The sequence below is a fragment of the Bidens hawaiensis genome, unplaced genomic scaffold (genome assembly GCF_021521415.1).
Source record: "Bidens hawaiensis isolate Kalapana, Puna unplaced genomic scaffold, B.hawaiensis_p1.1 tig00016367_1, whole genome shotgun sequence".
Classification (NCBI taxonomy): domain Eukaryota; kingdom Viridiplantae; phylum Streptophyta; class Magnoliopsida; order Asterales; family Asteraceae; genus Bidens; species Bidens hawaiensis.
Genome location: NW_027492501.1, coordinates 161,182 through 286,858, shown reverse-complemented (window position 1 = coordinate 286,858; position 125,677 = coordinate 161,182). Strand labels below are relative to the sequence as shown.

Genomic DNA, 125,677 nt, shown 5'->3' with positions numbered 1-125,677 from the left:
TTTTGAAAATTTTAAGTTTACAAACATCTTATATTACATTTTTAGGACCTTATATGTTTTATTGTGAATATGTAGCTAGATCATGCATTTTATTATGTGTTCTTGAAGAATTTAGGCCAAAGTTGATGGTTTAGTGGGATTTGGTACAAAATGATGTTATGATCATCACTAGTAGATGGAAAATTACTTGTATTATGATTGGAACTTAATTGAACCCGAATTAAAAGAATAACTAAATTTGCTAAAGATCATTTTTAACAAATGTGTGTCTTACAAATTAGAAATGACCAAACTCAAATAAATAAATTCTAAACCAAACGAGTCGACTCGTGTTAAACACTGTCGTGTACCCTACTGTTAATTTCAGTGGATCACAAGACTATGTTAAACCAAAGTCCATAGCCGTGTGCCCTATTGTCGATTTTTATTAATTTCAGTGGATCACAAGACTATGTCGAACCAAAGTACATAGCCGCGTGCCCTGTTGTCGATTTTAAGCTTTTTCGAAAATGGTTTTGGCATTGAATTTTGAGACTAGCATACTATATACTCATTTGCATTATGTTAGGAGCATACTTCCATGTACACAGAAAGAATAGAATGGCATAGGAGAAGTATCAAATATGTTTTAGCGTTTTCGTATGCTCAAACTTATCCAACTGTTAAACGAAGTTTTAGTTTCAACTAGCGTCCGTTATTTCCGGATCATACTTGAGTTTTAGAACTTTAACTTTCTGCTGTAATCGTTCATATCCGCTATGTGGTGTCGTGGTTAATATTTTGAAACATTTTAGAGACTTTGTGAGAAAAAGGTACTAAGCTAGTTACAACTTACAAATTACAATCACAAGAAGAAAAATCCAATAATCCCCAAAATTCAATATTATTGTAATGCTTACTTTTCACACAATGGCATCAAGAAAGAAAGATCGACTTTTTGGTAGAAAAAAAAGAAAACACAACAAAATAACAAACAAACAAACAAACAAACGTATCTGGTTTATTTTTTGCTTATTGATGGATGTGGACAAATCTTTTATCTGTCCCATGAGATAGAGAGGCCGCTCCCATTGAAATCTGGCTTGAAATCATTTTTCTTTTTGAGAAAACACAACACTTGGCTAACTACGCGGGAAAACAGTGTAGATTGTTTGAATAATAGTGAGTGCAAAGAGAAAAACTGCAGCAAGAACAGACAAGATCGCCCATGGGCTCCGAAAATAAGTGAGTATAAGATTTGCGCGCCACTCGTTCAATGGTTTCTTGCAGTAGTTATGAACCTGTTTATGAACCGCATCTAGTGCACTATCCGGATCCAAAGTGATATCCTTCGACAATGAGTTAAACAGTTTAGCCACTGCCTTATCACTACCTATTGCATTTTGAATTATACCTTGTGAATGCAAAAGACTAACATCTTTTGCATGATCAATAATATTATCCATGAAAAATATGTACGAAGTCACCTCGTTACCAGCCCCAACATGCAATCGTTCAAACGCGATCAGGTTCAAGTACAACGATTCTGTTGCGTCATCCACCATGATTGGAGGAAGCTTGAGGACACCACCTTGGAATGATATGCCTTTTAAGCTTCTTGTTTTGGATTTTTTGAAACGAATTCCTGCTTCGTATAGTTCTGTTGCTGATCTAACAATTTCATCGCCTTCTTCGATAACATAGTGATGGTGTGATTTGGTGACCGTTTTCTTCTTGTGACGTGGGTTCTCCCATAGCAGGCTCTTTCGGTATACATCTAGGGGATGCAGGCATCTCCCCATTTTTGTTATTCGAGAATATGGAGAGCAGAATCTTTGCATCATTTTGTTTACGAATTCCTCATCATGCTGCAAATTAATTTTGTAAATCCGTCATGCATATAAATATATAGGAAATTTGGATTTTATTAATCCAATCTTTTTAGGTTCAAACTATTTGTTTTCATCAGACCCCGTTAAAATTTTTTAACCCTGTTAAGTTTTTTCCGAATTTCAAACTGATGTTTTAGGGCTTTTGATCGGAAGAAAGATACGAGTCGATTGATGTAAAACTTATCACGAAACGGTGCTCCAAACGACTTAATTTTTGTTAATTGGAAGTTTAAACACCCGAATTGAAGCAACGTTTCATTGTTTGAAACACCTTTTCGAGGTAAGTTTTACATTAATTAACTCTTATCCTCATTCCAGTCAAAAGTCCTAATTTTCTGAGATGAGATTATTACCAGTTTGAAATTCCGTTAAGTTTTTATTTATTTATTTTAACGTAGGTCCAATGAAAACAAATAGTATGAAAGGTAGGACCGGTGACATCAATTTTCTAAGTTGGGATATTATCGGTCAAGCTAAAAAATGTGAGATTAATAAAATCTATTTTTCCAAATATATATAACCAAACACTACTATGTACAAAGAAGTTTTATGTAACTTTTATCTATTTCTGTCTTAGAACGAACCTAGGTCGCGTTGCGATGATGAAATTATCGTATTTGTAGAAAGTACATTAAACAAGTTTATGCTTAGTTTTGTGGATGATGAATGAAGGTAGATGAATTTCAACTATTACGATATCTCTCCATGACAAATTTAAGCTATTATGTCAATATGCAACGACGAAAGCTATGTCAGCAACAAGTCGCTGAGAAAGGCTCTCTCCGGGACGAACAAGGCCTATCTTGACGGCTTTGTTGTATTGAAAAATGAAAATCATTGAAAGGACTAATATGTAAATAAAAATTATTTGAGAAGTTTAGTGGGGAGTACAACTAGTAAAAATAATAGGGCGGGGTACATTTAGCAACACTCTTAGAAAACTTCAATATGTTGTTTATTTATTTATAATATTGATATAACCTTATTTTGCTTAGAATAGTTCATAGCTTGAAACAAAATTTACCTGGTTCGGGTCGTCTTTTGTAGCTGCAATGAGCGTATTAAGAAGCAGCATCGGCAACTGATTTTCGAGCATGAGCATGTCGCGTTTAAGGTAAGGCATGATGTATAGCTTTCCATGGTTGCTGAAAATCAGATCATTCGAAGCATAATCATCAACATCATCAGCAGGATTATCACCATCAACATCTTGACCAGTCGCGGTACGCAAGATTTTGAGCATGAAACACCCATCTAAAATCATCATCTTCACAAATCCCATTGTATCTTGATGCCATTTCTGATCCAACGAACTATATGCGTGCTTAAGATCATCTACAACCTCCAACACAGCCTTCACATAACATTCAAAAGGTTTCTTGTACCTTTTAAGAAAGTGAAGGAGAGCGCGGTGTTTGTTCTCTTCCATGGGTTCTAAATTTGGTTCTCCATAATGGTATGGTCCGAATGAGACCGACTGCGGCTTGTAGGCTCCTTTGTTGAGATCGGTTACACACGAGGGTACGCGGTAGATTGATCTTTTTTTCCATTGCTCCATTTCTGATGATGAATCACCCATGTTCTTAAGTTCTTGATTCACATTCATCACCCAATCATTTTCTCCCATTTTAGGCGTGGAAACAGAAAATGTGTTGATATGATTTGTGGGTTGATCCATCACTGATATCTGAGTATTGATCTTGTAGAGATTGTTGATCTCCATTGGTTTCTTTTTATCTTAGTTGGTTTTGGCTCATGAAGCAAGTAAAAATATGGAAGTACATGAAGAAGGTTGCTTTTTGGTCTTTCTAAATTTTATTAATTTAATGTTTGGTAATGCTTTTTATGGATTCATAGAGAAGGTGTTCAAACCTTCACATGAAAGCAAAGTTAATATGTACGTTTATGGATCTTTTCAGTCTAAACCTTTGTACTTTTTTGTGATTTATTTTGTGAGCTAGATAAAAAGGGAAACCCCCTATTGTTCATTTTACCACTTAAGGTCAAGAGATTATTCATTTGACAAAAAGTTTCTAAAGTGTCTATTCTAAAACCTTCGGATCTCACTAAGATATCATTGGAACTCACAATAAATATTGTCGAATTTCACTAAATATCGTCGGACCTCAAAAAATAATGTCATCTCACAAGCAAAATTGACGGCTCTCAACCGTTGGATCTCACAATAAATATCGTTGCTTTAAAAGAAATATTGGCAGATCTCACAAAGCAACATTACACCGTCTCATAACAAATACTGTTAAAAATCCAATTTTCCGGTCGAATCAAAGGCAATTTTATTGTAGGTCCGTAGAATGGATCTCACAACACGTTGATCAATCAGGGTTGTAGGTTAGCGGAAATAACCTACAACCAACCGAGATCTCGGATCTTTACCAAAAATGGTAAGTATGGAAGATAAGGTACTAGAGAGAGAAGGAGTCGGTGAGAGTTGTTTTTGCAAAAGGTTAAGTATGGATGGGCATGCTTCACCTTTACAGGCGAAAGCATCCCATGCATCTTTCTATTATTTCCATGGTCCAATGGGCTTTTGTTTAGATTGGCTTTGGGCCCAAACATACATAAACAAAGAAACGAAAGCATGAAAGACAACCGATAACAAAACCAAATAATACAAAAGACTTTATCATATAATCGCGCCCTACTATTATTTTGTCACGTGGCTTGCTGTAATAGGCGGAGAATGGGCTCCTAGTCAGATAAAAGTTCTATACTGGGGCTCTCGGCAACCCTGAACTACTAAAAACCTGGCTCTTTCACGTGATGGATGTGACCTATGTTAGGTCCATAAGATAGCACAGCTTTTGGTAACTAGGGGTGTGCATATTTAGGGTTAACCCGAAATTAACCGAAAAACCGACCCGATTTTACCCGAACCCGGACCGACCCTATATTGTGCATGTTAGTTTCGGTCCTTAGTTTCTTGCAAAATCGGTCTCGGGTATTACACCTTGAAAACATGTAGAAAACCGAAGACCGATTGATGATTTATGTTAACAGAAGAAATAGAATTCAACATGGCCATGACCAAAAGAGAGATGCATCCCTTTTCAACCATGACGAAGGGACGGGCTGAGATCTGATTTTCTTTTGTTTGATTTTGATAACCAGCTTCATTCATCTTTCTCTTCTAAGTTTTGTTGTGATGCCATAGCAACGGATATGTGAAGACAGGCTTATAGTTGTGTTAAGCCACATACAACTCTTGAAATATAATGTACAAACTTTTAAAGCTCTTTCAATTGATTTTTGAACTTTTTGAATTGGAAAAGTAAATATATTTAATAATTCTTTAATATTATAATAGTATAAAAAATCAAATACACAACAAAAATAAAACTGACATACCGCGAGAGTTTAAACAAAAGTTTGATTTATGTGTATTCTCAACTATCATCGTTTAGTAGGTTCAATCTTGAAAACACAAATACAATAAACCGGCTGCCGGAACAACCACCAGGTTCAATCTTCTACATTGTGTTCCCCTCACACATATATTTTCACAATCTGATGCAAACACTAACGCCGGCTGCCGGAACAACCACCAGACTATATTTTCACTCTTTACTTCTCATGTCAACGTCTCTATCGTGCTGCCGTTGCTTTTTGCCGGAATTTTTTCCGATGAGTTCAGTTCTTCATCCTTGCTTCAAACCCGGTCTCGGTTTAACCCGAAAACCGACTTATCAAAACCGAGACCGGTATAAACCGAATAGGGCATCAGCGGTCAGGTCATCCGTCTCTGTTTTTCTAGACTTTCGGTCGGATTCTGGTTATCGTCGGGTCGGTCCGGTTATCACGTAATGAACAGTCCTAACTTCTAACATGTGCAAACAAGGCGGGTCCAACGATGGACATTTATATAATTTTCGACGCATGGACTTCACCTTGAATTTTGTCTAGGTAAAATGATAGATAAAGGATTTATAATTGTGATGCGTATTTAGTATGGCCGGCTCTATTCTTTATCAAATAAAAAAGAGCTTCAGGTTACCTATTAAATTTGAAGCATTAGAGCATTCTCAATCCGTTCCCCATCTCTATCCCTATAATTACACTAAAAAACACTACATTTCTCTCTCATGCTTAATTAAATAGTATTTTTTTATACATTTATCATTACAGTTTTCTCTCTCCTCTACTCACAACCAATCCAACAAATATTAAAAATAAATAGGGAAAACAATGTTTCCCAAAATTTACAAAAAATCACTACATTTCTCTCTCCACCCTATAATTTACACTCACAACCACTCATCACCCCACCCTATAATTTACAAACTTCCCTCATATATTTATAGAGAATAGGATGAGAATGCTCTTAGTTTTAAATTTGGGTTAAATACCATCCTTGTTCTCACTTTCTCATGGTTATATACATGTGTTAGTGTTATGTATGAAATAAAGTGTTGATCAATCGATAAAAGAGAAAAAGAATCGAGAGAGTAGAGAGAGAAACACAAGAAATCAAGCTCAAATCATCGATGTCGCATTCTCATTATGATTGTCCATTTTGTACAATTAGACTATCACAAAAGACCCCTCATACCATTCAACAATTACAATATAGTCTCTACACTATTTATTTCCGTAACATGTCTTTTACTCTTAAAAATATATCAAAATGTAACATCAAAGTTTTCTTTTTCTTCGAAGCTCACATTTATTTATTCACTAACATGAGATAGATATGACAATTTATAACTTTTTTTAAAAAAATTTATATACCTGAATTCAATAATTTGAATCTAGAAACCTCTTGGTGATTTTATTGTCATTTAGACGATTTTGGATAATCGAGATTTACATGTATACCAAATGAGAAATCATAATATACATTGGTACAAATTAAGGGGTGTTTGGGATTCCTTATTTGCACCTCTTTATACCTTATATAAGAAGTTTTTCTTAAGTTACCCCATCCTAGCTTATGAAAAACTCCTTTTAAGTACTCTATCCAATGAAGCTTTTGACAATCCTACGATATATCATAGCTAGTATCTCACACTTACTCCTCCAAACATTTCCTATGCGGTCCAACAAATTTGCATACATATGCACTCCCATAGCGTTGAACATTGGGATGCTCTTCTACGGATCGTATGGCCTTACCCTTGGATCTTCCACTACTATCTCCCTCCGCACCTATACCGACGCTGATTAGGTTGGGGTCATGATACTCGTCGCTCCACCTCTGGATACTGTGCCTATCTTGGGGACAATCTCATTTCATAGTAGTGTAAACGCAATCCACAGTCTTGCACTCTAGTGCAAAAGCCGAATACCGTGGTATTGCAAATGTAGTTGTTGAAATCTGCTAGCTCCGAAATCTTTTGTTTGAATTACATAGACCACTTTCACATGCTACACTTGTTTATTGTGATAACATTAGTGCCATCTACTTATCTGGTAATCCGGTTCAACACCAACGTACCGAACACATTGAGTTTGATATTCACTTTGTGCGCGAACAGGTTCAACGTGGCCGGGCTCGTATTTTGCACATTCCTTCCCAGTATCAAATTGCAGATATCTTCACCAAAGGTCTTCCCTGAATATTGTTTGATGATTTTCGAGACAGTTTAATCATTCGGCCTCCTCTAGCTTCTTGCGGGGGTGTAATAGAATTCGTATATGATAGGAATTTGAATCATTATATAATAGGATTCGAAACAAATATTCTTTCAAAAAGGTTTCATAAGTCATATTATCCAAACACTATTTTAACTTATAAAAGTTAATAAGTTATAAGGAGGGTAAAATAAGGAAACCCAAACACCCCTTAGAGGCGTGGAGCACAAACTTGTCCAAAACTATTGTAAATTCGGTACTAAGAAACCTCTCTGTCTTTGGTACCATGAAGAGGTTTCAAGGGGCACCACTCCTTAGTGGTTCCACACCAGTGCCATCGCAAGGTGAAAGAGATGGTCCCTTGTTGGGTCCAAGGGGCAACACCCTTAGCTAGCTTGGGTCACCTTGAATGGAAAGACATCCATTGAAAACACGTTAGATTAATATGGATGACAAAAAGTTGCATGGAAATGGTCTTCAACATTATTGGAATTATGTGTCGGTAGTGACTACAAGTTTGGTAGCAACTTTGAAACTCGATAGCAATTTTGTGCTATTGTAGCAACTGGGAAGGGTAACCTCTTGTAATTTAGCAGGATTATAATTTATAAGTAGCTACTGAGTTTGATACTAGGCTTCTTTATACCAATGTTATTGCAGGGATTACCCCAACTGCCATAACTGTTTATGGAACCTTGCAACGGTTCACTCAAATCAGTATGTTATATGTTGGTTCGAGTGTTAAAGATTTCATTTAATCTAATTTCTGATCATTTTATTCATACTTAGAATTTTTCATAAAAAAATTTCTCATTTATAATAGAAATTGTTTGCTTTATCTTATTATTGGTTTCTAGTATAAGCGAAATAATAAATTAATCTAAAAGTTATCTATCCACGATTTAGAAAGCTATCCGGGATTATATCGAAAACACGAAACCTATAAACCTGGGGTTACAAACCCAAATACATATTTTCCACAGTAAAAAATCTCTAATTGTGCACATTCATTTAAAAAGTAACCTAATTTTAGAAAGTTCCCATCTATGCAAGATCGAGCCTATTCCAAATTTTGTAGACGCAAATCTCTACCTTTGCCTGCCACTAGCAATGGGTAACATTCAGTGATAATGAAATGGGGCTTACATTGCCACCATTTGTACGTTCATAGTTGTGGATTTGATCTTTAAGCAAATACTCACTCTCATCTGAACTACTTCGTACCCATGGGTGTTTTTGTGAGGTCGAAGCTATTATTCCTTGGAGCTCAATTGCTACTTCCTTCATGGTTGGCCTTTCATCACCTTTAACGCGTAAGCATCTCTCTGCAAGACTTGAAACTTGGATGATGTCGTTGGGAACATCATTTAGCTGCAAGCGCTCATCAAGAACTTGGAAGAGTCTCCCCTCTTTTAGATAATCTAGAAAAAAGATAGCTAGGTTCCTTTGTTCTTCTGGCCTATCAAAGCTAAGAGCCTTTTTCCCAGTTAAAAGTTCCACTAGTACCACCCCAAAACTATATACGTCACTCTTATCTGTGAGTTGATTTGTTTGCAAATACTCTGGATCTAAGTATCCTAGTGTTCCTTGAACTACAGTGGCCAACTCAATCTGATCGATAGGAATTAGCCTAGATGCTCCAAAATCAGCTACTTTTGCTACATAGTTATCATCCAAAAGTATATTCATTGGCTTGACATCACGATGGATAATTGGAACAGATGCTGCGGAATGTAAGTACGAAAGTGCTTCAGCTGTCTCTGTTGCTATTCTGAGTCGGATATCCCATGTTATAGTTGACGCCTTGCCTTTGTTGTGAATATGATCAGAGAGAGTGCCATTTGGAATGAACTCGTAAACCAATAACGGGATTTCTGTTTCCAGGCAACATCCAATCAGCTTCACCACATTCCTATGATTTATTTGGGAGAGGATAACCACTTCGTTGATAAATTGTTCTATTTGATCTTGTGTTTGATCGGCTACTTTTGACTTCTTTATGGCAACTATTCTGTTATCAGAAAGAACTCCTTTGTAAACGGTTCCAGAGCCACCCTTACCGATAATCCTGCTTTCATCATAATTATTGGTTGCCCTCTTTAGCTCCTCTACCGTGAAGACTCTAGCTTGATCATGAGAACCCCCATCTCCAGAAAGTCGTTGCTGCAACATTAATCCACCATTTTGTTTGAAGAATTTTTCTCTCAGCATAATAAGCTTTCGCCTCTTGAGCACCAAATACAACCAGGTGACTAATATAAGGAGAAATATAGCAGAACTTGTGATACCTGCAACAGCAAAAGCTAACTTAAGCATGGATCGATAGATGCTGATTTTGTAATTATTTACCTACAACTAATATAAACTGAATAAATATTTTGTGAGTATTTACCTACAACTATTTTTATAATGGTAGATTGATCAGCAATGCAGCCTCTTCCATTTTTTCTACCATCTCCAGAGTAACCTTTTCGACAAGTACACGTATAGTTTCCTTCGGTATCAACGCACTGATCATCAAGTTCGCAATCATGACTTCCTCGTTCACATTCATTAATATCTACAGAATAACCAAGTGTCAGTCATTTGATTAAGGTGAAAATATATTAGAAAAAATGGCATCCAAAAATATGAAATCAAAACTTACTCTTGCAACCACCTGCAACATAAGGGTTGCCTTCATAACCTTCAAGGCAACGACAACGATATCCGGGACCTCCATAGTCTTGATCACATTTGCTGTTCCCCTTACATAAGAAATTGTCCTTGTTCTTGGCTTCCTCACAAGTCAAGTCTCCAATTGCCCAATCAAGTAACATTGGCATCTTGTTTACACTATCAAAATCAAGCAGGTTAGTTGTAGAAAAACTAAACTTGCCTTCTTCAACAAAAAATCCATAGCTACAAGGATTGAAGTCCGATATATTCGTATGGTTGTTAAAGCTACGAAGAGTCATATTAAAAGATTTAAGTCCTTCTGGCACCGCTACTTCACAGCACCCAACTCCCGAGCAAGATCCGTTTGTAAGCAGGCTATTTCTACCACAAGTAGAAATGCATCCTGTACCATCTATCTCATTCCCTCTTCTTCCTCTGAAATATGCGTACGTGTCACACCCGATGGCAACAAATTTGTTCTTGTCAGAGATGCGGAAATCCCTCAACCAAAAGAATGGTTGGTTTCTTCCGACTCGACCAGAACTATTGTAGCAATCACGGCCTACAAACATCATAATCTCCACCTCACTCTTCTCCGTCGACATATTTGAAATAACAATATTGTTTCTGCTTTGTCCAAAGAATGGTATTGGTTCCCCGGATGACCGGTTACAAGTTACGAGGAAATCGGAACTGTAGTAGCATCCCTCACCAGAACCAAATGGGAAAGTAATATTCACATTGCCACAAGAACTTTCACAAGCTGCTCCATCTTGAGCACTTGCTGTCCCCAAAGCTGCAATTGCTGTTACTGCTAGTAATGTTTTTAAATGCATAGTTGATTTTTGAGTATTTGTTAGTTTGTGTTTTGGGTATTTAATTGAGGATGTGTGTATTAAAGATCCTATACATATAACAATGCATGTATATGTGTATGCGTGTATATATGTATATGAGCATGCCATGAAGACTTGGTCATTTTTCAATTCATCCACTAGTCAAGGGTTGAAGGTCATTGGAACACTTTGTCTTTGTACAATTTATTTTGGAGATAAAAGAAATAAAGCGGACAGATGGATGTATAAAATAATAAAAAAACCAGTATTTTGATTCAATAAATGATACCATTCAACCTAATATGGGTTAGAAAAAACTCAAATTCAGACATATGATAGTGATGGTTGTTGTCATTTATGCTAACGTGTCTACAAGCATATATTTAATGGTCATTTAGGAAGAAAATCAAGCTTAGAGCTAGACGTCATTGTCTTTGAAATAACATACGTGTGCATCCAAAACTCTTAAGTTGAACCGTCTTTTACAATTTTCCTTTTTTGACCTCTTCCATTTTTTTAAGTTTAATATTTTTTTTAACAACGCTTAGAACTACCTTGTCCAATACTGGAGTGAGTCTTCTAGAGACGGGATGTCAACCGTCCATTACTGATCGGTTTTGATGCTTCATTCTTGACTCACCTATGTACACCATCAAGAATGAAACCCATCAATATGTAAAAACCCTCTTGTGTCAGGTTTCGAACTTAAGACCATAAAGATCTCAAGCCTTAACCTTGACCACTAGCCACTCTTAATCTACTGTCGGATTTGGAACCCATATCACAATGAACAACCTTCCAAGTTGTGATTCTGAACAAAATCCAACAATCCCGATATCAGCTTTGATTTGCGATGATGCAGTAAAGAAACACACCTCACAAGTTGGATGTGATTAACGATTCATAGTTACTGGATTGATTGCATTGGGATGAACCTTATTTTCTTTCATCCCTCTGATCTTGCCAAATATAATATGATATGTTCAACCCAAATGTATTTTCTGAGTTGAAGTTGATACGATCATAATATTATCCATGCTTAACATCATGATTATGATACATAAGACTTTCTTGGAAGCAAAGTAATTAATTAAGTTTATATATTATTTAGTTTCCTTATTGTTTTATAGTTAGGTTTTCTTATTATTTAAGTTTCCTATTTCTTTGCATTTGTTTTCCTATAAATTGTACCAGTTAGTTTAAGAACCAATAATAATAAAATTTGTCACAAATCGGTTTCTTTTCTTCTCTTGGAGCATAACACACTCTACGGGTCTATCGTTGACCATATCGAATCGGTCTCTATCAGTTTAGTGCTTTCGACAATCTTCCTTATGCTTCCTTCGTCATGTGAAGACCTGATCATGACCATGGTTGACAAAATTGATTAGCTATTGAATCAACAAGAATCAGTCACCGCCCAATAAGCCGCCCTACCTAAGGTCAACTTTGACTCCTTCACTACCACCATGAATCAAATCATCGTTAACCTTGCTGCTGCCCTCACCAAAATTTCTGACACCTCTTCGATGATAATGGTCCAAAACTAGCATTTACATCCCTAATCCTAGCACTACCACCACCACCACCCATATCCGCTTCTACGACCACACCAAACCTAAAACTTGATCAGTATCTTATGGGCACATATCCTAACTAGTCACCACCATTCAACCCCAGGAAAAAGCTGTTGTTCTAAACTCACCAACAAAAGCAGCCATGGCCACTCCATTCACCCCATCTCCTAACTGAAAGACATCCAAAAATCACACAATCAACATCCACGATCATTTTTAAGCTCAACCCAAAACAAATAGAAAAAACGCACATGAACAAAACAACACCAAGCGTGGTTCCATCCTGGTTAAATCAAGTCGTGAAATCGGTTTCTATAGAAAAACTACTGAACCTGTTAGCATACGCAAACGGAAGACGCAAGTGGAGATCGCTGTGGCGACCGGCTGAGACCGCCCTGCCTGTGGTAGTCCAACTTGAATGGCAACATCCATGGAAATCACGTTTCGTTCTTGAGGACATAACATTTTGAAGGGCCGGGTATTTGATATGATCATCATATGATATGTAAGACCTTTCTTGGAAGCAAACTAATTAATAAACTTTATCTATTATTTAGTTTTATTAATTATGGTTTAAGTTTCCTCGTTTCATGCATTTGTTTTCCTATAAATTGTAGTCGTTAGTTTAAGAAAAATAATCAGAAACTTGTCCCAAATCGGGTTCTCTTCTTCTTTTATATTCTTGGAGCATAACCAAATTTATGGGTCTATCGGAAGATTGACCATTTTGAATCAGTCTCTATCATAAGTTCACAACAGAACTTGTGATTTTTAAATTATATTTGATTGTCATAGACTAGCTGCCATTAATTCGATATTCTTTTTCCCAGTTTAAAACACCCTCTGATTCAATCACTTCTTCCAAATTCGTAACTTAGGCTCTGACCCACTATTGGCAAATCAGATTCGAATTTGAATAATAACACAATAAAATTGATAAAACATTACACTTGACTTCAGAGAAGTCTGTTAGGATCGACAACACCTGTTGAACACGAATTGCAGAATACACACGAACAACTGAACACTCGGACCACACACTCTCCCTCTCTGCCACTCAAGAACACAAGGTGAACACAAAGATTTAACGTGGTTCGGTCGCTACACTGCAACCTACGTCCACACACGGTAACTAGGAGATTTTATTACTTGTGGTGATGCAAGATTTACAAATACAAAGATATCTTATATGGAGATTGAGAAAAAAAAAGAATCATCAAACATGCCGTAAACCATGGAACGAGGCTTGAATTTAGAGGAGTCACAAATGTGTTTGTTCTCTGCTGCCTACTTTCTGCCACAATCTTTGACAAACCTCAAAGTGGCTTCACACATAACAATCTCCCACTTGAAGCCACAGAACAATCTTCACATGTGCTTCAACTGTGCATCTGTATTTCTGTAAGAAACTTTTCATCTTCAGTATCTTCCTAGTTACCCGGGCCTTCTATTCAATTAACCTGAAAGCCCGTTGAAGCTCCCACTGAGCTTCAACCCATTAGTCATGACTGAAACTGTCACTGACCCATTTTCTGTCCCTATCAGCTCCCACTAACATGAACTGTTTGATCCTGGAACATCCTGAGAATAAACACTCTCCGAATAAAGCAGATAATCAACTGGAGAGACTTTGACAGCCGGAATACTGGTTCTCCAGTGTCGTCTGGTAACTCTGACCGAAGCATGTCCCGTGCTCCCACTGCCACGAATGCCTCTGACTGGTTTCCTGAACATTTCCTAGCACGTTCAACCTGAATCTGACCCGTGACTCTGGGTTTGCCATCTGCAAAGCAAACCTTCTTCTGCCCACGAGATTCCGTGAACCGGATCTTGGTATTCTTCTGAACTGGATGGTTACTCCCTCAGACGGTAAACTGACCATATACAGCGAACCTCGTTTCTTTCCTCGAGTTACGACTAGATTTCCCTTTAGAACCTTCCACTGCCCGTTCCTGAACTTAACCTTGTGCCCCTGTTCGTCCAGCTGCCCAACAGAAATCAATTGTTTCTTCAGACTTGGAATTACCTGGACATCCTTCAAAGTCAATGAACCGACTGGAGTCTTCAAATCTAAGTCACCCATGCTCGTCACCTCAAGAACCTCATCGTTCGCTAGTCTCACCTTACCAAAATCACCTTCTTTCAGATTTCGCAGTGCTTCACTGCTGTGGGTAGCGTGAAATGAAGCACCCGAATCCATAACCCAGGAATCCACACTGCTCTCCACACTACAGATCAAAACATCGCCATCTATGTTGTCTACTGTAGCGTTAACTTCTTTCTACTCATTTGGACATTGATTCCTAAAATGCCCAGCCTCTTTACAGTTCCAACAGGTTACATCATTTCGAGTCCTCGACTGACTCCTTTTCCTGTTCCCGCTCCCACTACCTCTGTTATTTCTTCTTCCTCTGCCAACATGTAATAGTCCACTAGAAGACTCACCTAAATTTCTTCGTCTATGTCTTCACCCAGAATGAGATCCCGAATCCCATCAAAAGTGAACTTGCTGGTGGAACTAGTAATCGCTGTAACAGTTCCCGACCAGCTATCAGGCAAGGACGATAACAGTAGTAGATCCTGAACCTCATCCTCGAATTTTATACCAACTGACCCAAGTCTGGACAAAATCGAGTTCATATTGTTGATGTGTACAGTTACTGAACTTCCTTCTTTTAACCTTGTGTTAACTAACTCACGAATCAAAAAAACTTTATTTTCTGCCGAAGGCTTCTCGTACATGTTAGAAAGCGCATCCATAATCCCACGCGTTGTGGTCTCCTTTAGAACGTTGAACGCAACATCCTTCGTCACCGATAATCTAATAACTGCCTTGGCCTTTTTATCCAAAGTTTCCCATTCGTCTTCTTTCACCTTCTCTGGTCTATCCCCCAAGACCACGTCCAAATCCTTTTGAACGAGCAAATCCTCCATTTGCATTTTCCACCAACCAAAAGCTTTACCATCAAACTTCTCAATCTGAAGCATACTGCTTTCTGCCATTTATCAAACTTGAGGGGTCTCTTGCGTCAAATGACTAAATTGGTGGACTTGTTTGAAAAAAAAAACAAAAAAAAGAATCTTTCTTATGACAAAACCCATGAGCTCTTGTCTTCAAAAGAAACAAACACCTTTACCAATCAAACAAAGAAAAAAAACTCCTGTCATCTTCTTCTTGATTTGAACGAGAACAAGCAACCAAACAAGAAAATCTTTCCTTTTTTTTCTTTTCAAACACAAGACAACCACAGAACCAGCGATTCACAGGCCTCCGGCGATTCCAGTCAACTTCAAACTGCCGACACACCAATCTAATCGCGATCTCAGGTATTCTGTTTTTCTTTCGAATCGTGTTCTTCGTGTGTAAACGAGCCGTGGCTCTGATACCAGTTGTTAGGATCGACAACACCTGTTGAACACGAATTGCAGAATACACACGAACAACTGAACACTCGGACCACACACTCTCCCTCTCTGCCACTCAAGAACACATGGTGAACACAAAGATTTAACGTGGTTCGGTCGCTACACTTCAACCTACGTCCATACACGGTAACTAGGAGATTTTATTACTTGTGGTGATGCAAGATTTACAAATACAAAGATATCTTATATAGAGATTGAGAAAAAACATGAACCATGGAACATGCCGTAAACCATGGAACGAGGCTTGAATTTAGAGGAGTCACAAATGTGTTTGTTCTCTGCTGCCTACTTTCTGCCACAATCTTTGACAAACCTTAAAATGGCTTCACACATAACAAAGTCTTGTTCATACATACACGATTTTTGGTTTATGTATAGCCCTAATTCTAAACAACCCATTGTTTTAGAAACTAGACAGAATTACAAATTTTGTCCTTTAAAAAAAGCTAAATTACGGTTCGTGTCATTTTTTTAGTTTCTTTGCAAGCGGTGTCCCTAAACATTTTTTTCCTACACGTTATGTCCTTTACGCAAACTGGGTTAGAAAAACACAGTTAAATACCCTTACGTGAGGCGCATGTGAGGGCATTTTTGTCTTTTCACACCGCCTTTGTATCTTTCTTTCTTCTCTCTCATAAATTAAAGAAACCAAACATGCAACTTTTTTTTCCATCAAACTCAAACCCTAATTCGAAAAATGACGAAACCCTTTCTGGGTTTTCAAATTCACCCTTGATTACACCCATTCATCATTCATCATCATCACCCTAATTCCAAGCTTCCAATCTTCATCTTCACATGCGCCTCACGTGAGGGTATTTAACTGAGTTTTTCTAACCCAGTTAGCGTAAAAGACATAACGTGCAGGAAAAAAATGTTTAAAGGATACTTCCTGCAAAGAAACTAAAAAAAGGACACGAACCGTAATTTGGCTTTTTTTAAAGGACAAAATTTGTAATTCTGTCTAGAAACTATTCAACACTTAACATATTTACACGCTAACCCCTAGAATTTATACAAATACATATATGGCATAACCTATACTTTCTAAAATGACTAAAAGACCCTTATATTTAGTTTATATATTTCAATACACTTAAAATTAGGTCAAAGTTTTTTAACTATACAAGCGAATCTTATGCTCAATATATACAAACTATATAACTGCCTAACAAACTCTAACGATAGAAAGTAAGAATTAAACACATCTCTAGCACGGCAAGCTTATCCGGACCTTCACCTCCCACTAGCAATGGGTAACATCGAATGCTTGCTCATGCTATCGAATGTACTTGAGGTTGCATTGCTTACAATGCCACCATTTGTACATTCATAGTCGTTGGTAAGTTCTTTGAGAAAATGCTCACTTTCATCTTCGTTTGTACTACGTTGCACCCATGGATGCTTTTGTATCATTGAAGCCAATATTCCTTCTAGCTCGATTGCTACTTCCTTCATAGTTGGTCTCTCTTCTCCTTTAATGCGTAAACATCTTTCTGCCAGTCTAGAAACTTGGATGATCTCGCTTGGAACATCATCTTGTTGCAAACGTTCATCAAGAGCCTGAAACAGTCTCCCCTCTTTTAAAGAATACAAAAAATACATAGCTAGGTTTCTCTCTTCCTCTGGCCCATCAAAGCTAAGAGCCTTTCTTCCAGTTAGTAGTTCTAGTTAGTAGTTCTACCAGTACTACCTCAAAACTATAAACATCGCTCTTATCAGTGAGCTGATTTGTTTGCAAATATTCAGGATCTAGGTAACCTAGTGTTCCTTGCACTATACTGGCCAACTCAATCTGATCAGCAGGAATTAACTTAGATGCTCCAAAATCGGCTACTTTTGCAACGTAGTTATGATCCAAAAGTATATTCATTGGCTTGACATCGCGATGGATGATTGGAACAGATGCTGCAGAATGTAAGTACGCAAGTGCTTCAGCCGTCTCTGTTGCTATTCTAAGTCGGATATCCAATGTAATAACTGACGATTTGACTTTGTTGTGGATATGATCGGACAGTGTGCCATTTGGAATGAATTCATAAACCAATAACGGGATTTCTGTTTCCATACAACACCCTATCAGCTTCACTACATTCCTATGATTTATCTGGGACAGGATAACCACTTCGTTGATAAATTGCTCTATCTGAACTTGTGTTTGATCTGCTAGTTTTGACTTCTTGATGGCAACTATTCAGTTATCAGAAAGAACTCCTTTGTAAACAGTGCCATAGCCACCCTTACCGATAATCCTGCTTTCATCATAGTTATTGGTTGCCCTCTTTAGCTCCTCTATCGTAAATACTCTTGCTTGATCATTAGTACCCCCATCTCCAGAAATTCGTTGCTGCAACATTATTCCACCATTTTGTTTAAAGAATTTTTCTCTTAACATCACGAGCTTTCGCCTTTTAAACACCAAGTATAACCAGGCGACAGTTATAAGGAGAAATATAGCAGAAGCTAAGGTACCTGCAACAACAGAAACTAACTTATAGAACCATTTCATTAGATATAATTTATAACAATAGCTTCAGATATAAACCAAAAAGATATTGTATGATTACTTACTCGCAACTATCGTTATCATGGTTGATTGATCAGCAGTGCAACCTGATCCACTTTTCCTACCGTCTCCAGAGTAACCTTTTCTACAAGTACATGTATAATCTCCTTCTCTGTCAATGCATTCATGTTCGCAACCATGATCTCCTCGTTCGCATTCATTAATATCTTAAAATAACAAATTGTCAATCATTTGTTACAAGTGAAAGCAAATTCAAAAAAAAAAGAAGAAGCATTCGAATGTGAAATCAGAACTTACTCTTGCAATCACCCGCAACATAAGGGTTGCCTTCATAACCTTCACGGCAGCTGCAACGATATCCAGGACCTAGATAAGCTTGATCACATTCACTGTTTCCCGTGCATAAGAAGTTATTTGTCTCCTTTGCTTTGTCACATGTCAAGTTTCCAATTGCCCAGTCAAGTAGCATTGGCATCTTCCTTTCGCTTCCGAAATCAACCAGATTAGTTGAGGAAAAGTTGAACTTCCCTACTTCAACAAAAAAGGCATAGCTACAAGGGTTGAAATCCAAAATATTCTCATGCTTGTTAAAGCTACCAAGAATTGTACGACTCGTATCATAAGATTCCATTCCTTCTGGAACTGCTACTTCACAACACGCAACTCCCGAGCATGATCCGTTTATGATAGGACTATTTCTATCACAAGTAGAAATGCATCCGGTACCATGAGAATCATTCCCACTTCTTACTATTAACCGAACATATGTATCACACCCGATGGCTACAAGTCTGTTTTTAGCAGAGATCTGATAATCCCCTGACCTCAAAGATGGCCGAGTACTATTAGCTCGGCCAGAACTATTGTAGCAATCGTGGGCTACAGACACCATAATCTCTACCTCACCCTTTCTTGTTGAGATATTTGTAATCTCCGTATTGCTTGTGTTTCGTCGTTCTCCAAAGATAAGCCTTGGTTTCCCGGCATCGATCGGTCACAAGTCACGAGGAATTTGGGCTAGCGTAGCATTCGCTACGAGTACCAAATGGAAAGTCAATAGGCATATTGCCACAGAAACGTTCACAAGGTAGTCCCTCTTGTGCACTTGTTGCTACCAAAGTTTCAATAGCTGCTACTGCTAGTATTGAAGAAACGTGGATCGACTCACTAGTAGACGATCTACTTTCCTCGGGTGTGATTATACTATTTCACCGATGGTTTCTCTTGGATCTGGGTTCTTCCACCTACAAAATGAACAGCACCGTCAACTTACCCCTCAGAAAAGGACAGAGGGGTCCTCTTTGGGGTAACCCTCCGGTGTGAGAATAAGTATTTGTGGAGAAAATAATAATATGTCAGAGTAAGGAAATCTGGAGAGTATTGCTTAATAGCTGAATACTCTGTGTGATTGTGTTACTGGATGTAACTGTCTGTGATTGAATGTAATTGAATATCATTGAATGTGATATGATTCTTCCTCTCCTTGTGGAGTTGATGCTGTATTTATAGTGCTAGGGTTTCCACTAATTGGGCTCAGCCTTGTTGGCCTCCTCCAATTGCTCTGCGCCACGTGTCCTGGGACACCTGGTGCTTTCTCATTGGTTATAATCACGTGGTAGCACATGGGTTATGCTGAGTTGTCCACCTTTCATTTGGCAGCTGTCAACATCAGCATATTCTTATTCCTTAAAAAGATACCTTCTGGAAGGTTGTCTGACGTGCACAATCAAGGTTGCCCTAATCCTGATTTGGATAAGGGTGAGGTTGATTATGTGCATGTATGATATGCGCCTATCCTGAGGATGCGCAAGGTCTTCTCTTTATTCTCACGCGCAGATGTGATATGCACAAGCATGTGATATGCGCCGCGCGCTGATGCGCCATGCGCATTTGTGATATGCGTGAGCATATGTGATGCGTGAGCATCTGTGGTGCCTGGGCATATGATGCCTGAGCATGTGTGGTGCCTGGGCATATGATGCCTGAGCATGTGATGCATGAACATATGTGATATGCGTGAGCATATGTGATATGCGCCATGCGCATAGGTTTTGGCTTTGCGCCTTCGTAATGTCTTGATTTCAAGCCTCTTATCTATATCTTGTGGGTTGACCCGCCTTGCTCGGTGTTGAGGCGGGTACATACCTCTTCAAGCCCCCCAGTCTAATGTGTGTCTTGTCTCGCGCGAGCGAGGCAAGATAGATATTAGACTTAACAGTTTGTTCTTTTAGTAGGGGTTTGTCTTTTTCTTCTTATTATTCACCGTTGCGCGAAATTCTATCCTTTTGGTTGCAAACGAATCGTCCCTGTACGTGGTTGGTTGTTGCTGACGTGGGCCAGTGATGGAGACGTGTCAGGCCTTTCGTGTGCTCGAGGTGCTACAGTTGCCTTTCGTGTCCCCTCACATGCTGTCAGGGACACGTGTCGCGCTCGCGTTGGTCCGTTCCTGCGTGTGGTGGCGCGTGAACTCTGGCAGCAGCCGTATAGTTTCCTTTCATGTCCCCTCACACAGTGTCAGGGACACGTGTCGCGCTCGCATTGGCTTAAACCTGCGAGTGGTGGCGCGTGAAGTCCATTCAGCACCAAAATTTCTCTCTCCTGGGCCTATAAAAGCCAGCCCTTAGAGTTTTTTATCCTTCATCTTCTTGTTTATTATTCAGAGCTTTTCTTTCTTTGTCTTCTGATTATCTTTGTTCTGCTTCCCAAATATCTGTTATTCAGAAGCAATCTTTGTTCGTTGTCACAGTTGTATGTCTGATAGCTCAGACAACACAATCTCCCCCATCCATTGCCGTAGAAAATCGTTAGTAATGTCTACATTGAAGAAGACCGGCAAGGGGAAGAAGGCTGCTGAGGTCTCATCGGAGGAGGTAGGGAGGACCAAGGCTGTGAAGAGGTGGAATGAAATCCCCTGCAAATTGAGGCAGGCTGATCTTGACAGCCTTATTGCCTCTCAGGGTTTTCCCCCCCTGTTTGGCTGCATGTTGCCTGGTGCCGGGCAAACGGCGGCGGACCCGCCTACCGGCTATATATCCCTTTATAGCCATTTTTTCACCCACTGCAACCTTCGTCTCCCGATGACAAGGTTTGTGGGTGCACTGCTTCAGTTTTATGGGATTCATATATCCCAAGTCCATCCGTTTGGACTTGTGCGCATGACTCACTTTGAGTTCATGTGCAAATCCCAGCGCGAGGAGCCCACCCCTCGGCGCTTTCAGTTTTTTTACAAGCCCAAGATCCAAGACTCTTGGTTCTCTTTTATTCCTCGCAGTCAGAAGGTGAAGTGCTCCACTGTTTCATTCAAGAGCCTTCATGACTGGTCTGAGAGGTTTTTCTATATAAGGGCTGGTGTGATCCCCATCCGCATGACTATGCGCGCGACTTCTTCTGCGCCTGCGGATGTGGGTGTCCTCAAGAACCCAACTGGCGCCTGGGTTAATAAGTTGACCACTGAACCATCCCCCGCCAAGAACATTTGTGAGGAGGCGCTGGTGGGGGTTGGTATGAGCAGGAGGTGGGCGGACAGCGCGCTTGAGCCCGTTATCCAAGTCGACGGGTTGTGTAAGTTAATCTTATTGCTTTTTTTTTTTTTTTTTTTCTGCACGAATAAAATTATTTTTGCTGATATCATTTGACTTGTTTTGTGCAGTCACCAAGGAGTATATCCACGCCGCATATGATGAGCATATGGAGGGTGGCTCCGTCGCGCTCGGCGCTGGGGAGGTTGGTTTCCCTGATCGCTTTGATGACATGTTCATCCCTGTTGATCTGGGAGTTGTCTTCGACAGCGATGCGCCTGGTAAGCCTTTGTACTTATGCATTTTCCTTTATAATACCAAATTTTGCTAACACTTCTGTTGCATGTATTGTAGATGCGCTTGAAAACTACGAGCTGGAGCTCGCAGAAGAGGAGGAGGAGGAGGAGGAGGCGCCCCAACTAAAGCGTAAAGCTAAGGGGAAATCTGGTGCAGGGGCCAGTAAGAAACAGAAGAAAGATGTTGCCCCTGTTGTTCAGGATCCTCCTACTCAGGCGGGGGGATTTGGGAAAACCCAGGAGTTTACCACCAAGGTTTCCCTGTCTTCCCTGCCTCAAAAAGTGGGCAGACCTCCTGTCCACCTGAGGTATGGTGCCACTACCTCCTCCCTTCGCGCGGCGGAAAAGGGAAGCGGTGTTGCGCCTTCGACAGGTATACTTTGCTTATCCTTTATGGTTCTATGAGCGCGATTCTGATAGACTTACTAATGAATCTTTGCTCTCTCCAATGTTTGTAGAGCCGTCGACAGCGCAACAAGATGCCGAGGCTGCGCCGGCGGTCGCTTCGAAGTCCCCTGTTTTACCCTCAAAGAAGGGTAGAATGGACTTCATGGCGATGTTTGCTTCGCGAACGGAGTTGCGCCAAGGTACGTATTGCGCTCTTATTTTCTGACTTTCTTTTAGATCAAGTCCTGAACCATTTCTTGTTGTTGATTTTTCCATAGAAGCCGTAGCTGGCGCACAAGCTGCTGGCGGCACTCCTGGCGCCGGTGCCAGCGCCGTTGGCTCTGCTCCTGCTCCTGCAAGCGATGAATCTCCCCTCATCGAGATTACTAAGGAGCAGGAGGCCGTTTTGCGCGCCGACCTGGCGGCGTCGAGACCTCCCTCACCTCCTCCTGCGCACAGCCCTCCTCGCGAGACCGATTTTGATTCTAGGTCGCAGGAGAAGAGGCCTATTTCAGAGGAGGATGAGGAGTTTGAAGTTGAAGACTCCGCTGGCGCCCGCGCCAGCCCTGCTGCGCCACGAGGTTTCGCGGCGGAGCCTTCTCATGGGGCTGGCGCTGACTTTTTTGTTTCATCCCCGCAGGTATAGGTTCTTTTTTTGCTCCGCTGCGCGGACTTCCATCTTAATGTGTTGACTTAGATAATTACTTTGTTTTTGCAGGAAGCCGATCACATTTACCGCCCGAGATGGACTATTACTGAAGACAGCACATTTCAGTCCATGGGTGTGTGTGCGGAATTCTGGGCTCATGCTGTGCCTCCATCTGAAAGGAGGTTCCAGGAGGACCGCGCTCGCGACGACCTGCTCAACGATCATATGTTTGCTGGGTCAGCCTTCTTTGCTGCCTCCCAAGAGCTTCGCTCTGATTACGTAAAAGTACGTGATACTCTTGCGGAAGCCAAGCAAGAGGCTAAGGTGTCTGCTTGGCATCTTTCTGATGCTCGCGAAAGAGCTGAGAAGCTCCAAGCAGAGCTCAGTGAGAACAGAGCAAGTGCCAACAGCGCCTTCGTGAAGCGCGGTCATGAGCTTCAGGCTGCGCGGGAGAAGCTGCAGGCGGCGGAGGCGGACGCGGCCAAGTACTCGCGCAGAGCGCGCGAGTTGGAGCTCGAGGCGGAGGCGCGTGACCAAGCTTTTGTCCAGTCCATCACTGAAAAATCATCACTGGAGAGTGAGGTTGCGCGCCTGAAGAAGGAGCTGGCGGCCGCGCATGCTGATAAGGATGAAGCCTTGGCGATGGCAGCGTCTAGCCAGGAAGCACTTGATTCTACGCGGACTGAAAAGGAAGAAGTCTTGGCGGCAGCAGCGTCCGACAAAGAGGAGCTAAAAAAGACTAAGGAAACTGTTGAGTTATTAAACTCTCAGGTTCCTGCCCTCGAGATGTCTGTTGCTGGCCTCGCGCAGGATCGCCAATGGCTGATCTCACAGGGCATGACTCGTTGCGCTTACGTGATGAAATACTCAGGCGAGTTTCAGGCCCTGGTGATGGATTGCAACGCTGCCGCGCGCTTGGTGGGCCGAGCTGAAGGGTTCACGGATGGTTATGAATATGGCATGTTGAAGAAGAACCCATCCGAGTACCCTTATCAGAGCGACGCTGCCTGCGCGGAAATGGCCGCGATGGGGGAGAAATATATGAATACTCCCATTCCCATCCTTGCGCAGGTATTTTAACCTTAATGAGATTACCTTGACTTATTTTCTAAGTCTTTTTGTACTCATATTTTTGCTTATGATTTGCAGATATCCGCGCTTGCTGACCTGCCCGACCTCGGCGCGCTAAAGAAATTACTTGACGAGTGCGAAGGGGCTGGTAGCGGCGATGATGGCGCGGGGAATGCTGGCGTTGCTAGCGGCTCTGGCGTGGCCAAAGGATCTGCTCCTGACACTGTCGTGATAGAACACTCCATTCAAGATGAACAACTTGACTATGGTCAGTTTGGAGATGACGAGGAGCAGGCTGCGCCAGATGCTGAGGGCGATGATGAGGATTATGAAGAGGCTGACGTTGACGTGGAGACTTGAGAAGCCCTTCATGTTTTTTATTTTTATTTTGTAATTTGTATCTCATCTTGTAAACTTGTAAATTTCAATGCTTTTGAATGAAATTTTGTTTTTCCCTTCTTCGCATCTTGCGCATTCCCATTCATCTCTTTATATCGCATGTTTGCTTGTTGAATATAAGATATGCTTGCACGTTGGAATAAGAACAAGGTTGTAAGGAATTTATTATACTTAATCCTTGTCATATTGTAAGTGATATTTCCATATCTTGATTATGTTGACACGCGCCTTGGCGTTTTCATTATTCCTCTTTTGCGCGACGTTTTCGCGCATGGAATTATGAATTTTTTAGCCTTTACGTGTCAATATGTGTTACTCAGATATCCATTACATTTTCATGCGCGACCTCGACCTGAGACCTTAACAACTATGTTTTGGCATTTGCTTTGCCTTAGTTGTGTTTAGGTATTTTTATGGTCAGGGTGCGCAGTATGTAGGATGGATGTTGTGAGTGATTTGAGCTAAGGCTCACATTATTGGGCTAAGGCCCTGACGTTTTAGAGTTAAGACTCGTTAACGCGTTTGAGCTTGAAGCTCGCGCATGTATGTTTTACTTCGTTTTATTTCATTTTGATGTCAATACAATGTTGTCATATTGCTCAAAATTAATAAAGGGAAGTGTGAAACATGTATGCAAAAGGTAATAGAATTGGGCTAAGGCCCTGACGTTTTAGAGTTAAGACTCGTTAACGCGTTTGAGCTTGAAGCTCGCGCATGTATGTTTTACTTCGTTTTATTTCATTTTGATGTCAATACAATGTTGTCATATTGCTCAAAACTAATAAAGGGAAGTGTGAAACATGTATGCAAAAGGTAATAGAATCCACATTAAGAGAAGATAGCGCGTATCATTATTCATAATGGCTTTAAAAAGCCTTGATTACAAACTTTTCATTTTTACATGAAACATTTTCTAAGCTGTGTCGCGTTCCATGCGCGCGGGATCTTCTTTCCATTCAAATCTTTTAAAGCATACGCGCCTTTCCCCAATTCTTCTGAGATTTGATACGGTCCCTCCCAATTGGGTGACATTTTTCCTGGGGGTATCGCGCGGCTAGCTTCATTGTTTCGAAGGACAAAATCATTTTTCTTGAAGTGGCATTCTTTCACACGCTGGTTGTAATATTTTTCCAGCTTTTTCTTGTACTTGGCTTCACTGATGATAGCCGCCTCTCTGCGCCCTTCAAGTAAGTTGAGATCCAACCGTCTTTCGCGCTCGTTATCAATCTTGCTCATCATGAGCACTCTATGGGATGGGCATCCAATTTCTGCTGGAATCATTGCCTCTGTTCCATAGGTTAGGCTGAACGGGGATTCGCCATTGTTGGTTTTGCTTAATGTCCTGTGTGCCCACAGGACATTAGGTAGCTCTTCGACCCAAGAATGGGATTCTCCCTCCAACCTTTTCTTCAGCCCATTTAACAAGCTTTGGTTCGCGCGTTCCACTTTTCCATTCCCCTGTGGGTGATAAACTGAAGTGAAAATTTGGTTGATGCGCAATTCCTTGAGCCAGCTGGATATCTTCTTGTCAGTGAATTGCTTGCCATTATCGCTCACAATTTCCATGGGCAAGCCAAAACGGCATATGATGTGGCTCCAGATAAACTGCTTCATCGCTTCGGCTGTTATTTTTGCTAGTGGCTTGGCTTCAACCCATTTTGTAAAATAATCTACTGCCACTACCAAAAATTTTACTCGCCCAGGCGCTTGCGGTAGGGGACCCACAATGTCGATTGCCCATTTATGGAAAGGCCATGCTGAGGTTACTGGAATCAAGTTGTTCTTTGGCCGCATGGTGTTTGGCGCATAGCTCTGACATGCTTTGCATTTTTGGATCTCCTTTAGAGCGTCCAAGTACATGCCTGGCCAATAGTAACCTGCGCTAATTGCCTTGGCAACCACCATGCGCGGGCCAGCATGAATTCCACAGATTCCTTCGTGTGTCTCTCTGATCACATAACTTGCTTCCTCAGCATCTAGGCATTTCATGAGCGGTCCCAGATAGGAGCGTCGATATAATGTACCATCAAGCAGTTCATAGTTCTGCGCCTTGTGTCTTATCTTCCTCGCTTGCGCGCGATCATCTGGTACCTTTCCCTCCTTCAAGAATTCCATTATTGGAGTTATCCATGATGAAGGGGTTGTATGAGTTACCAGGACAGACTTCGCTACCACCGACGGGTTGCTCATTACTTCTACCCTGACATCTTTGCCAAAGTGATCAAAACTGGTTGATGCCATCTTACTCAGCGCGTCTGCAGATTTGTTTTCACTGTCCGGAATATGAATGATTCTGAAGCAGTCAAATTGCTCGATGAGCTTTTTCGCCTGCTCTAGATATAGAGGCATGGTGTTCTCCTTGGCATCATAAAGGCCATTGACCTGTGCTGCTACCAAGTATGAATCAACATGGGCCTCTAGCTTTTTAACTCCGAATTTTTGCGCGATGCGCAGGCCAGCCAGCAGGGCTTCATACTCAGCCTCATTGTTGGTGCTTTTGAAGTCCAACCTGATGGCGTAAGTATATTCATGATTCTCTGGATCCACCAGTTTTAGGCCTGCGCCGGACCCTTCGTTGTTTGAAGCTCCGTCAGTGAACAATCTCCAAACATTTTCTTCATCATTGGCTCGCGGAGGGTCTACCTCGCGCTGAGCCTCTTCAATTTTTCCTTCGGGGAACTCGGCAATGAAATCAGCCAAGACTTGTCCCTTTATTGCTGGACGGGGCTTATAGGAGATCGTGTGCTCTCCTAATTCCAGCGCCCACTTTGTCAGCCTTTCTGAGAGCGCGGGACGTCGCAAGACTTGCTGGATGTTGTAACCAGTCAGAACTTCAATGGGATGACCATTGAAATATCTATGAAGCTTGCGCGACGCGTGTGTTAGTGACAAAACTAACTTTTCCATGATGGAGTAGCGCGTCTCAGGATCTGTCAGCACCCGAATCACATAGTATATTGGTGTTTGGATTCCCTTGCGATCCACCAATAATACTGCGCCGATGGCGCGCTCTCCTGCTGATAGGTACAATGTCAAAGTTTCACCAGGAAGTGGAGCTGTGAGCGCGGGCAAATTTATCAAACTTTCTTTTATCTCACTGAAAGCTTGCTCGGCCTCAGGAGTCCATTTGAATTGGCTTTTCTTTAAGCAATTCCTCAATGTGTTGACAAATGGGGTAGATTTGCTTGCATGGTTCGCTAGGAACCTGTTGATTGAAACCAATCTACCATTCAGCTTCTGGACTTCTTTCATGGTGGATGGCGAAGGCATGTCAAGGATGGCCTCCACCTTCTCAGGGTTCACCTTAAAACCATCCTTGGTGACCATTACACCCAGAAATTTTCCCTCTTGCACGCCGAAAGTGCATTTGCTCGGATTGAGCTTCATGTTAACTTCCTTTAGGCGCCCAAGGGTTTCCTCGATGTCTTTGAGCATCTGTTTTTCCTCCCTGCTTTTGATCACCAAATCATCCACATAGACTTCTAGGTTTCTTCCAATTTGCTCGTTGAAAACGGCATCCATAAGTCTTTGGTAGGTTGCGCCCGCATTCTTCAAACCAAAGGGCATTTTTGTGTAACAAAAAACACCCTTGTCGGTTCTGAAGGCGGTTTTGTCCTCATCTTGTGGTGCCATTTGAATCTGGTGATAGCCCTTGTAGGCATCCAGGAAACATTTAAGTTTGAATGGCGCCACGGAGTCCACCTTTGCGTCGATGTTTGGGAGGGGGTAACAATCCTTTGGGCACGCTTTGTTGAGGTCCTTGAAGTCAATGCACATCCTCCACGACCCGTTACTTTTCTTTACCATCACAGGATTAGCTACCCATGTCTGGTATCGTATCGGGCGGATGATGTTTGCGCGCAATAGATCCTCAACCTGCTCATTCATGGCCCTCGCCTTCTCATCCCCCATGACTCTCTTCTTTTGAGCAATTGGCTCTATAGACTTGAACGTGTTGAGAGAATGTTACGCCAGGTCTCGCGGAACCCCAGTCATATCAGAGTGTTGCCACGCGAAGACCGACATATAGGCTGTGAGCAACCTTTTCATTCTCAACCTCGTGTCGTCTGATATCGTAGCGCCAATTGTGATTTTCTGCTCCGGGAATTTTGGGTTGAGAATCCATTCCTCTGGCGCGTTGTCTGCCATTGGAAGTTTCATTCTCCCCTCCCGCGGAGTACTTGTCACTGCGCACAAATGATCTCGGTATACAAAAGTTACACCTGTTGGTGTTGGGAACCCCAATGCGCCGTGCGCTGGCGACGGTATGGCGTTGAATTGGGCAATCGTTTCCCTACCCAAGATCATATTGTGGCATGAAGTGGTGGGCAAGACCAAGAAGTTGACAACTTCGGCTCGCTTGTGTTTTTCATCCCCCATGGTTAGTTCAAATTGTGTTTGACCTAGGGGATGAATGATTTCATTTGAAACACCCGAGATAGGGGCATTCACAATTTCAAGCCTTGCCTGGTCTGCCGGATCCAGTTTCCTGAAACATTGCTCATACATGATGTCTGACTCGCTGCCAGTGTCCACCAGGACTTTTGACACTTCGTAATGAGCAATGTGTGTAGTGATGACCAGAGGACTGCTAATTGAAGGGCCTCCCCTGATTCTTGGGAAGATGACTTGTTGCTCGCGCCAATCTCCTTGGATTTGCGCGCTTCTCTTTCTTGATACTTGCCCTTGCCTTCCTCCCTCGGCTACACAAATTCTTTTGTACTTTTTGCTGGCTGAGGCTCCTGGTTGTTCGTTTTCTGGTCTTGAGTCTTTCACCAGGTGAGCCAGCTTGCCTGATTTCACATCCTTTTCGATTGCATCCTTCAAGTGGTGGCATTCATCAGTATTGTGTCCTGTGGACTTGTGAAACTCACAGTACTTGCCACTGTCTGATGGTCCCTTGTAGTGTAGTGGCTTGGGGCTTTTGAACTGGACATTCTCAGTGCTTAACACCTGTGAAGGCGTTTTAGTGAGGGGAGTTCATATTCTTGGCAGAGGTCTGCTAGGATCTCTGCCGCCTTCCCTCTTATCACCTTCCCCGCGATTACGAATGTCTTTTTGGGGCTGAGGTGAGCTTGGTTGCGCCTGTTTTTCTGCGGGAGGCTGTTTTTCTGCTGGAGAAAAACTGGTTGGTTGCAACCTGGACCATACAGAGTTCTGTTTGCCCCTTTTTTCTTTGCTGCGCGGTGACTCAGCTTGATGCGCTCTTTCTCTTGCCCTATCTTGGGCAATTTGTTTTTCATTTCTCGCGAAAACTCGCGATGCTTCCATTAACTTGGCCCACGTGGTGGGCATGCCATCTCTGCTTACGAGAGCTCGGCGGAGTTGATCACTGCGCGCGCCTTGTATAAAGGCCACGCGCAGGAGTTGCTCCGTTATACCTCCGATTGCCAGAGACTCCTGATTGAAACGAGTGATGTAGTCTTCAATCGTTTCATCATTCCTGCGCACGCAGTGCATGATGTCATCAGGATCGCGCGTGTGTCTGCGCTGTTGTACGAAGTGAGCTTGGAACTTTTCCAATAGTTCCTCGAACCCATCGATTTGCCCAGTCGACAAGCTCTCGAACCAGACACGCGCCGCACCCGTGAGGCAGCGAGCAAACATGTGACACCATGTTGGCATCGTCCAGCTCTCTAGGTTTCCCGTGTTGTAAAAACCTTGCAAGAAATCGTCTGGATCTGTTGTGCCGTCATATTTGCCCAAACCACTTGGCATCTTGGTTTTGTGCTGGATGGGAGCCTTCGCGATGCGCTCAGTGAACTTTGAATGTTTCACCAAGATGGCTGGTCTGTACGGTGTGGTTACGTCCACTTGCCCTCTAACTGGTGGGCTGTACGGTATTTGCAGATCCAGATCGGCTCTGGCTCCAGGCGCCATGTTCACAGGCGCGCGGAGCTGTGAGCCTCCTGCATGAGTATCTCGCGTCTTCCTCATGCTGTGCACTTCTTCATCACTGAACTCAGTGTGTGCAGTGTGAACAGAATGTCCTTCTTCCGGCGCGCGCGGCCTTTTTGTTCCATGAACAGTTTGTTTATCAAACGCTTGCCTTTGTGTTAAGTCGGCTAGCTTTTTCTGTTTGACCATCTCATTGTACTTGTCCATTAGACGCCGCTGCTCGTTTATGAGCCATTCGTTGGGGTCATTAGTTTCATCTTCTGGACCCATTGGTCCTTTTTGTTTTGCGCCGGCAAGATTTTGTAACGTAAGATCGTCTGGAGGAGTTTCAGTCTGGCCATGAGGAGTTGTGATGAAAGGACGGTTACTGGTGGCGCGCGTAGAATCACGCTGCGCCCTCAGAAACTGTTGTCCCTCATTAACATCCTCACGTTCAATATCCTCCAGAACTTGATCAACGTTACGAACGCCAGAAACCATGGTGAAAATTGGTTTTTTATATAGATCTGATGAGATCTTGTTGCCGTTGTATCCCACGGATGGCGCCAATGAAGAAACGTGGATCGACTCACTAGTAGACGATCTACTTTCCTCGGGTGTGATTATACTATTTCACCGATGGTTTCTCTTGGATCTGGGTTTTTCCACCTACAAAATGAACATCACCGTCAACTTACCCCTCAGAAAGGGACAGAGGGGTCCTCTTTGGGGTAACCCTCCGGTGTGAAAATAAGTATTTGTGTAGAAGATAATAATATGTCAGAGTAAGGAAATCTGGAGAGTATTGCTTAATAGCTGAATACTCTGTGTGATTGTGTTACTGGATGTAACTGTCTGTGATTGAATGTAATTGAATATCATTGAATGTGATATGATTCTTCCTCTCCTTGTGGAGTTGATGCTGTATTTATAGTGCTAGGGTTTCCACTGATTGGGCTCAGCCTTGTTGGCCTCCTCCAATTGCTCTGCGCCACGTGTCCTCTGGGACACATGGTGCTTTCTCATTGGTTATAATCACGTGGTAGCACATGGGTTATGCTGAGTTGTCCACCTTTCATTTGGCAGCTGTCAACATCAGCATATTCTTATTCCTTAAAAAGATACCTTCTGGAAGGTTGTCTGACGTGCACAATCAAGGTTGCCCTAATCCTGATTTGGATAAGGGTGAGGTTGATTATGTGCATGTATGATATGCGCCCATCCTGAGGATGCGCGAGGTCTTCTCTTTATTCTCACGCGCAGATGTTTCATGCGCAGATGTGATATGCACAAGCATGTGATATGCGCCGCGCGCTGATGCGCCACGCGCATTTGTGATATGCGTGAGCATATGTGATGCGTGAGCATCTGTGGTGCCTGGGCATATGATGCCTGAGCATGTGTGGTGCCTGGGCATATGATGCCTGAGCATGTGATGCATGAGCATATGTGATATGCGTGAGCATATGTGATATGCGCCATGCGCATAGGTTTTGGCTTTGCGCCTTCGTAATGTCTTGATTTCAAGCCTCTTATCTATATCTTGTGGGTTGACCCGCCTTGCTCGGTGTTGAGGCGGGTACATACCTCTTCAAGTATTATTTTTAAATGCATAATTGCTTTCTGTGTGTTTTCGTGTTTGTGGTTAATTTTGAGCTTTTGATTGGGGTTGTGTGATTAGAGATATTTATAAACATGCCATGAAGACTTAGTCATTTAATCGCGTGATGCTATTAGAATACTAGTTTCGGTTGAGAAGGTCTATGGACACTTTATTCGGTATAAGTCAAAACTATTTTTTATCAATACATGATATCATTCAACCTTTATATGGCTTAGTAAAAACTCAAGATTAGACATAATATATTGACGGGTGCTTTCCTTAAATTATTTTAAATGGTCATCCAGAAAGAAAAGCAACTTTAGAGCTACAATGTTGACGTGAAATCGTCTTTGAAATAAAGTGTGCATCCGAGATTAAATATGACCATGTCTTCTACATTTTCTTAACTTCAATTTCTACTAGGCATAATATATACTAGATGTAATCTTAGGTGCACAAAGTCAGTTTAGGTAATCCAAGTTAAAAAAACATGAGTTTAACCACAAACTTAAAGCATAACGTGCAACATAACCCGAGGTCTGGATGTATGTGACATTTGCGGACGAGGAAGCAAAGAGACCCCACCGTTGAGGAAAGTCCAGGAAGAAGGGTTTGTGGCTGCGGACTTGTTAGCATATGAGGAAGGTGGGCCCAACTCCAACGACTACCTCACTAATTTTAAAGAGAAAAAAAAAACAAATTTGATAAAAAAAAGGCTTAAGTTGTTATTTATAAGAATAAAATTTGTAACTTTTTTTTAAATGAGTGGTTCGTGCCAAATAGTCTACACGTTGTATTAAATGGGCCATTCTGAAAAGCAACTTACTACCTACCAAGCAACATGAAATGTCTTTGAAATTTCCAAGAACCCCATGTGTTCTTAATTATTTAGGTTTTTTTTTTACTTCAAGTATAGGACGATCGGTTCGGGTAAAGAGTAACATGCGAAAAACAAAAATAAGAAAAGAGAAAAACATGTCATGTAGACTCCACATAAACAGATTTCATATTTCACACTAAAAAAATTAATGTGATTGGGTGAAATGTGAAATGTGGTAAGTGATAGATCTAGAGAAAAATCTAAGGGGTAACCCAAATTGTTCTTTTTCCGAACCTACGGGTAGTAGTGGACCCATATTTTTCTTTCACAGGGATCAGTTATTACATTGTATGCACGTTTAATAAATTATTCGGTTCGTGTCAAGTTGAATCATTATTTTTGAATGGCCAGTTAGCAGACACCTGATCCACCTGACTATATGTATATTGAACAACCATTAGGATCATTTACTGACCTCGGGTGTTTCGAAACATATTATTATCTCATATAATCATATATTCATCTAGCTTTATTTTATTTCATAGATAAAACATCGGGATTATCTCACAAAATAGTAACTAAATTTCAAAAATGCTATAATTAAGTCACTAATGCATACTTTTTTCTAATTGAGTCAATAAATCTTCAAATCGAGCTCACCGATTTTTTTGTGCGTTAAGAAAGAAATGAAGGATAAGATGTGGGGGTCGGAATTTGCAATACATGTATTTAAATTTAAAAAAATTTAAAAACTTTAATTATATTAAAATTTAAAAATAAAAAATAAAATCCACATCTCAACTCAACGTCAACATAAATAAAATATAAAATGATTTCCTATGTGAAACAAAAAAGAAAAAGGCTAAAAAACATGTTAAAACTTTTAATTTAATAAAATATGAAAATTGATTAACTTAATTGAAACACTTTTTAAAGTTGAGTGACCTAATTAGAACACTTTTGAAACTTGGTTACTATTCTATGAAATTTCCACATAAAATATCTATACTTAATATAAACTTAATTTTATATGACTATATATACTAAGCAGTAAAAAAAGTTATTAAATACATAAAACATCAGTAATGATAAAAAAATGGGTAAAGTTAAAATATAAATGGAGACAAAAATGAGAAGTATAATAAAGATTTGTGACCAAACAAAAACCTCTTAAAAATAAATTTAAAAAACAATAAATAATCATAACTCAAAATATAAATAAAAAAAAGAAAACGTTACAAAACTAAAATTTTTCCGTCATCATTCCCGCTCAAAAATAAAAAATAAAAAAAAATTGACGAAAAGACACAATGCCGAGATCAAAAACACAATGACGAAAATGAACAAAAGAACACAATTATAATTAAAAAAAGACACAATAGATTGCAAAATATAACACAATGCCGAACAAAATATAGCACAATGTTGAGTAATATAACACAATATAAAGAAAAAAAGACACAATGAAAAGGAAAAAAACAATCAATTACGAAAATAAACACAAAACACAATGATAAACAAAAAGATATAACGATTTTTTTCACTTACCAATTTTTTTTATGAGAACGAGAAAAACGATGGAAATATTTTTTTTTTACTTATTTCGGTTTTTTGTAAAATTTTTCAGTTATAATTTTTATTTATATATATATTTTAATTTTTTTGTGTGGCTACAAATCTTCCTCATTCTTCTCATTTTTGTTCCCATTTATAGAGTACCTTGAGCCTAAAAAAATAAGGGAAATTTTAGATGCGCCATGGGGTTTTCTAAAAAACCCTTTAATAGGCCGCATAAAGTGTGCTATAGGCCTATTGAGAGGTTTATTTTTAGAAAAAACCCACCGTTTTGTCTTATTAAGTTTTTTATTTTAATTTTTTTATGTTTTTGTCTTTTCTTTTTATATTTTTATTTTGTTGTTTTTTATTGTTTTTATATAATATTTTTTTAAAAGATGTGTTTATATAACAATATTTTTTATCAAAACAATAAACACTAAACCAAATAAAACAAAACATTATGTTTTATGTTTTTATTTTTTTGTTTCTTTTCTTTTTATGTATATACATCAAACCAAAACATTATTATATACAAAACATCGAGTTAGTAAAAAGTAAAACAAAACACACAAACTATAAAAACGGCGTGTCGTCGATGCCGGGGCCGTAAACGTCGCATCATGAACATCGACGTGGTCTTCGACCCTCCGTCTGACGCCTGATCCCTGACCGTCGTCGCCCCATCCACGTCTAACGCTCGTCGTGCTCACCTCATGGTCAAAAGTAGGTGGAGGTGGTACCTTGTACCTATCACCACGCTGAGCGGCGTCGAGGTAACTGACGACCTAGCCAATCTAACGTTGGGTCTGTAGCATCGACCACTGCATCTCCAGCTGCACCCGCTGAATCTTTAGCATCCCCCGCTCCATGTGCTGTAACCTGGCGTAAAGTACGACGACGTATTGTGGCGGTGGCTAATATCAAAACAATAACTAATTAACAAAATAGACGAATTAAAAGTAAAAATTAAACGATAATATAATAACGTACCTCATGTGCGTCAACATCAACATCCGCGTCCCCACCAGCGTCATCCTCCTCGTCGACAGGCTGGTCAATAATCTGGACCTCCGCCGCTGCTATTGGGGCAGACTCGACTAAAGGAACCGGGACGTAAGGAGCGCGTGCCGACATCTCACAACACGTTGATCAATCAGGGTTGTAGGTTAGCGGAAATAACCTACAACCAACCGAGATCTCGGATCTTTACCAAAAATGGTAAGTATGGAAGATAAGGTACTAGAGAGAGAAGGAGTCGGTGAGAGTTGTTTTTGCAAAAGGTTAAGTATGGATGGGCATGCTTCACCTTTACAGGCGAGAGCATCCCATGCATCTTTCTATTATTTCCATGGTCCAATGGGCTTTTGTTTAGATTGGCTTTGGGCCCAAACATAAATAAACAAAGAAACGAAAGCATGAAAGACAACCGATAACAAAACCAAATAATACAAAAGACTTTATCATATAATCGCGCCCTACTATTATTTTGTCACGTGGCTTGCTGTAATAGGCGGAGAATGGGCTCCTAGTCAGATAAAAGTTCTATACTGGGGCTCTCGGCAACCCTGAACTACTAAAAACCTGGCTCTTTCACGTGATGGATGTGACCTATGTTAGGTCCATAAGATAGCACAGCTTTTGGTAACTAGGGGTGTGCATATTTAGGGTTAACCCGAAATTAACCGAAAAACCGACCCGATTTTACCCGAACCCGGACCGACCCTATATTGTGCATGTTAGTTTCGGTCCTTAGTTTCTTGCAAAATCGGTCTCGGGTATTACACCTTGAAAACATGTAGAAAACCGAAGACCGATTGATGATTTATGTTAACAGAAGAAATAGAATTCAACATGGCCATGACCAAAAGAGAGATGCATCCCTTTTCAACCATGACGAAGGGACGGGCTGAGATCTGATTTTCTTTTGTTTGATTTTGATAACCAGCTTCATTCATCTTTCTCTTCTAAGTTTTGTTGTGATGCCATAGCAACGGATATGTGAAGACAGGCTTATAGTTGTGTTAAGCCACATACAACTCTTGAAATATAATGTACAAACTTTTAAAGCTCTTTCAATTGATTTTTGAACTTTTTGAATTGGAAAAGTAAATATATTTAATAATTCTTTAATATTATAATAGTATAAAAAATCAAATACACAACAAAAATAAAACTGACATACCGCGAGAGTTTAAACAAAAGTTTGATTTATGTGTATTCTCAACTATCATCGTTTAGTAGGTTCAATCTTGAAAACACAAATACAATAAACCGGCTGCCGGAACAACCACCAGGTTCAATCTTCTACATTGTGTTCCCCTCACACATATATTTTCACAATCTGATGCAAACACTAACGCCGGCTGCCGGAACAACCACCAGACTATATTTTCACTCTTTACTTCTCATGTCAACGTCTCTATCGTGCTGCCGTTGCTTTTTGCCGGAATTTTTTCCGATGAGTTCAGTTCTTCATCCTTGCTTCAAACCCGGTCTCGGTTTAACCCGAAAACCGACTTATCAAAACCGAGACCGGTATAAACCGAATAGGGCATCAGCGGTCAGGTCATCCGTCTCTGTTTTTCTAGACTTTCGGTCGGATTCTGGTTATCGTCGGGTCGGTCCGGTTATCACGTAATGAACAGTCCTAACTTCTAACATGTGCAAACAAGGCGGGTCCAACGATGGACATTTATATAATTTTCGACGCATGGACTTCACCTTGAATTTTGTCTAGGTAAAATGATAGATAAAGGATTTATAATTGTGATGCGTATTTAGTATGGCCGGCTCTATTCTTTATCAAATAAAAAAGAGCTTCAGGTTACCTATTAAATTTGAAGCATTAGAGCATTCTCAATCCGTTCCCCATCTCTATCCCTATAATTACACTAAAAAACACTACATTTCTCTCTCATGCTTAATTAAATAGTATTTTTTTATACATTTATCATTACAGTTTTCTCTCTCCTCTACTCACAACCAATCCAACAAATATTAAAAATAAATAGGGAAAACAATGTTTCCCCAAATTTACAAAAAATCACTACATTTCTCTCTCCACCCTATAATTTACACTCACAACCACTCATCACCCCACCCTATAATTTACAAACTTCCCTCGTATATTTATAGAGAATAGGATGAGAATGCTCTTAGTTTTAAATTTGGGTTAAATACCATCCTTGTTCTCACTTTCTCATGGTTATATACATGTGTTAGTGTTATGTATGAAATAAAGTGTTGATCAATCGATAAAAGAGAAAAAGAATCGAGAGAGTAGAGAGAGAAACACAAGAAATCAAGCTCAAATCATCGATGTCGCATTCTCATTATGATTGTCCATTTTGTACAATTAGACTATCACAAAAGACCCCTCATACCATTCAACAATTACAATATAGTCTCTACACTATTTATTTCCGTAACATGTCTTTTACTCTTAAAAATATATCAAAATGTAACATCAAAGTTTTCTTTTTCTTCGAAGCTCACATTTATTTATTCACTAACATGAGATAGATATGACAATTTATAACTTTTTTTAAAAAAATTTATATACCTGAATTCAATAATTTGAATCTAGAAACCTCTTGGTGATTTTATTGTCATTTAGACGATTTTGGATAATCGAGATTTACATGTATACCAAATGAGAAATCATAATATACATTGGTACAAATTAAGGGGTGTTTGGGATTCCTTATTTGCACCTCTTTATACCTTATATAAGAAGTTTTTCTTAAGTTACCCCATCCTAGCTTATGAAAAACTCCTGAACTTAAGAAGTTTTTCTTAAGTTCCCAGTATCAAATTGCAGATATCTTCACCAAAGGTCTTCCCTGAATATTGTTTGATGATTTTCGAGACAGTTTAATCATTCGGCCTCCTCTAGCTTCTTGCGGGGGTGTAATAGAATTCGTATATGATAGGAATTTGAATCATTATATAATAGGATTCGAAACAAATATTCTTTCAAAAAGGTTTCATAAGTCATATTATCCAAACACTATTTTAACTTATAAAAGTTAATAAGTTATAAGGAGGGTAAAATAAGGAAACCCAAACACCCCTTAGAGGCGTGGAGCACAAACTTGTCCAAAACTATTGTAAATTCGGTACTAAGAAACCTCTCTGTCTTTGGTACCATGAAGAGGTTTCAAGGGGCACCACTCCTTAGTGGTTCCACACCAGTGCCATCGCAAGGTGAAAGAGATGGTCCCTTGTTGGGTCCAAGGGGCAACACCCTTAGCTAGCTTGGGTCACCTTGAATGGAAAGACATCCATTGAAAACACGTTAGATTAATATGGATGACAAAAAGTTGCATGGAAATGGTCTTCAACATTATTGGAATTACGTGTCGGTAGTGACTACAAGTTTGGTAGCAACTTTGAAACTCGATAGCAATTTTGTGCTATTGTAGCAACTGGGAAGGGTAACCTCTTGTAATTTAGCAGGATTATAATTTATAAGTAGCTACTGAGTTTGATACTAGGCTTCTTTATACCAATGTTATTGCAGGGATTACCCCAACTGCCATAACTGTTTATGGAACCTTGCAACGGTTCACTCAAATCAGTATGTTATATGTTGGTTCGAGTGTTAAAGATTTCATTTAATCTAATTTCTGATCATTTTATTCATACTTAGAATTTTCCATAAAAAAATTTCTCATTTATAATAGAAATTGTTTGCTTTATCTTATTATTGGTTTCTAGTATAAGCGAAATAATAAATTAATCTAAAAGTTATCTATCCACGATTTAGAAAGCTATCCAGGATTATATCGAAAACACGAAACCTATAAACCTGGGGTTACAAACCCAAATACATATTTTCCACAGTAAAAAATCTCTAATTGTGCACATTCATTTAAAAAGTAACCTAATTTTAGAAAGTTCCCATCTATGCAAGATCGAGCCTATTCCAAATTTTGTAGACGCAAATCTCTACCTTTGCCTGCCACTAGCAATGGGTAACATTCAGTGATAATGAAATGGGGCTTACATTGCCACCATTTGTACGTTCATAGTTGTGGATTTGATCTTTAAGCAAATACTCACTCTCATCTTCGTTTGAACTACTTCGTACCCATGGGTGTTTTTGTGAGGTCGAAGCTATTATTCCTTGGAGCTCGATTGCTACTTCCTTCATGGTTGGCCTTTCATCACCTTTAACGCGTAAGCATCTCTCTGCAAGCCTTGAAACTTGGATGATGTCGTTGGGAACATCATTTAGCTGCAAGCGCTCATCAAGAACTTGGAAGAGTCTCCCCTCTTTTAGATAATCTAGAAAAAAGATAGCTAGGTTCCTTTGTTCTTCTGGCCTATCAAAGCTAAGAGCCTTTTTCCCAGTTAAAAGTTCCACTAGTACCACCCCAAAACTATATACGTCACTCTTATCTGTGAGTTGATTTGTTTGCAAATACTCTGGATCTAAGTATCCTAATGTTCCTTGAACTACAGTGGCCAACTCAATCTGATCGATAGGAATTAGCCTAGATGCTCCAAAATCAGCTACTTTTGCTACATAGTTATCATCCAAAAGTATATTCATTGGCTTGACATCACGATGGATAATTGGAACAGATGCTGCGGAATGTAAGTACGAAAGTGCTTCAGCTGTCTCTGTTGCTATTCTGAGTCGGATATCCCATGTTATAGTTGACGCCTTGCCTTTGTTGTGAATATGATCAGAGAGAGTGCCATTTGGAATGAACTCGTAAACCAATAACGGGATTTCTGTTTCCAGGCAACATCCAATCAGCTTCACCACATTCCTATGATTTATTTGGGAGAGGATAACCACTTCGTTGATAAATTGTTCTATTTGATCTTGTGTTTGATCGGCTACTTTTGACTTCTTTATGGCAACTATTCTGTTATCAGAAAGAACTCCTTTGTAAACGGTTCCAGAGCCACCCTTACCGATAATCCTGCTTTCATCATAATTATTGGTTGCCCTCTTTAGCTCCTCTACCGTGAAGACTCTAGCTTGATCATGAGAACCCCCATCTCCAGAAAGTCGTTGCTGCAACATTAATCCACCATTTTGTTTGAAGAATTTTTCTCTCAGCATAATAAGCTTTCGCCTCTTGAGCACCAAATACAACCAGGTGACTAATATAAGGAGAAATATAGCAGAACTTGTGATACCTGCAACAGCAAAAGCTAACTTAAGCATGGATCGATAGATGCTGATTTTGTAATTATTTACCTACAACTAATATAAACTGAATAAATATTTTGTGAGTATTTACCTACAACTAATTTTATAATGGTAGATTGATCAGCAATGCAGCCTCTTCCATTTTTTCTACCATCTCCAGAGTAACCTTTTCGACAAGTACACGTATAGTTTCCTTCGGTATCAACGCACTGATCATCAAGTTCGCAATCATGACTTCCTCGTTCACATTCATTAATATCTACAGAATAACCAAGTGTCAGTCATTTGATTAAGGTGAAAATATATTAGAAAAAATGGCATCCAAAAATATGAAATCAAAACTTACTCTTGCAACCACCTGCAACATAAGGGTTGCCTTCATAACCTTCAAGGCAACGACAACGATATCCGGGACCTCCATAGTCTTGATCACATTTGCTGTTCCCCTTACATAAGAAATTGTCCTTGTTCTTGGCTTCCTCACAAGTCAAGTCTCCAATTGCCCAATCAAGTAACATTGGCATCTTGTTTACACTATCAAAATCAAGCAGGTTAGTTGTAGAAAAACTAAACTTGCCTTCTTCAACAAAAAATCCATAGCTACAAGGATTGAAGTCCGATATATTCGTATGGTTGTTAAAGCTACGAAGAGTCATATTAAAAGATTTAAGTCCTTCTGGCACCGCTACTTCACAGCACCCAACTCCCGAGCAAGATCCGTTTGTAAGCAGGCTATTTCTACCACAAGTAGAAATGCATCCTGTACCATCTATCTCATTCCCTCTTCTTCCTCTGAAATATGCGTACGTGTCACACCCGATGGCAACAAATTTGTTCTTGTCAGAGATGCGGAAATCCCTCAACCAAAAGAATGGTTGGTTTCTTCCGACTCGACCAGAACTATTGTAGCAATCACGGCCTACAAACATCATAATCTCCACCTCACTCTTCTCCGTCGACATATTTGAAATAACAATATTGTTTCTGCTTTGTCCGAAGAATGGTATTGGTTCCCCGGATGACCGGTTACAAGTTACGAGGAAATCAGAACTGTAGTAGCATCCCTCACCAGAACCAAATGGGAAAGTAATATTCACATTGCCACAAGAACTTTCACAAGCTGCTCCATCTTGAGCACTTGCTGTCCCCAAAGCTGCAATTGCTGTTACTGCTAGTAATGTTTTTAAATGCATAGTTGATTTTTGAGTATTTGTTAGTTTGTATTTTGGGTATTTAATTGAGGATGTGTGTATTAAAGATCCTATACATATAACAATGCATGTATATGTGTATGCGTGTATATATGTATATGAGCATGCCATGAAGACTTGGTCATTTTTCAATTCATCCACTAGTCAAGGGTTGAAGGTCATTGGAACACTTTGTCTTTGTACAATTTATTTTGGAGATAAAAGAAATAAAGCGGACAGATGGATGTATAAAATAATAAAAAAACCAGTATTTTGATTCAATAAATGATACCATTCAACCTAATACGGGTTAGAAAAAACTCAAATTCAGACATATGATAGTGATGGTTGTTGTCATTTATGCTAACGTGTCTACAAGCATATATTTAATGGTCATTTAGGAAGAAAATCAAGCTTAGAGCTAGACGTCATTGTCTTTGAAATAACATACGTGTGCATCCAAAACTAATAAGTTGAACCGTCTTTTACAATTTTCCTTTTTTGACCTCTTCCATTTTTTTAAGTTTAATATTTTTTTAACAACGCTTAGAACTACCTTGTCCAATACTGGAATGAGTCTTCTAGAGACGGGATGTCAACCGTCCATTACTGATCGGTTTTGATGCTTCATTCTTGACTCACCTATGTACACCATCAAGAATGAAACCCATCAATATGTAAAAACCCTCTTGTGTCAGGTTTCGAACTTAAGGCCATAAAGATCTCAAGCCTTAACCTTGACCACTAGCCACTCTTAATCTACTGTCGGATTTGGAACCCATATCACAATGAACAACCTTCCAAGTTGTGATTCTGAACAAAATCCAACAATCCCGATATCAGCTTTGATTTGCGATGATGCAGTAAAGAAACACACCTCACAAGTTGGATGTGATTAACGATTCATAGTTACTGGATTGATTGCATTGGGATGAACCTTATTTTCTTTCATCCCTCTGATCTTGCCAAATATAATATGATATGTTCAACCCAAATGTATTTTCTGAGTTGAAGTTGATACGATCATAATATTATCCATGCTTAACATCATGATTATGATACATAAGACTTTCTTGGAAGCAAAGTAATTAATTAAGTTTATATATTATTTAGTTTCCTTATTGTTTTATAGTTAGGTTTTCTTATTATTTAAGTTTCCTATTTCTTTGCATTTGTTTTCCTATAAATTGTACCAGTTAGTTTAAGAAACAATAATAAGAAAATTTGTCACAAATCGGTTTCTTTTCTTCTCTTGGAGCATAACACACTCTACGGGTCTATCGTTGACCATATCGAATCGGTCTCTATCAGTTTAGTGCTTTCGACAATCTTCCTTATGCTTCCTTCGTCATGTGAAGACCTGATCATGACCATGGTTGACAAAATTGATTAGCTATTGAATCAACAAGAATCAGTCACCGCCCAATAAGCCGCCCTACCTAAGGTCAACTTTGACTCCTTCACTACCACCATGAATCAAATCATCGTTAACCTTGCTGCTGCCCTCACCAAAATTTCTGACACCTCTTCGATGATAATGGTCCAAAACTAGCATTTACATCCCTAATCCTAGCACTACCACCACCACCACCCATATCCGCTTCTACGACCACACCAAACCTAAAACTTGATCAGTATCTTATGGGCACATATCCTAACTAGTCACCACCATTCAACCCCAGGAAAAAGCTGTTGTTCTAAACTCACCAACAAAAGCAGCCATGGCCACTCCATTCACCCCATCTCCTAACTGAAAGACATCCAAAAATCACACAATCAACATCCACGATCATTTTTAAGCTCAACCCAAAACAAATAGAAAAAAACGCACATGAACAAAACAACACCAAGCGTGGTTCCATCCTGGTTAAATCAAGTCGTGAAATCGGTTTCTATAGAAAAACTACTGAACCTGTTAGCATACGCAAACGGAAGACGCAAGTGGAGATCGCTGTGGCGACCGGCTGAGACCGCCCTGCCTGTGGTAGTCCAACTTGAATGGCAACATCCATGGAAATCACGTTTCGTTCTTGAGGACATAACATTTTGAAGGGCCGGGGATTTGATATGATCATCATATGATATGTAAGACCTTTCTTGGAAGCAAACTAATTAATAAACTTTATCTATTATTTAGTTTTATTAATTATGGTTTAAGTTTCCTCGTTTCATGCATTTGTTTTCCTATAAATTGTAGTCGTTAGTTTAAGAAAAATAATCAGAAAACTTGTCCCAAATCGGGTTCTCTTCTTCTTTTATATTCTCGGAGCATAACCAAATTTATGGGTCTATCGGAAGATTGACCATTTTGAATCAGTCTCTATCATAAGTTCACAACAGAACTTGTGATTTTTAAATTATATTTGATTGTCATAGACTAGCTGCCATTAATTCGATATTCTTTTTCCCAGTTTAAAACACCCTCTGATTCAATCACTTCTTCCAAATTCGTAACTTAGGCTCTGACCCACTATTGGCAAATCAGATTCGAATTTGAATAATAACACAATAAAATTGATAAAACATTACACTTGACTTCAAAGAAGTCTGTTAGGATCGACAACACCTGTTGAACACGAATTGCAGAATACACACGAACAACTGAACACTCGGACCACACACTCTCCCTCTCTGCCACTCAAGAACACAAGGTGAACACAAAGATTTAACGTGGTTCGGTCGCTACACTGCAACCTACGTCCACACACGGTAACTAGGAGATTTTATTACTTGTGGTGATGCAAGATTTACAAATACAAAGATATCTTATATGGAGATTGAGAAAAAAAAAAGAATCATCAAACATGCCGTAAACCATGGAACGAGGCTTGAATTTAGAGGAGTCACAAATGTGTTTGTTCTCTGCTGCCTACTTTCTGCCACAATCTTTGACAAACCTCAAAGTGGCTTCACACATAACAATCTCCCACTTGAAGCCACGGAACAATCTTCACATGTGCTTCAACTGTGCATCTGTATTTCTGTAAGAAACTTTTCATCTTCAGTATCTTCCTAGTTACCCGGGCCTTCTATTCAATTAACCTGAAAGCCCTTTGAAGCTCCCACTGAGCTTCAACCCATCAGTCATGACTGAAACTGTCACCGACCCATTTTCTGTCCCTATCGGCTCCCACTAACATGAACTGCCCAACATCCTGAGAATAAACACTCTCCGAATAAAGCAGATAATCAACTGGAGAGACTTTGACAGCCGGAATACTGGTTCTCTTAACCCAGTGTCGTCTAGTAACTCTGACCGAAGCACGTCCCGTGCTCCCACTGCCACAAATGCCTCTGACTGGTTTCCTGAACATTTCCTGGCACGTTCAACCTGAATCTGACCCGTGACTCTGGGTTTGCCATCTGCAAAGCAAACCTTCTTCTGCCCACGAGATTCCGTGAACCGGATCTTGGTATTCTTCTGAACTGGGATGGTTACTCCCTCATACGGTAAACTGACCATACACAGCGAACCTCATTTCTTTCCTCGAGTTACGACTAGATTTCCCTTTAGAACCTTCCACTGCCCGTTCCTGAACTTAACCTTGTGCCCCTGTTCGTCCAGCTGCCCAACAGAAATCAATTGTTTCTTCAGACTTGGAATTACCTGGACATCCTTCAAAGTCAATGAACTGACTGGAGTCTTCAAATCTAAGTCACCCATGCTCGTCACCTCAAGAACCTCATCGTTCGCTAGTCTCACCTTACCAAAATCGCCTTCTTTCAGATTTCGCAGTGCTTCACTGCTGTGGGTAGCGTGAAATGAAGCACCCGAATCCATAACCCAGGAATCCACACTGCTCTCCACACTACAGATCAAAACATCGCCATCTAAGTAGTCTACTGTAGCGTTAACTTCTTTCTTCTCATTTGGACATTGATTCCTAAAATGCCCAGCCTCTTTACAGTTCCAACAGGTTACATCATTTCGAGTCCTCGACTGACTCCTTTTCCTGTTCCCGCTCCCACTACCTCTGTTATTTCTTCTTCCTCTGCCAACATGTAATAGTCCACTAGAAGACTCACCTAAATTTCTTCGTCTATGTCTTCACCCAGAATGAGATCCCGAATCCCATCAAAAGTGAACTTGCTGGTGGAACTAGTAATCGCTGTAACAGTTCCCGACCAGCTATTAGGCAAGGACGATAACAGTAGTAGATCCTGAACCTCATCCTCGAATTTTATACCAACTGACCCAAGTCTGGACAAAATCGAGTTCATATTGTTGATGTGTACAGTTACTGAACTTCCTTCTTTTAACCTTGTGTTAACTAACTCACGAATCAAAAAAACTTTATTTTCTGCCGAAGGCTTCTCGTACATATTAGAAAGCGCATCCATAATCCCACGCGTTGTGGTCTCCTTTAGAATGTTGAACGCAACATCCTTCGTCACTGATAATCTAATAACTGCCTTGGCCTTTTTATCCAAAGTTTCCCATTCGTCTTCTTTCACCTTCTCTGGTCTATCCCCCAAGACCACGTCCAAATCCTTTTGAACGAGCAAATCCTCCATTTGCATTTTCCACCAACCAAAAGCTTTACCATCAAACTTCTCAATCTGAAGTTTACTGCTTTCTGCCATTTATCAAACTTGAGGGGTCTCTTGCATCAAATGACTAAATTGGTGGACTTGTTTGAAAAAAAAACAAAAAAAAGAATCTTTCTTATGACAAAACCCATGAGCTCTTGTCTTCAAAAGAAACAAACACCTTTACCAATCAAACAAAGAAAAAAAACTCCTGTCATCTTCTTCTTGATTTGAACGAGAACAAGCAACCAAACAAGAAAATCTTTCCTTTTTTTTCTTTTCAAACACAAGACAACCACAGAACCATCGATTCACAGGGCTCCGGCGATTCCAGTCAACTTAGAAACTAGACAGAATTACAAATTTTGCAGAACCCATTGTTTTAGAAACTAGACAGAATTACAAATTTTGTTCTTTAAAAAAAGCTAAATTACGGTTCGTGTCATTTTTTTAGTTTCTTTGCAAGCGGTGTCCCTAAACATTTTTTTTCCTACACGTTATGTCCTTTACGCAAACTGGGTTAGAAAAACTCAGTTAAATACCCTTACGTGAGGCGCATGTGAGGGCATTTTTGTCTTTTCACACCGCCTTTGTATCTTTCTTTCTTCTCTCTCATAAATTAAAGAAACCAAACATGCAACTTTTTTTTCCATCAAACTCAAACCCTAATTCGAAAAATGACGAAACCCTTTCTGGGTTTTCAAATTCACCCTTGATTACACCCATTCATCATTCATCATCATCACCCTAATTCCAAGCTTCCAATCTTCATCTTCACATGCGCCTCATGTGAGGGTATTTAACTGGGTTTTCTAACCCAGTTAGCGTAAAAGACATAACGTGCAGGAAAAAAATGTTTAAAGGATACTTCCTGCAAAGAAACTGAAAAAAGGACACGAACCGTAATTTGGCTTTTTTTAAAGGACAAAATTTGTAATTCTGTCTAGAAACTATTCAACACTTAACATATTTACACGCTAACCCCTAGAATTTATACAAATACATATATGGCATAACCTATACTTTCTAAAATGACTAAAAGACCCTTATATTTAGTTTATATATTTCAATACACTTAAAATTAGGTCAAAGTTTTTTAACTATACAAGCGAATCTTATGCTCAATATATACAAACTATATAACTGCCTAACAAACTCTAACGATAGAAAGTAAGAATTAAACACATCTCTAGCACGGCAAGCTTATCCGGACCTTCACCTCCCACTAGCAATGGGTAACATCGAATGCTTGCTCATGCTATCGAATGTACTTGAGGTTGCATTGCTTACAATGCCACCATTTGTACATTCATAGTCGTTGGTAAGTTCTTTGAGAAAATGCTCACTTTCATCTTCGTTTGTACTACGTTGCACCCATGGATGCTTTTGTATCAATGAAGCCAATATTCCTTCTAGCTCGATTGCTACTTCCTTCATAGTTGGTCTCTCTTCTCCTTTAATGCGTAAACATCTTTCTGCCAGTCTAGAAACTTGGATGATCTCGCTTGGAACATCATCTTGTTGCAAACGTTCATCAAGAGCCTGAAACAGTCTCCCCTCTTTTAAAGAATACAAAAAATACATAGCTAGGTTTCTCTCTTCCTCTGGCCCATCAAAGCTAAGAGCCTTTCTTCCAGTTAGTAGTTCTAGTTAGTAGTTCTACCAGTACTACCTCAAAACTATAAACATCGCTCTTATCAGTGAGCTGATTTGTTTGCAAATATTCAGGATCTAGGTAACCTAGTGTTCCTTGCACTATACTGGCCAACTCAATCTGATCAGCAGGAATTAACTTAGATGCTCCAAAATCGGCTACTTTTGCAACGTAGTTATGATCCAAAAGTATATTCATTGGCTTGACATCGCGATGGATGATTGGAACAGATGCTGCAGAATGTAAGTACGCAAGTGCTTCAGCCGTCTCTGTTGCTATTCTAAGTCGGATATCCAATGTAATAACTGACGATTTGACTTTGTTGTGGATATGATCGGACAGTGTGCCATTTGGAATGAATTCATAAACCAATAACGGGATTTCTGTTTCCATACAACACCCTATCAGCTTCACTACATTCCTATGATTTATCTGGGACAGGATAACCACTTCGTTGATAAATTGCTCTATCTGAACTTGTGTTTGATCTGCTAGTTTTGACTTCTTGATGGCAACTATTCAGTTATCAGAAAGAACTCCTTTGTAAACAGTGCCATAGCCACCCTTACCGATAATCCTGCTTTCATCATAGTTATTGGTTGCCCTCTTTAGCTCCTCTATCGTAAATACTCTTGCTTGATCATTAGTACCCCCATCTCCAGAAATTCGTTGCTGCAACATTATTCCACCATTTTGTTTAAAGAATTTTTCTCTTAACATCACGAGCTTTCGCCTTTTAAACACCAAGTATAACCAGGCGACAGTTATAAGGAGAAATATAGCAGAAGCTAAGGTACCTGCAACAACAGAAACTAACTTATAGAACCATTTCATTCAGATATAATTTATAACAATAGCTTCAGATATAAACCAAAAAGATATTGTATGATTACTTACTCGCAACTATCGTTATCATGGTTGATTGATCAGCAGTGCAACCTGATCCACTTTTCCTACCGTCTCCAGAGTAACCTTTTCTACAAGTACATGTATAATCTCCTTCTCTGTCAATGCATTCATGTTCGCAACCATGATCTCCTCGTTCGCATTCATTAATATCTTAAAATAACAAATTGTCAATCATTTGTTACAAGTGAAAGCAAATTCAAAAAAAAAAAAGAAGAAGCATTCGAATGTGAAATCAGAACTTACTCTTGCAATCACCCGCAACATAAGGGTTGCCTTCATAACCTTCACGGCAGCTGCAACGATATCCAGGACCTAGATAAGCTTGATCACATTCACTGTTTCCCGTGCATAAGAAGTTATTTGTCTCCTTTGCTTTGTCACATGTCAAGTTTCCAATTGCCCAGTCAAGTAGCATTGGCATCTTCCTTTCGCTTCCGAAATCAACCAGATTAGTTGAGGAAAAGTTGAACTTCCCTACTTCAACAAAAAAGGCATAGCTACAAGGGTTGAAATCCAAAATATTCTCATGCTTGTTAAAGCTACCAAGAATTGTACGACTCGTATCATAAGATTCCATTCCTTCTGGAACTGCTACTTCACAACACCCAACTCCCGAGCATGATCCGTTTATGAAAGGACTATTTCTATCACAAGTAGAAATGCATCCGGTACCATGAGAATCATTCCCACTTCTTACTATTAACCGAACATATGTATCACACCCGATGGCTACAAGTCTGTTTTTAGCAGAGATCTGATAATCCCCTGACCTCAAAGATGGCCGAGTACTATTAGCTCGGCCAGAACTATTGTAGCAATCGTGGGCTACAGACACCATAATCTCTACCTCACCCTTTCTTGTTGAGATATTTGTAATCTCCGTATTGCTTGTGTTTCGTCGTTCTCCAAAGATAAGCCTTGGTTTCCCGGCGTCGATCGGTCACAAGTCACGAGGAATTTGGGACTGGCGTAGCATTCGCTACGAGTACCAAATGGAAAGTCAATAGGCATATTGCCACAGAAACGTTCACAAGGTAGTCCCTCTTGTGCACTTGTTGCTACCAAAGTTGCAATAGCTGCTACTGCTAGTATTATTTTTAAATGCATAATTGCTTTCTGTGTGTTTTCGTGTTTGTGGTTAATTTTGAGCTTTTGATTGGGGTTGTGTGATTAGAGATATTTATAAACATGCCATGAAGACTTAGTCATTTAATCGCGTGATGCTATTAGAATACTAGTTTCGGTTGAGAAGGTCTATGGACACTTTATTCGGTATAAGTCAAAACTATTTTTTATCAATACATGATATCATTCAACCTTTATATGGCTTAGTAAAAACTCAAGATTAGACATAATATATTGACGGGTGCTTTCCTTAAATTATTTTAAATGGTCATCTAGAAAGAAAAGCAACTTTAGAGCTACAATGTTGACGTGAAATCGTCTTTGAAATAACGTGTGCATCCGAGATTAAATATGACCATGTCTTCTACATTTTCTTAACTTCAATTTCTACTAGGCATAATATATACTAGATGTAATCTTAGGTGCACAAAGTCAGTTTAGGTAATCCAAGTTAAAAAAACATGAGTTTAACCACAAACTTAAAGCATAACGTGCAACATAACCCGAGGTCTGGATGTATGTGACATTTGCGGACGAGGAAGCAAAGAGACCCCACCGTTGAGGAAAGTCCAGGAAGAAGGGTTTGTGGCTGCGGACTTGTTAGCATATGAGGAAGGTGGGCCCAACTCCAACGACTACCTCACTAATTTTAAAGAGAAAAAAAAAACAAATTTGATAAAAAAAAGGCTTAAGTTGTTATTTATAAGAATAAAATTTGTAACTTTTTTTTTAAATGAGTGGTTCGTGCCAAATATTCATTATGAAACTTCATCTTCTAGCGTGTATAGAATAGAATAGTCTACACGTTGTATTAAATGGGCCATTCTGAAAAGCAACTTTACTACCTACCAAGCAACATGAAATGTTTTTGAAATTTCCAAGAACCCCATGTGTTCTTAATTATTTAGGTTTTTTTTTACTTCAAGTATAGGACGATCGGTTCGGGTAAAGAGTAACATGCGAAAAACAAAAATAAGAAAAGAGAAAAACATGTCATGTAGACTCCACATAAACAGATTTCATATTTCACACTAAAAAAATTAAAATTAATGTGATGGGGTGAAATGTGAAATGTGGTAAGTGATAGATCTAGAGAAAAATCTAAGGGGTAACCCAAATTGTTCTTTTTCCGAACCTACGGGTAGTAGTGGACCCATATTTTTCTTTCACAGGGATCAGTTATTACATTGTATGCACGTCTAATAAATTATTCGGTTCGTGTCAAGTTGAATCATTATTTTTGAATGGCCAGTTAGCAGACACTTGATCCACGTGACTATATGTATATTGAACAACCATTAAGATCATTTACTGACCTCGGGTGTTTCGAAACATATTATTATCTCATATAATCATATATTCATCTAGCTTTATTTTATTTCATAGATAAAACATCGGGATTATCTCACAAAATAGTAACCAAATTTCAAAAGTGCTATAATTAGGTCACTAATGCATACTTTTTTCTAATTGAGTCAATAAATCTTCAAATCGAGCTCACCGATTTTTTTGTGCGTTAAGAAAGAAATGAAGGATAAGATGTGGGGGTCGGAATTTGCAATACATGTATTTAAATTTAAAAAAATTTAAAAACTTTAATTATATTAAAATTTAAAAATAAAAAATAAAATCCACATCACAACTCAACGTCAACATAAATAAAATATAAAATGATTTCCTATGTGAAACAAAAAAGAAAAAGGCTAAAAAACATGTTAAAACTTTTAATTTAATAAAATATGAAAATTGATTAACTTAATTGAAACACTTTTTAAAGTTGAGTGACCTAATTAGAACACTTTTGAAACTTGGTTACTATTCTATGAAATTTCCACATAAAATATCTATACTTAATATAAACTTAATTTTATATGACTATATATACTAAGCAGTAAAAAAAGTTATTAAATACATAAAACATCAGTAATGATAAAAAAATGGGTAAAGTTAAAATATAAATGGAGACAAAAATGAGAAGTATAATAAAAATTTGTGACCAAACAAAAACCTCTTAAAAATAAATTTAAAAAACAATAAATAATCATAACTCAAAATATAAATAAAAAAAAGAAAACGTTACAAAACTAAAATGTTTCCGTCATCATTCCCGCTCAAAAATAAAAAATAAAAAAAAATTGACGAAAAGACACAATGCCGAGATCAAAAACACAATGACGAAAATGAACAAAAAAACACAATTATAATTAAAAAAAGACACAATAGATTGCAAAATATAACACAATGCCGAACTAAATATAGCACAATGTTGAGTAATATAACACAATATAAAGAAAAAAAGACACAATGAAAAGGAAAAAAAAACAATCAATTACGAAAATAAACACAAAACACAATGATAAACAAAAAGATACAACGATTTTTTTCACTTACCAATTTTTTTTATGAAACGAGAAAAACGATGGAAATATTTTTTTTTTACTTATTTCGGTTTTTTGTTAAATTTTTCAGTTATAATTTTTATTTATATATATATATTTTAATTTTTTTGTGTGGCTACAAATCTTCCTCATTCTTCTCATTTTTGTTCCCATTCATAGAGTACCTTGAGCCTAAAAAAATAAGGGAAATTTTAGATGCGCCATGGGGTTTTCTAAAAAAACCCTTTAATAGGCCGCATATAGTGTGCTATATGCCTATTGAGAGGTTTATTTTTAGAAAAAACCCACCGTTTTGTCTTATTAAGTTTTTTATTTTAATTTTTTTATGTTTTTTTCTTTTCTTTTTATATTTTTATTTTGTTGTTTTTTATTGTTTTTATATAATATTTTTTTAAAAGATGTGTTTATATAACAAAATTTTTTATCAAAACAATAAACACTAAACCAAATAAAACAAAACATTATGTTTTATGTTTTCATTTTTTTGTTTCTTTTCTTTTTATGTATATACATCAAACCAAAACATTATTATATACAAAACATCGAGTTAGTAAAAAGTAAAACAAAACACACAAACTATAAAAACGGCGTGTCGTCGATGCCGGGGCCGTAAACGTCGCATCATGAACATCGACGTGGTCTTCGACCCTCCGTCTGACGCCTGATCCCTGACCGTCGTCGCCCCATCCACGTCTAACGCTTGTCGTGCTCACCTCATGGTCAAAAATAGGTGGAGGTGGTACCTTGTACCTATCACCACGCTGAGCGGCGTCGAGGTAACTGACGACCTAGCCAATCTAACGTTGGGTCTGTAGCATCGACCGCTGCATCTCCAGCTGCACCCGCTGAATCTTTAGCATCCCCCGCTCCATGTGCTGTAACCTGGCGTAAAGTACGACGACGTATTGTGGCGGTGGGTAATATCAAAACAATAACTAATAAACAAAATAGACGAATTAAAAGTAAAAATTAAACGATAATATAATAACGTACCTCATGTGCGTCAACATCAACATCCGCGTCCCCACCAGCGTCATCCTCCTCGTCGACAGGCTGGTCAATAATCTGGACCTCCGCCGCTGCTATTGGGGCAGACTCGACTAAAGGAACCGGGACGTAAGGAGCGCGTGCCGACATCTCGTTTACCAGACGGTCTACCTAGTTATCGTCAGTGGAAACGACTACACGATATGTATGTCCGTACAACGGGGGAGATCCAGAGGGAGCGGATCGAAAGCTGGGATACATAAACCAGCTAGCTGTTATGCGTACCCCTACGAAATCGCAAGTTGGGTGACGTACGGGCCACCAGCAACGATGCACGTCTTTGTCAGTGGTAGTAACCGAAAAATAATCTGCAAAACCTCATGTGAGGTTGCAGTGCGTGTGGGTCAGCAGGCACCGCATAAAAAACAGATCACAGAGCCTGCAATGCTCCCCACCCTGCATACGACACGTGACAGATGTGACAATAAGGCGATGAAAATACCTGTATGATATGATATGATATAACATAATATAATATAATATTATTTTTAACGTACATGTGCAACGGGTCCCTGATATCCTTGTCTTTCATTTCCTTGGCCCGAAAGGCTCATAAGACCGTTTAGATTTGGTAACCCGGGCGCGCTAGGCTGATCATAAGACTGTTCAGCCCGATTATCGTAATGGTGTTACTCCTTACAAACGTAACGATAACATATTTTAGTTATAAACAAACTAACAAATTTATATTATATCAATATACAACGAAACCTGGTTGAAATCAGGTAATCCTGACGCGCTAGGCTGATCGTTAGGTGCGTATCCCGGCTCCTCCTGGTTGTCAGGAAACATATTGTCAAACCACCACATTTATTTTTCTGGTTTTAACTCTCGAAAGGTGATGACGAATTGTGTTGCATGTGTTTATAAATGTTAATATATGTATAATATATATAATAAAGAGAAGAGAGAGGGAGCCTGGTGAGTTCAATTATTCAAAATAAACCAATAGGCCGCTTATTACACTATATGCAGCCTATCGAATACATCATATAAAACAAACATCACTTAATAGGCCACCTATTATGGGGTGCTTGGGTGTCTCTAACACAACCCAAAAAGAATAAAAAATCTTGTTTGTTAATCAAGATCTATTCTAATACCGAAAAAGAAATCGTTAAATGCCTAAAAAAAATAAAAGAAGAAAAGGACAGATAGTTGACTATGTATTGATGATCTGGCTCTATATTTGACTTTATTTTTTTAGATAAAATGACAAAAGACGTTGTAGGGGTATGGTACTAAACCCGGTTTTACGACCCTAAATCTATTATGTTTGGCTTATTTTATTACATGGACTAATACAATGTTATTGGGCTGAGGGGGTTTTCTGGAGGTAACCCTAACTGGGCTAGGCCCATTAGGGTACCATGATGGTGGCCATGAGGCTCTCTATATAAGGAGGTCTCCACCTCCTTATTAAAGGCCATGCTCAATAAGAGCCACCACCACTTTTTGTGTCTGTAAACAAGAGATCCTCAGGATTTCTTAGAAGTCACCTCCACACCCCCGAAAAACTATTTGCAGGTCACAAGCAACCGTAGAAGAAGATCAGACGTGGTTCGTTCATCTCGAAAATCCGTGGAAACATCGTCATGGATCAGGTCAGATTCATTTCATGCTTCGACATTGGCGACATCCGTGGGACGGCAACGAACTACCCTTCGATCTTTCTCTCGGCTGTCAGATCTCTCCCAGGAAAAGCCCAGATCTGGAAGTTTACAGAAAAAGGCTTCAAAGCTTGTTCTATTAAAGCTCAAAAAGATCCATAGATCTAAAGGAGGCTTCCAGATCTGTGCGAAAAGAAGCTGCCTGATTCGAATGATCAGGTCTCCGTATCTGTGATGGTTTTAAATCCGCTCCGGGTCTCAGATCTATCTAGATCTGATTTACAGATCCAGATCTAGACTACAGACCTGGATTTTAGGTTTGAAATTGCAGATCTAACTCTTAAATTGCAGATCCAAAAATTACCAGACTTCCGCCGCCATGTACGCGCGCCCGCGGATTCTCACTCCGCAGCCATGCATGTGCCGCCGCGGGAACCACCATATGGGTTTTGCGCAAGAGACGTCCGCCACGCACGCGCGCTCGCGAGTCACCACTTCATCGCCGTGCATGCGCTCATCAGGCCACGCGCGAAACTTAAAGGTTGGGAATCCTCATAATATCCCATATGGCTACGCGCCATAATTAAAGGTTGGGAATCCTCATAATATCCCATATGGCTACACGCCATACTTAAAGGTTGGGAATCCTCATAATATCCCATATGGCTACGCGCCATACTTAAAGGTTGGGAATCCTCATAATATCCCATATGGCTACGCGCCATACTTAAAGGTTGGGAATCCTCATAATATCCCATATGGCTACGCACCATACTTAAAGGTTGGGAATCCTCATAATATCCCATATGGCTACGCGCCATACTTAAAGGTTGGGAATCCTCATAATATCCCATATGGCTACGCGCCAAACTTAAAGGTTGGGAATCCTCATAATATCCCATATGGCTACACGCCATACTTAAAGGATGGGAATCCTCATAATATCCCATATGGCTACGCGCCATACTTAAAGGTTGGGAATCCTCATAATATCCCATATGACTACGCGCCAAACTTAAAGGTTGGGAATCCTCATAAACCCATACGGCTTCGCGCCACATGCTCACACATATCACACAGTCTACGCGCACGCGCACGCAACATGTGCGCGTGGCGCGGGACATAAAGTCTGCGCGCACGCGCATGCAACATCTGCGCGTGGCGCATAACACAAGCCAGAGCCTATGCGCACGCGCATGCAACATCTGCGCGCGTCGCATGACGCGCAGTCTACGCGCACGCGCAAGCTTCATTATTATTATAGCTCGTAAGCCGCAACTCGCGCAAGCTTCATTATTATTATAGCTCGTAAGCCGCAACTCGCACAAGCTTTATTATTCATACAGCTCATAAGACGCCTCGCGCGCAAGCTGTTATTATTCTTATAGCTCGTAAGACGCCTCGCGCGCAAGCTGTTATTATTCTTATAGCTCGTAAGACGCCTCGCGCGCAAGCTTTATTATTCATACAGCTCATAAGACGCCTCGCGCGCAAGCTGTTATTATTCTTATAGCTCGTAAGACGCCTTGCGCGCAAGCTGTTATTATTCATACAGCTCGTAAGACGCCTCGCGCGCAAGCTTTATTATTCATACAGCTCATAAGACGCCTCGCGAGCAAGCTTTTATTATTCATATAGCTCGTAAGACGCCTCGCGCGCAAGATTTTATTATTCTTATAGCTCGTAAGACGCCTCGCGCGCAAGCTTTATTATTCATACAGCTCATAAGACGCCTCGCGCGCAAGCTGTTATTATTCTTATAGCTCGTAAGACGCCTCGCGCGCAAGCTGTTATTATTCTTATAGCTCGTAAGACGCCTCACGCGCGCAAGCTGTTATTATTCTTATAGCTCGTAAGACGCCACGCGCGCAAGCTGTTATTATTCATATAGCTCGTAAGACGCCTCGCGCGCAAGCTTTTATTATTCTTATAGCTCGTAAGTCGCCTCGCGCGCAAGCTTTTATCATTCCATGACTCATAAGTCGCCTCACGCGCAAGCTTTATTATTCTCATAGCTCGTAAGTCGCCTCACGCGCAGGCTTTTATTATTTGGCGTGCTATATCTTATTCATGCCAGTACATCATCATTATCATAAAAACCACAACATGTCACCATCATGGAGAAAACCTCTCAAAACTCAAAAACAATAAAGACAAGGCCAAAGAAAAGGGAAAAACCGCCTCATGGCCTAACACACCTTATAAAGTCCAGCGCTCCACCTAGACGCTTGCGCGCCCAGAAGCAACGCTGGACTTGGGGGGGCTTGTAGGGGTATGGTACTAAACCCGGTTTTACGACCCTAAATCTATTATGTTTGGCTTATTTTATTACATGGACTAATACAATGTTATTGGGCTGAGGGGGTTTTGTGGAGGTAACGCTAACTGGGCTAGGCCCATTAGGGTACCATGATGGTGGCCATGAGGCTCTCTATATAAGGAGGTCTCCACCTCCTTATTAAAGGCCATGCTCAATAAGAGCCACCACCACTTTTTGTGTCTGTAAACAAGAGATCCTCAGGATTTCTTAGCAGTCACCTCCACACCCCCGAAAAACCATTTGCAGGTCACAAGCAACCGTAGAAGAAGATCAGACGTGGTTCGTTCATCTCGAAAATCCGTGGAAACATCGTCATGGATCAGGTCAGATTCATTTCATGCTTCGATCTTTTATGTTTGCACGGTTTTTTATAATAGACGTCATATGACAAACTTAATGAGAGAAAACATCCTTTATGTTAAAAAAAACGTTTCACGGTTCGTCCTTTTCACAAACGAGGGTTAGTTTTTCTCGTTAAATCCAGTCATGTGCACCTCATGTGAAGACACTTTAGTCTTTTTACCCCCTTAGGGGTTATTTGTGTAATTGACTTAAAAATTTTGGGCTTTAAATAAATAAATAAAATTTCTCAATGTTATCCATCTCTCTTACTGCCCACCATATCCCCAACGTTAACCATCTCCCCAAACACCACTCCACCACCATAACGATCATCAATTCCGGCCAACATCTCGGAACCGACGACCACCAAACACCACCCAAAACTATATATGACAGCAACCACAACAACTTGAAAACCCAAAACCATATACATCCGCAACCACACCAATGCCTTCCTGTATGCCATTCGGTTTCTTGCCTCTAAGAAAACGAAAAAAACAAAATTATAGGGCTTTTCCAATAATCAGTCATTTTGGTTCTGATTTATACAACCAAAATGCTAGCATCTCCGATTTGTTTCGATTTTGCTTCAGGAACGATTATGAAAATAAAACCCTAATTTAAGTTGGCTTTTCTACCAAGACAGAGGCTGGTTAGGATTGGATTATTTTTAAGTAGATGACACAAGATCTGAATTCTGAGGCGTGAAAGATGTTATGAGCCGGAGATGTAAGCTCGCTGGAGTTGTTGGAATCATTTTTGGTGGGCTTGTTTGATATTATCGATGGGTCGAGCCGCGAAAAGTTCTTGAAGAGTTACAAACCACGCCAGAGCAAACGACTATAAATATGGCGGCGACGGTTGATGGTGCGGTCACCGGAGTTTTCAAATTCCGATTTGGTGGTGGCGATAGTTGTGGTAGACCCCTAGGGTTTATGAGATGATGATGATGGGTGGTGCACAGGTGTTTTGGTTGTGGTGTTGATGGTGGGTTATGAATATTTGGGGAAGAAGATGATGGTTAAAAAAACTTTTATTTATTTAAAGTCCAAAATTTTAAGTCAATTACACAAATAACCCCTAAGGGGGTAAAAAGACTAAATTTCCCTCACATGAGGTGCACATGACTGGATTTCACGAGAAAAACTAACCCTCATTAGCGAAATGGACGAACCGTGCAACGTTTTTTTTATTAACATAAATGATGTTTTCTGTCATTAAGGACAAATGACGTCCATTGAAAAACCATGCAAACATAAATGACGTCTTTTGCCATTTTGTCTTTTTTTACCTACAATCAAGTTTGCCGGATATGAAAATGAAATTTTGGATTAGTTTTAATAAATATTTTTATTAGTTTTAATATATTTATAGAATAAATTAAAATCAAAATAAGATATATCTATTAAAATAATTGGTTTGGATTGGGTTGTGAATAATAGTGAAAAGTTGGATTAGGTTGGGTTGTATAAGTGAAAGAGAGAAAAAATAGTTTTTTATTAAATTTATTCACAACCCAGTCAAACCCAACTTTTTAGTAAAAAAATATTTTCTCTCTCTTTCACTTATACAACCCAACCTAATCCAACTTTTACTTTTATTCACAAAAACCAATTATTTTAATATTATTTTAATAGATATATCTTATTTAGATTTTAATTTATTATATAAATATATTAAAACTAATAAAAATATTTATTAAAACTAATCCAAAATTTCATTTTCATTCTCTAACCTACTTTTTTAACTACATAAATATAGTTATAGTTTTCAAAATATATTATAAATTGGACTTTTAAGATAATAAGCTTAAGAACTAATAATATTGTAACGCAACCATACTTAAAAAATACGTTTTTTTATCAAACTCCGTTTTTAATTAAACTCATATCGGAACGTTCACAAAAAAATTAAACAAGACTGCGTTTTTTTATCTTTTAAAAAGGTTAAATATAAATAGTTATTAAAGAAAAACTAGATTATATGTGAAATTAATTGTTAAATGAAAAAAATAGAATATATGAACCAATTAGTTAATGACATGTGGTATATAGTAGGTTGCAACCCAATGTTGCTATAACAACTTGGGTTGAGGAATAAAACAAAAGTATTTTTCTTTTCTTTTGATTGATTGGACCCATCAAATAGTATAATGACCTCCTAGGAGGTTGTTGATAAACTTGGTCTTACATTCACTAAACCTACATTTTACACAAATTCTACATTCAATTCACACTTTAAAAACAAAAGTATTTTCTTCGACCTCTACTTTAAGCTCCGATCCGGTCATCTTCTAGAATTCTTCATACACTGAAAAACTAATTTCAGGCGTCCAAGTTTACTTTAGCTCCGCCCTGTTTAAGGGTATCATAATATATACATATGTGTATCCTATACATAAAAAGAGAATAAAAAAAATTACACTAATTTTACACTTTACAATCAAAGTTGAGTGGGTAACCCCAGAGCCTTATATAGATCCACTCATGAATGTAATAGTGGAATAAGATTGAAGAGAAGTGGAGATAAATGAATTATATATTATAACCAATAACAACAAAATAAATAAAGGTATCCTCACACACTTTAGAGAGCTTTGCATTTCATAGGGCAGCGCCCTGAAAGCTGAATCCTATCAAGCCCAATATAGATAACTATTTAGAGCATCTTCAATCCAACATACATGTCTTTGTATCTAAATGTAAATCAACATTTCATATAATATTTTAAACCAACCTATAAAAACCCTTGTCTATCCTCCAATGACTATTTACCTGTCTTTGTTTTAAACTGCCAACTCACCATCCATCTCATCACCTACTTTTTTTCTTTATTTAATCTATAACAATTTTTATATTTGATAACTAATAATTTTATATTTCGTATATACTAAATAGATAAAAAAACACATAAATTTAATTACTCTATTAAATTTTATCATCTAGTTATTATTATAAAAAGTGATTATTTTACTATTGAAAATTTTTAAATATTCCATTCCTTTATGTCTTTGATTATTTAGATATAAACTTGAAAACAACAACAATATATACCACTATGAATTAAGTAGGTGAACTTAAAAAGATGGAAATTGATTTGAAGGTGTATGAATGTGTATTTGGTTTGTTTTTTTTGCTTGCTTGAATTTGTATATATTGTTAAGATGAACCATGTCATACTTCTACAAACCACTCTGTATATACTTCTACAAGCCACTCTGTATTCACAAACTCTTTGTTGTCTCTCTTTTAAGTTGGCAACCTCCAATAGTGAAGATCATTTTGTGGGTTCTGTTTAGAATATAAACACTTGCCACCTAATACCATTGGATATGCCCTTACATAAGGTCGTGCATTGCAAAAACCATGATTAAATTTTATCCCTACTACGTAGGCATATAAGGCACAACACACCGCCACAATTGGGTGTAGCAACGATGCAGAAGATAGCATGGGAAGCAATGTGTTTAAATTATTATTCTACAATTAATAATTTAATACAACAAACACATGTTCTTAGATGTTTAATTAATTATGTTTGAATTATCATTTAGTCATCGCATCCCGCCACCAATTTCACATATCAGTATATCAAAATACCACAACCTTGTTATTCGATGTGAAATACGAAACTACTGCCTATGCGGCATATTTTTATTTTTTCATAATTCACAATCACCATAACGGATAACCTGCTTGGGTGGAGGGAATTAGTCTGCCGTGTCCTCATTATCAGTTTTTTTTACTCCCCCCCTCCATCTTTAAACCATCTATAACCTTGAAAATGATTATCTTAAGATATGTGCAGGTGAGACAAGAATTTGGACAGATTATGTAGGTCCCAAAATGACCACGAATGATTTTGCACTTGATATGCATTTCGAGACGGGTGCGGCGAAATCAAACGATCGAACAAAATAATAGAGTTATAATAAAGATAGTGACGATCTCGTTGTAGGTCAAAAGATAAATAACATTGATAATAAAGAACCGACCCACCCAATTAAGGAGAGCTCCCCTTGAGTGGATGATTTACACCATGAAAACACACACTAAAATGTGAACAATAAAGACATATTTATAGCAAAACACATGCTATGTAGAAGTTTTCTCATCGTTGAAGCTAAACGCGTTCACCGAAGCTCTCGTCTCATATCCGGATTTTTCGTTAACTTAAATTATTCACTTGACCATTAATATGCAACATGTTTCGTAATTTGATATCGCAAGTCACAAATATTGGCCTTACAGATTACAAACACATGTGTATACACATAAGATACGAGAAAACTATTACCAACCAAAATATTGATTATTTAATTTTTTTAATTTCTTTTAGTTATAAGGTTAAAAATGTAAAAGAAAAAAAATAGCTCACGAAGTTACGTATTTTCTTGACAACCACGACACTTGAACAACCACGACACATGGCGAGTAATCCATAGGGGGATGAGTTGGTGTATAAGTTATGTATTTTCTTGACAGCCACGACACATGGTGAGTGTAGGGCCAATATTCTATATTAGTTTTAGGATTGTGTATGTCTTTATATTTTCTTAGAGTCGGTGTATTACGTACCTCGGTAAGTGTATTTTGTATGGACAAAATGTAAAAGTTGGAGAAATGGGGACCATATTTAAGGCCACTTTACCCATTTCTCCAACCAATCTTTGAAGGTAACCCTTGCAAAACTATTGTTCTTATACTCAAACTCTCTCTCCCTCTTCCCTTCTCTAAACTCACGGCTCACATACACACACCATAAGATCTGAGATCTCGATCCTAGCTAATTGTTTCCGTCAACTAGTTGAGAGGTTGATCCAAGACGACTAGTACTTTGTTGTGTTGTTTGATCCGGTCACGGGACCTACAATTGGTAACAGAGCTTTCAGGCTCTACTAGTTGTAGATCTTGGGTCACAACCTTGGATTTTGGTCTTGTGTGTGTGAAAAGACGGATTTTCAAGAAAATAAGTGGGTTCGGGTTTATGTGTTCTTCAAGGATTCAAGAAAATAAAATTGTTCATGTTCAAGAATGTGTTAAAGTTTGTGTGTTTGGTGTTTGAATTCTCTAAAGTTGGTGTTTGTGTTGATGTATGTGAAGTTTACTACAAAAGATGTGTTATTCATGCAAATGGAATGTATTGTAAAAGGTGACTGGAAACTGAGTTGGTGACTTTCCAAAGTGGGATTGGCATTTATTCCTGGTTTTCATACAATATACAATTGTTGAATTCAAATACGTGGATCCTATTCGAATACAAGTGACCAATTCGAATACAACTTTATTTCGAATACATTTGTATTTTGAATACTTTGGTTGGATTCGAATACATTCTGGTTGTAATTCACAATCTGGTTGTAATTCTTCTAAGGGAATTGTGTTCTATTCAAGTTCAATTCGCATACAATCCCCAATTCGCATACATTTGTCAATTCGCATACATTTGTCAATTCACATACATTTGTAAATTTTCATACATTTGTCAATTCGCTTACATTTGTGAATTAGCGTACATCTCCTTGTTCGATACATTTGCTCATCCGCATACATTACCTTGTTCGAATACATTTGCTCAGTCGCATAAAATCCCTCAATCTAATACAACTTTTCATTAGAATACAAGGGACTTAGTTTTGAGCAGTTTTTGTTTCAAGAGTGTTTGATCTTTGAGAAAAGAGTTGACGCGTTGACCGTTGACTTCGACCCGTTGACTTTGACCTATTGACAAAAAAAATGTCTTGCAATTCTAAGCTTGAAGAAAGTCTCAATATGAGAGACGGCCAAAAGGACATGTTTAAAGAAGAAATTCAACATGTTTAAACATACTTAAGGGGAATCAGTTGCCTATCTCATCAACAGATTTGAGTCATTCGTTACTAAATTGAGAAGTGCCGGTATCACAAATAAGTTATCTGAGATTAACATGAAGTTGTTGAATTCACTGCCATACACATGGAACAACAGTGTGATTACCATCAGGAGAACGGAAAACCTGGATACCTTAACACTCTCAGAGTTGACTTCTACCATCAAAGTTTTGGTGCAAATAAAATAAAGATGAGACAAGTGTTGCGGGTGTAAGCAGTTAAGCATGTCCTATCATCCCCGAGTGTGCTGCTGGTGGAAGTAGTCAAGCAAGCACCTCATCAAGCTCCACTGATGGCATTCCTACACCTGCCTCACTCATTCCCGAGGTATACAAAATTTGCACACAAAACTGTATTGATAAATTTCTTCACTATAGAAACCACAATGCTAAAATTCTAGAACAAATACGTAGCATTAAAGTTCAGAATGAAGATCTTAAAAAGGCTGGAAAGATACTATTGCTGCTAATTTAGCCCAACGTCATGAAAATCACGTAGTTGAGCTAAACGCTAAGATTGTCAAATTTGAGATTGAATTAACCCAAAGAAAAATTAACATAGAAAACTTTGAGTTAGCTTCCAAAAAGCTAACTAAATTAATTGGGTCACAAATGGAGTTAAGAATAAAGACAGGAATAGGCAATGATAATTCTGCAGTTCCACCTCCTTTTAATGATAACTATACTAGCGTTCCTCACTTTAGTTTTAACTCACCACCAGAGGAAGAAATGGTCTATGGTATTGGTCAAGTGCCAATTTCAAAGACATTTGTTCCTGCTGCTCCAATGATTCAGCTGTTCCTTCAGTTAGTGCTAATGGTAGTTCATCTTCTTCAGCAGTTTGTGCAGAAGAAAGTGGGTCAGTGGAAAGCCCTGTTAAGCTGAATAGAGCTAGTTGTTCATCATCAAGTTATAAGACTGAGGATAAATCAAGTAAAGGCAAAGTGTTTGAAAATGATAATCAAACGAGTACTTCATGTAAATATGTGCCACCAAATAAAAAGATTATTTTCTCAAACAACTAATCAATCACAAAATCCTCAGTCATACAACTGTTTTGATAACAACTATTATGGTCATTATCAATAAATTTTGTTGATCCATATTACACTAATTTTTTTGATGACCGGGGTCAATCATCAAATGTGTTTTATAATCATGTTCCTTTCCACGGATAACCTTTCCCACCACACCAACCATTTTATCATTTTATAGTTATGATGAGTTCTATAGTGCTTCTAGGAGAAAATGTTGTTTTGTTTGTGGTCATTCTTCTCATCTTGAAAGACATTGCAAGCATTGGTTCAAGCAACAACTTGATATTCAAAGGCAGCTTAGTCAGTCCCCAAAAGGTACTTTTAGTAGCCCAGATTCAAGGACTGATCAAGCTGATAGTGAAGCCAGTGAAGTGGATGTGAGATCCAAATTCAATAAAGTAAAACGCAAGAGAAAACCATTTTGGAAAACTAAAAAGGATAAAATAAAAAAGGATCCTAGATTGAAAAGTCTGAGGATTCACCGAAAATAGTTTTAAAATTCAGAAAAAAAAGTCCAAAATTGTCAAAACCAAGGAACAAGTTTGTGCTTGGACTCCTAAGGACTATTCTTCAAGCGATGAGTCGCCAAGAAATAAATTGTTTTCAGGAAATAAAATCAAGTTCTGTCGATTTATGGTCGACTTTCTCGAGACAATTAAGTCTCGGGAACCCATGTTTATTTAAACGCTTAGTGAATGTAGGTTCAATCTGGGAGGACTGTCAAGGTTATTCAGTACTTAGATAGTGGTTGCACCCGACATATGATGGAAGACGAAACCTCTCTATTTGATGCTAAACCATTCAATGGCAGATTCGAGTCTTTCATAAGCGACATGGGAGAACTACAAGGAAAAAGAAATGTTTCATACTTTGTGCTTTAACAATGCCAACCTTGTTCAAATGGATCAACCACAACTTGTCGAGCGTTTCCCAAGTGATGGATCGGACATTAGTTGCTGGGGCTTCGGTTTGAAGTTGCTGGGGCTTCGGTTTGAATCTCTTCAACTTTACTATATGATGTAATAATGAATGCTTAAGATAGTTCATATGACAACATCTTTGCTTACCTTTTCACTAAAGCCATCAACCAATTTTGATTAACACATCATATATATATTTTTGTATATAAAATTGTAAATATTTTTCAAATATGTCACAATTTTAAAGAGAGAAAATGAGTTAAGTTTAACTCACCAAAAAGATTTTCAGTTTCTTTAAGAAAAAAAAAGAGTCAGTTAACTTGCCAAAAATATTTTATTATTTAATTATTCTTCGTTAAGAAAATCAGAAAAAGATTCAAAAATATATTCTCTCATTTAGAGGGAGCTCCTTCTTAGAGGGAGTCAAATAATTAAAAAATATAAAATTTTGAGAAATTGATCCGACCTTTGGAACATGATAAGAAATTGTCTTAGATGATCCTAGCACATGAAAAGAGTATATCAAAAGCCAACAAGATCATTGCTTGATGTGTAGATAGGCTTGACAAATGAGTAAGTGTCATAGTGATATAAACTTAAATACTCGCATATGCTAGTGGTTACACTCTTATAAAGCAGTTGCCGACTCCAAAATAAGTCATAACGATGAAGGAAAAAATGTTATTAGTCAGTCATACACGAGCCGGTTAGTGATTGGTCACAATTAAAATTATTTTTTGCTTTAGATTCAAATATTGAAATATCAAAAATTATTAAAGCAGAAAACTGCAAAATACTCAAAAAGTATTCAAAAATCAACAACCAAAATGTTGATAATTTATCAAACAAAAAGGGGTATATTAGAACTACGTGACGTGGGGCAAACAAGTAAGACCTTAACACTTTATATGAAGGCTTGTAAGTCCGGATGACATGTAAGTTTATGGTTCAACCTTTAAATTGTTTGAAAGAAAAGTTTGCAAAGAGTTTATGAAAGCTCAAAATGTTTTGATCAATCATTAGGGGTCGGAGTCAATTCGGGGTGATACTGATGAACACAAACTATGCCCTAGGTATGATGGAGTTTGTAACATGTTGGATTAACAGGGGACCACACAAGTAGTTTGCCTAATTAATACCTTAACGTATCACAGTGAAATCAAAATACTTGTTAAGTTTAAAGTGGACCAACATATCTACAATCGACTTTGGATTATTGGCATAATAATATCCAAATAGAAGTGTGATCTAGGACATTATAGACAATGTGATTCCATATTGTGATATTTCTCGCAAAAATATTGAAGTCATTAGAAAATTATGTAAATATTATCGTTAGATAATATTAAATTCATCTTTACTCCTATCTTTTCACTTTTCTTGTTTTATTTTACGTTTCAACTTCAAAATATTATGTATATATATATATATATATTCGAAATATTATAATATATGAAAATTCCAAAAAGATTTTATGTTTTTATTGTGTTTGTACATATTTTATTAAACCTTTGTTTATTCAAAATCATGTGTTTTGCTGTCAAGGTCGTTCATGCAAAGTTCGTTGAAAATCTGGGACTTAAACAAATCATTTACAAGTTGGGGGACTGAATTGGTATTTTATGAGAAGTCTATAATAAAATTAAAATTTCAGAGTTATCTTGCAAATACTTCAAACCAAGAGCATTCTTTGAAAAAAAAATTCTTCTTTGACCCTCTAGAGGATTTGTGAACGAATCTTATTCGCTCTAAGTTTTGTGCAGCGCGCAGTACATGAACATGTAGATCAAGATCAAGTGTCCTAGGCTGCAGATACCGAAGTTGCAGATGCTGAAGTGTTTAAACGAAAACGAGAACGTGACAATAGATGGTTGTACCTTAAAAGGAACTGATCATCAGTCGAAGAACAAAGCAAAGAAACAAGCCGACACAAGAAAGTCAACAAAAGAAAATTAGACGTCAAGCCTCCCGCATCTGATTTTCTAAAATTTGCTGTTGCCGATCCTTCCCAGGATATAAGATTGAAGTTCAAGTCTTCAAGATCGGAAAATAAAGAACTGTTCAAGATCCAATTTCGTTCAAGCTCTTGAATCAAGAAAAGTACTAGATTTCAAGTAATAAAGACGGAGCAAGGAACTTGATGAAGGTTCCTGGACATACTCAATCCTAGAGGGAGATTGTAGGATCAATATTCTATATTAGTTTTAGGATTGTGTATGTCTTTATATTTGCTTAGAGTCGGTGTATTACGTACCTTGGTATGTTTTATGGATAAAATGTAAAAGTTGGAGAAATGGGGACCGTATTTACGGCCACTTTACCCATTTCTCCAACCAATCTGTAACCCTTGCAAAACTATTGTTCTTATACTCAAACTCTCTCTCCCTCCTCCCTTATCTAAACTCATGGCTCACATACTTACACCACAAGATCCGAGATCTCGGTCCTAGCTAGTTGTTTCTGCCAACTAGTTGAGAGGTTGATCCAAGACGACTAGTACTTAGTTTTTTGTGTTGTTTGATCCGGTCACGGACCCAACAGTGAGTAACCCATAGGAGATGAGTTGGTGTAGAAGAACCTTCCACATCCATACGTCGTTGAGTATTAGGAAGCGAAGAGAAGAGACATCAGGGGAAATTGACAAAGAGGGCAGGAGAAAAAAAATTAGCGACTAGGCTTTGGAAGAGCCAGGCCATGATACCATGAAGGAATGTATAATACAAGGCTTGCCAATCTCATTAGTATAAATCCCTTTATATAGGGTCAAGTACAATCTTTGAATAATATACAAATATATGAACAATCATAATCACATATATCTTCCTAATATATAATATATTCTATATATTACTTCCTAACAAACCTAACAACAAAATGCAACAATGAAACTTATTTATGATACAACAACATGTCCCACAAAACAAGATGGAGCCTACTGCATTTTATTAGATACAAGTCTTTACCTTCATCTTCCACTAGCAATGGGTAACATAGTAAGCTTGCTTATGCTATCGAAGGTGCTTGAGCTTGCATTGCTCACAATGCCACCATCTGTACAATCATAGTCTTTGCTTGGTTCTTTGAGAAAATACTCACCTTCATGTTCGTTTGAACTACTTTGCACCCATGGGTGGTTTTGTGTCGTTGATGCCAATATTCCTTGGAGCTTGATTGCTACTTCTTTCATGGAAGGCCTTTCATCGCCCTTAACGCGTAAGCATCTTTCTGCCAGTCTTGAAACTTGATTTATCTCGCTAGGAACGTCATCTAGCTGCAAGCGTTCATCAAGAACCTGGAAGAGTCTCCCTTCTTTTAAAGAATATAGAAAAAAAATTGCTAGGTTCCTCTCTTCCTCTGGCCTATCAAAACTAAGAGCCTTTTTACCGGTTAAAAGTTCCACTAGTACCACCCCAAAACTATACACATCGCTCTTATCTGTGAGTTGATTTGTTTGCAAATACTCTGGATCTAAGTAGCCTAGTGTTCCTTGCACTATAGTGGCCAACTCAGTCTGATCAATAGGAATCAGCTTAGATGCCCCGAAATCAGCCACTTTTGCTACATAGTTGTCATCCAAAAGTATATTCATTGGCTTGACATCCCGATGGATGATTGGAACGGATGCTGCAGAATGTAAGTATGAAAGTGCTTCAGCTGTTTCCGTTGCTATTCTGAGTCGTGTGTCCCAAGTTATAGCTAATGACTTGCTTTCATTGTGGATGTGATCAGACAGTGTGCCATTTGGAATGAACTCATAAACCAATAATGGAATTTCTGTTTCCAGGCAACATCCAATCAGCTTCACCACGTTCCTATGATTTATTTGTGAGAGGATAACCACTTCATTGATGAATTGCTCTATCTGAGCTTGTGTTTGATCTGCTAATTTTGACTTCTTTATGGCAACTACTCTATTATCAGCAAGAACTCCTTTATAAACCGTGCCATAGCCACCCTTACCGATAATTCTGTTTGCATCATAGTTATTGGTTGCCCTCTTTAGCTCCTCTATGGTGAAGACTCTTGCTTGATCACGAGAACCCCTATCGCCAGAAATTCGTTGTTGTAACATTAGTCCACCATTTTGTTTAAAGAATTTTTCTCTTAGCAGGATGAACTTTCGCTTCTTCAGTAGCAAGTACAACCAGGCGACAAATATAAGAAGAAATATAGCAGAAGTTGAGATACCTACAACAAGAAAGCTTAACTTAGCACGAACGCATGATAATTTGATGACTCAAAGTAGCCTAAGATATAAATAAAAATATATGGTACATTATTTACCCGCAACTATCTTTATAACAGTGGATTGCTCAGCGGTGCAACCTGTTCCACTTTTCGTACCATCTCCAGAGTAACCGTTTGGACAAGTACAAGTATGATTTCCTTCTATATCCACGCATTTATATTTACAATCATGTTTTCCTATTTCACACTCATTGATATCTGTAGATTTGAATAAAAAATGGTCAGTCATTTCATTGGTGTGTAATTTTAGCAAGAAATAAAAAGGATCCAAATGTGAAATCAAAACATACTTGTGCAGTTATTAAGAACATATGGGTTGCCATCATAACCACCACGGCAACGACAACGATATCCCGGACCTGTATAGTTTTTATCACATTCGCTGTTTCCCTCGCATAAGAAGTCATTCGTGCCCTTTGCTTCGTCACAAGTCACGCTTCCAATTGCCCAATCAAGTAACATCGGCATCCTTTCACTTTCAAAATTAGCCAGGTACGTTGTAGAAAAGTTAAACTTCCCTTCTGCTACCAAAAAGCCATAGCTGCATGGGTTGAAATTTAATATATCCGCATGGTTAATATAGCTTTGAAGACTCATATTAAAAGAGCTTAATTCTTCCGGCACTGCTACTTCGCAACACCCAACTCCCGAGCAAGAGCCGTTTTTAATATGATTGTTTCTTCCACACCAAGAAATGCACCCGGTGCCAATATCTCTAGACTCATTCCATCTTCTTCCACTAACAAAAGCATGTGTGTCACACCCGATGGCTACAAATTTGTTCTTGGTGGAGACCCGGAACTCCTTTAAGCTCCCCAAAGTAAAATATGGTCGGTCACTTTCGACTGGGCCAATGCTGTTGTAGCAATCTCTGCCTACAAACATCATGATCTCCACTTCACTCATGTTTATCGAAATACTTGTAATAACAAGATCGGTAGTTCTATCTATAAAGTATGGTATGTCTTCCCCGGATGATCTGTCACAAGTGACGAGGAATTCAGGACTCCGGTAGCATCCCTTACCTGAACCGAATGGGTAATCAATACTCACATTGCCACATGACGTTCTACAATTCGGCGAGTCTTGAGCACTTGCTGCCCCAAAAGCTGCAATAATTGCAACTAGTAGTATTTTTAAATTCATAGTTAATTGCTTTCTCTGTGCTTGTGAGTTTATGGTTTATGGTATTTGATTGGGGAAGGGTGATTAGAGATATCTTATATCGACATTCCAAGAAGACTTGATCATTTCATTATGAAAATTCAATCGTTTTCTCTGTTAACTTGTGGACTGAGTATAATACAGTGACGGGTGTTCTGATAATTCACGGAAGTCCATAATTACAAAAAATCAATGAATTTAGGAGATAATGATATTACAAAAAAAAATTATAATAAACACTGAAAATTGGTTTATAAGTGTAATTTAGTAAAAAAAAGGTATCTGATAATACTTGATGCTATTTATAAGAGTAAAAAGATGCAAGTTTATTGGTCGGCACATTCGACTCCAGTGCTGTCTTCGAGAATTATTAAAATTGTTTGGGCGGAATCCGAAAAAATAGCCTTTATATGAGTTGAGTTTTTGGGTTTAGACATTAAGAATACAATTTTTTAAATATATATATAGTTAATATTAAAAAAATCAAGCCTATCGGCGTGTCGGGTCAGGTTCTGTCGACCACCCGACCTGCCTCATAGCCGGCTCTGTTCGACTCGCCCCACCCAAGTAGAAGCGAGCATACTGGCACACTGCCCTGGGTGGCTGGGTGAATCGAGTTTATGTGTGCTAGGTTGGAGGGTTGAGTAGAATGTGAGTTTTTTTTTTTTTTTTTTTTTACGGAGTAATTGTTTTGTTTGTTTATTGGTTCTTAAAATACTTTTAATCATTTAGAATAAATTTTATCAAATACAAATATTGTTTATCAAAAATTTTCAAATACATATAAAAAAAATTATAATAAACACTGAATATTGTTTCAAATACATATCCTGGTTGATGGAATGAGTTGAAGTGGGCTAAAATGGCCAAGAAACTACCAAAGCTGACGTGAGGTGAAATGTCTTCGAAATGGCCAAGAAACTACATGTGTTCTGCATTTTAGTACTAGTTTGTTGTTACTATGATGCCACATGGCACAACATCGATCACTTGATTTTATTTAAAACTATCATTTTATAAAAGTCAGGATCCAGGGTTTGCGGTTTTTGGATCTCTTATAGAGAACTGTTTGATACCATCTTTTGTGTAATTTAGTTAATTTCTTTTACTTATTACAGAATAAAACTTTCAAGTCCCTCCATACTTTCTCCAGTTACCTCTTAGTTGCTAAAAATGTAATTAAGTATTTAGATGTAAGTAAGTATGAACTTTCTGGCTAGTTACTTGGTTAATGATGTAAGTAAGTATGAACTTAATTAATTAATTTGTTTAATGATAATTCTAGAAGAAGAAGAAGAAGAAGAAGAAGAAGAAGAAGAAGAAGAAGGAGAAGGAGAATGTTCAAACGTTTAAAGTTCGTTGTTTAAATGGTTTAAGATCGAGACAGATACGCAGGTCAGCCACACGATTTTTTTTTTTTTTAATTCTGGATGTTCTTTGATTGCGGTTCACTTTCGTGTCAACCTTTTATTTTAAGTGGTCGTTATAAGGTTTACAAGATAATTGATTAAGGGCAGAGATGCAGCAGTTTCCTGGATCACTTTAATTTGATTTATACAAGTACTCACATCCACATTCTACATTCTACATCTTGCCTTACTAAAAGTAATTCAATATCATCTTTGTTTTAGCTAGCTAAAATTTACATCAGTTTGAACATGGTTTAGAGATACTTGGTTAGACTTTTCCTTATGCTACTTGAATTAAAAATAACTAGTGGAACACCCCTACGCGTTGTGACAGGTCGGAACAAAATGTGAGGTAGTTTTGATATCATGTACGTTTGTACTTCAATTATTTGTACATTATCAATTCTAGCTTCGTTTAAAAAAACTATTATCGAGACATTATCTAAAACTAGATACATCACAAAGACATATTCCGGATTTTTTAAAATATCATACATGTATGTACCCTAACAGCAGATCTAACATCGAACGCATTTTGTTCTTGATATGCGATCGAGACGGGTGCAGTAAAAACAAATGAGTGAACAAATAATATAAAGATAATATTGAACGACTCCGTAATCGGTAATAAAAGATTGATAATATTAAAAGAACCGATCTCACCCAAGGTGAGCTCCCATTGGGTGGTTGATTACACCTAATTTAAAACACACATCATAAAAGAAATACAAGGTTTTTGTTTATAGCTAAACATAGTGACCAAACATTCTAGAAGCTTTCTTCTCGTTGAAGCTAAACGCTTGCATCAAAACTCTCGTCTCGGATCCGAATTGCTTGCCGAAATTGACCGATTGGTTTGCCAAAATATATTTAATGAGTTTTGCCACATTAATATAGCAAGTCACAATTTTTTGCCTTAATATCACCCCTTGACTTGTAATATCAATTGTTTAACCGTGTCACATTGCTTTACAAATCAATGATAAAAACTGAAGCCACTTTGTTTCAATTGACACCCTTAAGGTATGATCCACCTAATTTCATTCATGAAGGAGTTTTCGCTTCATGAGCTAGAATATCAACAAATCAATCTCGAATTATCGGCTTCATTGATCGAATGACATAACTTATTATTTCCTCTTAAAATTCAAATCCAATTTTTTCGAAGTTCACTGCACGGATGCAATTTCTCGAGCGCCTTGAAAAATAAATATAAATAACAAACTTTGAACACTTGGGTCAAACAATGACGAAAACCCGATTGATTTCGACTTACCTTGGTCAACCCATTAAATAATCCATTGGCCCAAGAATATATCACAAACTCAAGCCCAAACTGCTTCACACAACTGGCCCAAATTAATCGGCCAATGATTAATGATCTGAGTGTTAAACTACTGGACCAAACTCAAAAATAAAGTAAATTAGCCCAAATAACCAGGTCCAAAACAAAATAACCCAGCTGGCCTGAACCCATTTTCATCCCAAGTCCATTTTCTTTTAAAACATAAGGCACAAAAAACATATATATCATAAATGAAGCTGCAACCGTCATCACTAGACCACTGGTGACTGGTCGCCGAAAAACCAGTCGGAGTTACAACAAGCTCTGGAAACCCAATTTCCGGCCACTAAAACTCCACAACCACCGTCACACTCCCACCATAATCATCTCCTTCACGATGACCACCTTCACGGCTTCCTCCATAGCCACCTGTCACCGGAAAATCCCAACCGGAAAGTCGTAATCCGGAAACATCAAGATCGGAACTGAGCTTAAACCCACCGGAAAGTCGTACTCCAATAATATCACCCACTGTACATCAACAACACATCAGAGGTCACGGGGCACCTGCCACTACATCCCGCCACCACCAACCACGGTTAATAACCTTCATAGTAGTAGATCTAGCCGAAACCACACTTAAAATCAAGTGTTTGAGGTTGAAACGAAAACAAGAGTTTAAGATGTGATGATTGATGGTGTATGAGCCTACGCGGTTTCCGGAGGTCAGTCGTCACGTAACCCACCGAAAACCTGGTTTTCAGCTACCAAAGCGCAACTCCACATAATCCCCTTTGAAAAAACATGGAATGGATCCGGGTCGGATCCAAGTCGATGTTCCCCGGTTTTCGAGATGAACGAACCCATGACTTCGTCTTCTTCTCCGGTTGCTCGAGATCTGCCATTCAAAAGTGGAGGTGACAGCTAAGAGTTTCCTTTTGTTTACAGACACAAAAATATGTTTAAGGTTCCCATCCTTGGCACAGCCATATGGATGTATTTTAAGGTTCCCATCCTCGGGCGTATTTGAGGTGTGCCCAACCTTTTAGTTGGATGTCTTCCATCCAAAGATGACATGCAGGTCATAAATTTGGCGCATAGCCATATGAGTGTATTATAAAGTTCCCATCCCCGAACGTACTTTGAGGTGTGCCCAACCTTTTATTTGGATGTCTTCCATCCAAAGATGACACGTAGGTCATAAATTTGGCGCCTAGCCATATGGGTGTATTATAAGTTTCCCATCCTTGGGGCGTATTTTGAGGTGTGCCCAACCTTATGTTTGGATGTCTTCCATCCAAAGATGACACTCAGGTCATAAATTTGGCGCGTAACCATATGGGTGTATTATAAGGTTCCCATCTTTGGGCGTATTTTGAGGTGTGCCCAACCTTATATTTGGATGTCTCCCACCCAAAGATGACACACAGGTCATAAATTTGGTGCGTAGCGATATGGGTGTATTATAAGGTTCCCATCCTCGGGCGTATTTTGTGGTGTGCCCAACCTTATGTTTGGATGTCTTCCATCCAAAGATGACACGTAGGTCAAAAATTTGGCGCGTAGCCATATTGGTGTATTATAAGGTTCCTATCCTTAGGCGTATTTTGAGGTGTGCCCACCTTATGTTTGGATGTCTTCCATCCAAAGATGAAAAAGATGACGCGCAGGTCACAAATTTGGCGCGTAGACAATGAAGAAGCACGGATCTAAACCTGGATAGGCTAGACTAATGGTTCCATAGGATATGGGTCAAATAACAAATAACTCGACAGTATGAGTGAAATCTCCACATGTCCGGTGATGGAAACCGGAAAAATAGAACACCGTGAGCTCGTTACGGGAAGGACAAGAGTGGGTCTTCTCGTAACTACCCTCTCGCATGAGAATAAGTACAATTATAGAGAGATAAAGTACTTTAAGTGATTGATGTAATATGTGAAGTGTGAATGTTTCTTCTTGACAAAGGTCTTCGTCGAAGTGTGGAGATTTGGAGAGTAGCATGGCGAGGACGAAGTAATACGACATCGTGCTTGGTTCTAGCCGGGGATCGTATGTAGCCAGTGGTGGGGTGGCTTTGGCACTCGAGTTACCCTACTTATTGTTTTTCCTTGAACAATCAGAGGCATAGACCTCCATTGTTAGTTTATACGACACATATGTATCTCGTGGTGGCTAGAATTGATCTGCTTGAACACGGTTTGACCCACGACTGTAAGTCATTGACCCGAAGATGCAAACCTTAGAGACCCGTTACAGAAATATTTCATCTGTGTATAAGAGCATCTACAAGGGGGTGGGTTTCTCGAGGTCCAGATACAGTTGGCAAGAGGCAGACTAAGATCCACCGGACGTAGCCGTTGCAGCCCCAAATTCCTCTTAAGAAGTTTGGCTCTGCAGACGTGAGAAGGACAAATAGATATGACCCCTTTATATTAATTAATAAAAATTGATTTCAACTTCAATAAACGAGTTTTGGATGTTAGCGATTTGAAGGAGACTAACCGCTCTTCGTGTTGGTTGCTGAAGACGAATGGTTTAAATCGATCAATTGCTGGGGAGATCGATCTGTTTACCGGGGCAGTTTGAATAATTCATATTTGAATCTCTGATGAGAGAGGGTATCTTTTTCTTGATGGTTATCATCTTTTAGATCTAATCTGAAATGAAAAACAGGGGAGTGGGTGGGCGCCCTGGACTTTGGTATATATTAAAGATTATTATTAGTTTTTTTAAGCTTTATTAGGTGGCTAATATAATAATTTAATAAGTGATTAATAGTATATAGTTAATATAATAATTAAATATATATTTTATATTTGTTTAAATATAAAGTAGTATGTGATGACGTGTCGGTTTGTGGAGGTTTGTTGTTGTAGAAAAAAATGGGGTTTTTAAGAAAAGTTTGAAAACTGATATGGCGGTGATGTCCATGTTTGTGAAAGTTTGTTGTTGTGGATGCTCTAAGTTTCCATAATCAGTTTTTCTGCTTATGTAGCTCATGGGATCATGTGTGTGTCCCACGGTAACTAAAGTGGAGCATGTAAACAATCTGTGATTAGTATTGCGGGACCGTCGGTGCATACATGCGGCCTTCGTAACCCCACTATCATATCTTGGCACGATGTAGCGTGTGTTAAACTTCTAACTAGTTTCTTGATATAGCGTGACAATGCGGGTTGACATCAATGGCATGCATGTGCGCCGCGATGATTGGTTTTACCATGCTGGAGATTTAGTGGCCGACAGATTTGTTTTTTGAAATGGTGTGGATTAATAATAAATTTAGGTAAATGGTAAAGTCAAAAAACGAAAAAGGAAATAGGTGTATCCGCTATTGAGAATAGCGGATTAGGACAAAAAGATTTTGGATCCGTCTTTGAGAATGGCGGATCATCTATAATCCGCTATTGAGAATAGCGGATTAGGAACAAACAGATTTAACCCCGTTAGGATGAAAACTTAACCCATTTAACAAACCTAACTAACTAACCTAACCAACCATCTAACCTAACTTTGGATTCTCTTCATTATTGTACACTACAACAAAGGACTGCCCATTATCAAGACCAATCTGCAAAGCTCCCATTGTCAAAGCTGCTAATTCTATCATCTGCCATTTCAAATGTTACCCATTATCACATGCAACTCTACCATTATTTGGATTCTCTTCATTATTGTCCACAACAACAAGATATGAAAGTTGCCAATTCACATTGGATTCCCTACCAATTCACATGCAACCTTACAACTCAGTTCGTTCTAAGATGCGATGAATGTTTGCTTAACATCATGAAGAAGACGAAGACGAGAAAAAAATATGTATATTTTCCTAATCCTCCGTTACAAATAGCAGATTAGGTTTTTATAAAAATACTTTTCCTAATCCGTCATTGGTAATGACGGGTTAGGTTTTAATTTGAACCCCTAATTATCATAATATGTTAAAAATATTAGTTAAATATTAGGGTTTAGGGTAATATCTTATTAAAATATTACGTAATTGTAATATTTAAATATCTTAGTTAAAATTGAAAGCAACAATCTAAAAATAATATATAACATGATCTAAAATTAATTATTAAAAATTCTAAAAATAATATATTACATGTGCTGAATTGAAAGTTACAATCTACGTAATTATTTAATGTCTATCGGATAGCGGTTCAGACAGCCGTGCCACAACAATTGGTCTTGGATGTCTTGGTGGTTGTACACATCTTTGTTCTGGATCTTGACGTTCATCATCACTTGGTGGACTAGAGCCTTCGGGTTGAGTCAGTTGTAGGTCCAAGCTCATCGCGGTTGTTGTACACTAAGAACGGTATAATCGTCATTCTGGAAGTGTCCCGGGTGGTTCGTGTACATCGCAAGAATCATATTACTAGCAGGAGTGCAGTCAATCAAAGAGGATACTCAATTGTTTTCTTGGTGGTTGTTAACATTTGACTGGGTACCTAGTTGAATGCTTGATGATCCCTGCCCAACATTTTGAAATGAAGGTCGATAACCGGCTTGCCAATCTAGTGTTGCCCCTCCAAATTTTGAGGGACCCTCCCCATAGTTGGGAGTAGGGCCTCCAAAATTTGAGGGACCCTCCACATAGTTGGCTCTAGGCCCTCCAAAATTTGAGGGAACCTCCCCCTCATCATCATGTACAAGCTCTACCCGAGGTCTTTGTCAACCATGACGCCCCCGACCACGCGAAGCACGTTGGGGGAGAGTGTTATCCGGTCTCAAATCCGGTTCACTAGGCTGTATATATGAAGGCTAATCAACATGGTAACATGCAACCCTGATATAGGGTGATATTATTTTTTAAGAAACTATGACAATTTGTTTATTTATCAATAATAAATACCACCATCCTTCCACTTTTTAATTCCACCCTCCTTCCATTTCCTTATTCAAGCATCAAATGTCTTCTTCTTTGTCATTCAATCCCTTTGTGGTACAGTTATATTATGGGGTGAAGTGTCATACACACAAGGGATTGTTATAGGTGCTCCGATAACTTGTAGCATTGCGTTCTTAGTTATCAGATCAATTATTTTGAGTTGGTTGACAACATATGTAGATGTGTTCAGATTGACCGTCAATGTTGTTGTCTAGAGTTAACACTCTACTATGAATACAATTGAGGTTCATATACCTCACATATTCACCCAGAAAGTGATATGTATATAATATACCAACTAGCTTCCCTTGTTCCGGGTTACACATGTAAAATTCATGTGGCGTGGTCGACGGTAGTTCCATACTTGCAACAACATGAATATGCTAGTTCCTCAATCATTGAAGACTATGATGAAAGTTATTCTACTTCCTTTTAATTATTTTTATACTCAATAATATGTTGTAAATGCTAATACATAAATTGTTTTTTGTAAGACTCTCATGCTGAAGAAATTGAAGACATGACATAGAGTGAACCATCTGTTTCTGAATATGAATCGAAGGACGACGAAGCACTCCCTCCTTTTCCTCAACAACAAAGTCAGGGACTTACCAATTTTACTAACTTAATGTTGTTGGTAGAGGAATGGATGAAGAGTATATCACCATGGATACTTTTGCGGAAGATGAAATGGAGTTTTGATGTAGATGTCGTGCTCTAATAAAAAACAAGTATTTATATAACTTAAGTACCTATAACTAGTACGGGTAAGTATGGTCGTCTCCACAAGGAATCAGTGGAAAGTGCAAGTAAAATGCATTACCATTAATTATTATTCTAGGCGGACAGTCGATGTCAAGCAAATTATAAAGATGATTATAAGAAAACACGGTTATTTGGAAAGTTTGTAAACAATAATGAGAAAAAGATTCACTTCAGGTTCAAGTAATGTGATGACCGATTAATCACATATTCATAAAATTAATTGCGCAGTAATTACTAAACCTAACAGTTGGTTTGTGAGGACAAACGATACCCTAACCGAATTGTTGACACAACTGAACCCCGGTTTACCCAATTACCAGTTTAATGAATGAAACCCAATTCTAAACAATGACTAATGATTAATGGTTCAATGACATAAGAGCTAACCCTACATGTGATGAACACAACCAGAAAAGTGATGCAAAGTTTGATAATCAAAATCATAAACTATTTAAACAATCAATTCATAATGTAAAACAAGATTAAAAACAATCAATCAAGTTCATACTCATTCAAAACATAGAATCTGATCAAAGTTAGTTTACACAAAACCCTAGCCTAAAGTGAATACAATGGTTTTAGCCTGACATCGGCATCACGAAGGATTCGCTTATCTGATGAGAGGATGAAAACATGCGATGAACAGACGAACCGGAGGCTTCGGAATGATGCAAAATCGTCCTAGGGCTTATACTTGGTTGCTGGAATGAAGGTTAGGTCGAATGGGGGCTGAAAAACTGATTATATCAAAGTTAGGGTACTTTTTCCCATCAGGAGGATGTTAGCGCGGAGGGGTGAGACTTTAGCGCCGCGCTAAAGACTCAAAATTATGATGATCTTAGAGATACGCTGAAATCACCATCAGGACCCCTTAGCGCCGCGCTAAGGGCGTTTGACAGAATTTATTTATTTTCTTCATTTATTTTGCATAGGAAAACGTCTCTAAGATCATCAGAATTTTGAGTCTTTAGCGTGGCGCTAAAGTCTCACCCTGGGATGTTAGCGCCACGCTAACATCCTCCTAACGGGAAAAATTACCCTAACTTTGATATAATCAGTTTTTCAGCCCCCATTCGACCTAACCTTCATTCCAGCAACCAAGTACAAGCCCTAGGACGATTTTGCATCATCCTGAAGCCTCCGGTTCGTCCGTTCATCGCATTCTTTCATCCTCTCATTAGTTAAGCGAATCCTTCGTGATGCTTTCATTCTCTCATGAGTCTTCGATATCTTCGTTCCAAGCCCGTAATTCATCCCGCTAAGCTTCCTTAACATCAAGTATCCTGAAACACATAAACACGCTTGAAGTACCAAAGTTCACATAATATTTAAGCAAAAATTAAACAAATAATATAATAATATACACGACTTTTGCCCGACCATCACATCCCCACACTTATCTTTTGCTTGCCCTCAAGCAAACTCTTATGAAACACATACACCTCGATCGATGATTCATAAATTACCACGATTAATATTAGTAAGGTATAAGGTCATACCCAATTCCCAACAACAACTGACACTGTCAAGGTTGATAACCCACAAAAAAAATTAATGTTACAATTTAAAACTATGGGACCGCCCAAACGAGTGTACTTTGTTTCTGGTTAAGGCACACATGGTCACACCCCTCATAATATAACATCTCTCCTCTCAGTTTAATATCTGGACTAGCAAAAGATGTGCTAGTATCACTTTGATCTCAGTATCACTCATAAGCAAATATTCAACCATAAAGCCGCTTTGACACAAATGCAAATCAAGAGGTCTTAAAAGGGTTGTAACGGGGCTAGGTGTAAGGGTATGGAAGGGAATTTTTGAAGTAGCTCAGACGATCCGGTTTATTATAAAACAACTAAATAAACAATGACTTAATTTATTCCAACGACTAAACAACTAAACAAACTCACTGACTTTCATTTACAACCAATACTGACTAGAACATTGACTCTTTTTGAGCCTTTCTTTGACTTTTTATTATTTTTTTTCTTTTTTTTTCTCTTTCTTTTAACATAAATGAACTACTGAATACATAACTGAATATACACAGACATATTTTTTAGCTTTTTCCTCAATTTTTTTTAAAGCATAATAATGTAATGCTTAATATTGGAACAAATACAGATACAAAATCAAAAACAAATACAATTACAAATAAACCTAGTAAGCCGATCGTCCCGTAACATAATGACGGGGTTAACCAAATGAAAAATAAGTCCAAGAAAGGTTTTCTAAGGACCCAACCCCCCGCCCCTCACTTTAACCATCCTCATATGTATAATGTATGAGGCCCCAACCCCCCAGTACCCACACTCTCGCTCATCCAGACGAGGCTTAACCTAATTGCCTCTATCACTTTTGCATTTTGCCAACTACGATCCCGTAATCCATGAACATCAATGAAAGCACTCAAATGACATGTGTGTACTATATATTATATGTGTATTATATATATTTGGGTCAACTCACACACGTACCGGAGGAATATGGCTGACGATATAAACATGTGTACCTGTCCCCATGACTCGTTATCCCCGCCTAAACGATCCCATTTTCAATTTTTCTTTTTGAAAACATTTGCATGGGAAGACTTTCGAGAAGCTTAAAAACTGACCATGACCAAAGACCTCTACTTGGCATTAATAATAGCAATAAATTATTTACAATTCTGGCTTTTGCACACAATCAAGACACTATAAGGCAAAAAGTTTAATTGTCCTCAATGTTTAAAATTTAGCATTAAAAATATATTATTGAGTACGGGGTTAAAATTTTACTGATTATAAATTTTAAAATTGGGCTTATTGTGATGGTCCTAAAATTATACAACTATACAATTACACTTTTAACAATAAAACTAATAAAACAAAGAAAACTATGAAAACGAAATCACCTGATATAGGTAACTCGTGTGCACTCGCGATTGCTCTAGATGAACATGTCTCCTCAACTCACTCAACAATATCTGAATCAACTGTAGCAAAAGGAACATGAAAGCACGTCGGATATCCGAAACCTCGTAACTTAAAATTCTTTCACCGAAACACTATAAAACTCCGCCTTTTCCGTGTGGCATCCCCACACTTGAATTTTCCTACAGTGGTACGCTTGAAATAAAACGGTTAAACAAACTAAAAAAAATAAAATAAAATAAAATACAAATTGAAAATAAAATCCGGGTTGCCTCCCGATTAGTGATAAGTTTTTGTTAAGGTCTTCAGCCAGACCGTTACCTGGTATGACTTTTACTGTGGTCTAAGCGGACACTTCCCTACCGAATTTCCTATAAAAGCTCGGTAGTTGACACATCTCGGCTCCGCTTCTTCCTTCATGTTCAATATGTCTAATAAAAAAATATGAGTCGGTGTGAATGAACATTTACCTTCAACGTTTCCCACATATGCACGGTAATTCACACATCGAGCCCGCACCCTCTTTCTTGAGATTAATACACTAGGATTCGATCGTGGTCGAACCGAACATTTTCCCACCGAATTTCCCGTGTATGCTCGGTAATTAAAATTTTGTGCCCATACCTTCTTCTCTATGGTGGACATGTGTGTAAACTGAATACAAGGCCACTTCACTATATTTTGTTCAAGGTCTTCCAAACTCACTTTCCTCTTCTTTGAACTTGCACCATCACCCCAATCTTCATTTATATGTGTAACCAAAATGGGAGAACGACTGAGATTCACCTGGGTTACTTCAGTCACCGGTTCTTTAAAGGTTACTATGTCTTCAATCGGGTCTAAACATTCAACTTCATGCCCCAAAAGATCTGAACTCTCCCCCTTTATGTCATCATCATCAACCACAACTGATGCATTCATTGGCTCTTCGGTCACTAGAGGAATTGGTGTGGTATTATTCTCCAAAACTAGATCCTCAAATTCATTCTCTGAAAGATCAAGAGCCTCTTCTATCACTTCCTCATCAACCATGGCACCACTAGCCAACTTTTCTTTTTCTCGTTCAATTTGAGCCACCTCTTCTAATAGTTGACTCACCAGCTTATCTTGAGCGTCATTAAACGTCTCCTAGAGTTCTAACCTCTAATTTAAATCCTGATTGTGAGCTTCTTGATCTCTCTTCATCTCCTTCAGAAAATCCATAACATCTTTCCAAGACACTTCTTTTTTTCCCAAAGAAACTTCTTGATCTTGTTGATAATTTCTTTGATATGTACCACCATGATTATAATTTTGAGGGACTTCCTCGTATATTGGTTTAGGATGTTCATGGTAGTAGTAGTAATCCTCCTCTTGATAACTTACAAAACTTGGCGTATCAGACCCTTCACTATCATACTCCGAATCATCCTCAAACCGGTACAATTAATTCTCTTCTAAGATTGAGAATTGCTTAGATACGAGTTTTCATGGTGACCTGTTTTTGACCCATAATAACCCGTATAATCAGATTGAGGTGATGAATAATTTTGGTACCGCATGTTGCGATCCTGCTGCTTGAAGCTCCTTTGGTTATCTGACTTGTAGAAGCCTTAAGAGTTTGGTGAAGGTGGCCATGATATGAATCGAAGGACGACAAAGCACTCCCTCCTTTTCCTCAACAACAAAAACAAGTATTTTTGATGTAGATGTCGTGCTCTAATAAAAAACAAGTATTTATATAACTTAAACACCTATAACTAGTATGGGTAAGTAAGGTCGTCTCCACAAGGAATCAGTGGAAAGTGCAAGTAAAATGCATTACTATTAAATATTATTCTAGGCGGACAGTCGATATCAAGCAGTTTATAAAGATGATTATAAGAAAACACGGTTATTTGGAAAGTTTGTAAACAATAATGAGAAAAAGATTCACTTCAGGTTCAGGTAATGTGATGACCAACTAATCACAGATTCATAAAATTAATTGCGCAGTAATTACTAAACCTAACAGTTGGGTTGTGAGGACAAACGATACCCTAACCGAATTGTTGACACAACTGAACCCCGGTTCACCAAATTACCAGTTTAATGAATGAAAACCAATTTTAAACAATGACTAACGATTAATGGTTCAATGACATAAGAGCTAACCCTACATGTGATGAACACAACCTGAAAAGTGATGCAAAGTTTGATAATCAAAATCATAAACTGTTTAAACAATCAATTCATAATTTAAAACAAGATTAAAAACAATCAATCAAGTTCATACTCATTCAAAACATAGAATCTGATCAAAGTTAGTTTACACAAAACCCTAGCCTAAAGTGAATACAATGGTTTTAGCCTGACATCGACATCATGAAGGATTCGCTTATCTGATGAGAGGAAGAAAGCATGCGATGAACGGACGAACAGGAGGCTTCGGGATGATGCAAAATCATCCTAGGGCTTGTACTTGGTTGCTGGTATGAAGGTTAGGTCGAATGGGGGCTGAAAAACTGATTATATCAAAGTTAGGGTAATTTTTCCCGTCAGGAGGACGAGGACCAGGGGTGAGACTTTAGCGCCGCGCTAAAGACTCAAAATTATGATGATCTTAGAGATACGCTGAAATCACCATCAGGACCCCTTAGCGCTGCGCTAATGGCATCTGACAGAATTTTCTTTATTTTCTTCATTTATTTTGCATAGGAAAGCGTGCCAATCATCATGAGTCTTCTATATCTTCGTTCCAAGCCCGTAATTCATCCCGCTAGGCGTCCTTAACGTCAAGTATCCTGAAACACATAAACACGCTTGAAGTACCAAAGTTCACATAATATTTAAACTAAAATTAAACAAATAATATAATAATATACACGACTTTTGCCCGACCATCAAGTTTTGGGACGAAAAAGACCCAGAAATACGTTTAAATGTGTATTTCACTTCAAAAAGCCAAGTTGATTACGACGTCAGAATGTGGAATATCAACCACAACAGAGAGACATTTATGGCAGAAACCCGACCCAAAGTCTTGACAACGAAATGTAAAAGTATCAAGGAAACAAACAACCAGCACGATACCTCTCAACCATGTCTTTTGACATGCACGGCAAGAAAATTGAAAGATTCCAATTGTTTCGAAATTACAACATGGACACCGGCTCACTCATATGTCACCACTACTTCTCGCAACAACAACAGAGCCCTAAGATCAAAAGTTGTAGCAGCCCGCATCCAACAACAAGTTCTTGCAAATGTATCACTAGTTGTGAAACAAATTAAGTCTCTGATCAAAGTGAAATTGAATGTTGATATCACTAACGGTAAGGCTCGGGTTGCCGGGACAAAAAGCCATCGATAACATATACGGTAGCTGGGATTGAAAAATTCCATGAATTACCAATATACATAATGGTAAGTGATATCAACATTCAGTTGCACTTTCCACTGATTCCCTGTGGATTCGACACCTTACTTTCTCTAGCTAGTAAAGGTAATTTATAAGTGTTTTTGATTGAAATTTTGACATCGATCAAGATCTCCGTGATGACCAAGAAATTCGATAGAATCATCCAGAGAGATCGAGCACCAAGACGCCAACCAAACCGTGAACAGCAGGCATCGTACTATGATTTTGATGAAGGAGTCCAAAGGGCATTTGTTCCACCACCAGATAGAGGAGTTCAAAGCCACTTCATCCCACAAGTGGCTACGAATCCTCTACCGATCATTATCCCGGCCAGACGTGGAAGGACTTTTTCAGTGAGGCTAAATAGTTTGACAGGGTAACCTGCGTTTCATGGAAAGGCTACAAAAGAACCATACCGTGATTTCAACTCGATATGTGCACTCATCTCAAGTTAAGGCTTTACTGCGGAAGAAGTGAAGACGGTAGTCTTCTAGTTTAGCTTGAAAGATGCAGCGAAACAGTGTCGTTGCCATCAGCTAGTATCTTCATTTGGGGGCTTGGAGCAACAGTTTTTAGATGAGTATTATACACCGTAGAGAACCACCGAGGCTCGCAACAACATTTGAAATTTTCAGCAAATTACCGGCGGAACCTTTAATGAATCATTCCAACGGTTTTAACGATTGCTGAGAACTTGTTTGCATAATGGAATCCCCTTATGGGAATTGATAAAGGAATTCCACGATAGTCTCTCAAATTATGATGTTCGTGATCTCCAAGCCACCAAGAATGGGCCTTTTCTTGTAAACGAGGAGAATGTGGATTGGGGGCATTTGGAGAGACATGAAAATAATTTGAAGAAGCAAGCACAGTCAAACAGGATGGCAAAAAGAGCGGTAGTAAAATCAGTTGAAAGACATGGTTCAAATGACATAATGGATAGGCTGGAAAATAAGATGGATAGGTTGCTGGTTGCAGGTGTGCAAGGAGCAGGGAATTATGGGAAAACATGTCCGGTATGTGAAGGTTGTGTTGATTTAGGGCATGCGGTTGCGAGTTGTGGGGTTGTTCAAGATGAAGAAACTGAGGGTGAGGAGGTCAAATATGTGCAGGGTGAAAGAAAATAAAATGATATGAGTTCAAATACTTATCATCCGGGCCTCAGGAATCACCCCAACTTCAGTTATGGAAACCCGAACACGCAGCAGAACCCGAATTTTCATGGTAGTTCTCAGAAGACAGGATATCAATCGAACCAGAAACAGTACAAGAATAGTTCGGGTAGTGGTCAGAGTGGGTACAATTAAAGAGACTCTGGGGTTATAACAAGGGTTATCAAAAGAGTTATCAGCAAGGGCAAGGAAATTCCTTGGGTAACAAAGAAGAGTCTATGAAAGATGTTGTGAATTTTTTAAAGGAGATGAAGAGAGATCAAGGAGCTCAAACCAAGACTGTAAATCAAATGAAGGCAAATCAAGAGACTCAGAATAAGGCATTGAATCAGAGGTTGGAGCTTCAAGAGAAGGCAAATGCTGCAAGAGATAAACAAGTGAGTCAAATGGCTAAAGAAATAACGAGCCTAAAGCGAAATCCATCCAAGTTACCGAGTGACACCTTGAAGAATCCTAGCCATCATAATAACATTTCTTCAAGTGGAAAGAACACCCACATTAACTAGGTAAGTACCCTTGGTAAGGTTTATGATAACGGGGTAAATTCATCATCATCCTTCATTGAAGGAATGGTGGAAGACCGGGGAAATGGGAACAATGATGATGAGGTGGAGATTATACCAATAAATAAACCGAAAAAGTCAATTAATAAAAATTCAAACGAATCGGTAAAAAAAAAGAAACACCAATCACCAAGGAGACATGGCCCATGGGTAAAACCGTTCCGTTTCCTCAGGCATTTGGTGAATCCCGCAACATCATCACCAAAAAAAGAGGGGCCCACAACAGGAGGAAATGTGCGAAGTCTTTAAACAAGTAAAAATTAATTACCCCTCATTGATGCTATTACACAAGTCCCCGCATATGCTAAGTATTTGAAGGACTTGTGTACTAAAAATGAACTCATAATATGCCTAAACAGGTCGATTTAACGGCTAATGTGAGTTCGGTTTTGACGGGAATCCTCCCACCCAAGTTACAAGTTCGGTAACGCCAATAATACCATTCAAGTGGGTGATTTTAAAATGACGAGGGCGTTATTAGATCTTGGAGCGGGGTGAGTATTCTCCCAGGAAGCTTATATGACCAATATGATTTTGGTACACTTATAAAAGCCGACACCACTATGGTGTTAGCCGATTTGACACTTAAGCTTCTTAGTGGAATTGTTACTGATGTGATTGTTATGATCAAGGATTTTTATTACCTGGTCGACTTTCTGGTTCTTGATTATGTCACAGTTGACCCAAAACAGCAACCAAACGTGATTCTCGGTACGCCGTTTATGGCAACCGCTAATGCTTTAATAAACTGTGAAACCTGAGTAGTCGACATGTCTTTTGGGAATAAAAATCTTAGGTTGAATGTTTTTATCAAACGTGTTTAACCCTCTGGTGAGTGATGAATGATTCGCAGCTGAAATCATTGACGGGTTGAATCCTCATGAAATGAGGAAGATGCGATAGAGGAGTATGTTATTTTTGAGTATGTTATTTTTCGCAGGACAGCAGTTGAGCATTCACATCAGTTGGAGAAGGAAGAAAGAGAGGTTGAAATTTATTCTGCAAGTTTCGGTAAACCACCATGGTCTCAACTGGTGGAGATACTATTGGACGTCATTGACTCCAAGTTGAGACCTTCACTTGAGAGTCCACCCATGGTTGAGATGAAGGAACTCCCAAAACACCTCAAATATGTGTTCTTGGGAGACAACAACACATTACCAGCCATCATCGCCTCAAATTTAGAAGAAAGTCAAGAAAAGGCTTTGATGGAAGTGTTGAAAGAGCATAAATCAGCAATTGGGTGGACGATTGCGGAATTGAAAAGAATTAGTCCGTCTATTGTGATTCATAAGATTATCACAGATCCCGAGGTGAAACCCGCACATGATGCACAAAGACGGTTAAATCCAAATATGCGGGAAGTTGTGAAGAAAGAGGTATTGAAGTGGTTGGATGCGGGAATTATTTCCCTATCTCGGATAGTACTTGGGTAAGTCCAACGCAAACGGTTCCAGAGAAGGCGGGCATTCAGATAACCCGTAATGAAAAAGATGAAGAAATTGGTACTCGACCGGTGACCGGGTGGCGGATTTGCGTTGACTACCGGAAGTTAAACGCAGCGGCATCTAAAGATCATTTCCCTCTACCGTTCATTGACCAAATCATCGAAAAATTATTTTGTTAAAAATTTTATTGCTTTTTAGATGGCTACTCGGGGTACAATCAAATTGCTATCCACCCCGATGACCAACGTAAAACCACTTTCACGTCTCCATACGGTACTTTCGCATTTAGACGAATGCCTTTTGGCTTGTGTAATGCCCCGACCACCTTTCAAAGGTGCATGTTGAGTATCTTTTCAGATATGGTCGGGGAATCACTTGGAATTGATATGGATGATTTTTCTATTTTCTGCTCATCTTTTGATTCATGTTTGAACTAATTAATAAAGGTTTTAAAAAGATGTGTGGAAATGAATCCGGTCTTAAGTTGGGAAAAGAGCCATTTCATGGTTCAAGAGGGAACAATTTTAGGACATGTCATCTCGAGTAAGGGGGTTGAGGTTGACCAGGCAAAAGTTAATGTCATATCTAATTTGCCACCTCCTATAAATGTTAAGGAATCCGATCATTTTTGGGACATGCCGGATTTTACCAACGGTTCGTTAAAAAATTTAGTGGCATCACGAAACCGTTGTGTAAATTGCTTTTAAAAGATATACCATCTGTTTTTTATGAAGATTGTTTAAATGCATTTAACGTTTTTAAAAACAAATTCGTTGAAACCCCAGCTTTTCAATCACCTGAGTGGTCACTTCCATTTGAAATTATGTGTGATGCAAGTGACTATGCGGTTGGGGCTGTTTTGGGTCAACAGGTGGATAAGAAACCCGCTTCCATTTACTATGCAAGCAAAACCCTTTCCGATGCTCAAATAAACTATACAACTACAGAAAAGGAGTTGCTTGCAGTAGTATATACAATGGATAAGTTTAGATCATATATTTGTGGGAGCAAAGTTATTGTGTTTTCAGATTACAACCCTGTTAAGTATTTGATGGAGAAGAAGGATGCAAAGTAGCGCTTGATTAGATGGATTTTGTTGATCCAAGAGTTTGACGTGGAGATACCTGATAAAAAAGGAAGCGAGAATGTGGTTGCTGATCACTTATCTAGACTTACGGGTCAAGAGGAAGAAAACACGAGGGCTATAAATGAATCATTCCCGGACGAGCAATTGTTTGCTGTTTCTACCTTACCATGGTATGTTGATATCATTAATTTTTTTGTTGCAGGTACCAAGAATTCTGCCCAAGAAGAAGAAACATCAATTTATGTCTAAGGTGAAACAATACGTGTGGGAAGACCCAGACTTGTTTAAAATTGGGGCTGATCAAGTCTATCGGAGATGCATTTCAGATAAGGAGATTCGAACTGTGTTGTCACACGCATACTCGCATGCGGTGGACATATCAGCGGGAAAAAATGGGTCATAAAATTTTAGCTTGTCGTTTTTATTGGCCTAGTTTATTTAAAGATGCAGCAGAATATGCTAAGAATTGTGTGAGATGTCAACAATTAGGTAGCATTTCCAGGAGGAATGAGATGCCCATGCAACCAATCCTTGTTGTGGACATCTTTGAAGTTTGGGGATTGATTTTATGGGTCCGTTCCCAAATTCCTACGGGAATTACTATATCTTGGTTGTGGTTGATTATGTTTCAAAATGGGTTGAAGCAATCGCCACCAAAACAAATGACCATGCCATTGTTTGTAAATTTGTCCAATCAAATATTTTCTCGAGATTTTGCATCCCTCGCATTATTATAAGTGACGGGGGTTCTCATCTTAATAACTTTAATTTTGGCAAATTACTTAAACGGTATGGAGTAAACCACTGAATAGCCACACTATATCATCCTCAAACGAGTGGCCACATCGAGGTATCCAATAGGAAAATTAAAGACATTTTACAAAAGACGGTAAGACCTGATAGAAATATTGTTCAACAAAATTAAATGATGCTTTATGGGCTTACCGTACTGCTTTTAAAACACCTATTGGTACCACCCCCTATCGGTTGGTTTAAGGTAAAAGATGTCATTTACCTGTGGAACTTATCCATCATGCTTTATGGGCTGTGAAATATGTTAACTTAGATTATGAGTGTGCAGGTAAGGAGAGAAAGCTGAATATATGTGAGTTGGAGGAGCTGCGGGATGAAGCGTATGAATGCGCACCAGCATATAAAGACAGAATGAAGCAAGTGCATGATGCTAAGATTAAGAGGAAGACTTTTGAAGAAGGGCAGCGGGTCTGGTTATACAACTCGAGAGCAAAACTGTTCCCAGGTAAGTTAAAGAGTAAATGGATGGGACCATATATGGTAAAGCGTGTCGGTCAGTTTGGCGAGTTCGAAATTGAAGATTTTGACGATCATCTAAGGCATGTAGTGAATGGGCATCGGTTGAAACCATATTCGGAAGATGAGAACTTAAACAAGAGCATACATGAGTCGGTGGTGAGCTTTATAGCTACTACACCATCATATTCAGTCGAGTGATAAGGCCCAGGTAACGTCGGGCTGTAGACTCTAAATTCAGTGCTTCTCGGAAGGTAACCCGAGCGGTTTTTGTTTTGCTTATTCTTTAATCTTTAAAAAAATATTCATTACTGTAGCTTTCGTAGCCTACTTCCAGCCAGCCGTAGCTTACGGCCTATCCGTAGGCTACGGACTGAAGGTTCTGCTTTATGGTGCCGGCATGATAACAAGACTGTAAGCTACGGTGCCCCGACCGTAGCCTACGGTCGGGTTCCGAAGTTTTCCGGAAAAAAAGTAAAAAAATAAATAATAATAATAATAATAATAATAATAATAATAATAATAATAATAATACTTTTTTATGAGATTAAACCTCTACCACATCTTTAACCTACTTCTTCTTCTTCCTCTCTTCTTATTCTTGTCTTCTCCGTCTCCATAAACCAAAGAAACCCAAAACCCACAACCCTAACTCCCTCAATTCTTAACCAAATCACTTGATTCCGGACTCTAAACTCCTTAAATTTTCGAGAGGAACTCACGTGTGGTGTCGGTTTTCGTCAATTCTATCCCGATTTCTGCCGGATTCGTGTTGAGTGTGAAGAACCCTTAGAACCAAATTTGGGGATTTTCAAGTTTAAGTGTTTTTTCTTGTAATTGAAGCTTAGTACATCTACTTTCGTCACTAAAAAGGTATGTATTTCACTTATTTTTGATTGAAGAATTCTAAGGTTTGTGATGAAGTTCAATTTTTACATTATGAATGTTGATTGAGGTTAGGGATTGTTATGGTGATAATTCCTCGATACTTGTAAGTTATATGTGTTAGAGGATTGGTATGTGGGTGTCAATTTACAAGATGGAAGTTGATGATAGACAGGGGATTGTAAGTTATAATGATTTGGTTATGTTGACTTGTTGAAATTTTACATGATGGAAGTTGATGATAGTGTGATTGCCGTTTCTAAAATTAATGAAAGCATGTTGGGTTAATTTCATAGATCAAACCTTTACAAGTTAGAGCTTGAAGTAGTGTTTATAAGCATTAAATCAACAAGTCATACACCCATAACCAACAACAAGTGTGGGGACGTTTGGGGGGTTATTATTTTGGAATATGTCGTTTGACTTGCATTGTGGATTGGTTGTGATTGTGTAGGATAGAAAGGACCGGTGACACAAGGAAAAACCCGTCAAGGAACAAAGGGAAGGCTGCCTCATCGTCGGCCGACCCACCGCGTTTGCCCAAGAGAAGATTGATTTTATGTGATTATGAGGATGAGGAGGATCCAATGCAAGTACCATATGAAGATGAAGGAATGGCGCCTCCCCTTAAGCCACTTTGGGCCGGGCCCTGCTATCGGGAATTGATTCGTATTGGCAAGCGGAGTTATATAATGATGAGATAGCCAAACTGAAAAACAAGAGAGATGAGTTTATTTGTGAGAAACATGTTTCGAAGACCCGGTTGTGGTCGTTTGGTATTGTGACCATGTTTGAGAACTTATGTTGGGAAGCGGCTTTCAAGTGTAATGATGGCGAAGATAAGGAAATTTACATGGATACTATTCAAGAGTGGGTTGCATCATTGAGATTTGATTGGGGAAGTAATCCGAACAAGTCGATGATGTTGATTGGAAAGGAAAATAACAAAGTGGTGGTTATATCGTTGGAGACCTTGCGCAAGATAGCAGTGTTCGATTTGAAACCATCAGGATAGTATGTGTATCCCTTTGAGGATGAATTTTATTTGAACCCGGATAAGCATCCTCTGTATGAGAGAATGAAACTCGAGCTTTTTAAACCGAGATTGGCCCATACGATGTTGCGAAATAATTTAGATGCAAGTGAGGTTGTTGTTGAGTTTGGTGATCCATAATGTCATGCCGAGGCGAGGTAACAAAACTCAAGTTAGAAAATGGGAAATCTCGGTGTTATATGCATTGATGACAGGTATACCTAAAATTTCTTACCGGCATCTTGTTATGATGAACATTTGGATAGCAAGAGAATCGAAGGCAAAGTTGATTGTACCACACTGTCGTTTGATTACAGCTTTAATGCAGGCAAAATGAGCTATTCTAGCAGATACACCCACAGTTGAAAAGAATCTTAGCCCTTTTGATAAAGAACAGTTGCAGAAAGAGAGTCGATTTACCATGAGCAGGGGGATATGCTTATATCCAACATTTTGTTACACAAATGCAGATAAGGGCACTGGAGAGAATGTGATTAAGGAACCTTACGTGTATCTACCGGGTAGTCGGGGTCATAGGTACCACGAAGTGCAATGGGAAGTGATCAGGGTGGAAGTTCATCGGGGCAGCCACAACAAGTCCCAACTTAGCTTCCACACGAGATGGTTCAGGATGATGCAGGGATGGTTGATTGGCTTCAGGAGTCGAGGCCACCTGTCTGTCGTAGTTGGGGTAGTGAATTTCAGTACATGTTTGATCAGAAGAATAAGAATGCGGAGATGCAACGGAGAGAGAATCAAAGATTGTATGACCGGATGGAGTCGTGGAATCAAACTGATGCTTATAATTGGCAGCGAGAAATCAATGATAGATATGAGGATGATCGCCATAGTCGAGCACATAAGGCGTGGCATCGGGGTGAGCCAGTGGTGGATAATCCACCAATGATTGACTACACAACTTTGGGGCAGTTTGACGGGAGTACACACTATCCACCACCTCATATTCATCATTCGAGGTGGGTGGATCCTCATGCGGATGCAGCTCGTGATGCTGGTGCGGGTAGTTCGACGGACGCGTTTAACTTTTCTGGTGTCATAGATACCATGAGATCTATCTTTGTGACCCGCAACCACCTTATTATTGAGCACTCTCTGATCTGTTAATCAGGTCCATGCGCCTCTCCCTATCTTTTATTTTCTGTTGACTGTTTAATATTTGTGTTTATGGGCGGTTGGGTGGCGTGTTGAACTTTTGGGTCGTGTGGTTGGTGTCGTGTCTGTGTTTATGTTTAGAACTTTGTGTGTTTTATTTTGTGGTGTGCAACTTTATTTGAATCCGGATATGGGTAGTTGTTTGTCCCTTAAATTGCGATTGGTATGAATATCCCGTGTTTTGCATCTAGTTTTTAAAAATATGAGTTACATTGAGGGCAATGTTAATCTCAAGTGTGGGGATGGAAAAATTAGAATTTTTAGCCTTAGAGTAGCTTGATTGTGCGCAAAAGCCGGAATTGTAACTTGTTAATTGTTAGTATTAATGCCAAGTAGAGGTCTTTGGTCATGGTCAGTTTTTAAGCTTCTCGAAACTCTTCCCGTGCAAATGTTTTTCAAAAATAGCAAATCAAAATGGACCGTTTAGATGGGATAACGAGTCATGGGGACAAGTACACAAGTTTCATGTCGGCGGCCTAATTCCTCCGGTACGTGTGTGAGATTTGCCTTATATATAATACACATATAATATATAGTATATACACATGTCATATGAGTGCCATTATAGAGAGTAACCAGTATGCCCATGATATCTAGAACTAGGTTGTATCATGCATTTCGAGATCTTAATAGCATCACCTGTATGGAGAAATAGGACTTTAGAATACCCACATTATATTGGCCTTTAAAAAAAATAAATAATAATAATAATAATACTCCATACCCAACAGTATCCCTTAGACCATTCGTAGTGGGGGCTTTATGAGGGGCTTTATGGAGTCATAAAGCCTGGGAACACCGCCCTCGGCTTTATGGAGGCTTTTTGGCTAATTGTTTTTGGGTGGCGATTTGTAGACAATGCTGATAAACAAAGTTAACACGCATGCGAATTAAAAAAAACAAATAAACAAAGTTATGGAAAGTTATGGGGGCTTTATGACTACACTTGTTTTTTTTTCTAAAAAACCATAACTCTGACTGGGAGCCACGTGACGCATAACGGCCAGGGGTGGGGCTTGATGACTACTCATGGTCTTAGGAGCCAATTTTTGCCTATCCCATTTTTCTTTGTTCTTTTTAACCCACATTACAAGTCATGTTAGCCTTGACCTTTTATTTTAACCCTGTGGATGAAACCCTATATAATAAGATTTGTAATTGAGTTATTTTCTGAGCATAATACACAATGTATGTATGTCTCAGGTCAGTCTTTGTTTATGTAATGTCAGTTGTTTACGTATGTGATATTAGTGTTAAAAAATAATATTAAAAATTGGAAAATCAAAGAAAAGCTCAAAAAGAGTCAATGTTTGAGTCAGTATCGTTTGTAAATATTAGTGAGTGTTTGTTTGTTAAATAAATTGGGTTTCATCCACCATCAGTCACTAAATAAATTCACTTCAACACCCTAACCTAAGGCTAAGGGTAATGGGGCTTGGTTGAGCCCCAAGTGAGCCAAGCAAAATCTGACACGTAGGCGTTGATGTGGCACAGGATCAAGCCCCTCAACCAAGCCCAGAGGGTGTAGTGGTCCAGGTGAGCAGGGGCTTGATCCAGTTTTTTATTTATTTAATTATTTTAAATAATACATTAAATAATAATATAAATCATTACATTAATAATAATATAAAACATTACGTTGATACTAGTCTAATACAAGATCATCGGGTCTTCTATCCCACAAATGCTCGACCAACTTATGTCGAACGTTGCCATGTAACTCACGGCTCTTGATGATATTTATGTTGGCGAGTCGTTGTTCATTGGTGATCGTCGATTCTTGTCTTGGAATATCACCTTGGTAGTTTTGACAAATAGCTTTACCCTCGTCTTCTAGTATCATGTTATGTAGGATTAGACACGTGATGACGACTTCCTCAAGTACGATAGTAGGGCCGTGGTGATCACCTCGATGGAATTGACCTCGCCAAGCAGTAACCAACATGCATACAATCAAGGCTACCGAGCATCCCGGGGAAACCATGCTTTTCACCGTGCACCTCGTATATGCGTTGGATATCATACATTGTTGGTCTACGTAAGTATCTCCCTTGTATAGCGATATGACCCCTAAATATAATTATTAAAGTTATATAAGTTATGTAAATATTTGAAAAATATATAAACAAATGTAAAAAATATATACATCTACAAAAGTGGTTAAGCGCATCGCGTCCGGTCTTTTTAGCCATTTGTAGATACTCGTCCAACATGTCCGATCCAACACCATACGCTAGTTGTCGAAGAGCGGCGGTAATTTTTTGAGTAGTCGTGAACCCGGGCTTACCTCTAGCGTCATCCCTTTGTTGAAAATACTCAAAGTGCTCCGGCAAGTCATTTGCTAGACGCATGAATAATCGTCTAGTCATTCGAAAACGGGTTCTAAAACTATACTCACAATATGTGGAATTGGAACTAAAATAGTGACGTATCAAAGTTTCGTTAGCGGTCTTTCGATCACGAATACGCGGTTGGCGGAAAAATGGGGCTCGGGGGCGATTTTGATCTCTCAAAAAGCTTATCGTCGTTTGAACCGCTTGACAAATGAGTTCGTCTTCTTCGGTAGAATAGGAAGACGAAGACGATGACGACGATGTCATTTATAAATATATAAATAGAAGTTTTGATAGAGAGAATGTATGGTTTGAGTTTTTATAGAAAGTGTGGATTTGTATTTATAGGTTAAAAAGTATATATATGTCAACGGTAACGTTGACCAATCAAACTCCCCTCCAATGGCTATATTTGCCCCGCGACCACAGGCACACCGGCCGGCCGCGCCCTCGCTCACCGGAGGGGTGTAGCGGTGTTCGCGTGCCACGTAGGCGGCCGCGCTCACCCCTCACACCCCACTACCCACAGCCTAAGCCACAGCAAAACCCTTAGTTCTATTCTCAATGCAACCGGTGGGTAATTGGTGGAGATATGACTTGCTCCCAAGCTTATTACATTGTGTTCATACTTGGTATTAAGGACAGAGAGATACTAGCACATTTTTTGTTGGTCAGATATTAAACCGAGTGGAGAGATGTTATATTATGAGGGGTATGAACATGTGCCTTAACCGGAAACAAAGTACACTCGTTTGGGCAGTTTCATAGTTTTAAAACGTATCATTAAATTGTTTGGTGGGTTATCAACCTTGATAGTGTCTGGGAACTGACCTTATACCTCACTAGTAATAATACTGATAATTGATTAACCATCGATCGAGGTGTATGTGTTGCATGAGAATTTTCTTGAGGGTAAGCAAATGAAAAGTGCGGGGATGTGATGTGTGGGTAAAATTATGTGCGTAAAGTGTTTAATTTCGTGTGTTTTAATTAGTTAAATATTGCGAACACAAGTACTTTGAGTGCGTTTGTGGTTATAGGTGTGCGGAGCTTAACGAAGCTTATTTGGGGCTAATTTGGAGTGTTTAAGGATGGAATAATAAAGATTATGCGAACAGAGGTGATTAGGAGCTTAACCGAAAGATTGAGAATAAAAAAGAACGAGAAAACGAAAATAACCGAAAAATTGAGAATCAAAAAGAACGAGAAAACGAAAATTTGGAGCAAGGCCAGCCGTAGGCTACGCCTTCCAGGCGTAGCCAGAAAGTAAGAGTCGTAGCTTACGGCTCAGCCGTAGGCTACGCCCTACTAGTCGTAAGCTACGGCAGCCCAACTGTAGGCTACGGCGGCCGGCCGTAGCTTACGGTCGGGTCTGAAAATGGGTTTTTGGTTATTTTTATGCCATATTTAAGGATAAAAACCCTAAGGTCGATTTTCTTCTTTTACCACCATTTTTGTGACTTGTTGGAGGCGATTTTACACCACCATAACACACTCTAATTACACGATTGATCCATGAAATCATTTCTCAACATCATAATCAAGAGAATGAAGATCGAGATGCAAGGCTAAAGACTTCATAACCATCTCCAGGTGTAGGGTTGAGTTGTATGCTAAGTTTTGATATTCTATACTTTTAACTTTGGATTTGGATTTGGATTTGATTAATCATTTGGTTGATCAATTCTTTGTGTTTGCTTTTATGCTTAAAGGTTTTTAGTAATTGATTACTTAATCTTTTGTGATTTGTGGTCATCAACAATTAGGATTAAGTTCTTTCGTCATTGACCCGTTTATCATTAACCATATTATTGATTTTGTATTTCTAACAAGTAAAACCGATCATCAACTAGATTTTCATTAAGTCGTGTCATTGTTCAGATTCAGTTATGACAATCAACACAATCAATTGTTAAGTCTTTTGATTTACATATTTTAACAAGAAACCGTCGAAAGAAGTTTATCAATTTCCTAACTTGCATCGAAACCTGAACCTGGAGTTTGGTTATTTTTATATCATTGTTTTCAAACTACTCATCTAAACCGCTTAACATCGTCTGTCCACTTTAATTATCTTTATTATAAAATTTGAGTTTCGCTTGCACTTTCCACTGATTCCCTGTGGATTCGACACCTTACTTGCCCTAGCGAGTAAAGGTTTTTTATAAGTGTTTTTGATTGTCCTTTCAACATTGATCACCTAACGCCGTATCTAACATTGAAAGGATTTTCTTCTTGATAATCGATCGAGACTGGTGCGGTATAAACAAAGGATCGAATAAATAAAATAAAGATAATATTGAACGACTCCGTAATCGGTAATAAAAGATTGATAATATTAAACGAATCGATCCCACCCAAGGTGAGCTCTCCTTGGGTGGTTGATTACACCTTCAAACACACACCATAAAAGAAATACAAGTTTTCTTTTTATATGTAAACATAGTGACCCAACATTCAAGAAGTTTTTTTCTCGTTGAAGCTAAACACGTGCATCGAAGCTCTCGTCTTCAGTCCGGATTGCTTGCCGATATTGACCCACTGGTTGACCAAAATATATTTAATGAGTTTCACCACAATGATATCGCAAATCACATTTTTTTAGCTTACAATACCTTAAAAGTTATAAAAGACAAACAAATTATGGTATTAAAATACGTAACAAACTAAGGTATTAAAATAATAAGAAAAGTTAAAGTAAATAAAAAAAGTTATCAAAATGACTGTTCATCGTCACAGGTTCTTTAAGATTGAGACAAAAATTTAAAGAGAATTGCAATCATCATGTGGCCAAGTTGGAGCTTTCAGAGCCAATTAAGTCCGCAGTAGTGTTCCCCGAATAGAGGATTGGTCTTTAACAATGTTATAAGATCTGCATCATCGGCCACGATAATTAAGATTTGTTTTTCTTAAAAACACAGATACAGAAAGCAACCATGCAATTACTATTTCTGCTATCTGCTATCAGTAGTGGCCATTGCATCTTTGGGGCCAGCGAGTTCCAACACGAGCTGGGTTGTGAAAGTTCATGTGGTAGCTAGTGTGACTATCACATTCCCTTTCATCTGGGAAACCAATACCCTTCTTCTAGAATAGTACAAGCAATCTTGTTTAAATATGTTAACAAGCAATACTTGGGTTGAGAATATGATGTTTGTAGGCAGTGATTGGCTGATTGCTACAACAGTTGATGTTGACAGATTTAAACAGCCTTATCGCAAATGGATCTAAGTCTTTTGATATCTATTTTGGGTAGTTTTAGTAATCATTTGAATATAATGGAATTAGACCCTTGTAGCTATGCGCTTAACTTTTCTACAACTAACTTGCTTGACTTTGGAAATGTAAATAAGATGCCAATGTTACTTGATTGGGCAATTGGAGACTTGACTTGTGAGGAAGTGTGATATACATCAGGTAAGATGTATAAAACGAGTTAACTGGACCACATGTGTTTACCCGCACCCGAATCCGACTACCCGCCGGGTCAAATCGATAGTTCAGCAGACATTTTATTTTCCTTATTTTCATATACCGCCCACGTTTATTTAATTTCAATTTGTTTAGTTAGTTTTAGATTTTCTTTTACGTGTGTGTTTTATTACTGTAACCCATGTTAGAGATCATGGGGGTAGGTAGTGGGTCATTAGTTATATCTTTCCTTCCTATTTGTATCAAATCCATGAATGAATGAAAAGAAAACGTGAGTTTATGAATGAATTTTCTTGGTTAATTTTATCTCAATGGATTTTGAGTTAAGTTAGTTTTTCATTGCTGTATTGTATCTTGGCATATTAGATGGTGTTCTTTGGAACCTTTGATCAAGATTAGTGGTGTCTGTGTCTAATTTTGATTCTAGTTCAGTGCCCTATGATTGTTTGGTGTGGTGTTTTCTGTATTACGAGATAATTGTTGTTCTATCCGTTCCTTTTATTTTCGAATCCAAGTTTCATATCCATAACATGGACTATTTCCTATACAATGGACACCGCAAATGTGATCAAGATTATGAGGTCCGAGATATCGTTGTCGTCGCCTGGAATGTTAAGAAAGCAATCCTTATGTTGCACATGGCTGCAAGAGTAAGTGGCGACTTCACATTTGTATGCTTTTTCCGACCTGAATGCGACCCAGACCGTCAGCCCAAACAATCAAAGATCTAAATGGTTTATAGATAAACAACATACCCTATAAGTAGCGGCGGTTTTTTGAGTGAGCGACTCGTCTTTATAAGATTGCGTAATTGTCTAAATGATTTTCATTGATTCATTCCTCCTTAATTTATAATAACCCACAGAAAGCCTAAGATCTGCCTGTGCGTGGAGAGGAAAAATAAACTTTGGGAATCTCTAGAAGATTCCATGACCTGCCGTTGCTTCAGTAAAATAGGTTGGTTAAGTAAAGGTTAATAATGTAAATAGGTTGGTTAAGTAAAGGTTAATAATGTACAGCTAATGACGATCCTAATTGATAGCTATACAATCTTGACAAATATAGATGTTATATACATGCTATTACACCCCGCAGTCGAGACGTTCGATGGCTGAATGTTTAGACTGGATCGAAAGTCTTCAAAGAGGACGCGCGGGAGACCTTTAGTGAAGACATCAGCAACTTGATAACGGCTCGGTACGTGTAAGACTCGAGTGCACCCCCTTTTTACCTTTTTTACCTGTTCACGGACAAAGTGAATGTCTAACTCAATGTGCTTTATCCGTTGATGTTGAACCGGATTCCCAGATAAATAGGTCACGCTGACATTGTCGCAATAAATCAAGGTGGCGCGAGAAAGAGGACAGTTGAACTCTAGTAGAATATTTCGGAGCCAACAAATTTCTGCAACGACATTAGTGACTCCCCGATATTCAGCTTCAGCACTGGAGCGAGAGACTGTGGGCTGACGTTTGGAAGACCAAGAAAGACGATTGTCCCCAAGATAGACACAATAACTAGAAGTAGAGCGCCGAGTGTCTGGGTATCCGGCCCAATCAGCATCTGTGTATGCCTGAAGAGATAAATTAGGAACAAGGCTAAGATGCAAAACATAAGCTAAAGTGCCTTGAAGGTAGCGATTTATAAGCTTGAGAGCGTTCTGGTGCGCTTCCGTAGGAGAATGCATATGCATGCAAATCTGCTGAACCGCATAAGACATATCCGGGCGGGTGAAAGTAAGGTATTGGAGGGCACCCGCTAAACTGCGATAGGCTGTGGGGTCACTGAACGGAGGTGCAGAGGTGTGACCCAATTTGGAGTTGGTGTCAACAGGGGTGGCAACGTGCTTGCAAGAATCCATGGAAGCCCGATGTATGATGTCTCTGGCATAAGCTTGTTGAGACAGGAACTTGCGGTCACCATTACGAGTGACCAAGATACAAAAAAAATAAGTGAGGGGACCTAAATCTTTCATTGCAATTTCACTCGCAAGAGTAGTTATGAGACGCTGACGTAAAGTTATCAGAGGATGTGACCAGGATGATATCATCAACATAAAGAAGTAAATACGCAGTGGTTGTCCCGTGATGATAAATGAATAAAGATGTGTCTGATTTACTTTGTATGAATCCCTGCAGTAACACAAAATCAGTAAATCACTGGTACCCACGGTGGCGCCTGCTTGAGCCCGTAAAGGGACTTTTTCAGCCGACGTACATGGTCAGGATAAGTGGGGTTGCGAAACCCCATGGGCTGGTACATGTATATTGTCTCTGTCAAGTTACCATGGAGAAAGGCATTGGTGACATCCAATTGGTGAACCAACCAAGATTCAGAGAGAGCTAAGAAGAGAATCAATTGAATAGTAGCCGGTTTAACATCCGGACTGAAAGTTTCCCCACAATCGATCCCAATCTGCTGACTTCTGCCATCACAAACCAAACGTGCCTTGTACCATTCCAGAGATTCGTCAGACTTGAACTTATGTTTAAATAACCACATACTATGAATGATGTGAAATCATGCTGACGAGGAACTAAATCCCATGTCTCATTTTTAATTAATGCACTAAATTCGTTGTACATGGCATTGTACCAATCCGGTAAGGACAAGGCAAGCTGGGATGAATTTGGTAGGGTGAGGAAGGTGGTGTGTAGGTTAAAGATTTGTTTTGATTTATGGATTCCGTCCATGGCACGGGTGCGCATGCTACGGGTGTTGGGAGGGGAGGGTGGTGGTGGTGGGTTAGCATGTTCGAGTGAGGTAGGTTGGTGATCGACTTGAACAGAAGCCGACGGTGGGGATGATGTAGTATGAGTGTTGGTTGGTTGGGTTTGGGCGAAGGTTGGCTGTGGGCTGTAGGTGGGTCTTGAGCTGGATGTGGTGTTTGGGGCGTCGAAGGTTTGGGGTCTTTGGCTGGAGGTTGGGTGTGGGCTGTGGTGTTGGGAGTGTGGACTGGGTTGATGGATGGGGATTTGGGTGAAAAACATGAGACAACATGAGAGGGTGAAAAGGTGGTGTAAGAAAGTTATAGGCATTTGGGCTAGGTGGAAGAGTAGTGGCATAGGGGAAAATGGTATCCTCGAATTGAACGTGGCGGGAGATGAGGATGGATTGAGTGGTGAGGTCGAGGCATTTATAGCCTCGGTGGTTTGGTGGATAGCCGATGAAGGCCATAGGTTTGGAGCGATTGGCGAGTTTGTGAATAGAGCTGGAGGGGAGTAAAGGATAGCAAAGGCAACCAAATACTCGGAGATGTTCATATATGGGGTTGGAGTTGTAAAGGTGACTGGTGTGGAGTGAAAGTTAAGATGTTTATTGGGTAGGATGTTCATAAGGTAGGTGGCGGTTTGGAGGGCGTGATGCCAAAAAGTGGGCGGGAGAGAGGATTGAGCTAGCAAGGTACGAACCATGTTGTTGATTGTGCGTATTTTTCGTTTGGCCTTGCCGTTTTGGGATGAGGTGTATGGACAAGAAAAACGGAAATGCATGCCATTGTTTTTGCAAAAAGTTTGGAAATAAGTGTTTGCATACTCCCTGCCATTGTCACATTGGAATTGTTTTATTTTCCGTTCAAATTGGGTAGTTATATAGTTATTGAAATGGATGAAGATGGAGAATACATGAGATTTGTTTGGAAGAGGATATGTCCATAAGAAATTTGTGAAATCATCAAGGAACAAAATGTAATAACAATGATCGCCGGTGCTTAGTACAGGGGAGGTCCACAAAGCACTATGAATAATATCAAAAGGCAAAGTAGTTGCATTACATGAATCATGAAAAGGAAACTTAACACTTTTTCCAAAAACACAAGGTTGACAAAGTGTGGCCTTATTTTTAAGAAAATAGGACATTATTTCATTTCAAAGGTGGGTATGGGGGTGGTAAGGTGAGGTTGCCTTGTCCAATGACGGGTATTTGCATGCCATTGCCAACGAAAATAGACTTGTTAGTTCATGAATTAAAAGAAGACGGGGAGATGTTACCTTGTGGAGTAGCCATGTGACCACTTGCACCATTGTCCATATAACCAGTCAGATCTAGTTGCTGGAGAGACATGGTGTAGAGAGCTTGCTGGATGTCGGTGGGAGTAAAACTTGCAATGTAGGCCTGGTCGGGTCGTGGACCAAGGATGCCCGTGGTCGTGGGAGGTGTTTTAGGAACCGAGGGGTAGGGGCATGGCGGGTTGTTGTAGTTGGCGGAAGCTCGAGGGAAGAATGTGCCCCACTGGTTCACCGCCCACGATTGTGGGAAGACAATATAATGGTGCGATGGAGGGTTCCTAAGGTTGCGGTTGTTACGCAAGTTGTTGTAGACCCGACCACGACCACGAGAGCGACCACCTCGACCAAGTCCACGAGTGGATGAAGGAGTCGAGTGGTCGGCAGGTGTGGAGGAAGTTGTGGTGGCTGCAAGTGCTGTTGCGGTTGAGGCTGCGGCACGAGTGGTGTGGTTCTTTTTCTTGTTTTCCTCCATGGAGCCGGGGCAAAACCAGGTAACGGGTCCCGATGTTGTAAGACAGTCGATATGCTCTCGTATTGATCGGTTAACCCACTCAACAGTTGGGTGACAAGACGTTGATTGTCGACAAGGGCCCAACATTCTGAAGTTGATCGGCGAGGTGTTTGACCTGTTGACAATAGGCAACCATCGAAGGAAAAGCTTCAAGGTGAATGTTGGAGAATTGTTGCTGAAGTTGTACATGGCGAGACTCTTATTGTCATTAAAATGGTTAGCTACGACCGTCCATGCCTGATGTGCGGTCTGACCGGATTCAATGATGATGTCAAGGAGGGCAGGGGGATATGGTGCCATAGATCTAGGACTATGGCGTCAATGCGAGACCACAGGGACTCGGCCTCGGCGGTGCAGCCAGGGCCTTGGCCGCATCTACATCAGAAGATGTGCTGGGGAAGAAGCGGCTGGTGGGCGTGGTTCCAGGTGATTTTAGACCTGGTAGCCCGAGAATGGACTTCAAAGAGGGTCGTCCATGTGGTATAGTTGGAGTTCTTGATTTCAAGAGTGATTGGGATCATGTTTTTGATATTGTTGATGGTAATGGCAGGGTGTAGTTTGGTTTCCATATTGGGAGAAATAAGGGGGGAGGTTAAGTGGAGGAGGAGGAGATCCGATGGAGAAAGAGTAGGGCCTGCGAAAGGTGGTGGTGGGAGAGGATTATACACCTGATACCATATAAGATTGTGTAATTGTCTGAATGATTTCCATTGATTCATTACTCCTTAACTTATAATAAAATGTTGACCCTGTAATATGGAAACACAATAATGTACGGCTAATGACGATCCTAATTGATAACTATATAATCTTGACAAATATAGATGTTATATACATGCTATTAATCTTGTTAGCTGCGTATGAAAAGGAAATATGACAGGTAGTACCCGATTTGTAAAGAAAAGTGAACCATTGAGCCAAGTGTGAGCTCAGGAGAACCATTACACAACAAGTATTTAATGGTTAATTGTGCTTGATAAATAAGTTGCCAAAAAGTAATAAATGTGACGAAGTAACCAGAACGAAATTGGTAGTAGTGGCCCCAAATTTTGCAAAGAACGACATGCAAGGGAAAAGTACTACGATATAAAGATGAATTTAAGAGTACTTGAATATGCACTACAAACCCCATGTGGTTGTTTGTTTATATTGTTGTGCATTCGTCATTGCCACCTTAAACATCAGCCTGACAGGGCCGTCTCCGAGGATTTAGATATCTCGGCTGAGTCGAAATAAAAAGCCCTATAGCCTTAACAAGTAACGAAATATATAAGCTAATTTTTTTAAATGATGGTTAATGTTATAACAATAAACATAGAAAAATATATTATTAAAATTAAATACCTTGATAACTAACTACACTCTTCTAACATTGGATAAAAAATAGCTTGGTCCTTGGGGGCTGGCTTGGTCAACCGCAGAGGAGCCTGGTGGTCAATAATGAACCAACAGTGGTGGTCGGCTGGGTTGGTTATTGTTCAGGTTTTGTTCAACATTCACAAAGAATGAAGGATGCAAAAAAGGAGTTTCAGTCAATGGCTATTTCTTTTATTTTGCATTGGGAGTTTATTTATATTTTTAGTTTTAGTTTGGACCCAATAATTTAAATTGATTAAATTGATGATAAATAAAAAAGAATTTTGAGCCCAATAAATATAAGATGGTAAAGATCAAATCATATTTTACAAGTTTTATATTTTTAAATGTATATATAAAAAAGATAGATATAAAAAATTTTGGCCCTAAAAATTGTGTGCCCCGGCCAACAGTTCGACCGGCACTACCCTCGCCGGGGTTGTAGATCTTCAGATCACTTGTTGGATAAAGAACATCGCCTTGCCACTAGGGGGCGAACCTAGTTGTCCCAATCCGGGGGAGGGGGGGGGTGGAGGGTTGTCGGTAATCATTAATATTTTCTTTAAGCGGTTTAATCCAAAGTGTCATATGAAATTTTGACATTCTCCCATGAAATTTAATTTGCATTGATCCCTAAAACCGTTGATAGCCGACACAAGAACCATTTACTTAAGATTTGTTTATTTTACAAATATAAAATTATTTGATTAACAAATATAATAGTATTATAATCTAAATAACTTATTATTTATTACCAGCGTTTGAAAAACTTATTATTTATTAGTTAGTTGTACCAATACCCATTGCTTGACTAATTATTATACACTCATCAACCAATTTAAAATCTAAGCCAAATAACTAACTATTTAGCCATATAAACAAATAAACACTTGCATAATACATTAAAAAATCAAATTGAGCGGCACTCTTTGATAGCGACAAACACAAGCCAAAAACAAAGCAATGATCAGAAGAATAACCAGTGCCTTCCCTTGGTCAGCTACCAGACCAGACTCCAAAACCGAAAAACATTATTGGATCCATTGGCGGACGGATGTTAAGGTTAGTGGGGGGTGTTCACCCACTCGATTTTTATAGGTTTTATATAATATCACATTTTATAGTGCTAATTTTAGTTGAAAAAAATTCTAAACCCTCTTATGTTTCTTTATTAGCCCCTCACATTCAACTTTTTTATAAAGTCCTATCCCAACCTAATAAAATGAAACCAAGTCCACTTCTACACTCCATATATATTAGGTTCGCATATACATTTTTACATAAATGAAAAAAAGGAAATCAAATCGTACGTATTATCTCAGCTCGTAAACCTTCTTGATTTCTTTATCTTATATATTATTATATATTGATGCTTTATTTTTTTTGTTTTTGGTAATGTTTCGTATGCTACTCTTTACTGTTAGAACTTAGAAGTTCTAATTCATATTATTAATTTTATTTTTTTGTTGCTCACTTGCTATGGAAAGTTTTTTTAAAACCAATCTCCGGACCTAGTTTAGTTGATTTAGATAATTTTCTTTGGGATCCCGTCGATATGAACAGAATTTTGGTTTACCACCCAAATCAAAGAGATGAGATACGAAGAAAGTATTGGATTAATGAAATCACTTAGAGGATAATTGTCATATACATTTTGTTAAAATGTCGTGTATTTTTCTTGGTTATATTTTCCCCCCACTGAGTTAAATGTCTAGATCCGTCACTGATTGGATCTATAATGGTTCTTATGGATCACTTTCCCTAAGATAACTTTGTATTTGATTTGTTCGGATAAGAAGATATCTATACGTGACTTTTCTTCTCATTATTTTTTATTATTATCTTAGAACAACAATTCATACACTTTCTAACTTCTAAATTACACGTTTGGAAAATTCAAGCCTTATCCAACACCTTGGTACCTCTAAGCTAAAGGTCCTTTGTCTTTTTTCTCCTCATTATTTGATTAATTACCTAATTAATGGTTTCTTCTCTTTCCTTACAAAGGCATCCAGACCATTAATTTGTGAACTAGCAATTGGTTTTGGGGAACTTGCTGGGGGCTGGTCCTAAATTTGTAGAAATTAAACCACCGAATGCCAAAATAAACGTAGATCTATTGGAAGAACATCTACAACATCCATGAAGTTGTAGATGCTATAGTATAAAAGAAAGGCTTGGCGTCACAGTTCAGTTTAAGTAATAAATGCTAACGTGCGCCTAACCAGGGTAGTCCATCTGTTGTTCCCACTCACACCACCGGCACAGCTGTAATCTTCCCTGTAATCATATGTTACAGCCACGAACTCATTTGCAATTGAAGGCACCTGGTGAAAAAGTGTGAGTTGTGGTGGTAGCGGGTTTCGATAGTTGGGGAAGAAGGAGACCAAGAGAAGAGAAGGCGAATTAGAAATTAGTATTTGAGGACTATTTTTAATTTAAAGGGACCCAATTTTCACTTAGGATCTATATGACTTTTTTACATAATAAGTGTAATTAAAAGTTTTAGAAAATAAAGGTAAAACAATCTTTTATTAAATTATTTTTAATGAATTGGTACATATGATATTTGAACTACTTTGCCAGGACCTAAATGTTATTTTTAGTTTTATGTGGGAATATATACTAGTTTCTACATTTGTAGGGTATATATGAAATTGCCACACTCGCTAGTTGCTACTCACACCTCTCAAGCCACCAGATTGTTTGATTTGTGATTTGAGACTTTTCATGCGTTTGACCCGAATTCACGGGTATGGGTATCACCAAACTCGGGTACTCCTTAAATGGGTTATAACATCTCATTTATTTGTGAACCTTTCATAATCAAATAATAATTTTCGTGGGTCATGAGAAGTCGGTTCTGATTATGGTTGATAACAGTTCAGCATTGGCACTCATGAAAAACCTGGTGTTTCATTGTAGGAGTAAACATATCCACACTCGTTACTACTTTATATGCGAGTGTGTTGATTGTGAACATGTGATGGTTGAAAATGTGAGTTGTGAAGAACAAAAGGCGGACATCCTAACGAAGCCTTTAGCTCGAGTCAAGTTTGCTGAGACGAGACAACTTCATGGAGTTGAATACCTCCCAATTCCCTAAGATAACTGACTGAAAAAAGTGAAATAAGACGTATTGTTGATAATTTCTTTGAGTGAATACTAAATAATGAAATCTAGGATCAATATCTGCAAACTATATTAATGCCTAACAAACTTAACAATAGAATGCAACAATTAAACTTATCTCTAGTGCGACAACATGTCCCAGTAAAAAAGATCGAGCCTGTTCCGGCTTAGTCGATACAAGTATCTACCTTTACCTGCCACTAGCAATGGGTAACATAGTATGCTTGCTTATGCTATCGTAGGTGCTTGAGCTTGAATTGCTTATAATGCCATCATTTGTACATTCATAGTCGATGATTGGTTCTTTGAGCAAATACTCACCTTCATCTTCATTTGAACTACTTTTCACCCATGGGTGCTTTTGTACCATTGATGCCAATATTCCTTGGAGCTCGATTGCTACTTCTTTCATGGTAGGCCTTTCTTCGGCTTTAACGCGTAAGCATCTTTCTGCCAATCTCGAAACTTGGATTATCTCGCTAGGAACATCATTTAGCTGCAAGCGTTCATCAAGAACCTGGAAGAGTCTCCCCTCTTTTAAGGAATATAAAAAATAAATAGCTAAGTTCCTCTCTTCCTCTGGCCTATCAAAACTAAGAACCTTTTTACCGGTTAAAAGTTCCACTAGTACCACCCCAAAACTATACACATCGCTCTTATCTGTGAGTTGATTTGTTTGCAAATACTCTGGATCTAAGTAGCCTAGTGTTCCTTGCACTATAGTGGCCAACTCAGTCTGATCAACAGGAATTAGCTTAGATGCCCCGAAATCAGCCACTTTTGCTACATAATTGTCATCCAAAAGTATATTCATTGGCTTGACATCCCGATGGATGATTGGAACGGATGCTGCAGAGTGTAAGTATGAAAGTGCCTCAGCTGTCTCCGTTGCTATTCTGAGTCGGATATCCCATGTAATAGCCGACGACTTGCCTTTGTTGTGGATATGATCAGAGAGGGTGCCATTTGGAATGAATTCATAAACCAATAATGGGATTTCTGTTTCCAGACAACACCCAATCAACTTTACCACATTCCTATGATTTATTTGGGAGAGGATAACCACTTCATTGATAAATTGCTCTATCTGAGCCTGTGTTTGATCTGGTAATTTTGACTTCTTTATGGCAACTATTCTTCTATCAGCAAGAATTCCTTTATAAACAGTGCCATAGCCACCCTTACCGATAATTCTGCTCTCATCATAGTTATTGGTTGCCCTCTTTAGCTCCTCTACAGTGAAGACTTTTGCTTGATCATGAGAACCCCCATCGCCAGAAATTCGTTGTTGTAACATTATTCCACCATTTTGTTTAAAGAATTTTTCTCTTAGCAGGATGAACTTTCTCTTCTTGAGTAGCAAGTACAACCAGGCAACAAATATAAGAAGAAATATAGCAGAAGTTGAGATACCTGCAACAAAAAAAGCTAACTTAGCATGAACACGCGATGAATAGATATCTCAAGGTAGCCTAAGATATAAACCGAAAAACTATGGCGACATTATTTACCTGCAACCATCTTTATAATGGTGGATTCATCAGCAGTGCAACCTGGTCCATTCTTCCTACCATCTCCAGAGTAACCATCTGGACATTTACACGTATAATTTCCAGGTGTATCTTTGCACTGAGTATTAGGTTTGCATTCATGAATTTCTAGCAAACACTCGTTAATATCTGTAAAATAACAAATGGTCAATCATTTTACTTGTGTGAATGTATAAATTAAATCGAAGCATCAAATATTCGGGCAAAAGTCAAACTTACTCTTGCAATCACCTTCAACATAAGGGTTGCCTTCATAACCTGCATGGCAACTACAACGATATCCATGACCTGTATAGTTTTTATCACATTCACTGTTTCCCATGCATAAGAATTCATCCATGCCCTTTGCTTCGTCACAAGTCACGTTTCCAATTGCCCAATCGAGTAACATCGGCATCCTTTTACTTTCAAAATTATCCAGGTAAGTTGTAGAAAATTTAAACTTCCCTTCTGCAACCAAAAAGCCATAGCTGCATGGGTTGAAATCCCATATATTCGAATGGTTAATATAGCTACGAAGTGTCATATTAAAAGAACTCAATTCTTCCGGCACTGCTGCTTCACAACACCCAACTCCCGAGCAAGAACCGTTTTTAATAAGGTTGTTTCTACCACACCAAGAAATGCACCCGGTACCAATATCTTTAGACTCATTCCATCTTCTTCCACTAACAAAAGCACGCGTGTCACACCCGATGGCTACAAATTTGTTCTTGGTGGAGACCCGGAACTCCTTTAAGCGCCCCAAAGTAAAAAATGGTCGGTTTCTTCTGATTGGACCAGTACTATTATAGCAATCTCTGCCTACAAACATCATGATCTCCACTTCACTCATGTTTATCGAAATACTTGTAATAACAAGATCGCTTGTTTTTTTGCCAAAGTATGGTATGTCTTCCCCGGATGATTCGTCACAAGTGACGAGGAATTCAGGACTCTGGTAGCATCCCTTACCTGAACCAAATGGGAAAGTAATATTCACATCGCCACACGAACTTCTACAATTTGGCCAGTCTTGAGCACTTGCTGCCCCGAAAGCTGCAATGATTGCAACTAGTAGTATTTTTAAATGCATAGTTTGCTTTCTCTGTGATTATGTGTTTGTAGTTTATGTATATGATTGAGGAAGGGTGATTAGGGATCTTATATAAGCATACCATGAAGAGTTGACTAATTGTTGAAAGATTCTGTTACGGGCTCCTTAATCTGCAATTTGCCCACTAGTTGATCATAGTTGAAGAGGTCTTTGATTTTTATATTTTTTTAGTTTTTGATAGAAAAGAAGAAAAGTAATCTTAAGTTTCTTTTTCTAAGACTAGGGTTATTTGGAAATTGGAAAGAAGGATTTAAATCAAAATGTCTAAATTTTCTTTTGTCTTTTAATTGTGTCTAACAACTTTTATATTTTAAAAGAAGTAAAATGACACAAATACTTGATATAATTTATAGAAAGTACAACCTGTATAGACCTTTTTAATAAACACTTGATATTAATTTATATGAGTAAAACAACCTATCTTTTCTAAAAGGGAAAATTCCCAAAGTAAACGTTTATGAATACATTTTTCTGGTTTTAGGTGTCATTTCCAACAAATTCCTAAAATAGGTATTATAAACTAGTCGTGACGAATAGTTTATGATTACACACGAGTAGTTTGTATAACCAATTAAAACTTGTCACGTGTCTATAAGCTAACCATAACGACCAGTTTCACTAATCATCTACTTGTAACGATTAAATAAGTTTAAAGCCTCGTAATCAACGCCCACGAGTAATTAAGAAATCATTAAGTCACGACGAGTGGATTCTAAAACTTTACGAGTCACGACAAGTTTACATTCCCGATACGAGTATTTTATTAGTAATTAACTCGTCTAGATAAGTTTACCCGGTAAACATTACGCATACGAGTAGTTTATATGTAGTTAAATCGTCATGACTAGTAATTTACATTCCCGATACGAGTATTTTATTAGTAATTAGTTCGTCCTGATAAATTTACCTGATTTACATTACGCATACGAGCAGTTTATATGTAGTTAAATCGTCGTAACTAGTTTACATTCCTGATACGAGTATTTTATTAGTATATAGCTCGTCCTTATAAGTTTACCTTATTTACATTGCACATACGAGTAGTTTATATGTAGTTAACTCGTCGTGACTAGTTTACCTTGTTTACATTCCTATACGAGTAGTTAATTAGTAACTAACTCGTCCTCATAAGTTTACCTGATTTACACAACCATCCGACTTGCAACCTACCACCAATTGTCGTTCATTAGATTCGTGGGTTTTAAACTCAAATACTTTGTTTAAAGCCATCATACCTAGTTCGATTTGTAACGCTTCTTCGTTTTTAAACACTTTGCCTATAATAGGATGCGAAGACGAACACAAACTTTTTTTCTCGCCTTTTGAACAACCATCTTTAGTAACTACCGGAAGAGGCGGTTCTTCATATTCCATGAATATATCCGTACCTAAAAGGGATTCGTTAGACAAAAGGCTCACTATCTTCTTCATTCATTGACATTGTCTCAACCAAAATATTCATATTCATTTGATGACAAAGGTATATTCAAGTCCGGAACAAACCCCACCAATTTCCCGATTCATTTTTCGTTTGTAAGTAACTCATTCGATTTCAAACTTTGTTTTGTAAAGTCTCCATTGTCATCATCAACAACGTAGACATAAACAAATTCATTTGGTCTTCCTTTAGCACGTTTTAGAAAAAGCGTCATGTCATAGTCGTCGTGTATATCCACCGGATATGAGTAATTACAGAACTTATAAGATAATCGTTTAACATAACCTATTTTAAAACGACTAGTAACAAAATCTATAAATTCACAATAACCGACCTCAAGATAGAGATACACCTTGTCGTCCACTATCAAACGGAACATACTCGGTAGCTCCCGTAGTTTCTTCCCACTTTCCGCCATAACAAACTACAATATTATAAATTTCCTCCTCCATTGATGTGTAGGTTAAAACAAAAACATGGCTTTTACAAATCCAACAACTTCAAAACAAAATTGTAACGACTAGTTTAAAATATAAAGTAATGAGACGAGTAGATTGTTACTTTAAACTAGCCAAGACGAATTATTTACTAATTAACTACTCGTATAGGAATGTAAACAAAGGTAAACTAGTCACGACGAGTTAACTACATATAAACTACTCGCATGGGTAATGTAAATAAGGTAAACTTATCTGGACAAGCTAATTACTAATAAAATACTCGTATCGGGAATGTAAACTTGTCACAACGGGTTAACTACATATAAACTACTCGTATGCGTAATGATTACCAGGTATACTAATCGAGATGAGTTAATTACTAATAAAATACTCGTATGGTAAATGTAAACTAGCCATTGACCAAGATCTACTCGTAACGACCAGGGCCGTCTCCAAGAATTTAAATACCTCAGTCGATCTGAAATAAAAAGGCCCATAGGCCTTAACGAATAATGAAATATATAAGCTAATTTTTAGTGATGGAAACTAGGTATTCCGTATCCGAGAATTTAAACTAGCTAATTTCTAGTGATGAAATATATAAGCCCACTGGCCTACCTCGATTTCTTTTTTGGATTAGTAGGTTTAGAAAAAAAACTTTTGGATACTATGTATATGGATGCGTTAGTGATGGAAACTAGATATTCTGTCATCGCAGATAACAGAATATGACACTTTATCACGTATTTAAACTAGTAATGCTAGTAAAAAACTATATATGAATCAACATTATCTCTCAATTTATAAAGACACAATAATTATGCGTCAACCGGTTCCAAACATCATGCATTTTAGCGTGGATTCATATGTAAAGACCGATCATATTTCTATTTTATAATTCCATTATAAATCAAGTAGAGGGTTTAGTAATACTAATAGTAAAACTTAAAGGTTAAAATTGTTTATGTTTAAGTTAATATTAAAATAAGTGAGGGATCATTTTTCTCATATGCGAAAACTTAGTTTGAAACACATTCCTGCTGGCTGTTGCAGATGCTTTCCCGTCTCTGACTATATCCTAATATTCCGGCGTCGCGCTGTGAACGCGAGTTTTAAACACAGAAATTAAAAAATAAATGGACCAATTGACGGTGTTGTTTGACTCAGGATCTTTTACCGATAAATATATATATACGTAAAAAAGGTTTGCCCCTGAAAATTAGGTGCCTCGGCCGAAGGTCCGGCTCGCACACCCCATGAGCCGGCCTGGTAACAACTAGCTAGTCCTATCAAACTAACCATTCCGGTTAGTATTTTGTAAAACTAACCAATTCGATGCATTTGGTAATCAAATGCATCTTGGTGGTTTGTTTGATAAACTACTCGTGACTCGTAAAGTTTTAGAATCTATTTGTCGCGACTAAAGGAATTCTTATTTACTCGTGGGCGTTAATTACGAGGCTTTAAACTTGTTTAATCGTTACGAGTAGATTATTAGTGAAACTGGTCGTTACGGTTAGCTTATAGACACATGACAAGTTTTAATTGGTTATACAAACTACTCGTGTGTAATCATAAACTATTCGTCACGAGTGGTTTATAATACCTATTTTTGGGAATTTGTTGGAAATGACACCAAAAACCTACCTGAAAAACGTATTCATAAACGTTTATTTTGAGAATTTTCCCTTTCTAAAATTATTGGTCCATGTCAAGTATTAATTCGTTAAAAAAAACTTTCAGTTACTCATATAGAACAATCTACAAGTCATATTCAATGGGTTATTCGGAAAGCCAGAGTTGACATAAATCGTCTTTGGGATAACTTCTGCTTCAAAACTAAAGAACTTGCATATGTCCTAAATTGTAAACATCTACAATAATACATATACGTACGTAACTCATTAAATACCTAATATGCAACCAACTTATTTCCTCATGCCTTTTGTGACAAGTTTATTGGTGTTTTGGCCATCGTATAGAGTTTTTATAGTATTGTAACAATTTCAATTACGTTTGATATTAGAGAAAAAACATAAGAGTGGTCTCCTGATTCTCATTGGAATCTCTATTATATATATGTACATGTGTGTGTCACGTAACATGTGACATTTACGTGTTCCGTCTTATGGTCAAAATCAGAAACGACGTGGTTTTTTAAAGTTTTTAACTATTAAGATGTGAATAAGTTTAAATTTTCACAAGCTCGTCCTTACTTTTGCCAAATAAACTTTGGTTGCATAAAAGTGTAATTAAGTATTAAGATGTGAAATAAGTTTAAATTTTTCTAGCTAGTTTGTTGTTTAATTGGTTTAATGAGAATTTTGGAATTGACAGATGAATTTGAACCTTTCTAGTGAGTCGTTTAATTGGTTTAAGATATATATAGTCAGATCAGCAGGCCACTGGGATTCTTTACTCCTGGATGACTTTTCAATCTGTTGAGCGAGCATGCTTTGAAAAACTTAGTTCACCTACCTTTATCCACAGTTCTTTAATAAGATTGAAAATTGTTATTTTTTTTAAAGACCACTTCAACAACAAACCCACCCAACCCACCAAATGGTCAAGTTGTAGTTTCCAAGCCAAGTCTGTAGCAGTTTTGACAGAACAAACAGCACGACGGATCCAAACACTTTTGTTAGGGGGCAAAAATGGATCAAGTCAATTAAACAGAAAATGATGATAAATAACATTATAAAGTTTTATACTCCCTTCATTTCATTAGAAGTGTTTTAGTTTGAAAAACACAAAGCTCAAGATAGATTGAATGATTAATCTTTTTGTTTACCGAATGACAATAATGCCCTTAAAACTTGGGTCAATCAATATTGTTTATTAATTCTAATTGTGTGTGTTTAAGTGAAAACTTGAAAAATAGTCAATAAACTTTGAAAGTGAACATTTGTAATGAGACAAATAAAAAAGAAAATGTGGACACTTTTAATGGGACGGGGGATAATATTTAAACATTTATAGAATTTTTTAAATATGATTAGAACAAGTACATCACGATATAGTGTTTATTTCGAGTATACCTATTTTAATAAGGTATAAACGGGAAATAAATGAGACTTGTTCAAATAATCTAAAAAATTTACAGATGTTTTTTTTGATTTATAATGGTTTTCATTTTCATTTCATTAAATTAGTTAAAAATATAAAACTACTAGTTTTTATCCCGGGGTTGTTTAAATTTTTCGTTTATGATATTGTGAAGGTATTTTTTTTGGATTTTAGTTTATTTATTGTAAGAAAGTAATAATATATATATTTGAACCTATTTTGATTAATTTATAATGGATTATGTTCATTTTTTAATGAAACGTTAAATGAATTATCAACTTAATTTTTACATTTATTCATTTTATGTTCATTTGATATAATTTGAATATTATTTTGTGAAACTTTTCATTTAAGTTAAACTAAAAAGAAAAAAGAATCGCTAATGTAACTAAATACATCTTGAGAAATTAAATTAGGGTTTAATAACGGTGTTTGTTTACATTTTACGTTTCCAATATTTATATATTTTTTTTGTATTTTACTTTTATTTATTATAAAGAAATTAATAATATACTTGAGGTTTGATGATGAAAGAGTTTCACAAATAAATGAGATGTTTTAACTCGTTTAAAAGCTATCCGGGGTTGATGAGACTCGTGAACCGCTTATTTTTTTTACTTTATTTACTATAAAATTGTTTCATGATTATAAATAATATCTTTTTTTAAACGTAATTGGATATTAATTTTTAGTATATCCCTAATTTATAGAATTTAATTATCAAATATTGGGTGAGATTAATTTTTAAAATAATAAGATGTTATAACTCGTTTAATGGCTATCTGGGTTTGGTGAGACCCATACCCGTGAATTCGGGTCAAGTGCGTGAGAAACCACCATTTACAAATAAAGCAATTTGGTGGCTTGAGAGAAAATAGGGAGGTTTCGTTTATATATATTTAAGATAGTCTACCAATTTCGAATCCTTGCAGTTTTTTTACATAAATGATATTTACACAAGATGTAAAATATATAAAACTAGTTAAACTATTACCAATTTTACCAATTTTTTTATATATATAAAACTATTTACCAATTTTTATCTATAATTTGTTTTTACTCGTTTTGTTATTTTATATTTTTGTAATGATTTGCTTTATTTCTTAATGTAGTTTTGTATCAATTTAATAAGCATATATTAGTTTATTACATTCATTATATTTTTTAACGTTAATTGTTTATTCTTGGATACGCTTATGCCAATCGTTTTTCCAAATGAGTCTCGCGGATACATATAATTCTGGCTCAAATAATAAATCTAAATTTTTAGTTGGTTAGTAACCGAAAGCTTCACTAGCTTACGCTCTGACCCGAGTAGCATGGGGTACGTGGAATCCCGTGTGAATCAGCAAGGACCACCTTTCAAGGCTAAATACTCCTCGATGACCGACAACGAAACATTGAGGGAAGTGTGAAGTAGAACATGAAACCGTAAGCTCCCAAGCAGTGGGAGGAGCCTAGGGCTCTAACCGTGTGCTTGTTGAAGAATGAGTCGGCTACTCATAGGCTAAGGAATTGGAAATCCTTCTCCCGAAAATTTCTGCAATAAATTGGGGTAGGTCGCTAATGGAGTTTCCTATCCACGATTTTGTTATTTACTAAGATAAGTTAACACGATTAATATATAGGAACATAGGATGAATCTCCGAGATGGGTAGAAATAGAAAGCGATGTTTAATGTTTTGCTTATGTACAACTTCAAAGTAAGAAACATCATAATTGGATTAAGTATACCATCTTTTAGTCATTCATTGAATGATAAATCATTACAAGTGAAATTCATCAGTTCAAGCCTGATTATCCCTAAACCCAATATGAATTTTTCATTTTAATTTGCTACCCCTCCGTGATTGAATGAGAATGATAAGAGAATCGTGGGGATTTACATGAGGGGGCAGGGATGGCTATATTTCTGGGAGTGAATTTCGGGTGAATATGAAGCGTATGGATACAAGTTAGGCCTAGGAATGAAAGAGAATTATGAATCCCTTTTGTCTACGAGCAAGGAAGTTATAAGTAATGCAACTATGAATCTCAAGGAGAGTTTAATTTTGGCTCAGGATGAAAGCTAGCAGCATGCTTAACACATGCAAGTCGGACGGGAAGTGGTGTTTCAAGTGGCGGACGGATGAGTAACATATAAGAGCCTGTCCAACAACAACTATAAACAACTACTAATACACCGTAGGCTAAGGAGAAAAAGGATGAATCCACCCTAGGAGGGGTTCGCGTCTGATTAGCTAGTTGGTGGGGGAATAGCTTACCAAGGCGATGATCAGTAGTTGGTCGTAGTTGGTCTGAGAGGATAATCAGATCTCGAATGCTCTCAATTTCGGTACGTAGACCAAATAAGACAATTCAAGCAAAAGTTCCTATAAGCTCACGAGCTTGGTCTTACTTCACTATCGAGAAACGAAAGAATACTTCCATCTCCAAGTTTAACTTAAACTTACCTCCCTCTTTTTGGATTCATACGGCTAAGGGACAGTCTCAAGTAGATAGTTTCTATGGGGCGTAGGCCTCCCAAAAGGTAACGGAGGCGTGCAAAGTATTCCTAGGGAAAAAAAAGATTGGTCCTCAAGTGCAAAGGTAGAAGGAATCTTGACTACAAGACCCACCCGTCGAGCAGGACGAAAGTTCGCCTTAGTGATCCGACGGTTCTTAGTGGAAGGGTCGTCGCTTAACGGATAAAATTTATTCTAGGGATAACAGGCTGATCTTCCCAAGAGTTCACATCGACGGGAAGGTTTGGCACCTCGATGTCGGCTTTTCGCCACCTGGGATGTAGTATGTTCCAAGGGTTGGGCTGTTCGCCGATTAAAGCAGTTCGTGAGCTGGGTTCAGAACGTCGTGAGACAGTTCAGTCCATATCCGGTGTGGACGTTAGAGTATTGAGACTACCTCTGGTGTACTGGTTATCGTGCCTACGGTAAACGTTGGGTAGCCAAGTGCTGAGCGGATAATTGCTAAAAGCATATAAGTAATAAGCCCACCCCAAGATGAGTGCTCTCATATTCCGACTTCCCAGAGCCTCCGATAGCACAGCCGAGACAACAAGTTCTATGCCCTGCGGTGATTGAGCAACAGAAGTTTTAAGAATTCAAGAGAAAGAGAAGGTAACTGCAAGACGAGCCATTTATCATTATGATAGGTGTCAAGTGGAAGTGTAGTGATGTATGTATCTGAGGCATCCTAACAGACCAATAGACTTGAACTTTGTTCCTGCATGACCCGATCAATTCGATTGGGCACTCGCCATCTATTTTCATTGTTCAGCTCAGCTCTTTGACAACATGAAAAACCTAAATCGACTTGGTAACAGATCGCTTCTTCCAAAGCATGCCCCATTCGTCCCGCTTGTAACAATCCAATTAGTTCTCCAAGTGAAAAACCATTAGGCCCAAATCCAATCCTAGGGAACAGTGAAGCTTCATAAGGTTTTTCTGTCCAGGTGCAGGTAGTCTGTATCTTCACGGACATGTCTATTTCACCAAGCCTCTCTCCGAGACAATCCCAGATCGTTACCCCTTTCGTGCGGGTCTAAACTTACCCGATGAGGAATTTCGCTACCCATTCATCAAGTCACCAACTTCCATGACCTTCCGGCACTGGCAAGCATCAACCCCCGTACATGGTCTTACGACTTTGCGTAGACCTGTTTTGGTAAATAGTCGCTCGGGTATGGTCACTACGACCCCCTTTGTGAAGAGGCAAGCATTCTCTCGAATTTACGAGGCTAACTTTCCGAGTTTCTTATAGAGAGTTATCTCATGCCCCTAGGTTGTAACACCCCAACTTTAAGCGGAATACGTCCGGGTACAATGTACATGCCACTCAAAAGCTTGCAACAGTATTAATAGTGACAATATATCTATTTTATTCCATAATTTTCACAAGTACTCATGATGTATAAGAAATTATACATCTTTTCAGCACTAAAATATCTCCAAATAAGCGAAATTTCGGCAAATATATTAGAATAAATAACCACTAATGTTTATAATTTCTACCTATAGGTAAATATAGTCCTAAGAAATAAAACAAGCTGAAATACAAAGAAAAACGGAGATAAATGGTGAAAACTGACTCAACACACCTCATGGTGAATCAAAGCATGGTCATTCCTATAGCATGCAAAGTAAAGACAAAAATCAAGAAGTCATGTGACATTTGTCATTTTCGGTTCGATTTATATTCGTAATTGTATTGTAAACCCGACCCATTTTTCTTTCCGGATCCTTTGATATTAATAAAATAGTGTGTTTTAAGTTATAATTTTGTTCCAAACTTTGTCATTTTCTTTTAAGGCCCTTAACGGTGTTCAAAACGCTTATTCCATGCTCAAAACGACCTAAAACGAACTTCAAGGACCAAAGTTGCCAAAAAATTAATCCCATAAATATTTTTATTAACTATAATTTCCAGATTTCTTTTAAGTATTTTAATTATTTTATTTTAATTAATGGTTTTACTTTAATTCAAGAACAACCAATGGACATTTTTGCATGAGATTCTATTGGTGGAGCCTGTCACCCTCTCAGGCATTTCTCTTCACTCTTAGCCTAAAATTACAAGTGTATTTCACTTATTTTAAGGTTGCTCATTCACTTCTTTTCTCTCCCAAACAAAGATTATATCCCCATCTCTTCAAGGATTCTTAATAACAAGAACCATTCTTTAATTTTTGTTTTGTTACTTAAGTTTGTGGTACAACATATATATAATAATTATATAACTTGTTTGCACATATTTATCTTGCATAACTTCTGCTCATTTTAGGTTATTTGTTATATTTGCAAGTTCCATGGTAATGAGTTCTAAGAGTCTATGCTTCGGTTTATCCGTAAATAGCTCTAGACTGTAAACCAAACTTTTGTTTAAAAACTTTGTTGTTAACTTTTTGGTTGTAAAACTTAATTATTTTCATTTGTACATTATTATACAAGTTCTTGGTTATTTGGGCATGTGGAGACCATCAAGGAATGTATTGTGAGATGGAAACCGAGCCAATCCGATTTTTACTCGCTTAAGACACACAAGTGTGTTTTTAGCTATCAAGACTTGTATATTTCTTTAAAAATAGTTTACAAACTGATTTTAATTATTTTTTTAAGTACTTGGAAATGTTGGATCCAACTTGATCTCATAACATAGTTTGGACAGACAAAACCGAACACTCGCTTAATGTGTGTTGTTAGTCCTAAAACACATACTTGTTAAGTCTTAATAAGTTTTATTAAGTTGTCTCATAACACTCATTATTTTGGAAAGTGACTTTGGGTTTGACCAATTATCAAGACCCGAACCAACAACCCGAACACTCGTTAAAGACGCGTTTTAGTATCTTTATCCCAAAGGAACTTGCATCCATGCATTTTTCTCACCTTATTACTTAACATAGGTTAAGTAAATATTAAGGTTAGATACTTTACCCGGTTTCGAGCAAACTTACATTTTAAAGGGCTATTATTATAAATTCTTAAATAGTTACATTTTAAACCTTGAACTTTAATTGTTTACTTTTTGCAACAATTATTTTATTTAAAGATCTTTAAGACAACCTTTCTAAATCCAAGACTTTCTTTCATTTAGGCTTCATACGTTAAACTCGTCGTACCGGCAAATCTCAAAATTATCATCTTTCAAGTTTATTACTTGAATGTGAGTACTTTCATACCCCGTTTTCCATCTTTTTTTGGGGTGACATTTCATCTTATCTAAACTAAATGTTTTATACTTGGGTCTTCAACCACAAATGTTATTTATATACCTTACTTAAATAATTGCTCGATTTGGTGTTCTATGAATATATGTGTTTATCGCTTTTTGTTGGTTGGTCTATAAATCCTAGACTATTTGGCATCCCCTTATAGCAAGGTGTCATTAACGTAATGCAATTAACGATAACTATAAAATCCTAGACTATTTGGCATCCCCTTATAGCAAGGTGTCGCTAACGTAAATCTATTAGCGATTTTATCTATTTATCCAAGTTATTGCTCTTATTTTTTGTTTTGTATACAAGTTTTCTGGCTTTTTCTTATTATATACTTATACTAGTTTGAGCCTCGTGTATTACACGTGAAATTGATGAAAATTATAAAATTTAAACTATAATCAAAATACAATCGACAACACAATTATTATATATTGTTAATAAAATTACAATTTATATTAAAATTATTGGAATTACTAAAGAAACATTACGCAAATATTTACTTATAAGAAAAAATTTCCTTGTACACTATGTTTGCGGTTGTGTTTGTCAATATACCTAATAATCAAAAATTTTAGTCAATGCATGCTTGTAAATCTTGACAAAGCGACGTATAGATGTCCGTGTGAAAACACGAGGTCTTTCAAGTACAAGCCAACCATAAATAATAAAACAAGATTATGTATTAAATCTTAATCTTAAATATATATAAACGAAACCTTCTTAAATTCTCTCAAGCCATCAGATTGCTTATTTGTAAAAGAAGGTTTCTCATGCATTTAAACTGAATTCACGAGTATGGGTCTCACCAAACTCATATAGCCTTTTAAACGGGTTAGAACATCTCATTATATTAAAAATTGATATCATCAAATATTTTATATGAAAATCCTATAAAATAGGGATATACTAAAAATTAGTATCTGGTTTTTTATAAGATATCATTTATAATTAAAACAGTTTTATAGTAAAAAAAAGCAGGTCATGGGTCTTACCAAACCCATATAGCCTCTAAACTAGGTTATAAAATCTCATTTATTTGTGAACCCCTTTAATCATCAAATCCTAAGTATATTAATAACTTCCTTACAATAACTAAAGTTAAAATCCAAAAAAATATATTAAAATTAGAAACGAATAATATAAAACAACCCCGTATTACAGAAATAAAAGCTAGTTATATATATATATATATATATATATATATATATATATATATATATATGATAGCTAAGAAAAGAACTTCATGATTCTAGCTTTCCAAAATAAACCAACAGAATAAATTTAAATGGTTAGTATGTCGATAAGCAAAATTATGAGAATGTGTCAATTTATATAATGAAAATTTTTAAGGAATAAAGTATTTTAATTGACTTTTATTTTATTGAAAATACTAAAAAATCATAATAAAGCAATGTTCCGACCACTTCAATCCCATTTGGCATGCTCTTTTTCTATAACTAAATTATTTCATTTTATTACTTAAGGATAAACTTGACGTTAAAATATAAAAAGAAAAAATAATAATAAATAAATAAACATTAACACACTTGCTTTATATATACATAAGAATAAGGCTATTTTAGGTTGGGTTGACCCACATGGGATCCAAATAACAAAACGGGTTTAAAAAATGTGAGTATGGCTGAGAGAATGACAAGTGGCACAAAGTAGTATTATTTTATTATAGTAGTAGATGCTCAAACTTATGAATTACTCACCAACCTTTGTGTTGATAAACTTTATTTTATGAAATGTTATAGGTTTGCATCTAGGTTGATTGTGGAGTTGAAGGAAAAAGACATCGAGACCTTTAGGATATTTAGCAAAAATGAACAATATTTGATTTGATATACTTTGTTATATTTGTCTTATGAATATTGTTATGTGACGATTTCGATGTTGTGAAATGAAATGAGTTTGTTTAATAATGTCGCTTTAAATAGTGTAATGTGCTTATGGGCAATCGTTGCACCCGGCATGTTCTGCCGCCTTTGGTCGGGGTGTGACAAGTCAAGACATGGCCATGTTACCCAAGACACACCCCTTGTTATCAAGAGCAAGAAGAAAAGACAAAATAGAATATTCTTTAGCAAAAAAACATCCATGCCTTCCCAAGACACGACCATGCCTTGAACTACAAGATAAAAAGAATAAACGGGTCAAATTTGGACTGTTGTGGTACTTAACACGGTCGTGCTTACCTTCAGTTGTACGATTTGACAAGAGCAATCGATGCAGCAGGACAAAAGAAGATGGCACATTCGTGCCCTGCTTAACGTGGTCGTGCCTAGAGGACCTAGACAACCTATAAATTGAATGTTTTTATTCTTAAATGGACTTGAACACCTCTTGAAGAAGCATTCAGTACTCTCCAACAACCTCTTTTCACCACCATTAATAAGGGAGTTAATCCCATCCATCCTACACTTGAAGATTAAGGAGATTAAGCTTTTGGGAGAAGTCATTAGCATCAAAGATTGGTCATCCAAATTGGTTAGATTGTTTCAATTGATCATGTTTGTATCTATTACTTTGATAATTACAATTATGCTTATTAGTGGCTAAACTTCCACTGTATCATCTTGGTTTATAATGAATCTTAATTGAAGGTTAATAATGATAGTAAAACATGTGATTGATTTTTAATAACTAATGGTTATGTTGCAATTATTACTTGATGAGGAATGTTAAAATACTGTTAAAAGATACCCCAAATGTTATGCTTGTCGATAAGCCGAGAAATTGCTAGTCTTGTGAAGCCTTGGGGAACCTTAGAAAAGACTCCAAGACCCTGAACTTTATGATAAGTCGAGAAATCGCTATTCTTGTGAGGACTTGGTTGATAAATTAAGAATCCTTAAAATGAACCCCAAATACCGAGTTTGAAGCTAATTCGAAGAAATACCACTCTTGTGAGGGTTTAGGGAATAACTTAAGAAACCTTTTAAAGAGCCGCCAAGATTCCAAGCTTGATAATAAGTTGAGAAATCGACATTCTTGTAAGGGCTTGGTTTGGAAAAAACTTGAATCTTAATTAACATGGACCAAATGGAATATTAGTAGTGATTAACCATTTCAAAATGGGAATTATCAACAATTTTGTGAAAACGGATTGTTGGTGTTC

At 38.2% G+C, this 125,677-nt stretch overlaps 4 protein-coding genes and 4 pseudogenes across 4 annotated transcripts; 1 reads left to right on the top strand and 7 right to left on the bottom strand.

Moving 5' to 3' along the window:
- Window positions 1-1,080: 1,080 nt before the first annotated feature.
- LOC143551372 (UPF0481 protein At3g47200-like) lies at window positions 1,081-3,527 on the bottom strand. The gene is made up of 2 exons (XM_077041826.1): window positions 2,896-3,527; window positions 1,081-1,847 (listed from the first exon to the last, which is right to left on the bottom strand). Exons 1-2 carry the CDS (start codon window positions 3,496-3,498, stop codon window positions 1,122-1,124), a joined length of 1,329 nt encoding a protein of 442 aa, XP_076897941.1. The 5' UTR covers window positions 3,499-3,527; the 3' UTR covers window positions 1,081-1,121.
- Window positions 3,528-8,567: 5,040 nt separating this feature from the next.
- LOC143551358 (wall-associated receptor kinase 2 pseudogene) lies at window positions 8,568-11,115 on the bottom strand (annotated as a pseudogene).
- A 5,818-nt stretch (window positions 11,116-16,933) lies between these two features.
- LOC143551357 (wall-associated receptor kinase 1-like) lies at window positions 16,934-35,798 on the bottom strand (annotated as a pseudogene).
- Window positions 35,799-39,630: 3,832 nt separating this feature from the next.
- On the bottom strand, window positions 39,631-42,038 carry LOC143551356 (wall-associated receptor kinase 2 pseudogene; annotated as a pseudogene).
- A 5,615-nt stretch (window positions 42,039-47,653) lies between these two features.
- Window positions 47,654-50,271, bottom strand: LOC143551345 (wall-associated receptor kinase 1-like; annotated as a pseudogene).
- Window positions 50,272-68,490: 18,219 nt separating this feature from the next.
- On the bottom strand, window positions 68,491-71,184 carry LOC143551368 (wall-associated receptor kinase 2-like). The gene is made up of 3 exons (XM_077041824.1): window positions 70,323-71,184; window positions 70,069-70,230; window positions 68,491-69,972 (listed from the first exon to the last, which is right to left on the bottom strand). Exons 1-3 carry the CDS (start codon window positions 71,176-71,178, stop codon window positions 68,750-68,752), a joined length of 2,241 nt encoding a protein of 746 aa, XP_076897939.1. The 5' UTR covers window positions 71,179-71,184; the 3' UTR covers window positions 68,491-68,749.
- Window positions 71,185-87,233: 16,049 nt separating this feature from the next.
- On the top strand, window positions 87,234-90,101 carry LOC143551355 (uncharacterized). The gene is made up of 5 exons (XM_077041813.1): window positions 87,234-87,392; window positions 87,938-88,002; window positions 88,519-88,957; window positions 89,473-89,680; window positions 89,761-90,101. Exons 1-5 carry the CDS (start codon window positions 87,234-87,236, stop codon window positions 90,099-90,101), a joined length of 1,212 nt encoding a protein of 403 aa, XP_076897928.1.
- Window positions 90,102-109,228: 19,127 nt separating this feature from the next.
- On the bottom strand, window positions 109,229-111,884 carry LOC143551367 (wall-associated receptor kinase 2-like). The gene is made up of 3 exons (XM_077041823.1): window positions 111,014-111,884; window positions 110,756-110,923; window positions 109,229-110,657 (listed from the first exon to the last, which is right to left on the bottom strand). Exons 1-3 carry the CDS (start codon window positions 111,867-111,869, stop codon window positions 109,435-109,437), a joined length of 2,247 nt encoding a protein of 748 aa, XP_076897938.1. The 5' UTR covers window positions 111,870-111,884; the 3' UTR covers window positions 109,229-109,434.
- Window positions 111,885-125,677: the final 13,793 nt, after the last annotated feature.

Bases quoted from the DNA above. Each gene is read 5' to 3' on its own strand.
- LOC143551372 (XM_077041826.1), bottom strand. From the start codon at position 3,498: ATGGGAGAAAATGATTGGGTGATGAATGTGAATCAAGAACTTAAGAAC. The intron at 1,848-2,895 runs GTAAATTTTGTT...ATTAATTTGCAG, and splicing joins CAAAAGACGACCCGAACCAG to CATGATGAGGAATTCGTAAA.
- LOC143551368 (XM_077041824.1), bottom strand. From the start codon at position 71,178: ATGAATTTAAAAATACTACTAGTTGCAATTATTGCAGCTTTTGGGGCA. The intron at 70,231-70,322 runs GTATGTTTTGAT...TCAAATCTACAG, and splicing joins TGTTCTTAATAACTGCACAA to ATATCAATGAGTGTGAAATA. The intron at 69,973-70,068 runs GTAAATAATGTA...TTCTTGTTGTAG, and splicing joins TGTTATAAAGATAGTTGCGG to GTATCTCAACTTCTGCTATA.
- LOC143551355 (XM_077041813.1), top strand. From the start codon at position 87,234: ATGAAAGATGTTGTGAATTTTTTAAAGGAGATGAAGAGAGATCAAGGA. The intron at 87,393-87,937 runs GTGAGTCAAATG...ATGCCTAAACAG, and splicing joins ATGCTGCAAGAGATAAACAA to GTCGATTTAACGGCTAATGT. The intron at 88,958-89,472 runs GTATTGAAGTGG...TAATTAATAAAG, and splicing joins GGGAAGTTGTGAAGAAAGAG to GTTTTAAAAAGATGTGTGGA.
- LOC143551367 (XM_077041823.1), bottom strand. From the start codon at position 111,869: ATGCATTTAAAAATACTACTAGTTGCAATCATTGCAGCTTTCGGGGCA. The intron at 110,924-111,013 runs GTAAGTTTGACT...GTTATTTTACAG, and splicing joins TGTTGAAGGTGATTGCAAGA to ATATTAACGAGTGTTTGCTA. The intron at 110,658-110,755 runs GTAAATAATGTC...TTTTTGTTGCAG, and splicing joins CATTATAAAGATGGTTGCAG to GTATCTCAACTTCTGCTATA.